Source organism: Agrilus planipennis, unplaced genomic scaffold, assembly GCF_000699045.2.
Source record: "Agrilus planipennis isolate EAB-ADULT unplaced genomic scaffold, Apla_2.0 scaffold13, whole genome shotgun sequence".
NCBI lineage: Eukaryota > Metazoa > Arthropoda > Insecta > Coleoptera > Buprestidae > Agrilus > Agrilus planipennis.
Genome location: NW_020439040.1, coordinates 683,410 through 818,542, shown reverse-complemented (window position 1 = coordinate 818,542; position 135,133 = coordinate 683,410). Strand labels below are relative to the sequence as shown.

General features: G+C 35.0%; 5 protein-coding genes across 9 annotated transcripts in view; all 5 read right to left on the bottom strand.

Moving 5' to 3' along the window:
• Nucleotides 1-28,580: 28,580 nt before the first annotated feature.
• LOC108744230 lies at nucleotides 28,581-72,369 on the bottom strand. Of its 2 annotated transcripts, XM_025976738.1 has the most exons (9): nucleotides 71,885-72,369; nucleotides 54,552-54,723; nucleotides 47,105-47,234; nucleotides 42,582-42,820; nucleotides 38,846-38,983; nucleotides 35,242-35,349; nucleotides 30,431-30,670; nucleotides 30,093-30,354; nucleotides 28,581-29,928 (listed from the first exon to the last, which is right to left on the bottom strand). In XM_025976738.1, the coding sequence occupies exons 1-9, from the start codon at nucleotides 71,953-71,955 to the stop codon at nucleotides 29,036-29,038; spliced, it is 2,253 nt and encodes a 750-aa protein (XP_025832523.1). In that variant the 5' UTR covers nucleotides 71,956-72,369; the 3' UTR covers nucleotides 28,581-29,035. The 2 variants fall into 2 exon arrangements, with proteins under 2 accessions (XP_025832523.1, XP_018335390.1); XM_018479888.1 differs by lacking the exon at nucleotides 71,885-72,369 and having other exon boundaries at nucleotides 54,544-54,631.
• Nucleotides 72,370-73,790: 1,421 nt separating this feature from the next.
• On the bottom strand, nucleotides 73,791-76,235 carry LOC108744234 (L-lactate dehydrogenase-like). Its single transcript, XM_018479896.2, has 6 exons — nucleotides 76,127-76,235; nucleotides 75,913-76,060; nucleotides 75,662-75,779; nucleotides 75,256-75,603; nucleotides 74,435-74,676; nucleotides 73,791-74,369 (listed from the first exon to the last, which is right to left on the bottom strand). Exons 2-6 carry the CDS (start codon nucleotides 76,042-76,044, stop codon nucleotides 74,205-74,207), a joined length of 1,005 nt encoding a protein of 334 aa, XP_018335398.1. The 5' UTR covers nucleotides 76,045-76,060; nucleotides 76,127-76,235; the 3' UTR covers nucleotides 73,791-74,204.
• A 1,073-nt stretch (nucleotides 76,236-77,308) lies between these two features.
• LOC108744233 (L-lactate dehydrogenase-like) lies at nucleotides 77,309-83,898 on the bottom strand. Of its 2 annotated transcripts, none has more exons than XM_018479893.2 (6): nucleotides 83,373-83,898; nucleotides 81,683-81,832; nucleotides 80,726-80,843; nucleotides 80,291-80,662; nucleotides 78,581-78,822; nucleotides 77,309-77,776 (listed from the first exon to the last, which is right to left on the bottom strand). In XM_018479893.2, the coding sequence occupies exons 2-6, from the start codon at nucleotides 81,812-81,814 to the stop codon at nucleotides 77,612-77,614; spliced, it is 1,029 nt and encodes a 342-aa protein (XP_018335395.1). In that variant the 5' UTR covers nucleotides 81,815-81,832; nucleotides 83,373-83,898; the 3' UTR covers nucleotides 77,309-77,611. The 2 variants fall into 2 exon arrangements, with proteins under 2 accessions (XP_018335395.1, XP_018335397.1); XM_018479895.2 differs by having other exon boundaries at nucleotides 77,385-77,776; nucleotides 80,315-80,662; nucleotides 83,373-83,862.
• A 2,455-nt stretch (nucleotides 83,899-86,353) lies between these two features.
• On the bottom strand, nucleotides 86,354-89,912 carry LOC108744231 (L-lactate dehydrogenase-like). Of its 3 annotated transcripts, none has more exons than XM_018479889.1 (6): nucleotides 89,500-89,912; nucleotides 88,226-88,379; nucleotides 87,982-88,099; nucleotides 87,571-87,918; nucleotides 86,665-86,906; nucleotides 86,354-86,540 (listed from the first exon to the last, which is right to left on the bottom strand). In XM_018479889.1, the coding sequence occupies exons 1-6, from the start codon at nucleotides 89,724-89,726 to the stop codon at nucleotides 86,376-86,378; spliced, it is 1,254 nt and encodes a 417-aa protein (XP_018335391.1). In that variant the 5' UTR covers nucleotides 89,727-89,912; the 3' UTR covers nucleotides 86,354-86,375. The 3 variants fall into 3 exon arrangements, with proteins under 3 accessions (XP_018335391.1, XP_018335392.1, XP_018335393.1); XM_018479890.1 differs by having other exon boundaries at nucleotides 89,491-89,578; XM_018479891.1 differs by lacking the exon at nucleotides 86,354-86,540 and having other exon boundaries at nucleotides 86,755-86,890.
• Nucleotides 89,913-92,427: 2,515 nt separating this feature from the next.
• The window catches only part of LOC108744232 (L-lactate dehydrogenase-like), a 152,311-nt gene continuing 109,605 nt past the window's right edge, over nucleotides 92,428-135,133 (bottom strand). The window contains exons 2-8 of the mRNA XM_018479892.2: nucleotides 103,509-103,666; nucleotides 102,400-102,517; nucleotides 98,794-98,967; nucleotides 98,557-98,730; nucleotides 98,067-98,184; nucleotides 95,568-95,691; nucleotides 92,428-92,659 (exon numbers count right to left, since the gene is read on the bottom strand). Of these exons, the coding sequence (XP_018335394.1) occupies nucleotides 92,450-92,659; nucleotides 95,568-95,691; nucleotides 98,067-98,184; nucleotides 98,557-98,730; nucleotides 98,794-98,967; nucleotides 102,400-102,517; nucleotides 103,509-103,646 (1,056 nt within the window). The 5' untranslated portion in view covers nucleotides 103,647-103,666 and the 3' untranslated portion in view covers nucleotides 92,428-92,449. The remainder of the gene's footprint in view (nucleotides 92,660-95,567; nucleotides 95,692-98,066; nucleotides 98,185-98,556; nucleotides 98,731-98,793; nucleotides 98,968-102,399; nucleotides 102,518-103,508; nucleotides 103,667-135,133) is intronic.

The window sequence follows — 135,133 nt, the reverse complement described above, 5'->3', positions numbered from 1 at the left end:
TATATTATATTATAATCCTTAAAGCTTTGCGTTTGTATAACTTTTTGCCTATATTGACACTACAATTTCTTTTCAAACAAACATTGATATTTATTGTTTACGAAGTTGGCATTTCCAGAAAACCAAAGATATACTGCCGGCCTAAACGACGTCAGAATCGTCATCATTTCGGAACGCGTCGCTTTTCATTCCTGTCGTGGAAATGTTGGTGCGTGTTCTAGCAGGATCTTATTGATCTTAAATCGATTAGAAATTCGCCGGGGTACGCGCAAGTTTGTGTCATTGTTTCGATCATACGGGACTTGATGATGTGGACATTTTTGCGTTAATGAGACTGACGTAATTACCTATCAACGATTGCGTAATAATCGTCTACATAATCCTGTCTTTACTGGAATATGGCTGACTTGCCGGTAAGTGGCGACTCCAATGTTCATTTATTAAAACAAATAGATGACTTTATACGTAAACAAAGGTTTGGGAATCAGAGAAACAAATGGAATTTAATGTAAAAGCTCCATATTGTCTCGTTTGTTTTTGCAGTTATGCAGTTTGGCTGATGATTACTATTATCGATTGATTTTCGTAATTTATATAGTGGCAATTTGAATAATTGTATAGTTACTATTAAATACACTGTACCGATTGTTATTTTAGGTTATTTAAACTGCTGAAATTTGCTTCTCATTCGCTTACTTACATTTTGTTATTATTATTAAGAGAGGTTATTACTATTACATATTTTCAAAATGTATTCAAAAAGATACATTTAATGCGAAAACTTTTACTAGGTATACAATCTACAAGCGTGCTTTTCGAAAATGTCTTTTATAATGTGTTGCTGCTAATATTTATTTTTTTTCGCGTGTATGTAGGTATGTATATACCGGTAAGAAACTATGCGAGGTAATTGTCATTAGAGACTTGTACTACAATCTGTGAAATCGCACAAATGGCCCTAATAAATCACCATTATTGTTAACTTTTATTTAGTAGCTATCTAAAGTGGTACTTGAGAAACCGTACAAGATCGAGGTGTTTCTTACTACGTGTACGAACCGTACACCTAATAACATTTTGTAGTTTTAGTAGTCAAAACACTCTAAATTCTTCGATAAAATTGTAATAATTAACTGCTAATAATAACGCATATTTTTTAATTAGCATTCCTGTTGATGTTAAGTAATATCAATTCACTATATTAATAATTACTATGTCGAATGATCAAGGGTGGTTTTAAAATTTTGATGGGGGCTGTTGTAATCTCGATTTCCAATTAATTGCAAAATGTTGATAAAACAGTACTTTGTTCAGATATATTCTTGGTAATAGATTTAAAACAATTATTTCATATTTGTCTACGTTTATAGCGAAGCTTTTATATTTTTCTTATTTTTACTTTACCATTTTATAATGATTGGCCCGCCCAAAGTTGATGTCACATTATTTATTATTCGCTAGTGTAGATCGTCATTATTGGTTAATTAGTTGTTGATTTTGTTAGCAAATTACTAACACACTCGATTTAGTTTTATTACAAAGGGAGTCAAAATGCCAGAGATCAAAATTATATTGTTTTGTTCGATCATGTTTCAATTGTTTAACTCTTAATTTACCTAACGCAGGGGCATAAAAATAATATGCTATTTGTTGAGGTCCTAATATTTCGGAATTCGAAAAAAAGCGCGAATATTATCATTAGTTTTTCCGACCAAATCCTGATTCCAAAGAAAAATCCTCGCCATACTGCGCTGTGGCAAAGATTGAGCGGTATTTTTGCAGACTTGAGGTGCACTTGCGGCAACAACGTTTCGAACGCAAAAATTCTAAGAAAATACGATTGGCCTTGCTCCATTGTCATATTTATTGTGCCGTGGATAACAAAACAACCGGCCGGTTCTTTTGTACGTACGCACCGTCCCGCCCGCGTCGTTACACTTGCACCGGACATTATTATATTGCACCACGATCTTCACACCTTATTTCGTGGGTTCTTTTAAACCAACACCAATTATGAAAACCAAAACGTTTGAAACAATGTTATTTCAGGTTTAAATTATTGTAAGTCAACAACCATTTGGATAACCTTTCTTTGACAGAAAGTTATAAATCTTGAATTCATTTAGGTATTTATTGAAAATTATTTTTGAACTTGCCAATGAATTGGTTATCATGTCTTATAGCAGTGCTAATGAATTGTCCTAAAAGTTCGCTTGCAATGCTTTTCAGATTTTGCTCTTACATTTAGTATTTTAAAAAAAGTGGATTACATCGTCAAAATTTTGATGTGATTTCCAGAAATCAAAGTGAACTTTTAGTAAAACTAAAACGAAAATTTCAATCATAATGGCGATTAAATTTGATATGAATAATTTTTGCATAAGAGCCTTGGCCGACCTCGAAGGGCAAATTTACAGTGGAGTGACTTCTCTTCTTTGAGATTGACTGTGGTTGAATTTGAGAGTCCCTTGCACTGTAACCAATCGTATGACCACTGTACTGTTGGAAGGTCTTGATACTTTGTGTAGTGTGTACTATCTGTGCTCGAGGCCCTCTGTGCGTTTCTTATCGCTCTGTAAACTCCTCTGGCCGGACGCGGCTTTTTTTGCGTCTCCAGACCTACTGATAAGGTGACGTGATGGCGCGGCCAGCCAGGTGCCAAGGATGCTTCATGTACCTATACGTGCAATCCCGAGACACAAAACAACTCAGATTGTAGGGGTATTGGGTTGCAACATCTACAGGGCCGGCTCTGATGAGTATTCATTAGTTCTATAGAGCAAATGCGATATTTAAAAGAAAGTTGAGTAATTGTCCAGAGTCGCTCCAAGAATTTTTTCATTGATTTTTGGCTATTCTACATAATAGAATTAGATATAAGAAGGTGGGGGAGACAGGTTTTTATGAATGTTTTATATAGCTGTTTCTTGTTTTATTATTATAAAATAAAAGGATTTTATGCAGTGACAATCTGAAATATTATTCTGAAAATTCATTTTTGAATTTTTTACCCACTACACGCTACCTCAAATTAATGAGGGAAAATTGTTGCTGTTGTCACACCCCCGCCGGGAATCGAACCCGGGACCTTTGGCTTTACGCACCAATGTTCTGACCACTAAACTACGAGAGGTGACAACAGCAACCACGTTATTTTTGGTACGTAAAGCCCAAGGTCCCGGGTTCGATTCCCGGCGGAGGTGTGGCAACAGCAACAATTTTTCTCTCATTAATTTGAGGTAGCGTGTAGTGGGAATAAAATTCAGAAATGAATTTTCAGAATAATATTTCATATGAAACTAACTCACTTCGAAAAGATGTCTAAATTGTATATAAGGGCAGTGACAATCGTCAGATAAGGAGATTAAAAGCTTTCAACATCCTCCCCCTTTCCGCCTCTGATCTCCTCAATCATCTCTTCCCGTATCTACAGTTTAGAACTGTGTTTTAAATTTTGAAAAATTATCATTCAAAAAAATTCTTTTTATTTATGAAGTCATAAAAAACTGTCTCCCCACCTTCTAATTTCTAATACTATTATGTAGAATGACCGAAAATCAACAAAAAAATTATTGGAGCGATTTTGGTCTGGAGCCCCAATTCTGGATAATTACAGAAAGTTGTACAATATTAGCGTTAGTTGATAGATGTTGTTTAAATTTTAATGTATTTTTACTAATACCGGTAGTCATTAGGTTTTTAAAAACTATTGAAAAAGTTTAACGATTTATTACTATGAGTAGATATATCCAAGAAAGTAACATATTCTAACACTTATCCGTCTAATTGTAAGTTAGTACTTTTGTCGAAACTTTCACTAGAGACATAAGAAACGTGTTTCCTAACACTTACACTTACACCCAATTCATTATCCTTATAAGCGGATAAAATATTTCACTTTGAATACAGAAGTTACGGTTATTATTTCAATATCAACAGGTCTTTGCAGCTGATGAACAATAATTATCAACAACATTAAAGGTTAAGAGTCTTAGAAACGGCCGTCTAACTTTCTTCTCCTACTTCCTTCACGGCTAATTCACACTTGTCCTAATGATCTTTAATTATTTGCCGCCATTTCTCTTCTCTATTTATTTCCAGAAGAACTTGAACCGTAAATTCGCCACTATTGGGCTCACATCATTAACGATAAGTTACGGCTTTAACCTGGATTTGCCCCTTCTTTGAGACCCTCCCATGGTTTCCTTATTAACACCACACATGTCATTAAAGTTCCTTACATAATAAGGTAACCAGGTCGACTCATACAGCAAGTTTTCTATTTAAAACAAAAAAAAAAAAAATACGGTCTTTAGTGTATCACGTTCTTAAAACCGCTTCCGTAGTTAAGCTTTCATATCACGAACGTGTGCTAGGGTTAGGCGAGGTGACAATCTTGGTCGTTACTTCTACATTTTTGTTTTTGAAAATTGTTTTGTGTAATAAATAGTCCTTTAGAAACGGTTCTTGATCATTGAAAATTGTACGCCATCAAATCTTAAGGGAAAGAGCGAGATAAAATGTTAATAACGTTCAATTTAATATGAATGCAGTAATTGGCTATTGGGATTCGTCAAATGGGAGGAGCCTAAAAACATGGCGCCGATTAGGGAAAATTTATCGTAGTTCCTATAGTGTACCGTGCAATTTCCAAGTTTTTAAATTACGATAAAATGATAAGTTTTGACACAATATATCTAGTGATTGTGTGACACAATGTGATTGAGCTGACACAAAGCCTGGGAAAGGAAATTTTGTTGAAGGTGAGCGTGTTTTTAATGCCAATCACATTATAAAATTCGGAAATAACAAATCCGGAAGCTAGCCGTCAAATTCCGTCAAGTTTACTGCCTACTTTTTACAAACTTGGGATTTAAAAAGTGATTCACGTTATATAATTGGTGAGGTGATTCTGGGTGATTTAAGCAATATCATATTAATGACTTGCACGTGCAAAGCCGATTTAAGAGAACCTTGCAAACACATTATTGCAACTTTGTTGTATTGCAGCAGGTAGATTCTTAACCTCAAAATACTTATATCGTATCATTAGAATTGTGTTAAATCAATTACACAGGAATAAATAATTTCTCACTTTATAATTTTAGTATGATTCTAGTTTTAAATATTAAGGTTATGGCTGATGGTAAATACTTGCTGAAATATAATCATGTGCATTAAAATGACGTGAACAAATTTTTATTCCGGAATTCACTTCTTTGATACCTACTGCTTTCATCCAAGCTTCTATTAATTTACTTTTTTCTCTAATTTTCCGAATATATTTTTTACATATATAAAACGGTTAGTTCTTATTGGAAAGTAGTTCATGTAGGTGAAGAGTGAAGATCTATGTCTGAAGTGCTATTGGAGCTTTTCACTGAACATATTAACTTTTTATTTGATTTAACTTTAGAAGAAAACTTCGTCGACTCCATCATCAAAAAAATTTTTACTTTTTTAACGTGTTTTATTATTTTAATAGACAATTTTACAATTTGCGTGCACAATTCCTATGTAAACTTTTCCTTTATTCGAGTTATAAATTTTGGCACCAGATGGTGTATGCTCATTTGACGGATCCCAATAGGGCTTTCGCAACGATTTCTTTGATTTAAATTAAAGTCATTTTCATTATAAAACGTCGCATCGGTATGAGACGGTGGTTGTTTTAAATTGTTTCTTAGAAAGTGCGACACAATTGCGATCATGTCGCGGGCAATTAGCGTCATTTTCAAGTGCCTAATTAGTACAAATTATTACGGTTTGTTTGTCGGAAAATCCACCTCAGTATAGAAGTGTCGGCAGACACACACGCGTACATAATATTATGAATGAAGAGGGACAAGAGGTGGTCGGTTGCATTTTTCCTCCTCTTTACCGGATTGCAGTAAAAATGTTGACAATGAACAACGACTGGTAAAAGGTCATTTATCGAACGGTGACCATGGAGAACGGGTCGTAACCGTGATCAACGTTCGTGAGCGTCCATTGTTTTTTTTCTTGCTTATTATCTACCTCCGCCTATTGCGACTGCAGAGAACAAACCTACTTATAGATAATAAGTGATATTAAGGATTAATGATAAACGTTTAACAGTAATTATTGTATTAAACTGAGACGATTAACTAGATATCACATCGCAGTGTAATACTCGCATCTAATACGTAGCTTGAAAGCAATCTTGTCTGAAGAAGGTACAGTGTAATTTATGGTGTTACCAAAACAGCTGTAATATTGTATTAATAAAAATAAAGAAAATGAAGACATTCTAAGGATAATAACCCTGACTCTTTTCGTTTTTATCTATATTTATTGACAAAAAACAGAATTACGAAGGCTGTATCCAAAGTTCTGAGAATTGTGCTATAATTAAATTATGTAGAACTTATAGGTAATAATATTGATGTCAGATAAGTCTTGACATGTTTATGCAACCATCTAGTACAATATTGTTCAGTCTTATTTAGGTGATCGACTGATATAAACGCGTTTTCATAGCACTGTTTTTGTAACCACTTAAACTTAAAGTGTTCTATTATATGCACGAATTGTAGCGGTAACTCGCAAGTTCCATCACCAGATAGTGATGATGAAGAAGAAACAGAGTCTATAATTGAGCAAGTATATGATCAAAACGAGAACGAAGAGGATGGCGATAAAATGAGTTTTTTTTGGCCAAAACGCGTGTTGGAGTACACTTTGCGGCGCTCATACGCCTAAACCATTGACTTTATGACAAAAAAGGCAGATTCATAAATTGTAGGTAATTGTCTCTAGTTTCATTTTGTACATAACTGTTTTTATCGTAAAATGAGCCGGAAAGGAGATATTGTCAAAAAACTAATTTTTGGCGCCATTTTTCCAATATGGCGGCGCGAGCGGCAAAAATAATAGGTGGCAAAGTCGAAATTCGGAAAGAGCACATCAAAATCTATAAAATTGCCAACTTTCAAAACTCCCGGAAAACTTGCCAGGTAACCACTATTTTTCGAACCAAATGACTGTACTATACGAGGCGTTCGATTTGAAAATTTAACTGACGTAAAAAGTGTAAAAGCTACTTTGTAATATTGACGAAAATTAGCAAAATAATAAAAATTATAGCTTAATTCCTAGAACTTACGTTACAGTCAAAAGCTCAAACGTAAAGTAACTCCCGGTGGGTAAACCTCACAAATCGTTTCCAGAATTTTTCGCGAAAAAAGTAAAATCTGGATGGTTATTTTTTTGTCATGACAGTAATTCCCATTTCTTCTTATATTTATATGTGCATATGAGGATTTTGTTTTGGAATATTTACTCGCCTATATAGGTGTATCAAAAACTAATTTCAATCTGTGCCTAGCGGTCACGTGAAATTGATTTGCTCTCTGTTCCATTAAGCCCATGAAAGGAGCCATCGTCTAGTTCAGTTATCTAATGGTACGTACAAGTTGTAATTAAAACGGTCGGGATGATATAATAAATTAACATGCAATCCGCTACGAGGAGGTGTACGTATTAGGTTCGTGTACATACGTTTGTTTCTTAAATGCACATGTCCGTCGACTAAGGAGGGGCCTTCTTCTTCGTTCTGAAGAATGAGGAAGGAAGAGCTATAATTTTCAGCTCACCGTTTGCGGCATTATGTTAATAGTTTACGACCGTAACGCCATTAGCGATAACGATATCATAACACGAATTACAATATGATATGCTGTCTCATCTATAATAATAGTTGCGTCGATAAATATTCTGTTCTAAAGCACCAAATAATAAAATGGTTAGAAATCTTAATGATCTTTGTCTCTCATAAGAAACTTGAATTTGTTTTACATTAAGTTCATAGATAAGAGAGGTGTTTATCAAATGGTGAAATGTAACTTGAAATAGTAGACGTTATTCTCATTATTGCAATCTGAAGCCGACCCTGGGCGTGATTGTGTAACGTTAAAATTAAATAAGTTTAATTACATCGATGAAAAATGTAAACAGTGACGGTTGTGGAACGACTAATAAAGTAAATATCAACATAAAATAATTCGAAGTGGTCTGTATTCTGTCAAAACGGCAAGACGCGGACCGCGATTTCGATCTTTTTGGATATCATCAGCGCATCGTAGGCAGCTCCGACAGAACACAGACCAACTTTTACCTGCTGTCTTAACAGTGCGTTTTAGAAAATACCACAAATGGAGCAGTAAACGTCATCTGTAGCGCGATGCTACATTTTAGGATTACGTATGCTCCAACAAGGTCCACTTGTGTAGATATCTACTTGCTGAAAACGAATCCTGGCATAGCCAACCTCAACGTGATAAGCACGTTAGCTTAATCGAATAAAATAATTCGAAGTGGTCTGTATTCTGTCGAAACTGCCAGACGCGGATCGCGATTTCGATCTTTTTGGATCTCATCAGCGCGTCGCAGGCAGCTTTTTAAATATCAACAGTTTACTGGTAGTAGGTATATTATACACATAATGATTTTTAGACGCCCACTGCTATAATAGTTAATTAAATAACTACTTTGTTCGTTGCTGATAGTATGCAATACTATTTAAAGTACACCTCTATATAATATTAAGAACACAAAATACGAAAGAAATACTGGTACAACACGATTGCTACAACTGATGAATGTGACGTTGCAGTGTCATATTTTCCTGCGTCACCCTGCCAATGCCGTACTGGCCCTTACTGTACTTTCAAATATGTTTTTCTCGAAAACGGTAGACTTCCGGGTCACTAAACATTTACTCAATTTTGTTGTTTTATAGTGCCTTATGATCTCCTTGCCAGTTATTTCAGAAACACCCTGTATATTAGTTTTGCGTGCGGTGGAAATTTGAACAATTTGCTTTCAAATTAAAGAATAACATTCTTATACGAATGAATTAACTTCAACTTTTGACACTTTAAAACAATCACAAACATAAAATTGTAACAATAGGAACAATTCTTACGTCTTCGAATACGTAATTTGCATCTGCCCTAATTGGCGGACCTGATGGTTAGATTCCCGATCGATTCATTATCTTTTTAAAGTTTAAAGGTTATGATGAGAACTGAATTCGGATGGACCATAAAGATAAAACGTCATTCGAAGGTTTATTGTTCTCATTTGCCGGATTGGATTAACGTTGTTGAATCATTTTTATTTTCCGGCACTTCTTCAATTGTGCGATTGGTCAAAGTTAATAGTCACACATTTATTTTGATTGGATTACAATACAAGTTTTCCGGAAGGAATAATAACCGTTCATATCGGTTAAAATTTACGCAATCGTATGATCGTTCTGTCCCGTTGCGAAATCTGATATTTTAACAATTCGAAAGACTTATTAAATCGATTGGCTATGCAAATTCATAATAATGTAGACACGGGCTCCTTTTACCGATACGTTTTAGTCCAATCTACAAACTGCGATGCGATGGGTCTAAATATGGTGCTCGCTGACAGTGACCGTGGGAATGGCGCGAAGGAGGTCGTCGTTATTGCATAAGAATCGGAATTATTTCCAGGAAAGTGCGAAAGACGCATCCTGCACTTCTGCGTAACGATACACAATCGTCTTAAACGAAGTAGTTTAGAATCGCGGCGTAATGGGATAACTATGTTCAATGACCTATATTCCTTTTCTATACTCACTTTGAATTGTAAATACCTATATGAATCTTACTCGATTATATTTATGACTAGTGACCCGCCCCAGCTTCGCACGGGTGCAATGCTGATACTAAATATATTTTTGTTTTGTTTAGATTATTATCGAAAAAGGGAAATCTTCAAAAGATACCCCCTGAACATACTAAATATACCACATTCACAGTTTTTTTGTCATTAGACAATACAAACCGGCCGGTACCGCCGCAACCGCTATGTCCCTGCATTTTAAATCTGTAATATCTTCGAAAATATTCATTTAAATTGCATGCTGTAAAGGGCCATATTGATCTATATTAAATGCACAATGTATTTAAAAGTACTTAATTGGATAAGGATTAATGCTGTATTGCCTACAATCGCTTCGTAAATAAGTCATTATTTCTCATAAAAAGAAAAGGATAAAATGGTTATTGTGGGTTATCCCTAAGAGATAGACATATACCATCGCGGACTTTTTTGTAGACCCTTTTAAGATGTACAATATTGTAGTACATTATTTTGATCTATCTCGTAGGGTTCAGTCAGCGTTTGCAATGTAAGCGCAAAAAATGCGTTTATTTACGACATCACATTAGAAACCTATAAAATTGTCAGTGTTTCCCTACTATATTATGCATGTATTATACATATAAACCTTCCTTTTGAATCACTCTATCTTAAAAAAAGAAACGCATCAAAATCCGTTGCGTAGTTTTAAAGATTTAAGCATGCATAGGGACAGACAGCGGGAAAACGACTTTGTTTTATGACATGTAGTGATTAAGGAATACTACTAAACCACTATTACATACTCATTGGAAAGCAGGAATGAAGTACCTGATACATACGTGTGTATAAAAATTACTTTATTTAACTGGTCCCTCCAGCTAACTCGATATTCATCATCGTCATCATCATAAAGTCGTCAGTCTGGTTGGACACGCACTTCCACTTTTTCCTATCCTGAGCTAATCTTCGGATTTCCCTAAAACTAGAACATCCTACATCCTTAAGTATTTGTTGAAACTAATCTAATCTAGGTCTAACTTTACTCTTTTTGACTCTTGTTTCCGTTCCAATATGTATAACAATGAACAGTACGCAAGAAGGTGCAATAACTACGTTAAAAAAAATAATGGAGTTAAGGCGATAGCCTTCACGCTGCAAAATATGTATTTATTATCGAATTTACTTTAGTCGCGATCAATGGGTGCAATAACAATCACAAGACTCCCATAGAGCCAGGCCGTTTCAAATGCAAACACATTCATATCCGGACAGTTGCATTTGCTTCACACAGGGACATAATTCATTATCTGTCACTAGTAATGATCAGTTTCATTGGTGCGAGAGCTCTAAATTGCGGGCATGACTAGGAGTAATGAAATAATTATATTTTTTTATTTTCGAGTTATACTTTACTGCATCGGTGGCAAAAAGTAGCAGCTGCTTGACCGTGCGTTCGTACGGTGACCACACATGCGCGAGTTACTGAGATACTCTACAGTCCTTCGTCACGAAATCGTCATTATCGATGGAGAAAAAAATTCGCAGTGGTTTCATTTTAAAGACACGTTATTGTCGCATTAATATAAAACATACATACCTAATAATCCTTAATACGAGTAAGGGATCTTCTTCAATATTGTATTTAAGTTAGGATCTTGTAATATTGAATAAATGGAAGCTAAAAGCGAGTAATTTTCGCACAATCAGATAGTAATCGCCGATTTCGCATGCCCAAGTGGAGACTGCGTTAACATCACTCTGCAAATAACTTTACATCATCAGAATACATCAGAATATGTGAACTGGCCAAGATACTTTCAATATCCCTAGACAAAAATTTTCAGTCTCTCCCCAATCTCTCAGAGTCTTTCAGCGCCTCTCAGTCTTTCACAGTCTCTCAGTTATTGCCTAGGTGTTTTGTGGATCTCTCACAGTCTCTGTATGAGAGACTCGAACGATAAAATTGTTAATTCAGAGATTCGAGTCTCTCACAGAGAGACTGAATGAATAAAACTGAAAAATTGAGAGACTCGAGTCTCTCNAAAAATTACGACCAAAATCACATACTGCTACACCTGTTGATAGTTGTCGTAAATCAGTAACTTAACTGAAAAAAATAAACAACTATTCTGACTAACGGTCTCGACGACTGCCACACTTTTTTTATTTGATTATTTTTTCTGGTTCTGTTCTGTTAAGAAATTTCAGGATCTCGATAAATTTTATTTCGACTTCTGTAGGGCACTAACGGTTCACTTAAGACGTGTGGCTTTCAGAGATACGAAATTATTGTTTTTCAACAGGTGATAAGCACCAACAGATCACACAGTGATTATCCATTTTAAGTATTTTTATGGTGACATTAAACAGTTTTGAATTTTTAAGTATATGGGCAATAAAAGATTATGTTTACAAAAGAATAGAACATATGGATAATTTAATGTCGAAGTCGTTAAGGTCGTAAAAATATCGTTTAGAATTTTTATAGACACGGAAAACAATTTGGAGGACGAGGATCATCACATTCAGATAACTAAGAGTTTCAGACAGAAAAGAAAATGATGCAGGGAATTTTTCGAATATTAAATTTAATTAATAATAACTACCCAGGTAGGTACTGAATGTGATGATCCTCGTCCTCCAAATTGCTTTCAGAGACTTTGAGAGACTGAACATTTTTATCTCGGAATCATTAAAAAAAATAAGAAATAGTAGAGCCCAGTATCGAACCTTGAAATTGCAGAGAAAAAGCTCTGGATAAATGAGATTTATGTTTCAACCGATTTATTTGACAAATGTAGTGTAAAATGCCATTACGTAAGAAAATGGAATTTTGTACTGTTACCACAGTGCATTTTTCTGTACTTTTGATAATATCCAGATAAATAAAGATGCGTGTAGATTTAACGCTGACGTTGGCACCATTTCGTCGGCGTAGCGTGAGAAATGATCAAGGCAACGTTATTTTATCGCCCTTTCCGGATTCCGTCATATCTCTCTCACTTTAGACCAGCGGTTTCCAAATGGTGTTCCGCGGAACTCTGGTGTTCTTTAGAATGGTCACAGGGTTTCCACGAGATACGGCGTTTTTTGTTTTAAGGGTTTCTTAAAAAAAAAAAATCGGGAACGACTGCTTAAATTATACACATGCGTGCTTTCTCGTTCCTAATAGTAATTGAATAATTGTTGTATACCTCTGACACCAAACAGTTTTTTATACGTGTGTGTTGACACGAATTTATTATCAAGATGGAATTAAAAGCGGAACACCAACTATAACAACTTTTATTCTCTAATTCTAGTTTACAAAATATCCTAACATAGATTTAACATCAAATGAGGGTAATTCTAATACTGTTATTAATTTGGAAAGACAAACCTTTTATAGTTACAGATAATTGACGTCACAGATAAAATTGTCATGTTCTGGAATAGCATTTTCTATCTTTATTAAATATTGTGACTCTGGGAAAGACAAACGTTAGTATTTATCAATTAATAATTTGGACAAATAACAGTCTTGAAATGTTTACGTGTAAACATTGCAAGAAAGGAAATGACTTATTTATTTTATTATCTGGTTTACTGAATAATCTATATTTAATGTCCATTAAAATATTTCCTTTTTGAAATAACATACAGAGTGATTATTATTCATATTAAAAAGTAAAAGAAATGATTGGTATCTAACATAATATTATCTGTATGAGTTGCGTAATCCGTTATAATACGCTAATAAATAATTAACACGAAGAACTGCAACAACTTTTTCGTCTTTCACTGCAGATCAAAGAGGAAGCGGTCTTATTATGATGAGCGAAACTGAAATCTATTAGCAACAGCAATTAATTAATTTAATTAATGTGTTATGTGATGGTAACCTTTGAACTCATAAAAGCGGCGAAGTGGCAGGAGTTAATTCACGTTATACGAATCACAAATTTGTTTTATAATTGAGTTGATATTGAAAAATGGTTTTTATTACAAATTTATTATTACACAAACTATTATCTACAAAACTTTAAGGAGTAATTATTCATAAAATAAAAATTGTATCTTAAATATTCTACATTCTTCTTGACAAAATTTTCGGTTTAGATCTTCATAACTCGTGTGAAAGTGAAAAACGTTGGAGCAGCATTATTTTCCGATGTAATTCACACTTAGTTGTATAAAATGGTAATAACACTAATTGTAGCTCAGTTTTATTATCACTTATAACTCTTGTATTATTTTTAATTGCATGTTTTCTTTCTTGTTATATTTTTGTTGTCATCCAACCACATTTTGTGTAATAAGTAAATTCAACTCGCTCGGGACTGGTTTTTGACATCAATGAACTTCAAACACACTTTTTGAACTTCTATTCGTGTTTTGTCCGTAAAAAAGTAAAACAAAAAACTTTTACCCATGTGCAAAATGTAACAACTTTTTGTCTCAAAACCTACGATACCTTGCCTTGAAATGAAACGAAAAGTTATAAAAAAGGTCATGATCTAAAAAAAAGACAAAAAAGATTAAGAAAATTGTTTCACCAAAAACAAAGTACAGCTTACATGTTTTTGTAGGTTTTGAAGCTATATGCGGTAAAGAAACTTGAAAGTTACAGTTTAATTATCATTTTGAAATGAATACAAAGAAGTAGAGACGTTATTAACCATGAAGAACCACTGAAGAAATATTTTTGACTGTCTGTATCCGTATACAGTATTATTAGAATTAATTTTTCTATTCAGTTGTTCCAAATTTTATATGATCCTCCCTTTGACTTTTTTGTAGTGAAAGACATAACAGGACCTAATAGCAGATAGAAGTTTCATAAACAAGGACAAATTGAAGGCGTTAAAGTGTTTTATACTGTTCCTAGGTTCTAAATGTTTCTAAAAACAAGTAAACCACTAGGAAATACGTAAAAATTACGACCAAAATCACATACTGCTACACCTGTTGATAGTTGTCGTAAATCAGTAACTTAACTGAAAAAAATAAACAACTATTCTGACTAACGGTCTCGACGACTGCCACACTTTTTTTATTTGATTATTTTTTCTGGTTCTGTTCTGTTAAGAAATTTCAGGATCTCGATAAATTTTATTTCGACTTCTGTAGGGCACTAACGGTTCACTTAAGACGTGTGGCTTTCAGAGATACGAAATTATTGTTTTTCAACAGGTGATAAGCACCAACAGATCACACAGTGATTATCCATTTTAAGTATTTTTATGGTGACATTAAACAGTTTTGAATTTTTAAGTATATGGGCAATAAAAGATTATGTTTACAAAAGAATAGAACATATGGATAATTTAATGTCGAAGTCGTTAAGGTCGTAAAAATATCGTTTAGAATTTTTATAGACACGGAAAACAATTTGGAGGACGAGGATCATCACATTCAGTACCTACCTGGGTAGTTATTATTAATTAAATTTAATATTCGAAAAATTCCCTGCATCATTTTCTTTTCTGTCTGAAACTCTTAGTTATAATGAGTTTTATAAAAAACAATCAGGTTGTAGTTCCTATTTTGTTTTTCACAATTCTGAGCCATGAGTGATGCAAGATCTTACAAGAAACTCAAAAAATACATTTTAAATTTCTCTCCTTTACTTTCGTGCAAAATCATAATCAAGATAGGGGTGGTTTACCTATTTCTTAAACCAGTGCCAACCCGAGATAAAAATGTTCAGTCTTTCAGAGTTTCTGAAGGCGAGACCTGAGTCTCTGTCTCTCATCGAGTCTCTCTGGTGTCGCCGAGAGAGACTGTCAAGAAAACTGTTTAGCGTCTCTGAACGAGAGACTAGAGTCGGTCATAGAGAGAATCTCATTCCGTATCCAGTCTTTAAACGAGAGGCTCAAATCTCTAAACGAGAGACTCGAATCTCTCAATAAGTGGTGTTTCGATAGACATGGTTAAAATTTTCCAAGTTCAACATATTTTAGAGATCCCAGTCTTTCTACGAGATCTCAATGTTTCAGTTTTATTCATTCAGTCTCTCTGTGAGAGACTCGAATCTCTGAATTAACAATTTTATCGTTCGAGGCAATAACTGAGAGACTGTGAAATACTGTGAGAGACAGTCTCAGAGACGCTGAAAAGACTCTGAGAGACTGAAAATTTTATTTAGGGTAACGTTTCGTCTTTTGATAGTAAACTATTGACTCAATTTATTGATACTATAGTTTTTAATTATTTTCAAAATAGTCTTTTAGAGCATGTATTCCACTAACTTCTCCAGCGTAAGTATGAAATGCAACTCGCGTTGTATGCCTGCATAACTAAATAATTAACAAGCTCCAACGTTTCAGTTGAACTGTTTGATATCGTATTACAGAAAGTGATTTTGTACAGGCTGACATTAAATTTGCAACGAGTAAAAATAAACGCCAATCTAAACGAGTCCCTCTCTCATGTCGTTGGAAAATCATAAACGGTGTTGTTACTAAGAAGGTCGGATACAGAAATGCAACTTAAACTATGTAAACAATTTCGCATAAAGTGGTGTCAGGGTATGCATATTTATTCTGTGATACAGCATTCCCCAAAATAAACAGCAAATAGTTTCTTAAAAAATACGATCATCGGTATCATATTAGGGCTGTCAATCCCAAAGCTGGCTGAAAACGCACCTCCACAGATTCCTATCCTGAGATAATCTTTCCATTTCCCTAAAACTACAATATCCTACATAATTAACTATTTCTGGACAGTATTCCAATCTACAATCAACATCATTAAAGACATTAAAGACAGTACAACTGACAAAAGATTAGTATGCTTAGATTTGCAGATAATATAGCAGTATTAGCATCAAGCAAGGAGGAGTTAGAGATAGCTTTAAATAAAATAGAAGCGGTATTGACATAACAGTACTGTATGAAAATAAATAAAAGTAAAACAAAAATACTGGTACGCAAAGGAAAGAAAAGTATGTTAGGGAAAGAGCGAAAATAAAAATAGGAGACGAAAAACTAGAAGGAGTGGCTGATTTTAGGTATCTAGGAAGTCAGATAAGTCAGGACAGAAGGAGTAGTAAGGATATAAAGCAGAGGATAGCACAGGGTTAAATCGCTTACAATAAAAAGAAGTCATTTCTATGCCATTATTTTAGAAAAACTTGACGGTGCACGGTAAGCGGATAAGAAAAGGTTAGAAGCGTTTTAAATGTAGTGCAGAAGCGTTTTAAATGTAGTGTTATCGGCGAATGATGAGGATACTGTAGATAGATAAGGTTAGAAATGAAGAGGTATTGGAAAGAATAGAACAGAGGACTCTATGGAAGTCAATAAGAAATAGAGGAGATAGGTTGGTAGGAGACCTTCTCAGGCATGAAGGTCTAGTCAGAGATATATTAGAAGCGGAAATAGGAGTTAAGAGCAGTTGAGGTAGACCTAGATTAGATTACTGTTCGCGAATAGTTAAGGGTGTAATGTGACCTTACGATCATCATGATGATGATGATGATTCTAATCTAGGTCTACCTCTGCTCCTTTTAACTTATGTTTCTGATTCTAGTACGCCTGTAATCCTGCCAACCTATATCGTATTGACTTCCGAAGCGCCCTCTTTACGGTGAAATCGGTAAATAATACCGCAGTCAGCGCCCTCTATGGACACACACTTCTATCTAACCCTTGATATTCGTCAAACCTGTCGTGGTATACTATAGATATAATAAGTGTGCTGTGTTTTTATGCCATACCAGTAGAAAAGCAATAAAGATGTAAGTTTAACGTAGTTCGAGTCTCGAGTCCAGTTCATAAAGTTCGTGGTTCGCCTGGTGCGAAGAAATGTTTCTAATTACTAGGCTTTGCGGTTTAAATTTAATTCATCTTTGTGGGACTTTTAATGCCAGTTCGCACATGTAAAGCATACACGTCCTGGATATGTATACCTACGCCAGTCATGGGCATACGCTGTGATCCTTTTGTGGGCGTCATTCGTTAATTCTCAACTCGGGTTTGTGGAACGAACGCAGAGTGCTCGAGCTGGTGGAGGCGGCTTTTTTATTACTCAAAGGACATCATAATATCGTCAGCGGTGTCATGTTTCAGACTGGTGATGGTCAACGTTTAAAGGTCGATCTTTTATTATGCACGCTCGAGTCAGTTAAGTAAACAATAAAGGGAAAGCAATCATGTTGCAAAAATGTATTTCAGGGTTCCAGAGCTTCACGCGAAAATTCTTATCACTCACATTCCGGCCTTCGCAGACGTTTCCCTTGGAAACTGTTGCTCTATGAGTGTTTTATAAGAAGTTTGTCCCCCCGAGATAAAAATGTTCAGTCTCTCAGAGTCTCTGAAAGCCAGACTCGAGTCTCCGTCTCTCATCGAGTCTTTCTGGTGTCACTGAGAGAGACTGTCGAGAGACTGTCAAAAAAACTGTTTAGCGTCTCTGAACGAGAGACTCGAGTCGCTCATAGAGAGATTCTCATTTCGTATCCAGTCTCTGAACGAGAGACTCGAATCTCTGAACAAGAGACTCGAATCTCTCCATAAGTGGTGTTTCGATAGACATGGTTAAAATTTTCCAAGTTCAACATATTTCAGAGATCCCAGTCTTTCTACGAGAGACTCGAGTCTCTCAATTTTTCAGTTTTATTCATTCAGTCTCTCTGTGAGAGACTCGAATCTCTGAATTAACAATTTTATCGTTCGAGTCTTTCATACAGAGACTGTGAGAGATCCATAAAAACGCCTAGGCAATAACTGAGAGACTGTGAGAGACTGGAGAGAGACTGAAAATTTTTGTCTAGGGACATTCAGTAGAACACATGAGATTTTACTTACTCGAGTTTTCGAAAAAAGTGCGTAGCGATTGGTCAGACGGTTCATGCATGAATGACCAAAACTAAAATATAGAAATAAGTTTGTCTTTGTGAAATTTTGACGCGAAAAAGTTGGAGAAGCCACCGAATCCTTGAAGTTTGAGTTAAACTTGCGCTATTGTTATGCGTTAGCTTGAGGTGTTATGAATTGTTAACGTTTATAGGAAAGCGTCAGAGAAAATTCATGTAAATACATGCAAAAAACAAGGACACGTTTCTCGGAGGTAAAGGGAAATATATGATAATGCCGGTCAGGACTAAAGCAGGCTATGCATCTTCCTTTTCGTCCTATAAATATCAGGCACGTTACTTACAAGTATGTACGAAAGGTGTATTCCCATTACATGAAAAAACACTTACGCCTGATATATTTACAGTCCGAGAGGGTACAAGAGAACGGACATTAATTAAATCTTTGCCGTTACCGTTATTAAACGATCCCAGAATTCGCTGCCTACCTACGTTTCGGAAGAAATCGACCAACTTAACGGTCCCCCAATCAATTTTATCGATTCTATGTCAAATGCACCCAAAACGAAAAGAAAATTCTACAGAATAACGTTCTGCTATAAGAGATTTTTACACTTTTGTCGATTTGTATTAATATTAACTGCATATTTAACATCACACTTATAACGTTAACACTTCATTTAAGGCTTAATACAGGGTTAAAATTGCGTGTTGACCGTTTTCTATAGCATTTTGTAAGAAATTTTTTATACTTATCCATTAGCTGTTACCAGATAACTGTAGAGAATTTCTGCGTACGTTAATTTATTGACGAAAAATCCGCTACACTCGAAGAGGAGAAGCCGATGACGCTAAACCGGTAAGATTGTTGAAAATGAAATCGCTCGTTTAATCGCACATCGTCGCAGTAACAACGGCGTAGCCGGCGATGTTTTTCATTCATTAAATGAAATTAACTGAAATCGTACAATATCTATCAATCTACCAATGTGGCTGCGTTGGCCATTATCAAAAAGCACCATCGTAAGCCTCTCTGCGCTGGTACTGATGGTATTCTGTGTTATCTTGAGAAATCTTCGCGAAAATAACACCACTGGTCTTTTTTTATTGCGAACCATCTGTTTCAATGCACATAAGTGCCATACACGCACAGCATACACATTCTTTGGCGTTATTACGTACAATGTCTGTATGCAGTACGATGTGTTTTCTATTATGCCCGTTATTACATGAAAATATCTTAGATAACGGTCGCGAATATGTCTGTTATGTATATGTATATATATATGCAGAGGACGGGACGTCTCGGATCTTCTTTAATGCGGTCCTGCCGAGGAGCTAACCTTCCTGACCCGTGCCAGGATGATTTTCAATCAACGGCAGCGGGGTGGCCATTGTGAGTTTACTGATCCCAACTCGATACTCCCACGTCGCATATGCATTTGTTTGGATCTCGCTTATTTCCGGGAATTGCTGTCGTCATTATCGCCGTACGTTAACAACAAGCGCACTGTACCAAACATAGCAATCGATATTATTGATCGAATATTCAAGTTCATGCGTGAGGCGAAACAATGATACGTTAATGTCAACACTTACCTAGAAAATCATTCAATATACGTATTTACCGTTTATTCCTATAAAAAGACTTCGAATTTCATCAAATATAATTTATAGTCAAGTCCATAAACCGAAAAATGCTTCCTAAATTTGAAGCGTGTCGCTCGCTTGTGTGCCGCTTTGTGTACGCTTAGTCGACAACGCTCTTTACGGGCGCGTACCAATGTCTCGTACGTTCCAGTAAAGTGCGAGTTTTATGCATTGCGAATCGAGTTGGGTCGTTACGTCTATTCGATTTTAAAAGTCGAATGGCAATGAAATCTAAAGGCATAGGTATAAAGCGCATTTTTCCTGACATGTTTATGTTCTTATGAACCGATGGCGCCGCGTAACGCGACCATCGACATTCTTGCTTCGTCTCCAATCGCAGGAGGCGATTAGGCGATTACCATCATTTATTTCCTTGGCACAGGACTATAGAGATTAGATCGTGAAACAAAGGAACTCGTACTACGTCGGAAATGTTAAAGGATGTGCAATTTGTTTCGTGCTATTGAACGACATATCTGAAGGTGTTGTTAAAATGAATTAGGAGCATAAAAATTTTTGATTAGTTATGACATAAACGTCAATTATTTTTGACATTACATAATTATTAAATAAATGAACACTTAACAACAAGATGGATCAGGCATAAGTAGATATTGTATGCAAAAAAAGAGGAACAGGTCAATTATTCTAATGTGATAGAATCTAGAGCGTGAAGTCCGGTGATGTGCTTCTTCATTTGTTATTGTACAGATCCGGACTTAATTTGATCGGCGCGGCTTGTTCATTTTGTGATTTTTGTTCGATTAATTCGCATGCGCATGGTGACGGGGTTTTTATTAAGCGTAATTGTATACATAAATCCACCATCCCGCTCCGAATAGATTTATTAAACAACTTTTGATTTATTGTTGGCCGAAAGCGACCAAAACGAAGTACGATGAGTAAAGAAGAGAAGCCAAGAGATGAGAAACTAAGTAAAAATAACGACTGTGCATTTATAAAGGTCGTCGATTTTAAATAAAAACTTTGTAAAGCGTAAAATGCTCTCAGTGCGGACGTAAATCATAATCGCGGAATCTCAGGCGACATACTATTATAGGTATGCACGTACATACAAACACAGTTCCGAACATTCAGATACAATGTTGCATCGAATCGTTGTTTTGTTATTACTACAGCGTACAGCGTATAATTGCGATAATTTAATAAGAATCGTCGTCATTTGTTTTTTCGTTTAATTAACCCCGAGTTACCTCAGCATCGGAAATAAGTATAATGTTTACCGCCCACCCTGCAATATAACCGAGGTTAAAGCTTGGCTCTTCGCCTAATAAGGGTTTTATATTTTCTTGTGCGTTCATATCCGATCGTGTTACCTACACGTATGCATACAGGGTATTGTAGAAAATGGTTCGTAAACATGACACACGACAACTACAAGCGGACAGTGTTAAGGCGCGTACACATTTGTGCACGAACACGTTCGAGGTAAGGTGAAGCGGAACGAGCACGTCCTACTGTAGACGGTCTCTCTCGGGGCTGTCACCAACCAAACAAACAAAATGCGTGGTAGGTACGGACGAATGACTGCCGCTTTCGTTCGTTCAGAGTTCTCGAGGATGCAAACGAAGCATCTGCTCCGCCTCGCCTTGCCTCGAATGTGTTCGTGCTGAGATGTAAACGCACCTTTAGCCAGAGCAGCGAGCAATGTACAGGTCTGACGAAGAAAGCTGGCGAGAGGTCGCGCAGGTACTTGCCCATTTATGACCTATTTGGGTAAGTCACTTGAAACCGATACACAAATAAGCTTTCAGTATGCGTTAATTATAGTATTAATACAGATAGGACAGTAGCGTACCTACTAGAAAATAATGTAAAAACATGATTTAATAAAAAGAAAAAATTAACCTATTGTTTTTGTTTTATAGTTAGCTTTCACATTCACTGTCATCATGGGAATCTCTATCACTGTCACCAACATCAACAATTAGTTCTTCTGTTTGTATGTCCATTACTTGCTCACTGATCCCTATTTTTAAATATTTAATCTGCGCCCCTGATAGGAATACTGAAGAATGAGGGCTGCAATCTTTATACCTAAAACTGCCTACTTTTGCCACCGCGCATGCACGCCCTTTTAAAATTTCCGCCAGCTTCCAGCGTCAGGCCTGTACCTATGAATTTATTGATTACCATGCGTCTGCTTCGAATGTATCACTTTTAAAGGTTGTTGGAAATGATCAAGGACAATCTAGCTGTCTAAAAGCATCAGGTAGAGTTGGTTTGTATGACATACGGTGTGCTGACGAGATCCAATGATATCGCCAAGAGTTTTTTGTATTTCAGCTGTTGCGGATCTGATATTTCAATCGCCCTGTAGATGTGTAGGCCACGGAGAGACGGCCTAGCGAGCTGGTTCTAAGGTCTTCTTATCTTCATGCGGTCAGGCAGAGAGGAGAGCGAGGAACGGTCGTATTGTTTATGTCTTTTATCGTGAGTTTTCTATCGTTCAGTCCGCGAACAATGTTGGCAAAGAGTCGCCTCTTAAGTTATTGCTATGAATTATGAACTTATTGCTACAAAGAAGTACCATTATCGACGATGGAAAAGACCATTAATGTTAATTACGATCGTGGCTCTATTGTTCGGGATTTAATCCATTGCTGCAAAGAATGATCATTCGGAGCGCAAAACGAAAAAGACAACGGTCGGCTAGTCGAAGTGCCTTTTCGTTTTGCTTTTCGTCATTACTTTACCCTTAAATATTATTTTTTTAAAACTCGAAAGAGTAAAGAACATACTCCATGTGTATAATAAACTACAACCATCTGTAATGGATGTAAAAATGTACTCATATTGGTGGTATATCTTTAAAATTCTACACAACGATTACCTCCTAAAGCTTGATACTCCCTTCAATCTAAACTAGCGGTTAGCAATTTTTGTTTTGATATGGAACCCTTTTTGACCCACCCTTTTTTGGCGGAACCTCATCTCGGCGAAGAGTGAACTGATAAAATAGTTTTACGTTTAAGACCACTGTAAATTGATACTAACTTAAACAGGAACCAATATAACAGCTAATAGCTTCTCAACAACTGCTGGGTATTCATCTTTAAGTTCGATCCAAAGGTTATTCAAATTTGAATCAGCTGATACGGATTTTTCTTTTAGAGAGGTTTTTTAATATCAATCAACACCGATACTGTTAACATTGATGGTTTAGTCTGATTTACGAATGGGCTCTGTACTCAGTAGCTGTCCTGTAATTTCTCTGGAAAACATTCTTTCAAGGATTTTTTGAGGTTCCATGGATCAATCATTTATGGGTAGTTGTGATTCCTCACTGTAAGGATCTACTAATTTCGTTGAGTTTATCTATACTTATCGACCAAATAAGTCAATTTCAATATCCAGTTCTCATCATGCAGTAGTTCGACTTGAATAACGGATGTAAAAAATAGGTTTTCTAACTCTTTCTCTTGAATGTCATCTCACTTCCGTGTGTAAAACGAGTGGTAGATGCTGACTTTCTTTAAAATCTCGCGGATCCCCTACTACCCTTCCACGCAACAGCAAGGTTCCGTGGAACACCATTTGGGAACCGCTGATCTAGACGACGACAGGCAGCCGTCTGGCAGATGTCCGTCAAAATATTATGGAGTTTAATGAGAGTTGGGTTGTTTGTGCTGATGAGAATACAACCAGTAGAGGAGTACAGACTATGTTGATGACACACACGGAATCTCGAAAGAATAGAAACAGAAAATATAAATGAAATAATTCGAAGTGGTCTGTATTCTGTCGAAACTGCCAGACCCGGATCGCGATTTCGATCTTTTTGGATCTCATCAGCGCGTCGCAGGCAGCTCGGACAGAGCACAGATCAACTTTTACCTGCTGTCTTAACAGTGCGTTTTAGAAAATACTACAAATGGCGCAGTGAACGTCATCTGTAGCACGTGCTACATTTTAGGATTACGTATTATCCAACAAGGTCCACTTGTGTGAAAACGTTTTCAGCAAGTAGATATATATCCAAACAAGTGGACCTTGTTGGAGAATACGTAATCCTAAAAATGTAGCATCGTGCTACAGATGGCGTTCACTGCGCCATTTGTAGTATTTTCTAGAAAATATAAATGTTCAAGTGAGAAAACATTTATGTGTCCTCTCAAAAATGGTGTGATAAATTTTGCAACTTTGTTGTCCTGTAAGTCGGTTAACCAAATGCGTTCGTTACTTTATTTATTCGTACAGTGACAAGCTCCTTTTAATAATATCGAGATGTCCCATGCGAAGGATTTACGTTGCTTCTTGTGGCAATATTTTTTTTCCGACATCCACACACAGACACACACGTACTTCAGCTTTTGAGAGTAATAAATTTTCACACTTGTTTAATGGACAATTTTGCAATTGCGCTCTTAATTTTCCGGCCCACACTGCCCTTATTTGCAAGTAAAATGAGCGCCGGAATTCATCAACTGCACCCTTTCCTTTCAAGACCGGTCTTTCATGCGAAATGTCCACGGTTACATGCAACGAACCAATAAAAGTTTGAAACGCGTCGAAACTTCTGAACCACTGTTGAATATAAATTTTTATGACAGTTTTTTTTGCAGAACTCTTGCTTTGACGAGGTTATTTCATAAATTCGTTTGGATGTAGATAAAAAGGAATAAAAATCGCTAATGAAAATTTATCCTTTGAAATGGACGATCTAAGGTTACTTATTGCAGGGGGGAGGGTCAAAATTGACGAAACCTTTTCTGTAATTTTAAACTCCAATATAAAACTCGGTTCTGACTAATTTCAGTATGTATTTAATTTCAATATTTCCATCAAAAAATGGTGTTTTTGTTTGACTTTTAATCGCAACATTCTTATTTCAAGTGCTACTAAAAAAATTCTTTCAAGTTCTTCATAAGTATGTTCGATACTATAAAAGAATCAACTTTTCAATCGTCAAAATCGGTCATGAATTAGCCAATTAGCCAAACCAATATTGGCCAACTTTGACACCCCATAATGGAAAAACTAGTCTTGGTGGAATCCAAAAACACCACATTACTCAAGGACTTTTTCTACTTTATTTTAAACTATTCTGATTCATTTTCCCATCAAGTTTTTCTGAGGATTTAATCCTGCTATCAATTTTCTCTATTCAGTTGCATTTTGGGGAAACAACTGAATGTTTTCTTCTTCTGAATACGCGTGAGTGCAATTTTTCTTATCCTTATCGCAGTTGGTCCTTTCTTTTTGGATTAGCCTGAATGGATCTCGAACCGTTACTCGAAGGAGAAGTGTCCACGCCAAAAATTAATAAGCGTCGATTTTAAAACGGAATAAGAAATATTTGCACGTCGTTTGCGTATTGGCTACTGACGGGGATGCCAGCGATAAATTGGCCGTTTTGACAAATGCTCGTACGAGATACCGTTAATACGAACAATGGACAGATGAAAAGAAGGAAAATAAAAACGGACATCGCAGTGGAACCACGTACTGCACAGCGAGGAAAACGACGATCCTAAGGCATGTGACACAACAGTCAGAAATAAAGAATCAAGAGGAATATCTCGATCATATCCAAAACGAGATGGTTACAAGAGATTAGGACCAAGATGAACATCTTGAGGATATTCTATAGATAAACATATGTGACGATTTAGTTTTGATGTGTATTATATATGTGTACGTTCTCGATACCAACATAAACATACTTGTAGTGTAGACATATGTATGTCTTCTGTTTCAAATTAGCCTTTGTATTGCAATATTTGCTGCAGTCTGGACAAAGCCGATTCCTGTTTTGTTGTTATTATCTTATGTAGGTAGTACGTATACATATGAATTTTTATCAGAAAATCTGTTCGGATATTACACACTATTGAAGACAGCAGACGAACAATTGAAACGAGAGCACCTGCAGGCAATTATCTCTCAAGTCCTTGTTAGTAATTTGTCTCGGCTGGCAGCGAGTTTTCTTTTCGTTTGATTTTGTTCCTCCTCGTCCTCTAAATAAATTAGTATTAAATACCACTCGTACTACTGCAACATACTGTTCAATTGCAATTTTGAATTTATTAAACGAGAGGCGCTTGTCATAGCGTTTTAGTGAAGTTTAGATGAACTTTTATTACAGATAAGAACCTTAGCGTTTTCATGACTTTTAGCTTCAGTGACTACAGAAAAACCATTGCTAACGCGTATTTTTGGCAATATCTCAAGAAATCTTAGGTACTACTGTAACTACTTCCAAGGCAATTGATGACGAAAATGGCTCATGCACTAACCGATGCAGTTGTTCACTGCTACCTGTCTTTCCAATGCTCTTTTTTAACATGGTCTCTTATCCATCGTAGTGATTCAGACGTTTCTGATTTCCCGCACTATGTTTACCTCACTGAAAACTTCCCGAATATTCCATTTGTACTCTATCTATCACCAGCTGTTACCCGTGACTTTGTCTGCGAAGAATTCAATTATTTCACTAACCCCAAGTCAGTTTATCCTTCTCCATACATAGATGTACCCCATTAGTTAGAGCAAAAAGACCTTGGAGGATATCGAAACACATTGTAGTTTTTTTTAAAGGTTTTTATTTGGAATTTTGGGTTTTAGTGTTTTATTTAACCACATTCTGTATAATTATAGATATTTTTGAGTGCATATCACTGAAAAAAGTTTAGGCTTCGGAGTCTTAAAATTTTGATACTGAGACGTCCAGCTTTTTATTGTTTTTCAGTAGGATTTTCTTTTTGTTGCTTTAATGTTAAAAAATTGGCGCGCTTCTGATAAATAATAATCAAAATAAAGACCTTCTTGTTGCAAATGAGTGTACAGTTAAGAAACCGGACCATGTAAGTGGGCAGCAGCAGGGGTTCGTACGCACCCAGAATAAGAAGTTCGTTTACCTTTCGGATTCGTTTATTTTTTCGTCCAGCGCATGGGCTAATTTAACGAAATTAAATTTGTTGTGATATCAAAGGCTCCGTTCATTCTTCGACATCACGCAAAACTCGATATACATTACATTATAAGTGTATTTACGTGCGTACGTACACTTCGATTCACCTGTTTACGAACAATTGAAAATCATCTAGGGTACATGGAAAAGTATTTTCCGAAAACTGATATGTGTTGGATTTTGGATCACCAGATGATTTACAAAAGCTGTTTTCAGATTTCTGGTAGAATTACTAAATAAAGTAGAAACATAGATTAAAAGGATAATTTCATTGAGGTACAGGAGTAGGGACTTGATAGGGATTTTGGATTTTCTTAAATTTTATCATGTGCAGAATAAGATGTAAACTCGTAAAAGTTACAAAACTTTTATTGTTATACCACAATAATATTTTTTTATTACACAGCGGTTCCCTCAGGTGTTTCCTTTAAACATAAATGGATTTAAAAGCTTCTTGTACAGTCCTATTGTCTACTGATACTAGATGACCACAAGTTTTTTACCCATTGGCTTTTAAAATGACTTAAGATTAGTTACTTAAATAACCATTAAGTTAATATCATCGCCATCTATCATATAGAAGACGAAATACATTCTAGAATCAAATACAGATCACAGAAAACTATTAAAACTAATTTAAATTTCGTTCTTAAATAATTTTTTTTACTAACCTAATCAATTATTCAATCGTTTAAGTAAATTCTGATTAGGGCGCTACTTGTTGTAATTCAGAAATCGTTAAGATTTTACCGTAAAAATTTAAATATTTATATTTATTGAGAAACTCTTCATCTAAAAATGCTTTTATGAAATACTTACCTAATAAAAATTGTTAATGTTAATTCGTGAAAATAATTCTAATTCTAATTATTTGTTGTGTATCTTTATATCTTTTAGAAATACGTACACACGTCCACACATATTTGCCAAATGAGATAGAAGTGTACAACTGTAACTAAGAAAAAGAACAATAAAATTAAAGTTCTTATTATCCTTTGCTTGTATCTGCATTTTTATAGGGAAAAATTTAAAATACATGTTTGGTCTTATTGTCCATTCGTCCAATTTAAACCAACCCAAGGTTGAAATCCTTATTACGCGATGAAAATCCAGCTATCATATCGACTCTTGTAAATTTAAATTAAATTCTTGAATTTTGATATCGGCGTAAATAGTCTTTTTCTATCATTTTTAAATTCAAAATTTGATTGATTATTGATAATTTAGAAAATACTACAAATGGCGCGGTAAACGCCATTATTTTATTCGATTAACCTAACGTGCCTATCACGTGGAGGTTGGCTACGCCGGAATTCGTTTTCAGCAAGTAGATATCCACACAAGTGGACCTTGTTGGAGCATACGTAATCCTAAAATGTAGCATCGTGCTACAGATGGCGTTTACCGCGCCATTTGTAGTATTTTCTAAATGGCACTGTTAAGACAGCAGTAAAAAGATCGAAATCGCGATCCGCGTCTGGCAGTTTCGACAGAATACAGACCACTTCGAATTATTTTATTGATAATTTATTTAAAATAATTAATCAGACAATATTTATAACATTGGTTCTTTATTTGTTGGATAATAATTTACAAAAATTACAGACAAAAGTCATCAATGCCCAATTGTTTTGTTTGTAACAATGAGCCTACCAAATTTTTACATACTTAATATGATGTACATATTTTAAATAACCACATAAGTATCGATCACTCCGGTACGAAACGTCGTATAAATAAATGACCGTTTCCGTCAATATCTAATCAAGAACATGTCTAGTCAATTGACCTATAATCTACTATACATAGTAATTCGTATTGCATCTGTCGAAGAATAGATTGCTACATTTCCGAACAGTTGACTTTCTTATTTTCTCATTCGCTTTTTGACAGCATCTTTCTATAATTACCATCTATGCAATAGTCCTATATCACACTTTTATTTATCTATTTGTTATCGTAAGTCCGTCGAAAAAATTCGCTATATTCACATTTATTAATCGCCACGTCCATTCTCATACGTAAACTTCACCTCTCTTTGGTGAATTCGCCGTCGCGCTCACTGAAACCGTTGACGTTTTTCGGCTTCGGGGCTCTTCAACTGATGATATCGAGTTATGGGACGCAACATTAGGCAACAATGCCGTTGTATCATTCGTACTGGGCACATTGGGTAAGTTGCTGGAGTTCACAGACTTCAAGACGCTGCTCGGATCCGCCGTTCTCTCGTCTATTTCTGGAATGCTTCTCTTGGACGCTACCGAGGCTGTCGTGTTGGACTGCATGGATCCTTTGCTATCCTTGGAATCGTTCGATCCTTCCGATCCCATGGACGTTTCGCTGCTTCTGCTGCTGATGTTTCTTTCTGGATCGTCGGCTGCTGACACCTCCGTCAAGGAAATCCTTTGGGAATTTGGTGTTTCTGGAGGAATGGTTGAATGGAAAGCGTTCACAAAGGTTGGATTACTCTCCATGTGGTTTCCAAAGGATCTTGTCAGCATGGGACTATTCGTGACGGAGGACAAGCCCAGAGAAGTGAGTTGTGATACGGTCATGGGCACGCTAACCGGTGCCAGAACTGGTCCTATTCCAGGCGAGAGGATCGCTTTGGCAAGAGCAGCAGTGCTTGGTTGATTAGGATGTAGAGTGTTGTTGCCCGAATTGCTACCATCTAATTCCTGAATTGGAGATAGGACCACTTGTACCACTGGCATATCGGTTCCTGCCGCATAACTGGGATAACCAGTACTTATTTGCTGAGGTACTAATGTCACCCCTGCGGAGATTTGGTTCTGCATGTTGATGGACGTCGCCAAACGATCTCTGTCCAGTACTTCTTTGGTTACGTCAGGTGTTGGGATCCTTGGACGACCTTTAATTGGAACAGGACCCGGAGCTTTAACCATACCTGAAATTGGAATACTTTCTTCACATTTTTTTATCATTTTTCCACTCTCAGCGTAATGATATCAACCTTGAAACCTTTCTAAAGCCTTTTTAAACATTTTGCAATCTCAACGTTATACTATATTCATCTGCGCTAGGGTGTTTGTATTGTAAATGTTTATATACCTGGTTTCTGAATGATTTTCTGATTTCTGCTCGATCGTCTACCAACGATCCGGTCATAAATAGATAACTTTACATGGGCTTGAGCACCAACTTGTCCAGCTTCTGGGCTGGCGTACACAGAATTTCCTCGAGGTCTTCCAAAGAGTCCTCCAGAGGAATAAGCTGTAGATGATGATCGTATAGATCCTCTAGTTTTTGAAATTTGTCTGCTAAACCAATTTGATGATTTTCTTCGTTCGACAATGGGAGTGTCTACGCTCTCCTAAAACAAAAAAAGGCAATGATGTAAAATTCACGTGAACGCGGAAGAATATTTTTTGATAAAGGGTGCTTCTTACGTAATCGGCATACATGTCATCTACCATGTTGTTTTTGCGATGAGGCGTTACCAGGTTTGCGTAAAGTGCATCTGAGGCTTTTATTTTATAGTTTTCCGCCGAACCTTTCGGTTCTTCTCGGCGATAATGCTCAGAAGCAACTGTGTAAGGAAGTTCCTTGGGGACCACTTCGTCCCAAAATTGATCTTTCAGTAATTCGGGATGTTCCTCGTGCATCTCATCGACAATCATATATCCTGCCTGCAAAAACCACTGTTTGTTTAGAAAATGTTGTTGTAGTAAGAAGTATCTTTGGCATCTGATTGCTTTCAAATGTGCGAATAGGGTGCAAATCTACCTACGAATCGTATCACTATACATTTAACTACTTTTAAAAGTTTCTTAAAGTATTTCATTCGATATCCTTTGTTTATGTGAGTGCAAAAAAATATATTCTTATCCTTATAGCTTATTTATTGTCCCACATAGTAGTATAATTAACAATTAGGTAATAGGCAGTAGCATTTCAGTTTTTTATTGGCACTTTCCAAAACCGTAAAGATTGTTTATAGTAGCAGTTTTCATATAAGAATTATTACAATTTTATTGCCGATAATTAAATAGGAGATGCATAAAACAATTTTTAATTGACCCTTAATCATCGATTAACAAATAACCATACTTAAAAATCAATCGGAAATGGCTGACATTGTTTTTATTTATTTACCTAAATCAAATGCAATGGTTGTTTGTGACCGAATTTTAGTTGACCTTATTAAAATTCTTCCTGAAACACGCTTTACTGACAACCATGACCTTTCTTTACAAGGTATGCGGTGAACCTTATCATCATTTCAATATTAAGTATTAGGGATGCCCTGAACAATGTCTCAAAAATTAGCAACGATCTACTGATAATTGAAATAGATTTTTGAGGGTGTGCCTGTCGTAGGAAGTTGAAAACTTATTTTTTCTAAGAAGATGTCTTTTGAAATTGTATTTAAGCACCTTGGCACCATTTTTAAAATATCACGAATGTGCAAATTGTTTCGATTAGTATTTTGAAGTGAAACTGGTCGTTTTATAGGTACAATATGGATACATGCTTATGTTTGGCACACCATAACAATTGCAATAGCAAATAAAAATTTACACCTGGAAGTAAAACTGAACTTTCACATACCCCCAACAACAGTATCTTAATTCAGCTTACATATCCTAACAGTACGCCTAAGCCCCGTCTCTTTATAGTTTTATGTGTCTCCTAAAAATTGCAAATTTGTGATGTTTCCTTGTATAGGTAAATCAATAAAATTAACATATAATTACGCAAACAATTAACATATATACCTTGCAAAAATACCGTAGTTAAGGTCATAGTTTATCAAGATGTTATACATATCAAATTTTTTCCTTGGCATGAATTGTGCAAATCTATTGTTAACAGTAACATGTCATTGTAATAAAACCTAAAATAATTATTAAATGTACATTTAAACGGCGTACAACCAGATGTATACGATTCGAATAGTTAAGGCCAATTCAGAAGATAATATTTTATATTTCTAAAAACTACAGCAACGTTTCGACTGCCAATGCGAGCCTTCTTCAAGATTGTCTTTCGTAGTTAAGCAGTGTTGTGTTGGTTTTAAATGTTTATTTATTTATTTTTTTATCGAGTTGTATAGCAATTGTTTTTTCAATTGCACAAATTGCATCGTATAAATCAAATACTGTTCAGCTAGGACAAACAGTCGTGAAAAAGTCTCGTGTTGGAAGCGAAACGTTGGTGTAGTTGAAATATAAAATTTTATATTCTGAATTAGTTTTGATTCATTTCACATATTAGTTGTCACTGCTGATATTTAATATCATCTAAATGAAACAGAATAAACCCTATCGTCTAGTTGTTCCTTCATTAGCACACATGTTTTCTGAACTCAACGTCAATTCAATTCATTCGACAAATGAACATTCTTTTGTTTGTATTCAACAACTCAATACACTATGCTGATGTTCTTTTACAATTAGAGAAAAACAGTGTTAATAGTTATTGTTACAACGAAACGTAATCTTTATTTGGTTTACGTTGTAACGTTCTAACGCTACGATGATTTGTACTGTTATCGCGATAGTATTTTTGTTAAAAAATGGATTGAATTAAAAAAAAGTATAGTGAAAGGTTTACGAAGCGCGTAGTAGAACTGGCGTAAAATAATAAAAACCTTTAAGTGACTTTAAAATAAACAAGAGTGACACAAAAACATGCTAAAAAAATATAGAATCATTATTCAATACAAATCCACAAATACGAAAAGCTTTTTTTAATTATAATTTTGGAATTTTTATGTACTTAACTTGTTTTGGATTACTTAAACAGTCTTAGAACTGTAATTTTAGTTCATTGCTCTACCAGTGTTGATTAAATTAAAGTCAACTTTGTATGGTATAAAAAAATTATTTGCGAATTGAAAACTAACTGGATTATTACACAATGAAAAAATATGCAAGAATCAGTCAATTATCCCTTCTTAATACTCAGGTGTAATATACATTGCAATATATATTATCCTGCGGTCCATGTGTGTATCTCGTATTTCTTAATATGAAGATGCGACAACTTGGCGCTCCTTTACACTTACGTTAACCCATTTTACCATAATATTCTTTAAACAATTTAACGTTGGGTAATACCACAACCTACCTCGCAATCCACAATCATGTGATGCAAAGGTTACGTTACGGTATATTAAAAAAATACTCTGTATTTACATGTTGTACGTTTGCGGAGGAGTTGTTTGTAATTAGTTATTGTTCGCAGTATCACAGCTGCAGTGGCGTAACTATCGGGGTAGAAACTACTACAGTTATAATTAAAAATGATCACTAGCATTTATGAGTTACATATCTCGATTAATTGCAGCTTCTCTTTTGTAAATCATTAATTGTGTTCGACCCTTAAAAGTTCGCCTACGATTCGTTGTGAAAACATCCGTCGCATTCAAAATTTTTAATTCAATAGCTCAAAGAAGTGTTTGATAATTAATTTTATAATTCATGACAGCGTTGTCTTTGATTGAAGCATGTACTTCATTGGAAATGATGTAGATAGATATGTATAATAATGACTTTATTGGTTTACAGTTACAAATTTGCTTTCAATTAGATAAAGGACAATGCCTTGTTCGCGAGTGACAATAATAAGTATCTAATAAGATCGCTTGTTACAGGTTGCGTGTCACCTCAAAGGTTTATGACACTATTCATGTTCACTATTGAATTATGCATGTAAATTCTTCAGGTCTTGATTCATCCAATCGATATCATCGATGTTCTGTGAAACTGTTTATGTATATGATCGCAGGAATTTATTATAAGTATATTTTGTTGTGCTGTTATTACCAGGTACTTATAATAATAGACCCATACGTATTCTGTGTTGTTCATATTTTATTTCTGATGGTGAGAATAACTATTATTTATTGAGGACCAATAAAAGTAATGAAAAATTGAAATAAATTGCCGGTACGACCATGGCTGCTACCTATCAAGGTGGTAGATAACAGTCAGCGATTTTATATCTTTTCTTTTCTTCCTGTCACGCCACTGTCGAGCTTTAAAGATGTGCTACAATCAACGGCGAAATCATAATGGAAAAATCGTAAGGTTTTGATTTTGATATTCAGATGTAGACAGGACATGCTTAAGAATACTTGCAGATTGAATGCATGTTGTATTTTTAATAAAATATGAATACCTATAAAAAGGGTACCTTAAACGTGGTACATTTTGATTTATTAATGCCGAAAACGTAAAACGTACCGATGATGAGTGAACAAGTCCGATTTCTCTTTCATAAAATATTGTTTGAAATGTATCGATATCGGAGCGTCGTGGGACCGAATCCGGCGCATTTTACCGGACCGAGAGCGTATCGGGTGCAGTACAGTGGGAACCAAGCCTAATGCTTATCAAGAATATATTTTAACATTCTCCGCGTGAAGGATAGTAAAATCCGTTCGTAAGGAACAAATGCGATTCCTTACGCGGAAAGGAATTTTGCGCATTCGCCCCTGAAATCAGGGAAAAATATCGTATTTTCGGTAGAAGTTTGATGAAAAATATATTTAATTATATGAACCAAAGTAATAGGGTCTTAATTAATGGTTCTGTAAATTTATTCGTGCACTTTCAATGCGCGAATTTCTTATTACTTAACTGCTATAGATAGTGGCCAAATTGGCCTCAATACATGCCGAATGAAACAGTTAAATTGCCTTTATACATACTTATATGTTCCTTGACCTAGTGAAACTTCTAGTAGTTCCTAATCAATTAGCAAAAATTAGCAGTCACAAATCGTTCCTTGTAAATTTTCTTTATTTCTTTCGCTTTCAGCTATTCTATTTAGGTAAGATCAAAATGCGTATTAAAAGAAAAAGGATTTTAAAACTAATTAACAGTAATACTTTCTATTTGTCGACTTAAAGGGAATTAAAAAGACGGAAATTATGATTGATTCATATAGAGAATAAATTTATTATCTACATTCTTTTTGCTATCAAGAAATAGGCCAGTAAATTTCTCAAAACTTTAAACTCATTGTGTGATTATTCGAGAAACTACTTGAGGAATTTCCTGGTGCGATTATGACCCGGTTTTTCCATTTTTTTACAGTGCAGTTGCAACAATTATGACTAATAAAAATACGCAAATTGTATTTCACGAATTCAAGTGTTTCTTCGGTAGGCGTTTTTTATGTGGGAATGCAACAACAAGTTCGTGAAAACAATAGACAAAGTGCTCTGTTTTTGTTATAAGTATGTACTAACCTTGATATGCCTGTCAATCAGCCAATTCAGTTCGATATCGTCGTCGTCTTCGCCAAAAGGATTTATCAGAACCTCTGCCACTTTTAGCCAACCAAGGTAAAAGCAGAACTAAAAAGCCAACCAGGAAAAAAGTCAGTCACATTGTTCCTTTATGATGCAACGGTTAATTATAATAACAAAAAATTAAAAATATTTTTATTTAGGTAGGTAATGTTAATTTCTCAAGGTCTTGGATTAATTAATATTTATATAAATGTAAACGTAGGTACAGTTTTCTTGAAAAAAATTGCTCAATATAATAAATATGTCTCATGTATCAACGTATCAGTCAAGGCATAAGAAAACAATTCCATGAATTCATTTTCGATTTATGCAATAGCATGTGTTTCAGCATACTGACGCTTTTTTTTGGTCCGTTACCTTAAAAGGACAAAGTGGGTACCAATCGCAAAAAGTGTAAGGAAACCTTAGAAAGTCTGACAAATTGGTAAAAAGATTTCGCGGTCAGTTAGTGAACTGATGCTGTCCTGATTCGGGTCTCAATATTGTCGTCGATTGGAGTTACGAGGGCGGTTCAATAAGTACCCGTGTTAGACATGAAGACACCTTTTTCGTAAAATTTGTTTTTTTGTTTTCCAACATAGTCCCCTTTTAGAAAGACACACTTCTCCCAACCCCTCCAAAAAATAAGATTTGTAGAACTCTCCAAAATCCCCCCTGTCTCGGCGATGACTTCCTCGTTTGAGCTAAATTTCTTTCTCGCTAGTCATTTCTTCATGGTAGGGAACAAGATGAAGTCGCAGGGAGTCAAATCGAGTGAGTACGGGGTGTGCGGCAGCAAATTCATAACGTAATTCATGCATTTTGGCGGCAACAACTCCTGATGAATGTGCCGGTGCGTTATCGTGTTGAAAACGCACCTTCTTTTTCGTCAAATGCGTCCGTGTCTCCTTCAATTTTTTGTCGAAGCGGTCCAATAACTCACTCTAGTATTGTCCAGTGATCGTTCTTCCTTTTCCTAAAAAATCCGTAAAATGATTTCCTTGGTAACAACGTTTGCCAGGCTTCCTGGTCGCTCCTATCAAAAACGTATCTTTGCCCACGTTTAAATTCGTTGAAGCAATATCTAACTGTGGTCGTAGATGGCGAAATGTCTCCATAAACAGTATCCAACTTTGTTTTCATCTCCTTGCATTTTTTCCCATCCAAAAACAAAAAGCGAGTTACCGAACGATACTGCTCTTTTTCCATTTTAGCGAAAATAACGAAGCACGTCTGAGTGGAATAGCTGCCAAATCCAAACTAACCTATCAATCAGTTTGAAATTCGTTTTGACGTGGTTTGATAGATGGCAGCACACGATGACAACACCAATTTCCCTCAGGAACGTCCTCTATCTTCAAACACGGGTACTTATTGAACCGCCCTCGTACTTCCTAACGAGTGGAGAACTTCTTCAGAGGTCCTTTTAAATCTAGCATCGGGAAAAGAAGGAACTCTGAATAAGATTATCACTCGAGTTAGCGAAACGTTAGGAAGAAACTTCAATCGACGATGGCCTTTACACCAGAATCAGAATGCATCAGTTTTTAGGAAGTATCTAGCATTTGTCATAAAACAGTGAAATATATTATTATAGTTTGTGTAACAAAATTATTCATTAATTATTATTCTTGACATTTGTTAATAATTTGGTGATTTGTTCTATACAACTTGTTGGTAAATTAAAATCCAAATTTCATCGAAAATCGGACATAGGTACGCGACAAGTTTCTAACAACGATCGTTGCCAAGGCGACCCAGTTGTTCACTGGCCCGTCGCTGATGGTTACGTGGACGTTTATTTTTATTGCCTTTACTTGACTTTTTGATAAGTATTCGAAAATCGTAACACTTGCTAATTGGTAGGTAGATGAAATAATCAAAAAGAAAGTAACCGTTCGCTGATTTGTAAAAGTGCTCGAGTGGATTAATTTCAAATACAAATCAAGTGTATTTTGTAATTCAGGAAATCAAATGGAATTATTTATTTAAACAACCTCATTCCCTTTCATGTTTATAGAATGGAAGTAATTTGTTTGTAATTAACAAAAAGTTAGAATCGTTTATGATGTGGTGTGATTATGGGCGAAATAGGGTAGATAGAAAATATTACAAATCAGGAAGAATTACAAAGACATTACGGTATGAAGTAAATCAGGAAAAGCAGACACAGAATATTTTAAGACCTTCTGAAATGTAAAGCGTTATAGCAGTTTATAGAAATAAAGCACACAAACCTTCGAATTTTTGTAATAGCTAATTCAATTGATTTTTAATGAATTTAAAATATAACTCTTGGAGACGAGTGTATGACGGTGGCTCTGAGCCCCAGGTACCTTGAAGGTCGTCGTTGACTGCATATGCTGATTTGCGGCCCTCAAAACCCCCGAAAAATGAACTTATTTATATGTTTATTGTCCGAGTTTTTGTATAATGCATTTACAAAACTGAATTTTTATCATGCACCGATGCATTTTTTGAAGATGAATTGATCTCTCGTGTTCACAAATTTTATAGACAATCTCACAAATCGAATGCAAAAAACTGCGTCTCGATATGATTATTTTCTCAACTATCTATTAATCCGAGGCATATTAGCAGCAAGATAGGGGTAAATACAGGCCTGTATATATAAATAAGTAAATAGAAGTATAACTTCTGCGGCTCGTACATGTACCGGTTTTTTTTAATTAAAATGGCTAATAGTTTTAAGCAATATGCCTCAAACATTACAGAGAAACTATCACAGATATATTAAAATTCTTTAGAAATTCGAGATTTTTATTACCAATAAATTTAATTTTGCGGTCAGTGAATTCTATTATTACCATCCAATTCCAGTTTAAATTGAATTTATGTTTACCAATTTTGTATGTAATTAATAATTTGGACGCCTATTCGGTACATATGTAGATTTTCATTAACGTAATAGTTATGATCCAGAGCTTTACATGCAAATGTAACTCGAACTTGCCCGGTTTTCCTTTCAATTTCATTTTCCAACATTACGGTATTGTTGTCAGTGTGTGCAATCTACTTTTAATACCAGATAAGAAAAATGTCGTAAATGATATGTGATGACATATAGAAGGGCTTGTACTATAAAAGAATTTTACGAGAACTTTTCCGGAGGTATCAGGAATATTCCCTAACTGTACGAATAGGCAACAGGTGTCCGATACAAATGTGATGATTTAAATTGTGCGAAAACGAAAAACCAAAAGTATGATATAAATTCATACTATACAAGGGAGATAAATAATAAACAAAATATGTATATGAAAATAAGTAAAATCTTAACATTTACCCACATTCGAGTTTTCAGCAATTTAATAAAATACGGCTACTTATACTACGAAATTCATTAGAGAATTATGAACATTCATCGGTTAAAAATTCCTGCCGTTCCACGAACCATTCAGCGTCATGTGTAGGAATTATTGAGTAACGTTATCGATTTTATGCAACTGTACCATTCACTTGTTGAACGAGTATACCTGAGTACTCAATTCTTCTTAAATTTAATTTGTGCATATGAGTCAACAGAAAAGCAAACACTTACCTGTAGTGCGGTAAAGAAAGGAAAATACATGTCAGGTACTTCGAATTTCCCAACGACGCTGTCTAGGGGTGCGTCAGGCACAAACTGTCTCCCCAATAAGGCCACCATAAAATACATATAAAGTGTTAACGTTACCACCTGAAATAAAATGCAAAATAATAATAAAAATGTATCCGCAACTATAAAGTTTCACAAAAATAATAATTGTTTGGGCTGTTAGTCTATAATCAATGAGTGTAATATATGAATGTATTCATATATGTATTTCTTAAAGTATTCAAAATTTTTTTTTTGGTCTAAAAGTCTGATTAAAAATAGTAATTATGTAATTAAAACAAAAGAATTTCATGTCTCATTCCGTTGATATTTGATTTGGTGCAGGTAATTATATAATTGGATAACTAAGTGATGTTTCTTTTAAAATATTTGAACATTGTTTAAAAATTTTTAACTGGTTTCCTACGTGATCAAATTCTTTTTTAACTTTGTCAACAAATGCGGTTATTTGCTAATTGGTTTATTTATAAAAAAATTAACTTTTCGTGACGTATTATTAGAAATATTATGGTAATGTGTATGCTGATATACCACGTATGCATTTCTTACTTACTCAAACTATAAGAAAAGTAGTATTTGTTTAAAGGTCATCATATTTGCATTTAAGTATTTACATTTACGTATTTCGAAAATTTCTAGAAATCCAAAAAATCACCGGACTCGCAAGTAACAAAAATCGATTACTTTATAGTACAAATTCCGAAAAAGGAACAATGCAATTATTTATTTCGTTTACCTTTAATGTTAAACGAACCATTATATAGCAGTTTTTTTACGATTATTTCTCAATTCATTTTTGTATTGGTTTTACTGGTCACAATAGCTGCTATAACCATGCAAGAATGTGTAAATATTCATAAAACTGCAATATTTTAAAACGCAATTACTTCATACACCAATACGTTTATTTTTATATAATGTGTACAGAGTGGTACTTGCAAGCACAGGCAGAAACGAAAATAACGAGATCTTCGTGTATGAAAACGTAACTTTTGATCTAAAAGGAAGGTAAATGAGGAATTTCCAGTAGTAAATGAGTATTACACAATCAACCAGCTAAACGGAATTTCGGGTCCAGGATGGCGGCTGCCTCTTGCATGTCTGAGTGCACCCATCATGCTAAAGCATTTAACGTGTGAAATAATCCGTCCTAAGTAATATCTGGACGACCGAGCTCTGTTTAGGATAATTGTAAAAAAAAAAAAAAACTAAAAAAGTCTGACCACATTGCAAGATTCGAACTCGCACATTCTAGTGTGGTAGATCTACGCTCTAGCCATTAGACTATTTTCAGAAGATGCGAAATTACTAATTATGTTGCGCGCGCAAGTCAAGTTTGTTGTTTTGTGCGTAAAAGCACGGGGAAAATTAATTTTCCGACCAAAAATGAGACCTAACTAGACCGACCATTTCCCCTCATAAACCCCTTTACTGTAAATTTCATGGAAGTCGTTGAGTCCTTTTCAAGAACACGATTACAAACAAATAAATAAATATGGACCTACATAAATATTTCTCGTATAATATTCTTAGTAGGTATAGGATTATAAATTCCTTAGAGAGGCGGAGACCCTACATTTTTTCTTCCAGTGCAGCTAATGGCTATGCTCCCGAGAGAACAATACGAGTTCGCCTTGAGAACGACAGCTGTACCAAGTTATAATGCGATCTGCGATCTCTTCTAATAACAGAATACACACGATAAACTGTCACTTAACGTGAGAGAACCGCAACACCTCTTGAATAAATTCGAAACTTTCCTCAAGATCACGATGGCCTTAAGAAATGCAATTCTACACTGCTCTCTTATAGTTCCAGTCACTTTATTATGTGTATAGTTAACGACAAAACTGTAACGAAAACATCTTTTCATGTAGGTAGAAGATTAATGCCTAAAACAAGTCTTATTGCAAATTACTTCCATGACCTTTTACAGCCGCGACCTTGCGAATGTCTTAGCTTATTTGGTCCTTTTCTTATTCCTTTTTTGCATTTCTGAGCAAGTATGTTTTATTTATATTTTCCTTTGTTTGTTGTTACTTGCCAAGATCGTTGATGGTCTTTTTTATTATTTCGTCGTTATGAAAGACCACAAAGTACAGTGTATTTCAATTTGTTAGAATTGTGACCTTGAATAAATCTGCGCGAAGATAGAAAGAAGGCACACTAGGCGTGAGCAAAACAGAAATAGTTGAAACAAGCTTGAACGAGCAGAGCTCTCGATGGGCGGTCTTAGGAGATCGGTTAGAACTGTACAGTACTAGACGAAAATGTTTAGCAATTTCTTAAAACAAAATTGTATAGATATAAATTAACAATAGAAAACAAAGCAAAAGTTTTATTGGTGTGTAGAACGTTAAGTTAATTCACTTGTTATTATTTTTGGCTAAATATGCTTTTAAATAAAGCATATTCTTAAATTTTAATGAGACAGTTTAAATAATTTTGCAAATGGTACTGTACACTTTTGACTAGCTCTCGCTCGATGATCGGTGGAAAAAGGAGCTAATGAATTTGGAATTATGCTACGGCGCATCCTAATAAAGGGTAGGGACATATCTCTAACTTCATGAAACGAACAGTACGGTAGCAGAAATAAACTACACAAATTTTAAGTCATAATACATTTATTATGTAATAATGACGCGTTTCTATGATCGGTATATCAGGTTTGAGTCGTCTTCGAATTAGTTGCTCAGGCTTTTTTTTATCTAATTCACGAAATATATTCCTAGTAACAATTTTTCCACGACGAAGTTATCAGCAAACTTTAAATACAAATGAGGTCATCAAAGATGTAACTACCTGATAATTTACGAATCGTGATTAGTTAATGATTGATGACCTAAATGCAGATCCCGATGGAGTTTATAAAGCGACTCAACAGCCAGCAATTATCCTACTATTCATTATTTTTTATTAATAAAAGAAAAACAAATAATGTCGGCGCCGGGTTACATAAAAAAGTGTAATTATATTATACAATAATTATAATTGTGTTTCTTAAAACTCCTGATAAACTGGTAACATTAATTGGTACACAAACAACATACTTACAAGTATTATTTTAATCAGATGTTTTCAACAATGCATTGGAAATTTTTCAAAGGAAATGTAAAATAATAACTCCTGCAAATTCTCTTAAAGATTAGCTACGGTCGGTATAAGAAATAATCTTTTGCATAAACGCTTTGAAGCGGAAACATTCTAAGCATGGAACTGTGTCACGAGTATTGTGAATGAGAAGTTAAACGAATCAAAAGTTGCTAGAAAATAAATTCTGATACAAAAAATAACAAGGACGCTTAATGGGATCCGTCAAATGAGAGGAGCCTAAAAACATGGCGCCGATTAGGGAAAAGTTTATCGTAGTTCTTATAGTGTACCGTGCAATTTCCAAGTTTTCAAATTACGATAAAATGATAAGTGTTGACACAATATGTGATTGGGCTGACACAAAGCCTCGGAAAAGAAATTTCGTTGAAGGTGAGCGTGTTTTTAATGCCAATTACATCATAAAATTCGGAAATAACAAATCCGGAAGCTAGCCTTCAAATTCCGTCAAATTTGACGGATCCCAATATCTTTATGATTTCTACCACCAGAACAATTCATACAAGAGATTAATAAAAGGAAAGCTGCGAGGAAGAAAAGTTGATGGAAAATAATAAAATAGTACCTGTGTATATACTAATGGCACACAAACGGTGTCGTATCCTATCAAGGAGCCCAGTCGTCTTCTAATATCTGACAACTCCATGAGTAACGTTTGTACCAAATGGTCACTAGTGATAAGCGACTCCTTCCTCGCTCGGTTAATGATGTTCGTGCCCCACACCAAAGGCATCCAGTACTTCGACATTGGCGTCTTCGCATCCATTAAATCGAAGATTTTCTTCTCGCTTTCCAACATTAAACCTGTAACCAAAAAGAAAATTGAAATGGTCCGAAAAAATAAAAAAAAACGTAGGGTTTTGTAATTGGAAAATGCAAAGATTGGCGGGCAACTTTCGCTAATTTCTATTCAAAAAATAGCTACGTGCCCCCAGGCACGCAAATAAATTTCGTTTTCTTCGGCATGACTTTCGTTTTTGGTTGGGTGTGGAATTTCAATGTCCAAAAGGTCGTTATTACACTCGACAAAATTGATTACAGTAGACTGACACGTGGATAACGTTTTTATTGATAATTTTCCAGCATTTGGAAAACTAACTATCAATTGAGCAATTTATAATAACAATTTTCTGTGAAAATTAAAACGCTTAGTGTCAGTGTTCATTATAAACGATCATTTTAAAATGTTGGTCGTAATAAGCGAGCTTTGCATTTAAAAACCAAACATCTTTTATATGCAAGATTGTTAAAGGTGTATGCGTAGAGCACGACGCTGTATGGGTGCGAAACACGGACGATGGACGCGCCGGAAAAGAAAATGATTCGAAATGTGGTGTTACAGGCGAATGATGAGGATATCGTAGATAGAGACGGTTATAAATGAAGCAGTATTAGAAAGAATAGGAGAACAGAGGACTCTATGGAAATCAATAAGACATAGGTCGATAGGATACCTTCTCAAGCATGAAGGGCTAGTCAGAGACATATTAGAGGCAGAAACGGAAGTTAGGAGGCGTAGAGGTAGACCTAGATTAGATTACTGTTCACAAATAGTTAAGGAAGTGAGATGTTCTAGTTTAAGAGAATTGCGAAGATTAGCTAAGGGTAGGAAATAATTGAGGTGCCTGTCCAACCAGTTTTAGGGCTGACGACCTTATGGTGATGATGATGTAATGTAATCAACTCAGTCAGATGGGTTATTGTAACTTAATCAATTTAATAAATAACCAAAAACAGGCACTACAGTGTATCTCTTTGTGGATATTTATTTTGTAGTTCTTCTATCAATTTATTGGATTATCTCAAAATGAAGAAAAGAAAAATCAGCTTGTTGCAAAAGTAGTTACGACCCCATTCGTTTATTATATTATTAGCCACAAAATATAGACTCTACTCGTTTGTGTTACTTTTAAAATGGTAAATAGTACTGCCCAAGGCTATAAATATGTATTTTGCGTTCATTCTCTTAATCATTGTGCGTAAGTGTGTCCTTTTCGAAGCGAAAATGTTCGTCCTGCTTTTTATGTACTTCTCACGCAGATTTATTAGTTGCGCCGATTTCGACGACCGCTAACGCATCGAAACGATAACGTTATAGAACTTTATTAGTTATTCCGATAAGGTACCGCCTCTTCACGCATCAACATTGCGAACAGGACACCACCGACAGTCGTCGGTCTATCGGACAAATGCAATACAATCCGTTCCGATCCAGTGATTCTAGAAAGTTAAACAGAACGAGAGAGAAAAAAAAAGGTACATATACGGAGTGTATGCGTGATTGACGTGCTTGCAGCCTGGCTGACCGGCTGCCTTTTATAGGTTATTACATTAAACACGGTAATGTTGGACGTAGTTAATCGTAAGTATAGCCATAGCCAGTGGAAGCAACTGATTGTGACTGTACTACTGCTATTCTAGTTAGTAAACGCGAGTAAATGTAGAACAGGAAGAAATTAGCTGGCGCCAGAAGTCCAGTTAGGCGCCATCATCACATTCCTTTACTTAATATCCATCGTTCTCAGAAATTTTCATTAAATAATTATCTCTCGCGCGGATGTAGCGCGTATTTCATTCGGAGAAGTTAATGCTTTTTGAGCCCAATCGAGCCTGTACATTATCTATAAATGATGATAAATAATTTATATTGAAAACACTGAAAATATCAACATCATTAAGAGGCGATGAATCTTTTGATACTAAGAACTGTGTTACCACGGTGTATCTTAAAGCTACTTGAGTGTATTTATTATTATCTAATCTACGGTTGTATTGTTATAAATATGATATCAACATATTTACAGTTAGAAAGTTCAAGGAAAGAATTATCTGTTGTATTTCTACGACCTTTTCTTTTTCGTTTAATTGCGAAAATGTGTGTGTGAAAGTTAAGATTTATGCACTATTACGATTTTGTCAGGTAATTACAATTATCGTTATGAAAGAATGAAGGAAAGAAAGGTACTCTCTTGTGCGCAATTATTACTCCAAAATACAGATGTATGTAAATGTAAAAACATATGTGTGTTGTATAATATGTACTTTATACTGTCTGTGTTGTTACATTGTCTAAAACAGTTTCATGTTAATATAATCATCCTAAGTGACACAACACATGGTTTAATTAATGGTATACCTAGGAGTAGAGTAAAAAAAGTTCGTTTCCATGATTTAAGTGGATCCTAATAATAAGCCGATCATGTAAAAGTAAATAGTTCATAATAGTTTTAGAATTGAAATAACACCTCGAAGAAGACATGTACTGATTTTAATTATCAGGGCAGTCGGTTATTGAACGTCTGAACTCTAGAGAGTGACCGCATTTTTGATTCGGTTACGATCAACAACTAAATATTGTAATGGACAAATAGATATTTCAGGTAACATCTGCTGACTGGCATGTTAAAATTTGTTGGGTTTACGTTTACTTAATCCGACTGTGTCAAAATCCCTTGAATTATTATTCCATGCCCAAGTGATACATTTTCCAGCTTTTACAATTGCATCTTTGTCTTTTGTGGTTTTACTTGAAGTAGTAGCTGTCTTTTAGAAATGCACCCGGATAATAATTTTTTGACAAATGGTGAAAGCCTCTTGTCATTACGTATTTCCGTTCTCGTAATATGAGTGTTTTTAATGTTAACATGCTATTTTTACATAGTCTGGGAAATTTTACACCCACTGAATTTTCCGACAACGGAAAATGTGCTTACCAGGATAATCTCTACAGTATAGCTTTTATCCCCGCGGGGGTAATTGCTTAAGTTTAAGAACTCAGCGACAAGAATTCATGGGATGATTTTTGTACATTTGTTTGATTAGAAAAAGTAACATACTAATTGTGAACCTTTAAATTTTCATAACTTGGTGTAATGTCTTAGCAAATTACTCTGTATTAATTTTATATGTAGTATTCCCTTTTATTAAATTCCCTTTACCTCTACCTTTAGGTAGTTTAGCTGATAATAAAATTAAATTATAATAATTAAGAAACTTGAAATAATTTTTAAAAAAACATGTCAAAATTGAGATGATTACAAGTTACCTAATAAATTCTACTATTATTTCTACGGTCATTTAAAACCGAAAATTCCAATTTTTGCGTTGCCATAAAAATTTAGTTTTCTCCGTGTCAAAAAGTGGTTTTACCACAATTTCTACATTTTCTAATCGTGTTTTAAATAGTAAATGTTGTAAAACTAGCTTATTCGAGTGTAATTCCTTTCAGGACAGCACGCAATTACCAATAGACGCGCCTGTTGAATTACCTATAAGCCTCATGCATGCCACATGCTCCAATCAAACAATGGTCAAAACAATGCTGACATGCATGTGTTTCCTGTACAATATGACACATGTGAATGGTAAATAAATACGTCGAAATGATTCATTGAAAATTGTGTTTTACAACTGGCGAACATGTGTACCAGAAGCTACCACTTTGAATATTAAAACCATGTCACGAAAAGGGACTCGTAGGAATTTGCTAATGTGTTGTTATTAGAAAAAATTAATAGTGTGAATATGCATAAAGTCGTTAAAAAAGATAAAATACTAGGGTTAAAGGTTACATTTTCGTTAATCATTTCATTAATCGTGTCCCTTCCGTAAACTCGCTGGGCCTCTCCAAAGTCGTCTACCTCTCTCTATTATATCTACTTTTCGTTCAAATTTTCAATACCTTTCTCTTCCATATTTCCTTCCTGATGTCCTCTTATTTCAACCTCTCCTGATATTTTACTATCCTTTTTATTGTTTTTTCCCACATCTTCCCACATTAGATAATCTGACGTACCCTTTTCTAATGACAAAACCCACTTGATGTATTTTTTTACATAAAACCTCTACCTCCTTTTTTTCGCCTCACCCCTATACTTCCACCCTATAAACCACTATAAGCACTCCTTTCATAACATTGAATAACATCAGTTTCCTACCCCAGTCATCCTTACATAATTTCTAAATCTAATTCCTGTACCCTTCCATTTTCTGACCTAATTCCTGTACCACATTACAAGGTTATGCACTTTCGCTCGTGGGACACATGAAGGAAAAATGCCGATAAAGAAATAGTAATTAATACGTTACCTGAATCTACCATATGTTGCCATGTTGGAAATCTCTTCTTCACCCTTAAAGATACTCTTTGCAATGTTATAACATACGCAAGGACAGCATATCGTACAATGTTTCGCCTCATTAGTCTTTGTCGCTCATCCTGCAAAGAAACATTTCACTTTTAAGGCAAATAATTCTCTAATTATTTAATATTAGAATGTAATGTAAACAAATAATTATACGTAATAAAAATACAAAAAAAATACTACTACTAACACGTAATACGTAGTCAGATAATTGTTATCTAGTCAATCTTCCCTAACTCTGCGTTAAAGATAATTTATGTTAAGGGAAATTTCTGATTTTTTTTAATACAGCTTTTAATTTTTGTTTGAAATCACCGTTTTACGAATGTTAATATGTTATGGTCAGACGATATAAGTACTGCGTTCGTGTTACCTATTCCTATCATACGAATCTTATTATCTCAATCTAACCGTTTTTTTTTTTTTGCTGTTTTCCATTATACATAAACTATATCTGATCCGGAATACTAAAGGGTAATATCTGGAGGCACTGTAGAATGCATCTCGTGTTAGCACCACTATGCAGGGGATGTAAAAAATATGCACAAAAAGTACCCCAGTTAACGAGCCGTCAATGATTTAAAACAGTTGCCGCACTATTTTACCGCCTTTCGTTACCGGATGCGTCAACTGACGAAATACACATACCTATTCGTGACCCTCGCAACAGCTGATACGTAGACAAGTCAATTGTACGTTATAATTAGTAATAATCTGCACTCGTTAACGTTCGATTGGCAAATATTGCTATAAAATACAAAAATAAGTTGAGTATGAAAATATCCAACAAACACCAATGTACTTATTTACATGTAAAATATGCGGACATGGTGGTCACATATGGATGATGCAATAGGAATACCAGAGTAGTTGGGGCTTTCGGTTAAGTCATGACCCTCATGCTTATTTATCGCTCAGTTGATTTTTCCGAAGAAAATTAATAGAAATTCTAACTAAAGAGACAACTCGATCTCAAATCTCAAATTAAACATTAAAGAATGTAATACGTTATTTAAACATTAAATTTATTGATTTGATGCATTTGATTTATTTCTCAGTCAGTTTTTGCAAATTACAAATTATACAGTTTATTTGGCAACAGTAAATACTAAACTGGCAATGACATTTCCATTTCAGGACCGTACTTGTTCATTTAATTGTCTGATTATGATTTATGCATTTACTTCATTTCTAAAAGTTCACATTCCATACTAATACGTATGAAATAATTGGTAGAATTTTAAAAATAATAGATGGCGTAAGTGTACAATGACACGACCTAGACCTGTACCTTCGCGAACACTATGAGGATCAAGATTGCAAAGTCACATTAACATTTGCAGAATAGAATAGAATACGAAATTAATTGTTTGTAATAACGAGTTGTAGAACCAATAAAATTTATTAGGCGTGCTCACGATATTCGCCGTATATTTATTTTATAACGGTCGCTGATATTCGGTCGTCAGCAAGTCAGATAATCCAGGCTTAAAGAAGAGTAGAAAAATATAAAACAAAGGATAGTGCAGGATTGAGTCGCCTTTAACACAAGAGAAGTAATTTTTCTGTTTGCAAATGATTAATCTAGAAATTTTAAAAAGATTGTTAAGGGTGCACGGCGGTGTACGTGTGCGAAGTGTAGACGGTGGGCGCAGAGAAAAAAAGAAAAAGCTAGAAACGTTTCAAATATGTTAAAGGTTAGAGATGAGGGAACTGTGGATAGAGAACGTTAGAAATGAAGAGGTACTAGAAAGAGAAAGAGATATATTATAAGCAGAAATAGGAGTTACGAGGAGTAGATTTAGACCTGGATTAGATAGTTAGTTAAGGATGCGAGATGATTTAGTTTTAGGGATACGAAAGAGTGAAAGTGTGTGTCCAATCAGTCTTAGGACTGACGACTTTATAATTATGATGATACTGGAAGATTATGGTAATGCTTCATTGGTTACATACAATGTAAAAAACTTCCCGAAGTGAGTTAGTTTTAATATGAAATATTCTCAATTTTTACCCACTACACACTACCTCAAATTAATGAAGAACAAACAGAAAAACTCAAAACCCCAACGCCAAAACACGACACTGTAGTTGTCCGAAGCACTTTTCGGTAACAAAGTTACCTTCTTCAGGGACTGAAGTAAACTGAAAAGTGCTTCGGACAACTACAGTGTCGTGTTTTGGCGTTGGGGTTTTGAGCTTTTCTGTTTGCTCTACAACAACCGCCAAAGTTTTTCCAATTTCATATTTCAAATTAATGAGGAAAAATTGTTGCTGTTGTCACACCCCCGCCGGGAATCGAACCCGGGCTCTTTCTGACCACTAAGCTACGAGATATGACCAAAGATGGCCAAAGAGCCCGGGTTCGATTCCCGGCGGGTGTGTGACAACAGCAACAATTTTTCCTCATTAATTTGAGGTAGTGTGTAGTGGGTAAAAATTGAGAATACGTGATTGTTTACTTGCAGAAGGTAGAGGTATTTATAAGAACGTTTTCCTTTGAGAGTTAGTCGTTAGCGTAATGCTTACTTCGTTAAGTTAAAACCACATAGTAAAAGTTTTCACTAATAATTAATTTTATTGGAGACCTACGCGCCCGATGTTTATAGATACCTATGCACACGATAAATAAGGACTAATTGGATACAATGCCATATTGGTAAGTACTTTGATGAACAGTTCCGAAAACAGTCCATCTACGTAAGTAGTTATCTTGGGGTTTCTTAGATACAAATAATAAAATAGATACTGCTCATGTAATTTACCCACATCTATCACGTAGAGTTGTTGTTTTTTTTTTATTTGAAACGATAAAAAAATGTAAAACGCCATGGACGTTGTCCTTGTTAAATTGGTGACAAGTGCAGTTTGTAAACCGCACGAAATTTAATGAAGTGATGCAAAAAATGATCAGCGATGCATTAAACGTTGCATTTAGCTTGGTTTTTATAACAGTGGGAGCCTTTACCCATTTCAATATTTTTTGGTAGGCAGGTAATATTCTGTAACCTTCGTGTCTATCCTTCACTCAATTTTTATTCGACTATTAAACAAAATACAGCGAAACATAAAAATAGATTTTGTGGCATGCTTCAGTTTGAATTATATAGTCAGGGGCTGCCTCAAAATTATATAAAATAAAATTAATCAATATTTAACCCCTCCCCCCGTGTAACAGTTCCTTAACGTTCGGCTGGATCCTCTCAAGTTGCGTTATGTAATTTATGGATATTTTCCCTTAGACACGAACTTACATCTCAGTCTCACTGAATTTCATGGAACCTTTCAAACGGGAAGGAAAAGTAGGGTAACAGTGAATATGAAGGTAGAAATGGCTTATTTTAGGTATCTAGGAATTCCTATAACTCAGGATGGAAACAGCAAAAGAGATATAAAACAGAGAATAGAGCAGGATCGAGTCGCTTTCAATAAAAAAGAATTACTTACTTCTATGCTCGCAAATGGTTGTTTTAGAAATTCGTAAAAGTTTGTTTAAGGGTTGGAACGCGGCGCTGTACGGTTTCGAAACATGGACGTTTGATGCGGAGGAAAAGAAAAGGTTAGGTTAGGTTATGATGGATATGCCGTGGATAGAGAAGGTTAGAAATGAAGAGGTATTAGAAAGAATAGGAGAACAGATGACTCTACTGAAGTCAATATTAAATAGGCGAGATAGGTTGGTAGGACACCTTCTTAGGGATGTTCTAGTTTTAGGGAAATGGGAAGATTAGCTCAAGATAATAAGGTATGAAGGTGGGTATTCAACCAGTTAGGACTGACGACCTTATGATGATGACGATTCAAACGTTTGAGTCTTAAGTGTATTGTACAATTGCCATCATTCTTTTAAATATAATAAATCCTGTCACTTGTTATCTTGAACTTGAATGTTTTTTAACTTTTGGTGATAGTTGTTAATTTTCGTACTTCTAATACCGATGACTATTACGTAAATCTTTTTTAAGATTGCACTCAGTTTTGGATGAAATAAAGCAGTTTGCTACGTGCATACCGAAAGGGTATTTTAACACAATACAAGTGGTTAATTGGGAAATTTCTAGAAAATTTTAAGGTATATTTTCTGTCACTACAGAGGTGAAGAGTTCACGAGCTGATGCACCCCCTGCTCTATATCCCAATTAACAATTATGAATAAGCAGTTATGTTTTTATCATTTATATCGTCAAATGAGGATTTCAACTAACAAATATTTTAATAATTACACGGGTAATTTTGTGAGGTGGACATATGGATTTATAATAGATTTCTACATGTATGTACATGGGTTATATAATAGGAATGCGAACTTTTATCGGGACATTTGGAAATGAACGAAAACAATTGTTTTGTAATCAGTTCTGTGCTTTGCTTTTAAATAATAATATCACTTGAACAATGGCACAGAAAAGGAGCACGTGATCGACCAATGCAATTTGCGCAATTGGTAAGTAATGTGGAATATACATATGTACATATTCAAAACAACAAAAAAATGTCCAAACAAAATTTGACCCGCCACGTTTATACATTGTATAACTGCTCGGAATGCGTTAATACGTATATACGCACGCAATTTTCAAACTATGTAATAGGTACTTATTCCATCGCATTTCTTTTTAAATTAAATAAATTGCTTGTGCTTAGAGAATGTTAAAATTCAAATTCGAAACTCATCATGATTTGTACACAGAAGAACGAGAAAGCACGACATTCCCTCCCAAGTGTAAAAGTAATTGCTACGCGAGCCGAAGTCTAAGGCGGGAAACGAGAAAACTCCCGTGTGTCATACTTTCTTCTTGAGGACGGTATACGACAATTTACGTTACTCCTTTCCTGACATTATCATAGGGTCGTCAGGCCCAAGACTGGTTGGGCACGAGCCTCCTATTCTGAGCTAACCTTAGCATTTCCCTAAAACTAGAACAACCCATATCCTTTACTATTTGTGAACAGTAACCTAATCTAGGTCTACCTCTACCCCTCCTAACTTCCGTTTCTGCCTCTAATATGTCTCTGACTAGATCTTCATGCCTTAGAAGGTGTCCTACCAACTATTGACTATATAGAGTCCTCTGTTCTCCTATTCATTCTAATACCCCTTCATTTTTAACCTTCTTTCTCCACGGTATCCTCATCATTCGCCTGTAACATCACATTTCGAACGCTTCTAACCTTTTCCTTTCACACCCTTACAGCGCCATACTCCAAACATACACCTTTGGCAACCTTTTTCGAATTTCTAAATTAACCGTTCGCTACCACAGAAGTGATTTAATTTTATTGAAGGCTACTCGACATGTGCTACCCTCTGCTTTATATCCCTATTACTCCTTCCGTCCTGACTTACCCATTTGACTTCCTAGATAACTAAAATCGGCCACTTCTTCTAACTTATAACCTATATTTATATTCGCTCTTTCCCTACTTTCGCGGATAAAAAGTTGTGTACAGTCCTCAGGAAGAATTTCCAACTGTTTAAGTAATAATAATTTAATATATCCCTTTCTATTCGTACCTATTTCTACTTCAAACATCTCTATCTAACCCTTCATGTCTCAGACAAGGTGTCGCCCCATCCTGTCTCTTCTTTTCCTTGTTGGTCTCTATACAGTGTCCTATTTGTTCCAATACCTATCCTCTTTTTACGCGTGCTATTTAAACAATTTATTATCAAATGAATGATAAATTTATCTACACAGATATTTCGAAATAATTATTCCTAAAACAAACATTCTTTCTCCTACTTACGATACGTTGCTTTTTGAATTAATTTAATTACAAATCGCTGTAAAATTTGAGCCGCATGTAGGCATATTTGCATTATAATTAGCGATTTTGAGGCACTCGTTCTAGTTTAAAATAATTAACGTTAACTAAATAATTTATAAACGTCCGTAATAATTGCCATTTTCTTGTCCTGACAACAATAAATAAATAATGCTCCTACTTACAATTATATGTTACCTTTAATTCCAAAATAATTGTCGCCGCCATTTAACTGCGTTTAACAATTCAAACTTGATGACGCTTTTTTATGCAAGAATACAACGAAGGTGAACTAATTTGAAATGAGCGAAACACACGGTGAAATTTTTATTTGTCTGAATAATTTTATTTGTCATTGTTTTGGAATCAGATAGTAAATTTAACAACTCGACCCTGGCGGAAGCCGTACATTCACAATAAAATAAATCAATCAGGGTCACACAAAGTGCGTAATTAGTATCAGTGGGTCAAGAATATAACAATCGTTTATTTATCGCTCACATTTTGCAACCCAACTATTGTCAAATTGTGAGCGAAGCATTACGATTTCGCTTGAGAAAGTAATCCGTTATATATGGTAACATCTGATGGTACTGATGATTTGGATGCTGCTCTAGTGTTTCCTGTATTGTCAAAAAATACCTCTGATTTCTAATGATGAGACACGATATAAAATTATTACGTATGAAGACGAAATAAATTATTCTGGCGATAGTTTAATGGAGCAATTAATATTTTAACGTTCTCTAATAAAGGATAGCGCGCAGCATTCCGATAAGCGCTTTTACATTAGAACGTTGTTAAGATTACAGCACGGTATTTTCTTGTATCCTGTATGCATTTAACCAAGGTGATTTGCCTTATCTGATGGTTACTTCCGTCTGTGATTGTACGCTCACGGTAATACATAATACTGTCCGTATAAACAGAGAAAGTTTACGTTTAATAATTGTCGGAATACTAGAAATTAATAGTCCATGTGATAGTGCAGTCGCGGATCTACTAAAAAAACCCATTACATATAATCAGCTTTTTAAAACATTTTTATTTCGGTAGAATGTAATTTTAGGAATTATTTGAAAACTGCAGTCCACTCAAGCGATGGCATACATTTATTGTTTATATTTAATTATATTCTATCTCTTGTGCCTCATATAGGAACGTATAATGTCACATAATCTGTAATCACATAATCCTTTTAATACGTATAAATCCTTTAGAATATTATTTAATAGATTTTCAGTCAATTAAAAATTGTATTGTGCAATTTCTAAAAATATTAAAATGTTAGTCATCACCACATTTCAGTTCCTCATAGACATAAATGTTACTTCATTATTGTCTTTTCAAGCTTGCTTAGTAACAAAGCGCGAACTTTGAACAAATATTGCATATATACATATGTACCGTATGTGCATATTATGAAGTGCAAATGTTATATTTATTATTTCTACTTAAATTAGACTTAAACTTTTGAAGGGGTGAATAGCATTTTCGTTTTAGCTTCCAGGGTGTTAACCCCATGGTTGAAATTTGTTGTTTTGGTATTATTTATATGCATAAGTAGTAGTACCTAAATACGTACAATTGTTGAAAAGTACTAAAAATGAGATGTACCTACTCACCCCGCCTGGAATGGCTGCGTTGAGAAAAAGGGCGAGGGTGTCTGGCCAAGGCAGCAGTCTGTACTGCTCCCACCACCGTCTTACCACCAAAGATACGTAAAAACCCAGCACAAACGACATGGGTATCGTTTCATTTTGATGACTGAAGTATGTTCGTATTTTTTCAAATATTCTGCAACAATAAAAAGAAAAAAGAATGTAATTATAGCCGAAACTTATTAAATTAAAAGTAATCTCAGTCAGAGTTACCCGAAATAAAAATATCCAGTCTCTCAGAATCTCTGAAAGCGAGACTCGAGTCTCCGTCTCTCATCGAGTCTCTCTGATGTCGCTGAGAGAGACTGTCAAGAGACTGTCAAAAAAACTGTTTAGCGTCTCTGAACGAGAGACTCAGTCGCTCATAGGGAGATCCTCATTTCGTATCCAGTCTCTGAACGAGAGACTCGAATCTCTCAATTATCAATTTTATCGTTCGAGTCTCTCATGCAGAGACTGCGAGAGATCCATAAAAACACTTAGGCAATAACTGAGAGACGCTCTCAGAGACGCTGAAAGACTGAGAGACTGGAGAGAAACTGAACATTTTTGTCTAGGGTATGATTTATTCAATAATTTGAAAAGAGTCCCAAGATTTATTTATCTTGAATATTACCTGCATGTATTAAAAATGTTTTGTACAACTAGGAACATACATATGCTACATATAACGAATAGCAATTTAAGTTACTGCAAATACCTACACTTTCGCCATTTCCGTTAATTTTTAATTATTTATTATAATATCGAAAGAGGCATATTAAAAATACAACAACCAATTACTTTCTTATAAAGTAAAAGTACAATTATATAAAATTTCTTTCCGATAAAGAAAGTGCCATATGCCTTTCGAGCATGTTGCAGTTTAGCGTATTGTAAACATTTCTTAGAATTTCCTTTTACATCTAATTATTATTAACATTAATAAGTACATGAATAAATGTGTTTATGTAGTATGCAGCGTGCGTAATGCTAAATAAACAAAATTTTCACAGACCAACGTAATCTGAAACAAAGGAGTTTTCGTTTTATGCTGATGTTTATTAAACATACAATTTTATTATTTAAATTTTTGTTGCAGGTTATGGTTTGAATCGACATCATACTATCGGTATTGGTGGTGAGTTATTTATAACAAATTTCTTATTATTTACATTAAGGGATCATCATCAAGGTACAAATTAAAGTCCAGTTGGATCCAATATAAAGGACATTACTATTGTAATTATCCTAATATTGTTTGAAGGTTGGCAAGGGTCTTGAACTAATCCACATTTTATTTCCAATTGGAAATTAACAATAGGAAGCGAGTGAGCGGGTCTAAATGTTTCTATTCGGCTGTATGGTTGGTTACATATACTTGCTACGTGTACTACCACCAGTCACATGTAGATACAATCGCCATCGTCCAAATTTAAATTATGATTAATTGTTACAGTTTGCCCATAAAAGTTTTGACTTCGTATTAAAATTGGATGATTTTTTTTCAAACTCCAAAAGCAAAACGTTTTGAAACTAATCGAAGTTGAAGCAGACATGTCAGGTCCATTCCATCAAGGGAAAGTACCTTTCAAACTACAGTTTACTGACCGATTGCTAATATTAGTAATATCGTCTAAAAAGTGTAGCCGAAATAAAAATTGTAGAAAGCACCGAAATCTGTGGAACGATTTTTGCGTAATGTTGTTTTCTAAGGACGTTTACAAACAAAAATAAATACATGCCCACTCAAAATGAGAAATCATTACTCAATATTGCTGAGCAACCAATAAAAATATCGATTATCTAGGTTAGGAATCGTTTGCTTAATTGTTTCTTCGATTTTTGCAAGCGCGCAATTACAATTATAGAAATGCGTTCGTACCTATATCTAATACTGTTTTGTCATTGGTAATAAGTGTTTAATTTTCAAATGATCTACCACCTAAACAAATTTTTTTTGGTCGCGCATTCTCTGCTTCATGTTTTTGTTGTTTATGATCGAGCAGTTATTCAAATTTGTAAAGTGAATATGATTAAAGTTAATGAATATATTATACTCCTATTCAGACTACCAATTTTTATAAGACACCCTGTGTAAATTATGTACAAAACAAAAGTAAATAATTGTTATATTTCACAGTAACTGATCATTTATTTTACGATTCTTTGTCAACTTCTACAATAAAAAAAAAACAATATTCACACAAAACCAAACTATAAAACAAGTAGGTATTAAAAATGTTATTTATCACGATTTTTTAATTTCCATAAAATTGCTCATTTTTTTTTCTATNTAGGTAGTCGTAAAAATGAAAAACATTACTTAATCGTCGTAATCATTATTATAACTAAAAACAAGCAGTACTCATAAAAATTGGGTTTGCCCTTGTACTCCTAATTGCATATGTCAAAAATAATAGAAAACTATAATAAAAAAAGATGGTCGAACAAATTAAGTGTTTCCATAAAAATTCAATCTATTGTGGACACAATATTGCGATAGGTGCTCATTACGTATGTCGTATATGCATTGAGCAAAGATAAATTGCGTTACTGCAACATGCAATTTACAATTGAATAATATAGAAATAAATAGGCTAACAGTTCTCTCCACACTAATTTGTATACACTCCCTCTCCATCTGCAAAAAAAAGAAAACAAAATTAGATAAATACCAGCTGAAAGGGTAGTTTGAAAATGCCACCATAAAGATTTCACAATAAAATGAAAACGCCATTTAAAAGTATCACAAAAACGACATAACAAATAAAAACGATAATGATAAATTGCATCTATAAATTAATATGAGATAATCATTATTGTTAAAAATTTTTTGTTATAAAGTTTAACAATAGTGCATATTTCGTCTTACGTAACAGCAATTTGTTAATAGCAAGTATGTGCTAAATTTTCTAAAACAATTAAATTGTACAACAGTTCCAAGAAGATCTTCTCATTAATTAATTATTTAACTATGTGAAGTATATATATGCAAAGGCAATTTTTTATTAACTTTTCAGCACCTTGTGAATATTGGTTCCTAATTCTACAATACTGATCCCACCTTAATTAAACAATTCCATGATGGTTTTATTAGGTGTTACTTTAATTTATCGTTCGATAGATATTTAATACGCCATAATATTTCATCATAAAATTAGTAAGTATTTGATTGTTTAACATCAGGTATTTCGTCAATTTTTAAACACGGTAGCAATTTTTTGTTGTATGTATATTTCTTTGTCATCGTCAAATGCATCTAATAATATGCATTCGATAAATAATCGCAGTTTCTAAACAGTTTTGAAAGTTCAATCTTCACATTCAAGAAGTGAACTATTGCAACACCAACTTATAATTATATGTTCCCGCAAATGTCGAAGGAAATAGCTTATAGATACCTTGTTTTTGCATTGAAGCAATAGATGTTAAAGAGTTTGAAACAAGCATCAATTTGAAGACACATAAACAAAAGTGCAACTTGTTAAACGAATGATTAACAAAAGCTCTACGAATATGTTCTCATTTTTTTTTCAACCAAAAACACGTTTATTTTTAGGATTATAGAACATAGTTCATCCCCGCACTGTTTAGATTAGAATGTATAATTTTTAGTACAAAAGTGGTTAAATGAGATATCAGATGAAAAGGCTTTCATCCTTACACAACATTTGTGCTATTGTATTCGTCTCATTAATTATTTATTGACCGCCATGTGTTTATGCAGATTAGTAAGTATACAAATGGTCAACACTTATTGATAAGTATTTAATTTTGAATTGTAAAAATATTGCAATTATGCGTTGTACCACGACCTAGGTCCTTGATAAAGGACATAAAAAAGACTTTCGGGTCAATTTTTCCAACTGTCAGTAGTTTTCCAATGCTGAGAGAAAAACATGTCGATTGTGCATGTTCAATTAACCGAATCGTGTAATTTGAATGTTCCAGTTGCACCAATACATTCAGCCATGTTGTTTCCTATCGTGTAGTTCACGATTGTTTAGACTTTTAGCACGCAAAAGCAAAAATAATTCTAATGTGCAAAACTGCATCCTGTTCGACGGTTTTTTTCCATCATCGAACAAAACTAATAATTTGAATCACACACTAAGGCTTTTATTCTGTGATTACATATTATCAGTCAAATCTGAACAATTTATATTACTCAAAACTAGCATTGAACGTGTGAAATATCGACTCAAGCATTCTTTAGGGAGTCATTAATGAATAAACCTCCAACGTGATAAATACTTGCAATAATTGTTATTTCGTGAAGGTCAGAAAGGACGATCCAACAGGTGTATTAACAATTAGCTGTATTTTGTTTTTAGCTAGATGAAGTTCCATTGTTTCAAAGCTATTGTCTTATTTAGTAGTAGGTAATACGTAATACGGCAATTTCTATTCAATAAAGCTAAGCACATTTTGCAACATTTCAATAAAAGGTCATTTGAAATTTATGTTAATTTTTCGGGTTTTTAAGTATCAATTTGGAATTTTGTCAAAATTAGAAGAATTTGCCGATTTTAGGTATCTATGAAGTCACATAGTTCAGGATGGCACAGAATCGAGTCTTCTTTAACAATAAAAAAAAGTCGCTCGCGAACGTTAATTTAGAAATTGGAAAAATATTTTTAAATGTGTATATCTGGAGCACGGCTGCGTACGGTTGCGAAACATAGACGGTAAGTGAAAAAGAAAATGAAAGAAGCGTTCGAAATGTGATGTTACAGGCGAATGATGAGGATACCGTGGATAGAGAAGGTTAGAAATGAAGAGATATTAGAAAGAATAGGAGAACAGAGGACTTTATGGAAGTCAATAAGAAATAGGCGAGATAGGTTAGTAGGCCACCTTCTCAGGCATGAAGGTCTAGTCAGAGACATATTAGAGACAGAAACGGGAGTTAGTAGGGGTAGAGGTAGACCTAGATTATATTACTGTTCGCAAATAGTTAAGGAAGTGGGATGTTCTAGTTTTAGGGAAATGCGAATATTAGCTTAAAATAGCAACAAGTGGAGGTGCGTGTTCAACCAGTCTTAGGACTGACGACCTTATGATGATGTTTATTTTTGAAGCAGTTCATATAAATAAACATTTTGTTGCACTAAATTCGTCATTTTGAATTTTAATTTCTCAAAATCAAAGAAAATTCGTACAACATTTGTAAAACCCTCTGTGTAACAGCCATCATAATAACAGGAAGTCTGGTTGATCCATTTCAAACAGACTTAATATTCTTGTGAAAAACATTATGCAGAAGTCATCTTGAACGCCGATTAAATTAATTACGCTTCCCTGGCAATTAGTTACTAAAACGTCCTTTTCTTGGCATACTTAAACGTAAATAATTATCTACGTACGTTTCTGTTATGTAATTGTAAAATAATGAGTTCGTGATAGTACAGGATTAATTGTAAAGCGACCGGAACGATCATTTCCAGTCAGTAGTTATTACAGACATATGTACATATGTTTATTTACGTTTCTGCAGCTCTATTATTCGTATTAATTTAAACAATGATGTTACCACCTACATCCTAAATGCATTGCTATGGTAAAATTTTATCGTTAATCGGTATCGGAATCTGTAACCAATTAATTTGATGCCTAAATGATTCGCAACTTAAACGGATCAAATCATTAAAACTATCATAAATCCTTCTGCGTTAATACAGAGCACATAATACACTTACGATCAGCATTACTAAGAACAAGAAGACTAATTTAAAAAGCGTCACGAGCAATTAAGAAATGAAACAGAAAACGCAAGGACTATTAATTGACTTTACGTCCTTGTCAATTAGTTGACGCAAAACTTCTTCAGTAAATTATAAATATGAATCATTATCACTGCCTAAGGCCCAAGGAAACTGACCAATAACCCAGTATCATTAAGAGCATATTTGATTTTTTTCCCAATTTTCAGACCTTTCTAAATTAGTCAGCCTTCGGTAATTAACCGCGTGCGTTTACCCTGAGTGTTGTGGACACAATATTGCGATAGGTGCTCATTACGTATGTCGTATATGCATTGAGCAAAGATAAATTGCGTTACTGCAACATGCAATTTACACCTAAACAGACGGACAGACTCTTGCAGTCACTTGTCTTTCAGTTACTTTCAATGGGTATCGCATTTACGTATAAGTACGTCAAGGTGTTCGTTGGCGATGATGAAAATTGAAACCGTGGACTTAAGGCAATTAAAATACTCCTATTAGTGTACAGTTGAACTTTAGACCGTGTCCTTCTGTTTCAGCTCTCATTCAAACGAGTCCCTCGTCAAATAAAAAGCAAGAAAATTTTTGTATAATAACTTTTTTAATAGACACGTGTGTTAAAATTATCTTTATTAATAATTAATACATTATTATCGTTATTATAAGAAGCGCTTGCCGGAATCATATTTATTTATAATTTGTTTTCTTTAGGACACGTTTAATAAATAGTTATGTACATATGTAGTATGTTATTAGTTGAAGGTATTCAATGATGGTGTGTGTGGTGTTCAACTCCTTTTAGAGACTTGTATTTCAATAGGAAGAAAGTACACTGACATATGTCTTTACGTCAATTGGTTAGTTTTTTCTATGAGATTTGAAACTTGATAAGAACGTTTAAATTCTTGCTCAAAAATTATCGAAACTACCAGTCAGGGATCGCAATTTCGATATTTTTAGATCTCATCAGCTCATCTCATCTCTCTTCCATGTTTACAATATTCCTTACAATGTCTGTCGTAGCCGTTTTGTCAGCTCTAGTCTAGCTAGTAAATTGAAAGAAGAAAGTAAATACAACAGTTTTATTGAAGACTATGCCAATTTTGAACGCTGCGACTGTATCAGTACCTATATCATCATCTGGTTAAACGCATGAAATACTTTAGTAGCAGTGAATGTCCATCAGATGCCTCTGCATTGTGTATTTGTACTACTTTGTAAATAATGTTGCCTAACTCGCAAAATTTTCGCTAATTAGGACCCAAAACCCTTCATATATCCTTGTCATGAAAAATCCTTATCATGTAGACATTAAATTGCACTACAATTCATTAATAACGTTCATCCTCTGTAACAAATACGCCACATTTGATCACAGTTTTGTACAGATAATTTGTAGTGAGTACGATGTAATGTAAATTTAATTAATTTAAAATGTCCCACAATCTGTTCAAAGGCAGAAGGTATGTAAATAAGTAGCCTTCTATTAAGTGAGTACTTGGTAAATGATTTCTCAATAATTTAGTGGAAAATTTTATAGTAGAAAAAGCGTAAACTTATATAAACGTATAAATTTAAATGTATACTTTATTACCAAAATTACAATATAGACCGTTTTGACCAAGGTAAAGAAGTTGATTTTCGTGTTGGCTTTTGCTTTCACTTGCCAGAAGTGGCTGGAATGTATTTTGACCGCGGAACCGCAGCACAACAGCAAGCACAACACAAAAAGCTTTACTTCTTGTTTATTTCAAAACCAGCTTGGTATCTCATCAGAGTTCCTTGCAGAACAACCTTGGAAGGTCAACTTATTTATTAATAATGAGTTTAAACTACGTTAAGGTACCATCGATACACGACAAGCGAGAGGCTGTAACTCGATGATTTTCCACTGCTACATTACAAGAATTGTTATGACGGAGATACGTAAAAACAGTGAAAAATATTTCAAGGAAATTGGTATTTAGGCCAATGGTCAATGATTCTGACAGACAGGACGTCATTTTGACAAATACTAGGTATAATTAAACAGATATAATGACAGAGCGGAAATCCATATCAGATTCCGCTATATAGCCAAGCGAATTCCATGATTTTGTCGCAATTTTATTGCTAAATCGTCTAAATTATTGTGTATCCTGCACGAAAATTTTAATGTATACTGCACCAGAAATGAAATAGGTATATGATAACTAATTGAATTTTCGACTAATTAATACGAATATCTTAAATAAAATAGAATGATTTTACAACTGATTATAAATATTTTAAATTGTTAATTAAACAAGAAACTGCCTTGGTAGATACATAAAAAATTGTTGTTCACATATCAAGTTTGCGACTCATCAGGTACTTATTGTTAGTTAATTAGAAGAAGGAATGAACAATAACTGTCTTTACTTGTGTCAATACGTATAACGACTCGTTCATGTTTTATGTGCACCACTCCTGCTTGCTACATTGTCGCATTAAATTGATGAAAACGTGTTTCATTATTAGAATCTGTAAACCACAAACGTCCGTACACATTTGTACAAACTGCATGGGTGTTTGTTGTTGCAGAATGAATAGTTTTATACTTATTGTATAAGTACATGTGCAACTAATAATTGAAATAACTCGGTTGTTCGGTCACGTGCAGTTGCACAGGTGGATAAGTCGAGTTAGGAGCGATTGAAAATGGCCTTTTTGTGTAAATAACTGTAATTCGTTTCTCCTTTCTTTGTGACAAGCCTCTGGTTACTTAACAAAATCATTAACGGTTTACTAGTCTCTTGGCTCCCATTCAAGGGTCACTGATGGCATATCCTTTGAATAATATTATTACTCGTGAGTACCTGTGTATAGTTCGAACGTTTAAAATTGGCATAGTCCGCAATAAAACTGTCTTATTTACCATCTTCTTTCAGAAAATACTACAAACGGCACAGTGAACGCCATCTGTAGATTATTTCGAATTATTTTATTTTCTTCTTTCAATTAACTAACTAGACTAGAGGGGTTGGTGATAGAACGAATATCGTAAACATAGAAAAGAGATGCCAAATAGGAATTGCAGCGGGCACTAATAAAGAAAAAGGAATAACATTAGAAAGAGATGCAAACAAGCAGAATTTGAGCATGTTGCCAGCATCGGACTTTAAAGAGAGTTCAACATTCTCAGGAACTTAGGAAAGCAGAAACGTTTGTTTAAATTTATAATTCCAACCAGACAGTTATAGAGCCGACCCTCATCTTTTGCGTACCTAAGCAATCTCTAACCGCTGCAGCGATTACTATTATTCGGTTATCTCTTTTCTTTTTTGTCTGTACTACTCATGAAGCATTTCCTAACTTAAACAAGAGCGTGTTCAAAACGTAGCAAATGACTACGGTCCCAAGTGGAAACAAAAGAAGATACGTCCATTCTCATAGATAATTTAATGCGGACTTTGCCAATTTTAATCGTTCCAACTATACTTATCACATTTCAAGTTCACGATGTGTTGTAAAAATATCCAGTCACGTGGAAAACGTGTCTTCACAATATAAGCCAAGAGATCACAGGAAATTTTATTAAATGTCTACAGTAAGCATAAAAATATTAAAATTAAATAAATATGTCGTAAAGCAGTGGATGCCAACTAAATTGTAAATTAATTTGGAAATACTTCTAATTAATTTTATGAGTTATTAATGATCTTTAAATGTTATATAAAATTAAAATTTTACTATTTCTGTTTTGACCATGTAGTACCTATCGCCTTGGTTGTATAGGCTGCAGTTTATCGATAAATAAAATAATTACATTCAAAAATGCAGGCAATGTTTTTTTTCTTTAGGACAAGTGACTGCATACCTTTATGCATAGCAACTATCAAAAGAAGTAAAAAAATAAATTTGCATATTTCCACATATTTTTGCAAAACACACTCCTTATTTTAATATATGTATAATGAAGCAATTTCTAACCGTTCGTTGTGGTTGTAATTATTGTATCTACGTAAAAATAGCTATTCAAAGAATGAAAAGGTTTCGCATTCATACGTCATTGACACGTATTTTCGTATTCGAAAAAAAAAACACTGATGGTAAGTTCTAGTACTGCTTGATGCACCAGGGAGTTCTCTACCAAGAATTAAAATTTCGTCCATACAATCCAAAACCATTGCCATAATTTTCAATTTTCCTATAAGCTTATTAAGAGGGTCTATAATATACATGTCTTTTTTGTAAGTAAATTTCTCTAATTTTATACCTAAATAAAAGGAAAGTGAACATTTTTAGTGCACAATTCCAGTAGTTTCTCTGGAGATAGCCAACTTACAAATAAGCAAAATCGTGTTTTGAGATTATCCTTCTGTTTGGCATATTACAAAAATTTTTTAAAAAAATATCGGATTTTATAATTTTTTTGAGACTATTGTGGTTGTTATTCGTTTTAAAGTTTGCACGGTTATTATTAGATTAACCAGAAATTACAAACGGGATATATATAAATAGAGGCAGCATATCGCCACCTAGTGGACATTCGCCGCTACTAAAGTATTTCAATTTGTGACCAAGAACTTAAACGTTTTTATTAAAATTGTCCATTGTCCTCAAGGGACGTGTCGATAAATTTAATTACTGGTTGCGGTCGCCTCAATTAATAATAATAATTAGTGGCAACCTTTGGATATTAGTTTATTTGGCCAACATCGAGTCGACTACTAAACAACACAAGCGTTTGTTTTCGATTTTTCGAAGCAAAAACAAGGGAAAAAAGCGACCCAACACTGTAATACATTACAACCATGACCGCAGAACTAATTTTACGGAGGTCGTGAACGGTTCGGGTTAATAACATTTTTCCGTATTCTTATGTCTGCATAAAAATCTATGTTATAAATTACCTTTCTTTTGACGAAGATCGCTAATTATTTATTGTTTATATTACACTTATTGGCAATTTTAAAAAGGCAAAGACGGAACAAAAAGTATACGTTCAAGGGCCTTTACTGTCTCCAATCACTAATTTTATATTTTATAGGTGACACCTAAGGTACATTCATTATCTCTCATTTAGCTAGAAAAGTATGACGATAGCGTCTTTAGGGTTCTAAATGGATAGAAAAAGCTACTGCTATTGACGGCAGTGAATTGATACTAGAAGTACAGTAGAATCCGCTTATAATGACACCGAAGGGAAATGACAAACACGTCATACTAAGCAAGCGTCATGCAAAGCATAGTCTTAGAAAATAAACAACTTTCTATTTTGGTTACCTATTTAGTTTAATAGAGAGAAAAACTACAAATTGTATATATTTATTAATAGAAAAAGAAAGAGAACGATGAATTGTAATATCAATATACGTAAGAAGGGTCAGAAAAATGAGCGAAAATGTTATTATTAATCATTTGGGTCACTATAGCCTGATATGCTTTCTTGAGAATCAGTCATAATAAACGATATGTCACTTTAAACGAAGTCATTATATCCAAACTTTCCTATAGAGAATTTATTATGAAAACCAAACTTAACACTGCAATTACTTCATATTAAGCGGTAATAAACGAATTCCACTGTAATTGTAAGCTAGTGACAGTACTGTCTACTAATAATGAATATAATAACAATTTCTGGAACATTTCGCCTATTTATCTAGAACCCTTTTTAAGACGAGGAGAAGTTTCAGATAATGCCGCAGGAGCGCATGGTAGGTGCTCATTTGTTGCTCGCCCACTCCCCGTTCTAAAAACATGCTACCGTGAGCACATACTGAGTACATGATGAGTTTAATTGATTAATTAAATTAATTAATTAGATATGCATTTCGTTCTTTTAAATCTTCTTGAACATTAAAAATTATGTAGCTACAGACAAAACTGCTCCTTTATAACGAATACAATAATAATTAGACTCATGCTGTAAGTATTATACGAGACCTTGAATACAAGCTTGTTTCCTTTTAATTATTATTTAATAGGTAGTACTTATACCTACTACTGTCGTTTCTTACAGACAATTTGAGAGTGTTGTCGTCCATAACGAAATTAAACCGTAACTATACACATAACTATTACATATGCAAAGTGTATAATAATGAGCTAGTGTGAGTGAAATTAATAACTCTTATTCGAACTAGACACCTTTCCTTCGACAATGGTATTTTACGGTTCTTTGACGCTAAAGATTCCTTTACAGAAATAAAAATTTTCCTTTTTTTTTTAATTAAAATTTAATGGATATGTACTGTCCATCTGTATATTTTGTCAAGAAATTATTGGCCTCTACATTAGAATCTATTCTTAGTCTAATTATTTATTGGTCTGTCATTTATAGGACTATCACGTAGGTAATAACTTCCATAAACAGTTCTGATATTAATATCATACCAGAATTGCTTCCAAGTCACATTCTGCAGAAGTAATTTTGATTAGGTAGTCGTAAAAATGAAAAACATTACTTAATCGTCGTAATCATTATTATAACTAAAAACAAGCAGTACTCATAAAAATTGGGTTTGCCCTTGTACTCCTAATTGCATATGTCAAAAATAATAGAAAACTATAATAAAAAAAAATGGTCGAACAAATTAAGTGTTTCCATAAAAATTCAATATATGTTTTGTTTGTCTTTAAAAACATATAAAATAGTAATTATCTTCTGTACCTACATTAATTATAACCGCTAAGTATCTGTTAATAATAATGTAGCTAAATTATTTTAAATAACTTTATTTAACTAATAAACCACAAGTAACATTTACGACAAATGACGTGTGGTCACTTGAGCCATATTCATTACTGTACGTTTATAAACAACGATCATATTACACCATACTACATATGGACACATGACTGTCATTAATTTAATAAACATTACAACGCTTATTGTTAATAGCAAAAAATATCAATTAAATATATTTATAGTAGAATTGATGGGCACCGAACTATCTATATAGAATGTAATTTTTACATGGTAGGTATCTAAGAAAGCAGATAGATATGAAGGGTTGAAATTGGCCAATTTTTCAGTACTTTTTAATAAATAGATACCTTTATTTTATAGCCTTTAAATTCTAGACTGAATGAGCAAAACCTAACCAAGAAAGAGACTTGTATACTAGCAAGAAAAAATTGAAAGATGCAGATTTTTTGTCTTAGAAATATATAAGGTGCCCCAAGAATTATAATTTTTGTGAAATGTGCAATGTGGTTGACTAAAACGAAACAGAAAACAATTTCGTTTATTATTGCGACGGTAATCGAAGAAGTCAAAATGGCAAGGACAAATTTGAAATTACAAAGTTACGATTATAATTTTAAGTCTTGTAAAAACAACCGATATCGTAACAGCAAGACGAAGACCAAAAAGTAGGTCTTGCGTTTACTCATCATCAATGTGAATAGCCAAAGTCGACGCTCTTTACAACTTGACAACTTTTAAGAACTACAATAAACACAAAGTTTAAGTTAAAGAGTTGAGTTTTAAAACTTTTTTTAATAAGTACCGCAATGGTGATCATTTCGTCGCGCAATGTCTTCTTCAGGAAGAAATGATTATTGTGGTATTTAATAAACTGTTTTGTAAGTCTGAAAAATATTAATTTTAACAAAAGATTTTATCCTGTGTCTTGATAAGTGCCTAATTTGCTCAGCTATATTAATGAAAAATAAATTTGCCTTTGCTATCAATTAAAACTGTTGTAAACGTCATTCTGTTGGGGATCGAGACGTTTTCTCGCTATCTATTTATACGGTCAATGTCACTAATAAATCTTGTACCGTTTTATGTAAACGTCTTCGCATTGAGAGACACTGTAAAGGTAAAAAAAATGTACAGCGTACAGGTTGTCATCAAAAAATAACCGAGAGAGCATACACCTCGCAAAACAGGTAGGCGGTTAAAAATTCCGTTCGTTTAGTTTTTATATGGGACGCTTAAACAATCCTGATGATGAGCACATTAGGTGTACAAAATGTTTATTACTAGTTCAATGTACTTTAAAATACTGTTTTTATGACAAATGTGCAAAAATGTGCTCGACCGTGGCGCCAAAATACGTAATTTCTTACGTAGATGACAGATGGCATGTTTGCAGAACGAGCCCGTGGCGAGTTCCAAATGAACCTGTCCCTTGTGGGATAAAGTCAACTGATATCCAACAACAATAATTCAATTCCTGAAACCAGGCGCAATTATTATGCATATATGCACACATGAAAATGACTGCCAAGTCCGAAAAAGAGAAAAGCGTGACAGCATGCAATTTCGGAGTTACCTTCTCAAAACTCATAAGTCGTTACACCTATACACTTGCTATTTTGAATGTGTAATAAGTCCCCATAGAGCATCCAGAATCCCAAATTTCATGAGTACGCCTGCTGTAGTTCTCCAGTTATTATAATAAACCTGTGGTAGTTATTAAAGCCTAAAAAGTGCTCAATATCTCTCAGTCAGACAATTAAAAATCTAGACCGCTTTTATGTAACTTAGAAATTTGAAAGTTGATTTCAAAGTGCATCTTTAGGTGTGTCATCATCATCATTAAAGTCGTCACTCCTAAGACCGGTTACACACGGATTTCCACTTTTTTTTGCTATCCTGAGCTAATCTTCTAATTTTCCTAAAACTAGATCATTTGTGAACATTAATCTAATCTAGGTCTACCTCTGTTCCTCTTAACTCCTGTTTCTATTTCTGTTATGTCTCTAACTAGCCCTTCGTACCTGAGGAGGTGTCGTACCAACCTATCTCGCCACTAGATGTGTAAGTACATTAACAAAAACATGAATGAGAAAAGGAGGAGGCCATGTTGGGTACAATTTACGTTAAATTTCAAACTTTATTAGTTAGTTATTAGAACTTAGCACCCAACGAAGCCGGCAACCCCGATCGTCGTTTGTACTGAATTTGACCCCTTTTTGACATTTAGGTTTTTGTTAAAAGAAATTATAGTTAATTATCCTAAAACTCCTTCGTATTTCTCATAGTCAGTTTTTCTAATTATTTTAAATAAAATCAAAGTATTTTAATTTTGAATTAGTCTTTGTACCTACGTCAATTGTTTTTAGGGTATTCCTATTGTAGATCCAATAAAAGATTTGTGCGTAAATGTAAACCTTAATGTGCAATTCGTTCTCTTAATTTTCCACATTATCGTCATCATAGGAGTAATCGGTTTCATAGGAATTTACTTACAAATGAGTTCAGAATAAGCGCAATTCACGGAGAAACCCGAATTTTTAGGACAACGCAAAAATTACAATTTTGACGTGTTTCTTTCAAACTTATTTCAAGTTTCTTAATTATTACAATTTAATTTGTAATATCAACTAAAATACCCAGTAAATTTGTTTCTGCTGGGATTTATTTTTACAAATTCGGGTCCAATTTGTAATTTTTATAATTTTCGCTTACGAAGCAACGGACTAGTGGGATAAATTGTAAATATCGCTTTAACATTAGGTAAGTTTTCTTTTTTCATTTTCTCCGTGTTGCTTTAAAAAAAGTAGACCTACAATTTGTATAGGTATGGACGAAAAGAAATATCTAATCAAGAAAAATTAAAAATTACCGTTTTTAAAGTTTTAGAATTACTTCATGGAAATGGATGTTACCCAAATTTTACATGACACATTTACAAATTTAATATTTGTCGCCCTAGGCTAGAAATACCTTAGTAGGTATAAAACGTTTTATGTAGAATTTCTCATTTATGACATTTTTAATTATTAATAGTGGTTAATATTGAAATCTGAAGATTAATTTTAATTTAATTGGTTAATGAAAGAACCTTAAATAGTTTGTAGTGGATTGAAAATTAATTTTCACATTAATATTTTTCATTTAGTTCAATTTCACTTTGACTGCCTTCTATTTTGAAAATTATCGTAAACGTTTCGTCGTCAGAAGAAAAAGGGTTAGGTAAGATGTATCAGAAATCATAACATCTGTCTTTCTTGGTATTAAATAGCCGGGTACACTTTCTAATGCTGATACACCTAATGATAATCACTAAAATGCTAATGTATTGTTAGTGCTTTTACAATAAATTAATCACAATGCTCTACGGCCGCAAGACATAACGTATCTACGTATAATACATGAAGTATCGTTATCTACAACACACACATTACTGTGTCTTACCTATTACTATTAGGCGATTTGCAAAAGTAGGAACAAAGTACGAGTGGTATATGATAAATGTATGTAAATGCATCTAGAAAACAAAAGCGGTCTCAGTTTTCACCACGACGAAGTCATTTATCACAATCGACTAACTTTTGTTTTTTAATAAACGGCTAGCTGGCTGGATTTGTCGCAACAAAAGGTTCTGCTACTTTTTACGTTACGGAAATGTCGTCTAAGCATTTTCAATTGTTTTGGTGCCAATTAGGTTTGCCGTTTTCGAAATAAGGTCAAAAACATGTAATTCGTTGTTTGTTTTGCGTTTAATGATACGGCCGGTTAAGTGTACAGTTATACTGCGTAGGCAGTTTACACCCTACTTATTGTTATTCATCGTGATCAAGTTGACTGTGACTCTCTTATCAAGAATAACGAACAATCGAAATGGATCTACAGTATGTCACCGGTCACTCCAGGTCAATTAGATACAGTTTTTATGAACTCCCTTATGAATAGTCCTTCATTTTCCTAATGATTTTCGACTTTATCTGCGTGATTATTTAATTGTTTATTTATTAAAGTAAAATTTTCACTTTTTCTAGCAGTATGGTTATTGCCTTTCTTTTGTTTCCTTAAACAGCTGACGATTAAATAAATAGCAATAAAAAAAAAGTGAAAGCCAAGTTTACTTTCTGGTTGTGCTTATGGTTTTGTAGAGCGCTTTGTGTTTCTTTGTGCAAAATCTAACTTTCCATTGTAATAACGATTATCCAATTCTGAAAGGACAAGGTCATCCAAGTGCCTGTTACGTATTTGAGTACACGGTTGTTGTTGTTGTTCTTAGCGGTGGAGTTTTGACGACCAATAATTTGTATTAAAAATCAATTTTAGAAATAAGATGATAACAAAGACGAAATAATTTCCTCATTCATTAAACTGCGAATAAAGTGAAATATTTTTCTATAGTGCATTGTATTTATGATAGAAATGTAATACTCAATGTAATCGCGCGTTTGTTTCATGATAAGGTCAATAATTGTATCTATATATTGTTATAATAATGTACAATAATGTAAAATGCTTTTTACCAATAGAGTTAAGGTGATCCGTTTCTACAATAGTTAATTAATTGATTAGTTATTTGGATTGTCCATTAATTTCATTATTTATTAGGTAATATTATTTCAATTTTCCAAACAATGGCATTGCAACTGCATTGTTCAACGTTTGCAAAAGTTTTCATTCCAAGCCAAAATGCGATAGTCTGCTATAAGATACGACTGACTAATTAGTCTTTTGTTACTTTATACAATAATAATAATCGCCGATCGGACCTTCCGAATGCAAGCCCTTCTTTAAACACTAGTTTCGAAAACATATGTTGGAGCCGAAGAAAATGTTCAAATATCTTTGCATCCAAAACGGCCTAGTTTTGTTGGGATCCAAAACAAGCAAAAGAAACCAAGAAAACAGAAAAGATAAAGACTTACTTTCGCAATATCCTCCAGAAACAACCGAAGGTGCTCCCGTTGGGTACCTCCCCCGTATAGGTAACAGTCATGACTCCCTATTTGTATATATAGACTACAATATCACAAGAAAAGCTCGGACTCGCGGTCACAAGGTCCTTCTTTTCACAGCACACTGCGACCAGAGATAGCTGAACGCGCACCTTACAGATAAATCTTTGTATACTATTTGTATATGTAGCAGATCTAGGCTCTTTGGTATCGGTGAACCGAATCAACCACCACCTGGGGCACCAGCACTACGTTGCTGTACAAAGACGCACATATGTATGTAATGTAATGTTACCTGTACCAGCGCACACTTATCACCAATACCGACGACTAGCGGACGACAAAACTGGCTGGCTCGGTGCTGGTGCTTCTGATGGTAAGGTGACTGGAAGGTGCTGGTTGTTATGGAGGAGCGGACGTAGCGGGAAGGTGCAGCCGATTCATGGGTGCAGGTGAATGCTGGTGTTAGTGGGGCAAAGGCCCTGGAGTTCGTAACATATAACAATTCGTAACATCATATATCTAGTGCCACCTATGGTTTCCTACAAAAGTTTTCTTATCTTTTCGAAAAGAAAATCGAATTTTAACTTTCGCTTTTTTAGTTTCACTAAAAGACACAAATTGTAACTTTCCATAGATTTTTTGAACCCTTGTCTCTATACAATTCATAAAAATTGCTTGAGTTTTATGATGGGGAAAACTTCTCTTTTCTTTTTAAAAGAAAACCAAATTTTAACTTTCGATTTCCAACATATGAATCACTTTTTCTTCCCACAGAATTTCTTAACCGTGATCTCGACTTAATCCACGAAGTCCCTAATATTCGTAAAAAAACTTCAATAAAATTAATACGAATCTTGTGAACAAAAAATCGAGGAAAGCAAATTTTATCAACTAGAGGATATTCAAAAGGTAGTTTTATATCGACTTTTGCAACTATCATGGTCCATATCCAAATCCATCATTCAACAAATTGATAAAGGCTTCCGTCATCAGTAGGTGAACTAGTTCGGGTATAAAGACTGTCGTCCGTTGGAGTTGCTTCTTAATGTTTCGCTAGTACGAATGGCGAGCTTCTTCTGAAGTCCCTCCATCTGGACATATCTAGTAATGAAGATGGAAAAGGATCTCTGAAGAAGCTCCCATCCGTGCTAGCAAAACGTTAGGAAGCAACCCCAACAGTAAATTATTATGGTAGCCATTGATACTGGTCCTACCTTTACGTATGCAGTAGGTAGATACATACCCACCAACGGTATGTGCTTCACTATATGTCTCAATTATTATGACCCATGGCTCCTTGAAGAGCAACTACATCCGTCCAGAAAAGTGGATGTGATGGTAGTAATTTAACGAACCTTACAGCATGGGATAATGATATTATTGGCAGAGCGATCCCCTTTTTCTAATTCTCCTACTCATATACATCGATAATAAATTAAGTAAAAGAAGCAAATTCAAGAATATGTGCAAAAATCATTCTAAAATATGGCATACTGGAACACTGCTTCAGTGAAGTCGACCCGGGTGCTCGAAATACAAAATTTGTGATTTCATCAAATTGGTAAAGGCTTTCGCGGCTAGTACATGAACTAATGTTGTTCTGATTCGGGTCCTTCCATGTTCAATGCTGGATATGGGCTTTAAAGAAGCTCGCTAGTTACCATTGGACTTCGTTTTATCAGTTTTAAGTTCTTCAGTTTCACTACGTCAAAGTTGTTGATAAAGTCAACGACTCTAGTAGGGAAAAAGGATTGGTACAGGCAGGTTTATACATGGCCGTATTTGTTTGTTGTTAAATTTTATTCCATAGTTGATAAATTTTTAAAACAATTGGTAGGTATAAGAATGACAGGAATAACGGAAAACCAAACTATTCTTCATGAATGTATTTCTGTTCCCATCATAAGCTTTATTGAAACTGAATTAATTACATACTTATTATTACTTTAAAACAACACATTAATAACAACTAGAAAAGTTAGAACTGATAAAGCATTAGAAAAAGTAGGATATTAGAGGAATGACGAAAGGATGTAGGACCCGTCTGAGACATTAAGGACGAAGAGTTAGTTAAAGACAAAATATTAAAAGCAAAGAGGGATGAAAGAAGGCTTAGGTTAGGTCAGGTTTAGTAGGAGGAGATGTGAATTGTTCTAATATCTGAAAAATTGGAAGACTGACAAAAATGTGGTAATTTTGACTAACATTGAGTACAATATATAGGTGCTTTAGACGGAAATATTGCATGAAAACGTAAAAAAGAACACTAGCCCATTAAAAATAGCTATTACATTTTCACACCTTTCAGTACTTCCGATATAATCTGCGCAGATTTGTGCAATTTTGCTTTCTCGAAATCCTCAAGTGGCTGAACAATCACATCGGTGAGTCCATTCTCACCCAACACTGCCGGAAGTGATAAGAACACTTCCTCTTTAATATCATGGAAACCCTGAAAGAAAAGAAATAATTTTTTGGTTTTTTTACCTAACAAAGATACATCGCAAATAATTTTACCTGAACTAGGACTGAGACCGCGTGTATGGTTCTTGCATTTTTGAGGATCGCTTTACAGAGAGCCGAAACGCTGAGTCCTATTGCCCAGGATGTGTACCCCTTTAGTTTAATGACCTCGTACGCACCGTCAACAACTTTTTTGTGAAGTTCAGCCCATTCCTCGCTGCGGTGTTTTGAACCAAGCGATAGGATTAATTCTTGTAAACGCACACCGGCGACATTGACGCCAGACCAAACAGCAACTGAAATTATTTGTAGTATTCAAAACAAAAAGGTAAAACACTGTAAAATATTAAATTGTAATAGTGTTGCTTACTTTTCTTATGGCTTGTAGAAATTTTAGATAGTTTATGAACTAACTAGACAAGGCGAAACGGTTCCGTATTTTTTTAATTAGCTATCATATCTTCCCTCGGTATTTCTTAGTTTCCAAATTAAAAGCAATTATAGGGTAAAATGTTTTTCATTAACATAAATAAACACTACGACATTCCGTCTTTTGTTTTGAAAAACTTATTCAAGGTACTTAGATTATTTTCTGGTCACTCAAACGTTAATATCCAGTGATGCGGAAATTGTGCACAGGAAATTTGTTGAAGTGTATCGAAAACTTAACACCGTTGTGTAAATAAATTTTACAGCGAATAATATTAATTTGGAAAGTTAATATTATTCTACAAGTTGTTAACGGTGGTTAAAGGTATTCTTCTTCGTTTGCATTAAAATTACGAGGTGAATAACCAATTCCAAACTTGCCTAGTAGCATATTCTAATACAAATGTATAAGGCAAACTGATAATTATATCCCTTCGCCGTCTTACCACTTGAATCTCCATGCTCTCCAATAATCCAACCATGACAGCAGGCTGGGGCAATCCCTAGTCTTTCAGACATCAAAAATCTATAACGGGATGAATCCAAATTGGTCCCTGAACCGATAACCCGGGTTTTGGGCAGTCCGCTTATTTTCCATGCAATATGAGTAAGAATGTCCACCGGATTACTGACAATCAACAGAATCGTATTCGGTGAATATTTGACCAATTGTGGAATAATCTGCTTCATTATGTCAACATTTCTCTGGACCAAATTTAAACGAGATTCTCCCTCTTTTTGGCGCACACCAGCTGTTACAATGCAGATCCTAGACCCAGCGGTAACTGCGTAATCTGCATGGAAGGACTATTTATTTATGATAAAGTCGAAAAATGATTGTGCAAGTCTTACCAGTGCTTGCTACAATTTTAGCGCTTTCGATAAAGAATGAACCATGTTGTAGATCCAACATTTCACCCTGTAGTTTATCTGGGACACAATCGACCAAAGCTATGTCATTTGAAATACCCTGCAAGTAACCATATTGAGTATGTCGTCAACTGTTCAGCAGGAATTACAAAACTGATCGAAATAATGATCAGATCACTTTAGAAGCCTCGATACTGAACTTGCCTTCTTGTAAAATGAACGAATTAACTTACCATGTTCAGGATACTGAAAGCACATGCCATTCCTACAGAACCCACCCCAACCACTGTAATTTTGTTACCGGAATTCTCTAAAGGGGATTGGACGCTGGTAAGCAAAGTGTCTTTTGTGGAGAATTCGCTCATGGTTGCCGTTTGTTATCTGAACACAAAAAATAATTAATTTTCTTATGCTATTTACTTACTCAAAACTAAGAAAATCTATCACCTTCACTTGATTTTACAAAATCAGGAGCAGAAATGTTTGTTTTGTTATAAAGCAAGTCTGAAGAACGTTTGCAAAAATATTTGCTACGCGTGGTTCATAAACGTTATCTTTAACATTTAACGGAAAGGTCAAAGTTATCTGTTTAAAGGGTCAATATTTTTCAGTACAAACAATAAACACATATTATTCGGCAACAAGTATTTGGTATTTTTTTAGCACAATTGTTAAACTAGCGAGGCAGATAGTAACGTCGCCTGTTTTTGTTACATGACCCTAATCATGACTCTAATGAGGGACTCTTTTACCGCATATCCTAATATAAAACTAATTTGGCCCTTATGCGAATACCCTACTTGAACCCTGCTAGGAAATACTGTGTAAAAAATGACTTAACTCTGAAGTTGATGCCCTAGCTTAACTCTTTTACGACTTCCCCTATTAAGATTGAAATGACCCTGCTGTGGACACCGTATTTCAATAACCCTTTAACGGTATGTCCTTTTTAGTTTGTTGTGGCCCTAATGTGAATACCCCGCCTAAGCCCTTCTACGGAAGGTTCTGTATAGAATATTTTAGTCTTGAAGTCGATGCCCTACCTGAACTGGACACCCTATTGTAATAACCCGTCCTTTTTGCTTTGTTCTGTCGTAATTAGAATGCCTTATCTGAACTACTCAAGGTAACTCCATTTATGATCCAAACCTTACTTGAAGTCAGCTATGCAAAATAGGGTCCACACTGTTCCTTCAAATTCAATCAAGCAAGTACATCGATGAAAAATGTAAACAGTGACGGTTGTAAAACGACTGATACTACTTACACGCTCATTGTGTAATAATTAATTAAATAATTACTTTGTTCATCGCTAGTATGAAGTACAATTTAAAGTACACTTCGGCATGATATTAATAACACAAAAGACGATGAAATAAAGTGTTGCAAAATCGTATTTCCCTACGAAATCCTACCAGGGCCGCACTGGTCCTTCACTATTGGGTCTTTTTCGAAATTTACTAATTTTATTGTATTTTGGTTGATTAGCAAGTAATTAAATTTTTTCCGATAAAATATGAATTGAATAACATCCCAAAAAAATGATTTCTAAAACCAAAATAAATTTAATGTATATTCAGTTAAAACGGTGGTTACTTTCGCTTAGTTTTCATAAAATGAAGCACAAACGATGGTAAAACATGTATATTCACTTTGATAATCTCAAGTACAACACGAAAGCGCTTTTGACAAAAATATATGTATGTATGTATAGTGCAATTTATAAATGTTATCGTATGATTATAAATACATTCGACACGTGCAGTACATGTTACATTATAAAAAAAATAGTTGTATACTTAAATCAACAGAGCACCTAGAAAATGTAAATCAAAAAATTATAAAAACAGGGTACAGAAATATGTAAAAATAAAATACTGGCTCATAAAAACAACAGGACAATACTGAATACGTGAAAATAACTTTAGCACATTACAATTTAACACCTTTCAGTACTTCCGACATGATTTGCGCAGATTTTTGCAATTTCGCCTTCTCGGAATCCTCAAGCGGCTGAATAATCACATCGGTGAGTCCATTCTCACCTAATACGGCCGGAAGTGATAAGAAAACTTCCTCTTTAACATCATGGAAACCCTAAAAAAATATGATAGGCATATAATGACAATGTTAAATAGGACAAGTTGTGAAATATACTTAAAACTGTACGGAGAGAGAAATGTATACATTTCCTAGGAATTTTATACAATTCCTAGATTTCATACATATCTGGTAACATATAAGTTGAAGATGCGATAAACATCAGTAAAGACAGTACAACTGTAGGGATAGATATAAACAGGTAGAAGATTAGTATGCCTAGATTTGGAGTCTTAGAGTTAGAGATAGGAGATCGGCTAGAACTGTACAGTACTAGACGAAAATGTTTAGCAATTTCTTAAAACAAAAATGTATAGATATAAATTAACAATAGAAAACAAAGCAAAAGTTTTATATGTGTGTAGAACGTTAAGTTAATTCACTTGTTATTATTTTTGGCTAAATATGCTTTTAAATAAAGCATATTCTTAAATTTTAACGAGGCAGTTTAAATAATTTTGCAAATGGTACTGTACACTTTTGTCTAGTTCTCGTTCGATGATCGGTGGAGAAATGAGCTCCGCAGACAAATATGATTGAATTTGGAATTATGCTACGGCGCATCCTAATAAAGGGAAGGGGCATTTCTCTAACTTCCTGAAACGAACAGTAGTTAAGGATGTAGGATGTTCTAGTTTTAGGGAAATGCGAAGATTAGCTCAAGATATAGGAAAAGTGGAGGTGCGTGTCCAATTAGTCTTAGTACTGACAACCTTATGAAGGGAATATGTTTATACATAAACGCCGTCTTTCTCCCCCTTTAAGAACAATAACAATCATAAAATTTGCAATTTTTTTTACCTCAACTAAAACTGAAACCGCGTGAACGGTTCTTGTATTTTTGAGGATCGCTTTACAAAGAGCCGAAACGCTGAGTCCTATGGCCCAGGATGTGTATCCCTTTAGTTTAATGACTTCATAAGCACCATCAACGACTTTTTTGTGAAGTTCACCCCATCCCTCACTGTCGTTTTTTGAACCAAGCGACGGGTTTAATGCTTGCAAACGCACACCGGCAACATTGGCGCCGGACCAAACAGCGACTGAAATAGTTTTCGTTTTAAAAAATGCAAAAAATTACGAGCAGATGTTAGAAACGTTAAAAAACAACAACACAGTTATCACATTTACAAATTCCATACTCTTCTAGTAATTGTCAAGTTGAAATTTGTGATTGTTTATTTTTTGTTGTAATTTTGTGATCGGTTTATAGTAAGCCATAAATTTCTAAACTATTTTTATTAGTGCCAAAATTAAATGACGTATTTAAAGACGTCCCAAGCCAACATTTAAAACTTCTTGCAGTAAAGATTCAAAGTCACTTATAATAAGTCACATGATTCAAAGTTTGTGCAAATGCATACCCATTGTTAAAAGCATAAATACCTTACCTTTAGATTAGTAATTAAAAATATTGAACATCCAGCTGCAAAACTAGTAGCTATATAATGTTAGTATGGTACAACTAAATTCCTTACTTTTCTAAGCTACAAATTGACCGATCATTTATTAACCAAATCTATTAAAAAGCCACTAATGTTTAATAGATATTCAAGGAAAATACAGTGTAAACTTTATATAACGACACTTAAGGGACTGAACATTTTTCGGCGTTATAAAGAGTGGTCGTTAAATGGAAAGAAATAAAATATATTATTTTACTATTCTATAATAATATGCATTTACCAATATAGTGCACACGAACATTATTATTCATACATTGCGTATAGCCTGTTATCTTCGTCTGATGTTTTTTGCTGTTCCATTATTTTAATTGTATTTTGTTACGTATCTTACTCATATCTTGAGATACTGCTGGATCAATTTCATTATATAGAAAGTATTTTTTTAATAGTTTTGCTGCATCAAGTGCTTGTTTGATGCCTGGTGGAGGGACAGGATCGTCTTCTTCAACAACATACACAGCTGCAGTTCTTATCTATTTCGGCAACTTAGAAAGTACTGCTCAATGATTTATAATGCCGCATTGTTGTCGTTAAATAGAGTGAGCGTGACGCTATAAAGAGTGTAATATTGTATAGAAAACAATGTAAACCAACCAAAGTCAAGCAATTTCGACGTTTTAAGGAGTTTGTCGTTAAATCGAGTGACGTTATAAAGAGTTTACACTGTATACAACAAAATCAACACTTACCAAGCAACCAATTGATTGGTTTGTATCACTAAAGATTGTCATGTTCAAACTTTTTCACAATAGGTGCTAACAGTGTTGGTAATTTTGCGTACTTTTCTTATGGCTAGTTACTACTTTTACATGCAGTATGATTAGTACAAATCTTAAATAACTAATTAGATAAGATGAAGCGATTCTTTGGTCTATAGTTAGATAATATCTTCTTGTAATATGTTCGTCATCTTTTGAAAAGTATTAAAATTACCTGGTTAAGAACCAATTCCCCATTTGCCCCGTGCAATTAGATAATGACCGCTACTATTAAATATTTCTGATATAACTGTATAGGCTATAGGGCAAACTGAGAATTTACATACTTTTGTTGCCGTTGTGCGTCTTACCACTTGAATCTCCATGCTCTCCAATAATCCAACCGTGGCAGCTAGTTGGAGCGATTCCCAATTTTTGAGACATCAAAAACCTAAAGCGGGACGAATCTAAATTGGTCCCTGAACCGATAACTCGGGTTTTGGGAAGTCCGCTTATTTTCCAAGCAATGTGAGTAAGAATGTCCACCGGGTTACTGACAATCAACAGAATTGCATTCGGCGAATATTTGACCAATTGTGGAATAATCTGCTTCATTATGTCAGCATTTCTCTGGACTAAATCTAAACGAGATTCTCCCTCTCTCTGACGCACTCCGGCTGTTACAATGCAGATTCTGGACCCAGCAGTTACTGCGTAATCTTCGTAAAAAAATTGTTTATGATAAAGTAAAAAAAAATTGTATTAAATGCATTAAATATTACCAGTGCTGGCTACAATCCTGGCATTTTCTATAAAGCCAGAACCGTGTTGCAGATCCAACATTTCGCCCTGTAATTTGTCCGCGACGCAATCAACCAAAGCTATGTCATTCGAAACGCCCTGTAAAATAAACAAACAGCCGTAGTATGTGATGGTATTAAAATATATCATTTAACAAATCGCATTCATACCATGCTAATTGCACCACTTGTTATCATAACAACATAACTGTGTTATCAAAAACCAACTTTTCATTGAAACAAATAATCGATTATCGCTAATCGTAAAGTAACTTAATGGTTATTATTGTTTTGTTTTGTTGAAGCATTATTTAGGTAATATGGCGTTTCTTTTATTATGGCAATTATCAATATCTTAAAATTTTAACCAAAACTGGCATAATCTAGTTTCAATTGTTTTCAATTAGCATTAATAAATATAATTACGTAGTTTTTTTCCAGAGTGACGGTCAAATAATAACACAACTATATGTTTTTTTAACGTTTCGGTTTATTAAACTATCTTCAGACTTTCGGAGTGTTACTGCTTGTACATAGATATTAACTTATTTTTAAACATTCTTTCAATTTTGAACTACTGCATACAAGTTAATATGTGTGTACAAGCAGTAACTTTTCAAAACTCTGAAGATGGTTGAATAAATCGAAATGTTACAAAAAACATATATGTAGTTGTGTTATTATTTGACCGCCACCCTGGGGAAAACTACATAATTTAATAGTCACAGTCAGGAATCTAACATAAAATAAATATAATATTTAGGTAAATATTTGTGATGCGCATTGTTCTGGCGGTGTTTTAAGAATTGAAATTTTATCTTTTGTATCTCAATTCAGATGTAAGACTAACAGGTATTACAAAACTGGTTGAAATAATGGTCAGGCCACTTCGGAAACCTCGAAACTGGACCTGCCTTTTTGTAATGTAAATGAACCTACCTTGGTCAGGATGCTGAAAGCGCATGCCATCCCTACAGCACCAACCCCAACCACTGTAACTTTGTTGCCGGAATTCTCTATAGGGGACTGGACGCTTGTAAGCAAAGTGTCTTTGGTAGAGAATTTGTTCATGTTTACTGTTTAAGTTTCCTGAAAACAAAAAAATTAATAATGAATTATTTTATGTATTGAAAAACATTCAGTCGCCTTCACCTGGTTTTACAAAACCACAAGCAGAACTTTTTATTTTGATAAAACACAAATCAATAGATTTAGAAAAATAAAAACAAGTCCAATAAAAATATTTGCTACACGTGTTCGTAAATGTTATTTTTATCTTTAATTTAATGCTCGTCATTCGCTTTAGCCACGCGTTGACACAGAAGTTAAATTTATTTTGGCTATAGGTCAAAAAGTGTGTGTAAGTACATATCGGCTACGGTGGGAAAGGTCAAAGTCATTACGGAAAGGGTCAATACTCTCAAAAACAAATGTCTATGTTATTATTTTTTATACATATCATCAATGAATTTGTTTATTAAAATGTTATTACATCCTACTCATTCACAAAAGGGATATTTCCAAAAGGAATATATATTTTTTTTTTATTAAATGCATTTCTTACTTTAAAAATGCAATAAATTTTACATCTTCCTATAAAAATAATTATTTTATTTTCACCACGATAAGATATGTATTCAAATTGAAATTACAAATTAATTAATCCAAAGCCATATGAGTAAGACAGCAATATGCATTTATTTGTACTTGGTACAGTGTAATTCCAAAAATTGGCAATGATAAAATGAGCAATTTATTAGACTAGTGATAACGGCGCGGCGATAAAACCTTGCAAAATATTTGAACAACATTTATACGTACTAAAAAGTGTAACACAATCTGATTTCATAGTTTAAGAGTAAAATATGTATCTGGTAATATATTACAAAATAATTGTTATATTACTAATAACAATAACATTTTGATGTATTCCAAGTAATATTTGATAAGAATATCGTTATCAGGAATTCACTGGGATGGTTCTTTGACCTCTTATCGTCTTTCATTCATTAGAGGTTTTGTAATAATAATAAGTAATTGTTTATAATAACATTATTATTCTTATTATCATTTACTAATGCGGTCAATAACTTATAATTTCAAAAAATTTTATTTCCTAATTTACCCGGTAAACCAAAATTAAGTTAATATACTCGACAAGTATTTGTTTAATAAAATGCGTAACCACTAATTGTGAGATAAGATTCGAAGTGATAAGCGAATTACATTATTCGGTAGTGTTGCAGTTACACGCTAACAATTCAACGATTTTTTTTTTGTATATACATATATGATGAACAGAATTATTTAAAATTAAAATGAAATGTCTCATTGTACCAATACGGAGTAGGTACCTAACTTATTAAAAATTGGTTTATTATTCTATTATACATGTAATAATAAGTATGTACATGAAAATATAAAAATGCGGAAAAAAAAAAATATTTTTATTGCATTAAAAAACGGTTTATTGAAATTAACAGAAAATAAAAACCTCATAAAGTATTATAATGTGTGAAACAGTATCGAAAAAAAAAACTTATGTTCATGGCACATTTTTGAATATCAAACATTCAAAAGTTTTTAAAAAGTTCTTTAAAATAGGAATAAACATGAATTATGTACTCACAATTTAACTGCAACGATGTAGTACAAGCTCGGACTAATACAGACAAAGCTCTGTTGGAAATTGAAAAGCTTTGACTTTAAAGAAAGTTACTACGTTTGTCTTCTTCTGATCACACAGAGTATCTTCTAATGAACCAACATTATCAAGGTGACCCTTGTATACCGACGGTACCCACCTCTAGAACCTCTTTGGCGCATGCCCGTTTGAGAACATTTCGACCCGGAGTTTCACGTTCTTAATACACTAACCGGGAACGGGAAAATGACGGCTAGCCTGCATTCAATTTCAGGATTCATTCGACGTCTATAACTATCAGTTTTCACTTTATCCATATTGTTTCCCTTCGATACGTATCCACGACGTCTAAGATCCGCTTTTCCGATGGGCCGCATCGACTCTGGGCGTAAAAATAACGCGATATTGCGAGCTGTTGCGACATTTTCGACAACTGTTTTACGCCGAACAAACGCTAAAATCCGCTTAAATGAAATCACTTTCGCTTCGCGAGATGACGTCATCCTTGTACGTGAAGATACGCATGTCTATAAACGTGGGTATAAGCGGACAATACGCCAATACATACAGACAATATGCAGACTGATGATAGATAATTATGAAACCTGTTGAAATACTCTGTCTGCTATAATAATTGTCGTTGTCAATATCGGGAAAAATTTGATAAAGTGAAGGGTACGCTTTTTAAAGGTACTTTATCAGTACTGCTAAAAGTAAACTTGATAACAATAAAAAAGTAAACTGTTTTAATTTTGATAGTAATAATCTAATCTCCGTGTGCATCTAGGGATTTAGGTAATATTACAAAAAAATATATTGAGCACCTCTTCAAAAAATATGTATCTATAAATACATAAATAAAGCTTTCGTTTAATTGCCTAGGATTACAAGGTTACGATAGGAAAAGGCCACACGAACGAAGTGGCGCCCGGTAGCGTTATGTAACTTATGGGCAACCTTTTGCTTAAGAGAATTACTTGAGGTACCGTGAAGTTCACGTTCTCTTTAACTGACGATGGTACTTTGGGTGCTAAGACGAGTCTTAGGTAACTGTTCTGGGTGTGTTCTAGCCCCTTTTATATTAAATAAGTATACATATTTAGCTTCTCTATTGTGAACGAAAGTATATCTAGATTCTAGATAAAATTTTTTTATGGTTGTCAATTTTGATTCCGATTTGTGTTGATGAGTTCATTTTCTAACGAAAATTACCTATCCCCTTCTTATGATATCATATCTGTTCGCATAATTTTGTTGCTTGTAAATAATCACTATAATTTTCTGTATTATTATCTGTAATCCTGATCGGAACTTTTATCAGTATAGCTTTAACTGAAAATAATTACCATCAATTCTCCCAAAAGTGATTGAAGGAATTTTAAATTAGCAAGTCTGACGAAGCGATATTGTGAAATTAAGTTACAAGTTACATGCAAGCAAAACGAATCTAGTTATGACGCACCTAATGTATTTTTTTAATATAATTTTTAAATTTCTTGTTTTCTAATTAATAAATATTAGATGTATATTTTCTATATTTATTTTAATTCCAAAATCATGAAATTTAAATATTATTGAAACAACTTTAGGTGGTTTTTTATCTGAATTTACTAAAGTTCTATGTTCTTATTTATTAGTATGGGAACGCTGCCAAATCTTTTTATGCGATTCTTGTTAAAATTTAATGGGTATTCACATGATACTACATAACGTTTTAAAATTCGAAAATCACGCGCATACAGACCATATGCTTTACATGACCTGATATTTTTCACGTACGTCCATTTGTGCTTTATGGAGTGAGTACAAAAAAGAGAGATGATACATTATAACATACATAATATATGTAAGTTTGCAATCGCATTTTACTAATGTAACATTTCGAAACTTTTCTCTGAATACCAAAGTCAAATTAGCAATTTATTTGTTTATTATATTTCGCCATTCTTATTAATGAAATAAATTTGAATTTAATTCGTTTGTAGATTTGCTGGTGATTATCGTAAATGTTTAAGTCATTTATTGGCACTCGAACCAGACCTCATCCATAAACAAATAACACTCTACAATTTATTATTAATTCATTAATAAGCAAATATAATAATAAAATTAAAAGATGATATCGTTGTTATTTTAAAATTAATTTATCAATATTTCTAAGTATTCCAAAAAGTAGAAAAACAAATTTGAATCAGTATGTACTGCAATAATAAGAGTATTCGAGTACCTAAAGAATTTATTAGTCGATTCGATACCTTTCCTGCCATCTGCAGGATTACTGATTCTTGTTGCGAGGCTTGTAGATTTCTTCAAAAGATGTAGGCTATCTCACCAACAAGTACTTATTTATCTAGTAACGAATTAAAAAACTAATTTTTGAAAAATGTGCGTAACTTCCATTTTCTTCTTTTGGGGAGGGGGGAGTCAGTCTCAGGAATTAAGAGGGATAGAGATAAATCTCGATTAGATTACTATTCACAAATAGTTAAGAATGTTCTAGTTTAGTTTTAGGGAAATGCGAAGATTAGCTCAGGATAGGAGGGTCTGGGTAATCCACCAAAGCCACGGAAAGCCTGGACCATAGAAGACGCACCCGGAATTGAACCGGTGTCCTCTCGATTGCTAAACACTGGTCTAAACCTCTAGACCATGTCGCTTCTAAGCATTAACTTTAAAAAATTGATTTAAACATTTTTATTCAGCAAAATAGTTATCTGTTTTCGTATGCTGAAAGGTGCGTGTTGTTTACCTTCCCATAAAACTAGATTTCAGATTTCTAAAAACAGAATAAGTTTTATATAGGGTAATTTATTAGATAATTTTCATGAAATCAAACACAAACATGGTAATAAAACATTTATATTCACTTTTATAACATGGAGTACATGACAAAAATCAATGTATACAAATATAAATACCTTAAAATATTTATAATTATACATAGATAAACAGAGTACCTCATAAATTGTAAAATATAAGTACCTTACACTACCATTTAACACTTTTCATGACTTTGGACAAAACTTGTGCAGATTTTTGCAATTTCGCTTTCTCTGAATTCTCAAGTGGCTGGATAATCACATCGGTGACTCCATTCTCACCTAACACTGCCGGAAGTGATAAGAACACTTCCTCTTTAATATCATGGAGACCCTGAATGAAAAAAATTACCTAACATAAGCATACGTAAACAAAAACACTCCCCCACACACCCAAAAAAAAAAAACGGTCGGATTTTTCAGCATAACAAACAAGCATTGCAAATATTTTTAGGTACCTGAACTAAAACTGAGACCGCATACACGTTTCTTGAATTTTTGAGAATCCCCTCGCAAATACCCGAAACATTGAGTCCTGTGGCCCAGCCTGTGTTTCCTTTTCGTTTATTGACTTCGTACGCACCGGTTATTACTTTCTGATGAAGTTCAGACCATTTTTCGTCATCGCCGTCCGTACCGAACGATGGGTTCAATGTTTGCAAACGAACCCCTGCGACATTGACACTAGACCAAACGGCAACTGAATACATTTTTATTTTGAAAAGAATAAAATTAGAAATAGGTAAAAATAATTCGAAGTGGTCTGTATTCTGTCGAAACTGCCAGACGCGGATCGCGATTTCGATCTTTTTGGATCTCATCAGCGCGTCGCAGGCAGCTCCGACAGAACACAGACCAACTTTTACCTGCTGTCTTAACAGTGCGTTTTAGAAAATACTACAAATGGCGCAGTAAACGCCATCTGTTGCTCCAACAAGGTCCACTTGTGTGGATATCGACTTGCTGAAAACGAATCCCGGCGTAGCCAATCTCAACGTGGTAGGCACGTTAGCTTAATCGAATAAAATAATTCGAAGTGGTCTGTATTCTGTCGAAACTGCCAGACTCGGATCGCGATTTCGATCTTTTTGGATCTCATCAGCGCGTCGCAGGCAGCTCCGAGAGAATGTGGCAAGTGTAGCATCGTGCCACAGATGGCGTTTACTGCGCCATTTGTAGTATTTTCTAAAACTGTGTAAACAGATGATAAATGATTAAATAAACTAGAGGTGTTTTCTTATAGCTTGCACTATTAGTCCAAATTTAGTTGGTTTGTTAACAAATTGGATGAAGTGAACTAATATTCTACAGTTGCTTAATGTTCCTCTACAATTAATTGATGAAAATTATTATTGCGGTCCTACCACTTGAATCTCCATGTTCTCCAATGATCCAACCATGGCAGCTGCTTAGGCCTATCCCCAGCCGTTGAGATATCAAAAACCTAAAGCGGGACGAATCTAAATTAGTCCCTGAACCGATAACCCGGGTTTTGGGCAGTCCGCTTATTTTCCACGCAATATGAGTAAGAATGTCCACCGGGTTACTGACAATCAGCAGAATTGTATCCGGAGAATATTTAAGTAATTGGGGAATGATGTTCTTCGCTATTTCAACATTCCTTTGGAGTAAGTCGAAACGAGTTTCTCCCTTCTTTAGACGTGCACCAGCTGTTAGAACGCAAATTCTAGATCCAGCAGTTACTGCGTAATCTAAATCACAAAGAAATATTTACAATGAAATCAAAAAATAATTATGTACAATTTGTGTTTTACCGGTGCTGGCTACAATTCTGGCGTTATGCAAAAAACTAGAACCGTGTTGCAGATCCAATGCTTCGCCCTCTAATTTATCCTGGGCACTATCAACTAAAGCTATATCATTTGAAACACTCTGCAAAAAAGAAAATAGAGGGAGTCATTTTGGGATGTAAATACGCCATTTGTTTAATAAGGGGTGACAAAGTAAGAAGCATATATATGTTAACTTAATTTTTGATTCTACTGTAAATGAACTTACTCTGGTCAGAATACTGAAGGCACTTCCTATTCCTGCCGCGCCAACTCCAACCACTGTGATTTTGTGACCGGAATGATCTAACTGGGGCTGAACGTTGGTAACAAAAGAGTCTTTTGTGGAGAATTCCCTCATGTTTGCGGTTTTTCTAATTGTTCTCAAAAATAAAATAATAAATTATTTTATATAACTAACACCACCAACCACCAGGAAGTCAGATATCTAGGAAGTCAGATAAGTCAGGACGGAAGGAGTAGTAGGGATATAAAGCAGAAGATAGCGCACGGTCGTGTCGCCTTCAATAAAAAGAAGTCAGTTCTATGCTCGCTAAGAGAAAATTAGCTCAGGATAGGAAAGAGTGAAGGTACGTGTCCAACCAGTCTTAGGACTGACGACCTTATGATGATGATGATGATGAACTAACACCTACCTCGAAATCCCAAAAAGTTTCAGTCAGTTTTAGCTGATTTTACAATACAAAAATATTTGCTAAATATAGGTTACAAGCGTAACGTAAAAAACTCTATTGAAACCTCTATATTAACAGAAACCTTTTAAATATGCTACCTAAAATAGGAAATCAACGAAGAATGCATAAGTACAATCATATGTATATATTTCAAACAATGTATCAATAGAATGATACCGTAGACCAAGAAATGATACACAATATCAGTCAGAAGGATAACTAACAAACGATCGCTTACTTAATCATTGAATGTCAGGATTGAGAAGAATCAGAGGAAGATGATCGCCTAATATCACTACATATATCTCTGCTGAAAACCAATTTTACCTTTAATCTAGAAATATAGCGTTTCAGAGGGATAGAAAAAAATTGTTTTATGTGTTCGTCGATGATCCTTAACACATATTTAGGACATTAACGCGAGCGAAGTCGCTGATGAAACCTAGTAGAAGAAAATACATTGACCCTATAGGTCGGGAGGTCACAGATTCGATTGCGAATCCATGTATCTTATAACAAGTTACTCTGCGATTTCCTTGGACCATTTAGGCGAATGCTATGACATTAAAATTCTACAGATAATTTTTCTGTCGCTAGCCACCAAAACCAAAGGTATTTGTGAAAGATAATATTCTACTTGTTTGGATAATTACACTATTCAGGAACTTGGATTTCGAAGTAATTTTAATTTTTTTTCCCATATAATGGACAGAAATATTTCAATTTTGACCAACTGGAAAATGAAATGTTAGTGCACAAATAAAGATTTAAAAAGTCCTGTAAACATGAAGAAACTTACATTACTTACAATTTAACTGCGACGAAATTGTAGAATCTTGGATTACAGATAGAACTTAAATGAAAATTGGAAAACTTATTTGGTCTTAATGAAAGTTTATTCGTATGTCTTGCTTGGACCACTCGTGTATCTTCCAACGGGCGAACATTATCAAGGTGACCTTTGCACATCGATGCCACCAACTTCCAGAACCTTTTTTGTATATGTCGATTTGACAGCACTTCAGCCCAGGTCATAAGCAGACACCCAGACTATCACGTTGTTATTACACCCTCCTTGATTAGACCAAACGGGAGTATCATCCAACTCGAATTAAAAATTGTGGGTAGTTTCGAGATTCTTTTGACGTTTACGGGTTAATTTTGATTTTATATATATTTTTTTCTTTCTATACGGACATATGGCACCTAAGATCCTTTTTTTTTGAATGAGTCGAAAATTATAATGTAGTGTAATCGCCCATGTTCTTTCTGTTAAATAATTTCATCTTTCTTTTTTCCATCTTTCTCTTGTGATTTTCTTTTCTTCGATTTGAATATTCGATACATTATACTTATCTTTATACATTCTTTTAATAACATATTATCTTCTAAATTTAACACTCTTTCTTCGTACTTTAAAGCTCTCTTTGAATATTTTATGGCCAATTTTTTTGTTTTTGTTCCTTCTTGTAATATGTATTTCTTTCCTTTCTTAACCCCCTCCCACCCCTTATCCGTATAAATAAAATACTATTTTTAAAACTTCCACAAACTTTTATTACCTTGACGATCGTTTCGCCACATTATGCCTTCTTCAGAGGATACACTAATTTTTGTGCTATAAAATACACTAATTCTAATACAAGATACAAGAAACCTTATTCTCTCTTTGAAGAAGCCACAAAGTAGCGAAACGATCGTCAAAGTGATAAAAGTTAGTGGAAGTTTTATTTGTAAGGTATAATGAACTACCATCTAGTAAAAGTAGAATCAATCAGTTTAACTATTAATGATTTCTTAATATAAAAATAGTTTTAGGTATTCCACAAAAAGCAGGAAAACATAAAATTCAGTCAGTGTGTGTAAGGATTTATTAGTCGATTCAATACTCTTCCTGCCATCTGCAGGTCTACTAAACACCGATTCCTGCTGCAGGAATGTCGTAGACGGTGTCGGGGCTTTCGTCAACAAGCTCACCGATCTACACATCTGCTACAAGTTGTAGGTTATTCTCGCCGACAGATACCACTACACACAAGTTTCCTAAATGAAATTTTTTGAAAACTTGTTCTACCTTTTCGTAATGTGGAAAATACTAACGTTGAATATTTTTTATTCAGTAAAACACGTAACTGATTTCATTTTGTGACAAATACATTATTTACCATCTTATGTATCATGAATTGAAATAATGAATAGTAACAAAAATATTTTTTTCTGTTTGCAAAAATATCATACGTATAAATATACGAAGAAAGATAAAAAGTAAATACTACTAACAATATTATGACATGACAACTCATCGTTCAATCGTAAGCCAACAAATTGATAATAAAAATGTAATAATTATTATCTACTTAGATTATCTACAGTCGATATGTTTAATCACAGCAGAACAAATTTCCTAAAGTTCTTTATCTTGCATAAAAGTTATCAACCTATCAAATAATAATTACAAATTGTGATTTATACCTACTGTTTTCTCTTTAGCATTTAATTTACTTTTGATAATGTTCACATATCGGTGACATTTTTATTTACGTTATTTTTCTTCACTCACAAATAAATAAAATAGGAGACTCACCCCATATTACCACTTACACAATTTCATTGAGCGAACACGTGTTTCGCCCACTTCAGACTTTTTTTGTTTAGATTATTCTCGAGGTGAGGAAATTTTCAAAAGACACCTCCTTAGGGGAGGTAGTATCTGATTTTTACTGACTAAAACCCCTCCTCGAGTGGGGAGATAAACCCTGCGGGTTGTTCATCCCCGGGAAGAAAATGGATGGTTGGGATTGGGAAGAGGGTTGAGATGGGAAAAGTGCCCACTTCAGACTGAGTCTCGCATTGATAATGCCCACGTTTGAAGTGGGCGAAACACGTGTTCGCTCAGTAAAATTGTGTTGGTGGTAATTGGGGTGAGTCTTCTATTTTATTTATTTATTAGTTTACCACAGTCTCCCTGTTTCTATTTCACTTACAAAGTTTTGGGGCATGGTGTACATTGTAGCTGGTACCTTTTAAGTTCTGTAGCGATTAGCACGACAGTTGCTGGTTTAACATTGGCTTTAAAGGTAACAGTTATGATTCGAGCAGTCCATAATCTGTAATTAAGCCGATAGCGCGCCGTGCAGTGCGGCGGTCAGTTGCCAAGATATAATTATTCTTTTTAAGTGAATCGAGATCGCGACCCGTTGATTAATAGTCAATTAAGGGGTCCTTTTGATCGAAACATCGAAAGGCTTTCAATTAAGTCGTGTTAAATCAACATATTCCATTTCTTCGACGAATACTCACTCCATTCGCACCACCTATACGCATGTACAAGTATGATGTCCGACAATTTAATTAATTTACATACCTGTCCCATGACTTCAAGCTATGCGTCAATGATAATCGAACTCTTTTTTTTTTTTTCAACAACTTACTTTCAGTGTGAGGAATTGTTATTGCTAACTGCTACCAAAGTGATAAAAGAAAGAAATAAAAATAGAGCCGTTTCTATAATACTTTCATTTAACAAGGATGGTCCTTGGAAATTGTTTAATTAAGATCTTGGTTGATTGGGAAACCCTTAAAATGTACCAAATACACTTCGTTTTGGTCAAAAACTAGATTATCCTGGGACCGCTTCAGTCTTTGCTCTCTCTAGAGCAGGAAGACTTTTGTATTGCCGCTAGATTAGTATTATTGATTTAGATTGCCTTTTACCAAAATATAGAAACGCCGGTAATATAATTTTTCGTTTATTTTTTTTATTTATTTGCGTACATTTCAGATAATGTTAGATCAAGGCCTGACTGTATTTCATTCATTTTATCGGCTGATTTCTGAAGCAAATTTTTCTCCTTTTCGGTTAGCTGCTGACGAACGATGTAGGACACTCCGCAGCTGCTTAAAATGCAAGGCAAGGACAAATAAACATCCTTCCTATCACCAGCGTCGCTATCCTTGTGTCTACAACCCTACAAAATGTTTAAATTATCGCAACCATTCGCGAAGAACATAATAAACAATCGATTCTTCCTGATATTATGCGAAAATGTATATTAACAATCTCTGAAAAACGTATTCCTGTAACACGCCTATTTCCTAAATGCATTAACACCATTTGTTTCTGCGAACATCCTGACATATCCTGGACAATTTTTATTTAATTTTAATTAAAAAAAAATAGTAAAATCGGGTTGTACATATCTTTTATTTAGTATACGTGTATGGAGATCAGTTGACCTGCTGCCTCTTGAATTCGGTTTCATGTATGTATATGGCTTTCGAAAAGTAATTGGTTTTAGCGATGTGTTATAATTAAAATATTATCTGTGGACACATCACCCAAACCCAATAATAATAATAACAACATCAGCGCCAACACAAAACCTTTCCGAGCAAGTTTTTTGATATTATTTACGCCCAGTGTTCGCATTGAAAACTAATTAAATTGTTGTGACTCAAACAAGTAGCTTCTTGATTGTTTTACAGATCCATTTTTAGCGGCATTGGAATCGTGTAAGAATTTACTTACAACATTTGTTTAATTAAATATATTATCTTTAATACACTATCTTTGGATACTATTATTAGATTGTTTGCTTCAATTATGATTGCAACAAAAAGGGTGCGATATCAAAGTCAAATGCATAAAAACAAAATTATTTAGCTGCGGTTCTTTCTTGTTAATCCTTAATCAACTATTACTTACGTATAATTTCTTTTAAGTAAAATCTATAAATTTATAATTTGCAAGTTTCATACCGTCCTGATCGTAATTTTCTTTAACGTCTTTGGATCAGATTAATCATTACACATTATAGAAAGCCAAGACTAATTTCTTTCATCGTCGTGCTACCAGAGTGCCGGTGTATAATGAGGCTTTCAATGCTTTTAATAATGGAAGAAATATCATCCACGGATCTGGATCATTTATTTACATTGATTCGCTCGATCCCGTTTCAATCGACGCCCAAGGTAAAAAAATTAGCTTCACCATTTAGCATACAATGGGGTCTCGTAACTCTATTAGCTGCAGAAACAGGACTGCCGAGGAATATTAATTTCCAAAGATGACAAGCGCTGAATGATAGGTAAATGCAACGTGAATATTCTCTTCATTGTGTATATATGTAGGTATGTGTATATATTGAATGGATTCTTTTCTCGTTCGGAATTTTGATCGGATTAGTAACGCTTTTCCAGACAGCCGGGTGTCAGTGTTATTATCTAGGATCTCTAGTTCGTGAACTAGCCTCGGGAATAAATCACGTTTATTTCCGCAAACAGTCAGGAACGTGTTGAATAATAAAACACCAAACGACGATTGATGAGACACTGCTCTTCTACGTATACAAAAAGCAATAAAAAAAATCGGTTGTCTGTAAAGTCGGTTTACTGACGATAGTTGAACGTGACAACGTCATAAGAAAATACTGATGGAACGGTTTTATTTTTCAAAAGAAAATTTTAATTTTATTTGTTTGATAGATATTTTGTATGGATATAGAGAAGGAGGTAAATGGATATGTATTATTGTATAGCAGCTGTCAACGCGGACGCATCGCTCACTCAAGTAGGAGAGAGACAGATGTCGAACGCTGCCGAACGCGGATGCCGATTGTGTCTCTTTGTCGCTCGTTCCGCGCTCTGGCTTGCACTTCAAGCCTTAAATGAAACGCCTCAGAGCGAGGTAACGCCGCATGAGTCATGTTTTTACGTGTGTGCACCCGGCTCCATCGAATTATAAGACGTTGTCAAGTCAAAAATTGACACTGAACTGAAAAAATTGGGCGATTTTTAAATAGTTTTATGGAAAGAAATATAAAACAGAGCAGGGAGAAGTCACTTCTATGTTCGCGAAAGGTTAATTTAGAAATTCGAAAAGGATTGTTAACAGTAAAGATCTTTCGCCGAGTCAAAACGGAAAATCCATAAATCATTTTTATTATCAACTGAATCGAATCTAATGTATTGGCCGAGAAACAGCCCTTTTCTATCTTTGTACCTACCCCGTTGTAAAAATGATTTGCGGCTTTTCCGTATCGACTCGGCCAACGATCTATATATACAGGTCCGTCGAGAGAACGGCGCTGTACGGGTGCGAAACGTAGACGGCGGACGCACGACGGAAAAGAAAATGTTACAAAAAATTAAGGGCTAGTTGGAAACATATTAGAAGCAGAAGCAGGAGTTAAGAGGAGCAGAGATAGACCTCGATTAGATTATTGTTCACGAATAGTTAAGGATGTGGGATACTCTAGTTTTAGAGAAACGGGATAGGAAAGAGTGGAGGTGCGTGTCCAACCAGTCTTAGGACTAACGAGAGCTTATGATTACTGAATACTGTAGGGATGAGTGGTAAAGTTTTGTGAGGGAACGATTCGGACAAGACCACGCACATGTACGGTGCACTTGCCAGGTGAAATATCTGATTAGAGTCGATGAAAAGACATTTACCTACACGGAAAACTAATCTACGATCTGCCAAAGGATCGCACTCACGTGGGTATATATGTATATGCATATGTACTTGTAACAACGGACACAACATCGAACATTCCGTCCATCCGGCTTCCGTGACTTTCAAATTGCAACATGCGTTCCTCCTTTGCATTTGTCAGTGCGTAAAATTTATAACTCTTTATTTGCATACTCCGCTAATTAAATCGAATTGGTACGTAGAACAGCGGCTACAGCACGGATCACTGAGTCGTATAATATTAGCGCGAGGGGATCTCCCGATTTCACAATTTTCCACGATGATATTGCGTAAAATAATTGCACTTTTATTTTTGTTTTGAAGTTGCTCATCAATGGTGAAATGAAGTGTTCAATTTATCTTTGAAATGATCTTTAATTTTTATAAATAAAACTCCTTACCCTTATATGTGTTGATACTGGCATACACTCTCTTGTATCTTCTAGTATAGCCGATGTAATTTTCGCCATAGCTTGCGCCATACTCAGAGCTTCGTGACCTTTTATACTTTTTATACAATTGGAACTGAAAATAACATATAGTAAAGATGAATACATACGTGAAGTGTGAATTGTACAGATTAGTGGATTTAGTTGTGATGAATTTAAAATAATTGAATTGTAAAATCGGTAGCAAAAACAAGTAGTATTTTACACAGCAGCTTGGACACGCACCTCTACTCTTTCCTATCCTGAGCTAATCTTTGCATTTCCCATTAATCTAATGTAAGTCTACGTCTACCCTTACTAACTTCCGTTTCTTCCTCTAATATGTCTCTGACTAGACTTCCATAGAGTCCTCTGTTCTCATATTTTTTCTAAAACCTCTTTATTTATAACCTTTTCTATCCACGGTATTCTCATCATTCGTCTAGAGCACCACATTTCGAACGCTTTAAACCTTTCCTTTTCCACCACGCTGACCGTCCAAGTGACTTCTTTTTATTGAAGGCGACCCGACCCTGCGCTATCCTCTGCTTTATATCCCTACTACTCCTTCCGTCCTGACTTACCTAGCTGATTTCCTAGATATCTAAAATCGACCACTTCTTCTAATTTTTCGTCTCCTATCCTGATATTCGCCATTTCCCTACTTTTTCTTCCCTTGCATATCAGTATTTCTGTTTTACTTTTATTGATTTTCACACAATACTGTTTTGTCAATATCGCTTCCATTTTATTTAAAGTTATCTCTAACTCCTCCTTGCTAGATGCCAATACTTAAAATAAAAATTGTTTATTATCGCTCTCGATTCTTTTGGCGTATGTTTTCAAATCTATTCGTACGCACACCAACCGAATAATCTATAAATCACCAAGATGTCCCGCAGCGTTCGCGCCTTCGGGCAACGATTTAATTGACGCGCCACGTACCGCTTATTACTCGCCTGCGACTTCTTCCTCTTTCCTTTCCTTACCCTCATCGTACGGTCCTCGTATTAATTTATGAAAGTGGGCAGTGGAAGAGCCGGACAATCTGGACAATGTACGTGATTTACAACGTGCCGATTTTTGCGGCGATTCCGCATGATTCACTCGCATATTTACCAAGAAATTACGCGTTAGCAGTACCCAATGCGACAGGTTGGTAAACGACGAGATTTATTGGCGCCCAACGTGGGGCAGACTCACTAATATAAGTATAATATAAATATCCGATCTCGCTCATTAACACCGGCAAAAAATATTATCCAAACGCAATGTAAATCCTGGTCATGATAAGTGATGTTATTTAAGAATACAGAAAGTATGACAATTCATTAAATTAGATTTTTGTCCTTTGTTCTCCCTCTTAAAACATGAAATGATGTAGAGAAATGTTTCCTATTCAAAATAGACACATTGACAAAACAGAAAGCACTTTATCATTCCTGCTTCTCCGACAATCTATAGTGGTGTAATTAAGGATTAAGATTTTAATTAACAATCTGTAGGTAATTTTAAATTCCAGTATTAAAAACCAAACATATACCTTTAACAATCTTTTTCGAATTTCTAAATTAATCGGGTGTACGGGTACGGCAGACGCGGCGGAAAAGAAAATGTTAGAAGCGTTCGGAATGTGATGTTACCAGCGAATGATGAGGATACCGTGGATGGATAGAGGTTAGGTTAGGTCTAGTCAGAGACATATTGGAGGTAGAAACAGGAATTAAGAGTAGTAGAAGTAGATTTAGATTAGATTACTGTTCGCAAATAGTCAAGGATGTGGGATGTTCTAGTTTTAGGGAAATGCAGAAATTCAGGAAAGAAAGGAGTGGAGATTCGTGTCCAACCAGTCTTAAGACTGACGACCTTATCATGATGATTATAAACCACTAATAGATGTTAATTTAAATACCCTATTTGTTTAAAATTTTAGAAAAAAAGGTCAGAATTGCCCCGTTTTGCCTACTAACTTTTTTGCATGTTTAAAAAATCGGTTGTCTGTAAAGTCGGTTTACTGACGATAGTTGAACGTGACAACGTCATAAGAAAATACTGATGGAATGGTTTCATTTTTCAAAAGAAAATTTTAATTTTATTTGTTTGATAGATATTTTGTATGGTTATGGAGAAGGAGGTAAATGGAAATGTATTATTGTATAGCAGCTGTCCACGCGGACGCATCGCTCACTCAAGTAGGAGAGAGACAGATGTCGAACGCTGCCGAACGCGGAGGCCGATTGTGCCTCTTTGTCGCTCGTTCCGCGCTCTCGCTTGCACTTCAAGCCTTAAATGGAACGCCTCAGAGCGAGGTAACGCCGCATGAGTCATGTTTTTTCGTGCGTGCAGCCGGCTCCATCAAATTATAAGACTTTGTCACGTCAAAAACTATTGTCAAAGAAAGTCAGAAGCAATTAATTGTATTATTAAATAAAAAGAAAAATATTTATTAAAAACCTCTTGAAAATTACTTACTTCTTAACAATTTCTTTATGAATATAGTTCCAATCTTCAGGATCTTCATCGGTACCAATATCAGCGTTAATATCTTTCAGTCGTACCCCACATATGGTTACCCCTGACCATACAGGGACTAAATAATGAAAAGACAGTGATGTATGTAATATTCACTCAAGTCTAAGGTATACATAGTTTACGACTAACTGGCTCTTAATCTACGGATTTTACAACCATTTTATTAAGTGCCAATTGGTCTTTATTTGAAAATACGACCGTCGTATATAATCGGATGTTATACGCGTTGTGATAAAGCGACCCTTTATAATCTAACACGTTACGATTTTATTTTGTCGAGTGCATTAGAACGGGATTTATAATAGGTAATCTATAAAAAATGAGACTATTAACTGATAATAAAAATTCCTTCACAATCAGCAGACAATAAGATTGTGAGAAACTTGGACCTCGCACTTTTGTTTAAATATGTCGTAGCATTGGATCTTACTACTTTTTTGCCCTGGTTCTCCAATGATGCAAGCCTGCACTGCGCTTGGGCTCACGCCAAGCCTTTCAGCTATGAGGCTTTTAAAATTCGCCGACTGTAGGCAGGTGCCGGAGCCTATAACCCGATGGGCCGGAAACTTGCTGAGTTTCCACACAATGTAGGAGCAAATATCAACTAAAAATCAACTTTTTATAATGGAATTCACTTATTGTGATGTTGTGTAATTATTGTACGCACCTGGTTGAGTCATAACAACGACTACAGCTTCAGGACTCTCCTTAACTATAGCCGGTACGATTTCTTTTAGAATTTCTGCATTTCTTTTAGCGGCGTCCATTTCGTTTTCGTCTTCTTGCATCACGGCCCCGACGGTGATGATCACGACGCAAGAGTCGACAGTTTTATGATAATCTAATAAAAAGGACAGTAAAAACATTCTTTGGGTTATTTTTAATACGGCGGCCACACGGTCGTCATGGAGAACGAAAAAAGAACAAAACCGCTTAATAAAAATTTCGTAGCTGCATAAGTAAAACAAAGTACTAGTTTATCCTCTTTAAAATCGTCTGTATGCGAGAAATGCATAAATATGTTGCGTTTAAGACGAGTTGCAGTTCGAAAAGGATTGCAGTCTCGACCGTAGAAGTTAAAATCCACGTTAATTCCGTCTTTAGTACCTGCTACGAAGCTTATGCTCCTTCAAAACAGCCGTAACTCATCGCGAGGCGGAGAATTAGCTCCCGATGCAAGAAATCTTCCAGCACACTGTCTTAGCGCTCCGGGTCGTTGATGCAACTTAACAGATATCAGATTAAAAACATTAGCTCGTAAACGTCGCAAGAGGAGAATTAACAGCAGGATTCTGGAAGAATGAAGAATCCGCAGCTTGCGTTCATCTGGCATGCTTTTCGGCGGCTTAAACGTTTAATGCAATACGTAACGTAATCGTTTTCGAAAAGAATCTTATTATTTCCTTTAGTCAGATATTGTACGCATTCTTTAAAAATCAATTAAGTTTGTAACAGCTAAAGATAAAGTGAGATTAATGACAAAAATCTTAAAGCTCAAGGATGAAATTCCCTAAAGAAATGAAGTATACACAGTAATTTGTTCTTTGAAAGTACCAGTAAAAGGTGATAGATGAACAATAACGAATATGACTAAATTTGGCTTTTGAAGAACCTTTGGGGTTTACTCACATCAAACCAAAAACGAATTCTCCCGCCAATTTGTAAGTGTATGAAATATTGCGTTATTTTGTGACAATTGATAAAGTGTGGGTTCATTACTGAATCCCTGGAACGAAACAACAACCATGACAATTGATTGGACATGACAAACTGGTTTAAAAAAGGTCAAATTTGTTCTATCGGCTAGAAAGGTGAGAGCGTCAGCTTTTTGGGACGCTGAGGTAATTCCTCTAGCTGACTGTCCAGTAAATTATATGCGTCACTACTGGACTGCTTAAAGATGGCAACAGCCAGAGAGACACCCGGAAAATACCAAGAGCAAGGTGTTATTTCACCATTACTATGCACCCATGCGTTCAAAGCGTATCGTCGAGTAAAAATTGGCAAAGCTGTGATTTGGGCTTCTTTCGCATTTTGCCTAAGTATTGGGGCCAAATTCCCAAAACTAAACTAAATAGTTTTCCTACAGAGCGAACATTGAATGTCACAGATAGACCATAAAAAACAAACTAAGAAGAAACTGCAAATTTGAAGAAACGTCGGTGAAAGTGTCTTGAAGTTCCAAGGGCCTATGTTCAGAAATAAACTTTATAAGTGAATTTTGGTAAAATAGGTATATGATATTCATTTGACTGGATTCTTTGTTAAATTTTCGTCATACCAACAGTGAGTAAATAGTTTTGATGCGACGCCCTTTAATCTACAACTTTTAATGAACTCTAAAAAGAAATTGTCTTCTTTTACCAGTTAGTGTTACATAAAGTAATACGTGCAAGTCAATGAAACAACAAATAGGCTCCTTTGAGTTAGTACGAAATAAACGTTTTAAAACAAATTTTCATTCATCGACGCTGAAAGCAGAAAACGAGCAGCGAAGCCGCCGTGGTGTTATTGAAAGTGCAACATCCCGATAATATACGATTACACACGGCTGGGTGTGCGTGCTGTCTTTCAAATTCAATTCAGTGCGGAAATTTAATTTTATTAGAAACGTTCGCATAACAGATACCTATACATGGTTACGTGTATATATATATATATAGAAATGTAGAATCATTCAACTCTATCGCGATGTATCCCAGAGCGTCTTCACGCCACATAAATCACGCGGATGACAGCGTCAGAGAATTCCTGGGCTGAGCCTGAACAAGGAGAAAGAGTCCGCCGACTCTATTAGGCGTTGGACTCATGGCATCCGGAACTGCTTCACCATGGATATGATTCACAGCTACCCAAACACGCGATAATGTGATACTATTATGTAATGGAGTAATTTGGATTTTAAAATGGCATTACATACCGCGTACCTCATTATTTTCTAAATAAGAAAATATGGGATAAGTAACATCAACTATATGTTACGGTCAGGGGTGTCTTTTATTTTGGGGATGAAATCGATTTTCGTGTAGGTAAATGCTGTTTACAATAATTGCATTTATTGTAATTATTTCTGGTCTCTACGTATCTAATGTTATTTATGTAGCTTACACTGATCCGACGAGACTCGTACCTTGACGAAGCCCGCTTTGATGATTCAGGGAATGGGACCGTAGATTCAACCATAATATGTAGGGGGGCTTTTTAATGATGAACCAAACTAAAATAAGTTCCCAAAGGAGGGCAGTTTTCAGGGTAGCATCGATCACGGGGATTGTAAAATACCTGGAGTGCAACATAGCAGAAAAGTTGAATGTTATAGTTTTAGGGAAATGCGCAGGATAAGAAAGGGTGGAAGTGCGTGTCTAACCAGTCTTAGGATTGACAACTGTATGATGATGATGATTTAGCCTATAAAATAAATAAAATGAAACTAGGTCCTTGACGCATTATTTATCCATTACCATGGATCATAGAGTGAAATTTGAGTTTATGTAATCAAAAGCCCAAATCGAGTTGCATGTTCAGCAGAAGGTTTTTCCCGAATTTATTAGAATTATATAAATGTTTCTCAACATATATACAGTTTGAAAGACGATCGCATTCCACAAACACCTCGATTGCATGTCGCCAGCAAGCAGGGCGGTACGGATAAAAAATAAAAACGCCTGTCAGCATTCATTAACGAAACGACTGTATCGACCGAATTGATCTGCCTATTTATTTGAAAGAGATGATGGTATCGTTCCCGACTCGAATATGACGGGTACTCGACAAATTAATAAGATGAACTCAAAACAAAAAGGAGATTTTTTATTAAGATATATAACCAGAAATATGTCCATCCTATATCCGTCAAAGCCTGAATTTAGTTGAACCAGAGATTCAATTTGATTGAAATAGAAAAATAATATGATAAAGTGGGTCAGATTATGAGATTCAATAGCACATAAATAAAGCTGGAGCGTTATTATCAATGATTTCAATTTGTTACTGTTGTTTAACGGTTTTTTTTACATGAATATATTACTTGTTAATTCAATGGAAAACACATATAAATCAATGTTTGTAAAAAAAGTGCAAAAGCGTCGATAGGTGTAATTATAAAATTAATTTTTTTTTGTTTCAGGTCTAATTAATACAGCCGAAGATACCTCTAGAATTGGTAAGTGAATTTACCTATTTTTAGAGCAGTTTTTGTAGTACCTATTAGTATTGAACGATCTAGTGTCTGTAGATTGTTGGGTTGAGTTAGGTTAGGTTATTTTGCACCCACCTGTGGTTGAAGTGATCCTCGGACTCTCCATGAACATGGCACCTTGAATCATGTCCATGTGCTCTCCCTGGAGCTGCTCTTCGCTCTTATCTATTAGTACCAATTCGGAAGTCTTTTTCTGTAAAGTAAGATTTAAACAGGTGCAACCTTGCAAAGACTTATGCAAAATTGTTGTAAGAAAGTGGAATGTTAATTCATTGGTTAATTAATCAGTAACATTAACTTTGCAATGTCAATCAAATTTTAAGTTGGTTAAAAATTATTATCTTGCGCTGCTTTATTTATCAGAAAATTCATTTAAACAATAGTATAGAGAAAACAGAAAATTTTAGAATTAAAATACCCCTGCACCTCTTTTGGTTCCAACTGTTTACCTTACGTTAATTGAAGAAGGCGTACTACCATCACGGGTATCCATATGGAACTGATGTAAAGAGTGGTGTATTAGTTCGGTTGCCCTCCTTTTCGTGATATCAAGTAACCGCGAGACACACGAATATTTCACACGGTCACCGATACAAACGGTCGGTATTTTCTCTTGCCAGGTCAGCATTACGGGGCACATATTCTTTCCAGTGGAGGAGGTCCTTACTGTTCTCGTCGGATCGAAGAAGACAGGGAAGACGAATTGGAAACTCACGGCCACCCGCCCATAAATCCATTATTTAACGCCGGCATCCGCGGTGATGCTTCTGGAGATGGTCGTCGAGATAAAGAGACAGAAAGAATAAAAAAACCGAGACTACTGTTAAGACCGACGCGGCTGGATCTATGCCATTAATTTGATACTGTTTTCAATGCGCGACATAAATTCCTGCATGGGTCTGGGGATCGGTAAGGTTATGCATTATCCACATATGTATATGTGGTCAAGAAGATCTCTTAGCGGAACCGGAAGTTAAGAAAGTAGAGGTCATCGAAACTGATTGTGAGTAAAAATAGCAGTTTGAGTGAGACCTACTCTACTCTCTACTCAATTTCAAGATCCAGTGGTAACTCGTAATCTTTTATCCCTGAATATGCTCTATCTCTAATAATGCTAATCGCATCTTCAGTATAGTTCTTATACTGTGCAAGAGAAAGCTGATTTTTATGTAATCTATGGATACCTGAGTTAGCAGCGTATATGCCAAAGCAACCCCAACCGAACCAGCTCCAATAATGGTGACTTTGTCTCTCCGGTTTTTTCTCCTTGCAGCGGAAGGACAGACGTAGGTCATCAAGGCTTTTACCGTTGTCGTTAGCATCTCTTCAATTTAGCTAACCACTAAAAATAAATCAGAAATATCAATATTAAACTGATCAGGCAATTAACAAGCAGAAGTAATCGTCGAATATTCCTTATTAGCATCGATAAGCAACGAAAATAAAATAAACAAGTCGTTTTAAGCTTGGAAAATGTGAAAAGCTCTTGTACCTATCAAGAATTTTCATCGAGCCGAAACAAGTTTTTTTAAAGCCCAACATTAACTGTAAATGCAATTTTCAAACCAGGTAGGCGCTGTACTCTTAGCAAATTAAATGAATGCAGTAAATGGCTAGATTACGGTTATTTGGGTGCCGTTCGTTCGTTCGTTTGCCGTCCAATTTGCATAGCAGAAGGCGCGATGACGAATAACCCATCGCGTTTGGGTCCGCATGGTGGCACCGAGACACACGGAGAGAGCGCGGAGCACTGTTGCCAATCTATTACAGGAAAAAATCCCACGCACAGGTCCAAAAAATCCCATATTTTCTCTAAAAATCCCTCCAACTTACTATTATTATTTTTTAATTTGTTAATTTAATCGTTTATTCGAAGAAAAAATATACAATATTTTTGTAAACATGGACAACTTTTCGTGTCGATAGTATAATACCGATAATTTTATTGTATGTAATTATCTCGTTTCCCAAAAATGCAGACAAAACCAGGCCTTGGGGCTTTAGATGTTTAGATGTTCGGATTTTGGAATAATACACCAATTCAAACATTTATTTTTATTAGTTTTAACATCTGTTTCTGATCTGTTGACTGGTCACATTCAAGATGTTTGCTGAAGACCATACAATGATACGAAAACAATATACAATTCAAAAAAGTTCAAGACAATTTATCGTAGGGACTTGAGCAGGTATCTGAAGGCTGCACCAGTAGGCTTGAACACACATCGCCGTCGTATTTCAACCGTTTCATCGTACAGCATTATACGATTATAGCTGACAAAATTTTACGTTTACAGTTAGAAAAATGAGCGCCTTCATAATATAATATCAGGTCANATTCCAGTCGATTCAGATAATAACCCAACTTGAAAGTTCGGTTCAAATAGTTCAAGCTCGTAAATGAGCAGCCGAACTCGATCTTTTCAGCTTATACATACCCGCAGTATATAAATAAACAAACAAAGGTAATCTAAAATATTATAATAATTGGTATTCGGTGATGGGAGCACCCAGTCAAACTGTAACGTTGTTGCGCCCCTGTCTGTAACAGTAACTAATTTTTTTTTTGTGACTTAATAAGTACGTTTCGGCGTTGTTGCTACTGTCACCAATCGTAGCTTAGCGGTTAGAACATTGGTGCGTCAAGTCAACGCTGCCGGGTTCGATACTCGGCGAGGATATGACAGCAACAACAATTTTCCTTGTTAATTTGAGGTAATTTGTAGTATCTTAAAGTACTTTTTTTCCTCATTCTAACAAAAACAAGATGAAAAAGCGAAGAATAAAGAGGGGTTAGATTCAGATTTTAATTGACTACATATACTCAACAAATAGACCACAAATGGTAACATTTAATAAAAAAAACTTTATCCTATTTCATATATAATACATAGGTACCTGCTACAGGTTTAGAATGAAATGGCCAGTACCACTGCTCCTTCATTTTAATTCTTCACTTTCTTTCTTCATATTTGTTGCTAATTCTCGTTTCCTCAGTCATAATAATAATAACATCTCTCAATTGTACATTTGTTGCTATTATTCTGAATACTGGTGGAAATTTAATTTCTCTTCTTCGCATTGTGGGCCGAGATTACCATTAACCGTGGAACCCACACAGACGCTGGCATAAATTACCGACATTGTTTCTTCTTTGGACGAACGTGGACAACCAGGGTTTGCGTACGTGTGTATGTATATATATTATATATATGTGTGTGTATCTGTATGCGTATCTATACCTGTACGTATACATGTAGCAGCGATGGGCATCGTACGCCCGAGAACCGGGTATTAACTTCTCCAGTGGAGGCCCGAAAAATTACCATAGAAAGAGAACGATTACGCCCAACGTGACCAGTGATGCTTCAGTTCGTGTACCTTCCCTTCGCAACATATGCTCGAACAATTGTAAAAAGGTATAATGGTGTAAGACTTGTCGCTAAACCACCGCGGATAATTTATAGCGGTGCTCAAACGTTAATAATGCCTTTGATTCTAGATATCAAGTTTTTTGAAAACAAGCGAAAGTATAGAGGCCGATTAGCGATAATAGTGTAAACTAGACAAATGTCTGTATTTAGAGAGCTACTGTATGAAAATAAACAAAATTAAAACAAAAATACTGATAATAAAAAGTAGGGAAAAGGCGAATATAAAAATAGGAGACGAAAAATTAGAAGAAGTGGCTGATTTTAGGTATCTAGGAAGTCAGATAAGTCAGGATGGAAGGAGTAGTAGGGATATAAAGCAGAGGATAGGGAAAGGTCGTATCGCCTTCAATAAAAAGAAGTCACTTCTATGCTCGCGAACGGTTTATTTAGAAATTTGAAAAGGGTTGTTAGAGGTGTATGTTTGGAGCGCGGCGCTGTAAGGGTGTGAAACATGGACGGTGGGCGCTGCGGAAAAGAAAAGCTAGAAGCTAGAAGCATTCGAAATGTGATATTACAGGCGAATGATGAAGATAGAGAAGGTTAGAAATGAAGAGGTATTAGAAAAAAGTAGCAGAACAGAGGACTCTATGGAATTCAATAGGAAATAGGCGAGATAGGTTGGTAGGACACCTTCTAAGGCACGAAGGTCTACTCAGAGACATATTAAAGGCAGAAACTGGAGTTAGGAGAAATGCGAAGATTAGCTCAGGAAAGGAAAGAGTGGAGGTGCGTATTCAACCAGTCTTAGGACTAACGACCTTATGGTGACGAGTTGGTAGATTAGTAATATAAATCGCATAATATATTTGAAATTTCCCACGATTTAGATTTGTCCAGAAATTGCCAGATTGTAAATAAGCATGAAAAAAAGCAAAGATGGTATGCTGTCCGCGGCGTCCACAGTTCGCCATTCGTAATGATGCGGAGCGCCCACCGTCGATTTGTTAATGTCTTGGTGAAGAGTGGACAACAATCTCGCAACGTTTTGTAAATGAAATACGCGACCATTTGCATGTGGAAACGGACCCAACAACGACGTTTAAATGGCCCCTCTCACTCGATTCACGCCGCGATAAATCTTACTTTAAGAAGCCAAAAATTGTCAGCAGGTTGGGACCGTTTCAATATCAACATATTCACGCATTCTCAATCTAAATTACACAAGTTGCATCGATTTCGATTTCAACCGCACGATAAAATTCAAGTATAATTACACGATAAATGCCAGTTTGATAAAAATAATTGAATCATCAGAAAAAAATATACAATTTGACTATTTTTTTGTCACAATTATGTCGGTGTTAGTTTGATTCTGTTGCGCAAGACCTTAAAACAATCGAGCTCCTAGTCTAGTGTCTATTCTGTCTGCATTTTTCAAAAATAAATTAATAGCGTTAAAGTTCACCTGTATGAACTCCAAAAAGTAATACCTACCTAAGCCTTACATACTCCCAAGTCCTCAATTTAGTCATTAATAATGTTTTTACCAATTATTCATCACTCTCGAGAACGTCTCTCTTGATCGCAAGAACATTGTATTGTATTCTTCGGTACAAGAGCTAAAATTTGTTTTTCAATACAACACCTCCATTCTTCTCGTGTTTATGCTAATATATTGCCTTGAATTATTGCCAAAAAGAGTTGTTGGTGATTGTGGTGGTGCCTGTTCTACAATCGCAAAACTGTTGCAAAAAATCGTCCGAATCCTTAACTTTTGACAGATAACGGTTCCAAAGAAAACACGTGCAATGTCCGCGTTATTTATTTGGTTATCTGGAAGACGCCAAAACAAACGTGCACTTACATATACATATGTGCAAGTACAAGTAACGAAATGACGACACAGTTTGTAGGTATGTATGTGTGCATGTATCCATAGAGGTACGAGGAACACTCCTTACTTGGCAGACCATAATAAATTGTTGTATTTTAACAGGGAAAATAATCGAAATCAGCAGGCAGGAATCCTGTCTTGCGAATGAAATGGTTAAAATAAAAAGCCTCGTCGACTACCCACACACTATTTACATTGTGGTAGCACTGCTGTACCAGGGACACACTTTATAAGACGATCATAATGATATTCTCTGTCTTCATGCGAATTTCTGCCAACCGCACCTCCTCACCGTTACCGTAAAGGACTACAATATTATTCCTATCTCTCAATCTCATCTCTACATTTAAACTATTATAAATTAATCATTAATCACGTGGTTGTCTGGCTCCCTGAAATGTCCTCCCGATTTAGTAGATTTTGACTGATTTTCGGTATCTATTAGGAAATCAGATAAGTCAGGAAGAAAGAACAGTAGAGATAAAAAACAAAAGATAGTGGAGAGTCAATTTGCCTTTAACAAAAAGAAGATGGACGGTGCGACGGAATGGAAAAGGTTAGAAGTGCTACAGGCATGAACGATGAAGATACCATGGATTAGAGAAGAGCCGGTCAAACTCGGCTCATTTGACCCCCGAGTGCTCCTCAGGTATAGCCAAGGAGCTCCTCATTGCTCCTGCGAGTGCGAGTGAGATGGTTCTTTCCTTATCTTATCCCTTCCACTTCGTAGGTCAGTCCCCTCTTCCATAGTCGAACCTAATAGTATTGCGAACGTAGTCCGGCATGCTACCCCTGAGCTGCGGGACGATCATTAGAAAATTATCGTGGATATTATTTAAGTTGCGAGAGAGGTTTTACTACGGGATGAAGGTCATTACTGCTTACTCTCTCGTTGAAGGGTATGGAATGATCCAAACTAACTTCAGGTAGCGGCTCCTACGAAGTTAAAGTTTGTCCGGCTCTGGATTAGAGTAGGAAAACAGAGGGCGCTACGGAAGTCAAAAAGAAAGTTGGGAGGACGCCTTCATATATTCTAGAAGAAGCAACAGGAATTAAGAAGAGTAGAGCTAAACCCACATTAGATTACCGTTCAGAAATAGTTAAGGATGTGGAATGTTCCAGATTAACTCAGAACATGGAAACATGGAGATGCGAGACTAACCACTCTTAGGACTCTGACCTTGTGATGATGATGATACAGGTCGATTTCAATCTTGAAAATCTGCTTGGTTAAACGAATCCAAAAATTGAGAAAATTAAGAAATATTCAGTACAAAATTTGTTTCTATGCACATACATATGTACAAATGATCTTTGAGGCCTCAGCAAATCCAAGAAAGAATTATTTAACATTCTCAGCAGATGTGCAAAATTCTGTCATTTTGACAGGCTTCGTATGGTATAAGACGATATAGAATCGAGAAGAGAATAATCAGCAATTTCTGTATTATTGGCTCATTCCACAGAAATATTAATCTGTAGTCATTTACCATTTTGAAATTCATTATCTCAGAGGGATATAGCAGTAAATGAAATCGTTTATATCATTTCAAAGAGCTATCCAACGAAACTCCATAAGATGGGTTATGTAGGGGCTTTACGTCTTTATTTTATTATAAGGGTTAGCAGGTTTCCTTCTTGATCGAGCATTGAAGTCTCCAGCGAATTTTTGCTTCTACAGGTTTCCTGTTGCGGATTCTTTGCATTTTTTATTTTACTTTGCTTTTAGGGCTCCATACCCAACTAGTAACCCCTATTATATGCCCGTTCGTCTGTCTGTCTGTATGTCGCAGCCCTCAGTAAAAACAGAAACAATGAAATTTTTCGAAAAATAATTAAGCATATGTGCAAAATTCTATCATTTTGACAGGCTTCATTATCCAAATAACGTTTGAGAGGCTTCTAAACCTATTACATTATGATGTGAATCATGAGTTTTGATTCAACGATTTTAATGATTGTACATACTGTTTTTTAAATTGCGAATACAAGTAATAACAAATCTCGTTATTTATAATTGATTTTAGGCGACTTATTGCTGTTTCGCCGCTAGAACACGCACATAATAATCCACTGCATTTAGTAACAGTTATGCGTAACGTCTCGGTTTAGCAAAAAATAACGGCTCCAATAGACACAAGTAGTAATTCTGCTCTAAGCCTAGTGCGTAAATTGTTCCTTCATGTACCTAGTTCATTTGATACAAAAACTTCAACTCGAAAGCCGGTGCAACTATTCAACATACAATATTTGATATCTATTTGTTGTTAGCAAGTGTACCCGTTTATTTTTGGTCATGTCACGCCGTGACCCTCGTGTCGAGAATTTTATTAAATGCCGGCCCACCCGGGGTCCAAATAAATTCCACAACATAAATATTCTATTTATTATTAATAACGCGTCAATATTTGCCCACAAAAAGGACTAATTAATTGATTGCCAATAGAACTAGTACATGTTCTATGGAAGGGACTAAGTGTTGTAATTTGTCAGCAAACGGTGTTCTTATAGCACGGAGCAAAATTATTGCTAGACAGGAACAAGTTGTTGTTTTTTTCTTATAACAAAAAGTTCGGTACACAATGGAAAAAAATACTTGAATATTTGAAAAACAATTTATGTCTTCAATGTTTTATTTGCTTGTTTTAAAAATAAACGTATTAGAAATCCCTATAATTTAACAATTTCTATTTTATTACAATATTAATCAAAAGATGAAGAGAGAAGACCATGTAGGTATGTAGTTAAGCATACAAAAATTTTTAATGAAAGTAATGTCAGTTTTAGAAAATACTACAAATGGCGCAGTAAACGCCATCTGTGGCACGATGCTACATTTTAGGATTACGTATGCTCCCCAACAAGGTCCACTTGTGTGGATATCGACTTGCTGAAAACGAATCCCGGCGTAGCCAACCTCAACGTGATAAGAACGTTAACTTAATCGAATAAAATAATTCGAAGTGGTCTGTATTCGGTCGAAACTGCCAGACGCGGATCGCGATTTCGCCACAGATGGCGTTTACTGCGCCATTTGTAGTATTTTCTAAAACGCACTGTTAAGACAGCAGGTAAAAGTTGGTCTGTGTTCTGTCGGAGCTGCCTTCGACGCGCTGATGAGATCCAAAAAGATCGAAATCACGATCCGCGTCTAGCAGTTTCGACAGAATACAGACCACTTCCAATTATTTTAATGTCAGTTTTTTTGTTTATCTTGAGCTGAACAAATTCCATTATAGAAGGGTACACAAGTGCTGCCAATATAGCATAAAATGCCCCAACAACAAAACTAATAAGTACAAGCACCCGTAGTCTACATGAAAAGTTAATCAACCTGTCTTAGCTATTTGATCTGTTTATTGTTCAGAAATAATAAACTGGAAAATCGGTTTAATTAACCAAGGGCATGGACTAACTGAACAATAGGTTCAATTTCCTTAAAAAGTTATTCATGGAACAGTGCGTAACCGCTACATACTGAAGTAATTTACTATTTCTTGTGGTCCTTGACGCATTATAAACGAATGTAATGAAACGTAGGAAATATTATAATAATTTTGCAAGGATTTTTAAATATAAATGCCGTGTTATTCTCAAAGTATTATTGAAATCTCTCTTAAAGCAGAATCTACGATACACTGCTGAAGTAGAATATCGCCTGAAATATGCGGAAATGTAACGTAAAAAACGATGCCAACCTTAAACTTCCTGTCGGCCCATTCATCCTATAACACTAATTATGTTACAAAAATTAACGAAATATTGAAGGTACTTGGGATTTGTGTAGACAAAGATTCGTAAATATCCCAGTCACCGAATGTTGGTTAAAGTGGACAATGTGTCCCTGAATAACGTTTTATTTTTATTACATATAATAAGCCTGATGTAGTGCTTTGTATTGCATGAGACAAGAAGCTTCTTGTAAAAGCGGATAACGTATCATGTTAAGCATCTACATGTCGCATCCATCGTCGTTCTTATCGACCCAAAGCATCCGATCGATCTCGTTATCGATCAGCGAATGGATCGTAAAATTCTACGCACACCTAATACCGGCAACGATACGTAACAAAATTCGCAGAGTTGTTGACATTCAGTAGATGTAGGTAAGTAGACTTATGCTATTAAAATAACTACATCATCATATTACGCTTTTGACAAGATACTATTAATAATAATATGAAATAAGTGAACATACAGTGTAAACTCTTTATAACGTCACTCGATTTGACGACAAACTCCTTAAAACGTCGATATTGCTTGACTTTGGTTGGTTTACATTGTTTTATATATAATATTACACTCTATATAGCGTCACGCTCACTCTATTTAACGACAACAATGCGGCATTATAAATCATTGAGCAGTACTTTCTAAGTTGCCGAAATAGATAAGAACTGCAGCTGTGTACGTTGTTGAATAAGACGATCCTGTCCCTCCATCAAGCATCAAACAAGCACTTGATGCAGCGAAACTATTAAAAAAATACTTTTTATGTAATGAAATTGATCCAGCAGTATCTCAAGATATGAGTAATATACGTAACCAAAAACAATTAAGACATTGGAGCAGCAAAAAACATCAGGCGAAGTTATAACAGGCTATACGCAATGTATGAATAATAATGTTCGTGTGCAAAATGTGTCCTATATTGGTAAATGGATATTATTATAGAATAGTAAAATAATATCTTTTATTTCTCTCCATTTAACGACCGCTCTTTATAACGCCGAAAAATGTTCAGTCCCTTAAGTGTCGTTATATAGAGTTTACACTGTATTTTGAAGAAGTTTTAAAGCTGTGGTAGCGGTTTCAGTTGCTCGCGGGGTTGGAGTTTGGATGGACCCTCGAAACCCCGGTTTACCAATTAGAAAGTACTTCCTCAAATAACTATATTAGTAATAAAAATATCGTAGTTTGTACTTATTGGCTAACAACTTTGTTAATTTGTTCAGTGACCATTAAAAATTATCACAGATCCCATTTGAAGATAGTACAAAGCAGGCGTAGAGTGACTTTTGCGAACTCGAGTCTCAGCCACTTTAGAATGTGACATGAAGAATCAGTTTTTGACGCGCGTGGATGAAACGTCGCCATCATCGTCGCCTTAAAAGGAATCATTATCGTCAAGCGCAGTACATACTTAGATAGATATAGGCACACGTACAAGACGCCGTTGTTAAATTTAATTTATTTTTTGGCCGGATGACTCGGAGCCATCGCATTTCGCTGACAGAATAATCTCCACTGATAGAGACATCCTGCCGCGTCAGGAAATCGCACGAATAATCGAAACAATCAGTAGCGCAGCGTGAAGAAGTAAAAGAGGAGTTCAGAAAATAACGCACGCATGCCTACGGTCCACACAAGCAAATTGTCATTTGTTTTACGTAAAACTATCCATGAATTCACAATAAATTAGTGGTAGATGGAATTTACTGTCCAAGGACTTATGGACTTAAATAAAACAATTTCTTATACCGTTCTTACGAAACGCCCCTGTCCATAGCTTCTTCAGTGTAAAAGAATCACAACGATGCCATCTTCACGTTCGAACAGTTCATTAAATGATTTCATTTGATCTTGAGGAATTTATGATTGAAATTTAAATATTCAAATGTTTCTGGTTTTGTCCGTCAACTTATCAGCTAATGAAATTTATTCATAAACATAAGAGAAACTGAATTCATTTAGTCAGGTAATATTATCTATGCGAAATTAAAAAAAAAAAAACAGTACCTACCACAAAACTTCTACTGAATAACTCTATCATAATCCATCCTAAACCATCAAACGTTTCTTTCATATTCAAATTTTTGGCGTATAATATGCTACTAACGCAGGTAATCCACGCAACTTAAAATAAAAAAGTTTGATCGCCTTCAAATTGTCATGGCACACAAATTAGGTGTAGCGATTGGAATTTTCACGCGTCTATATCGCAATTATTGGTCAAGAATCAATTTATGGGGCAATTTTATGGCTATTTGTCCAATCCATTGTACTACGTGGTTTTCGTATGGTATAAGACGATATAGAATCGAGAAGTGAATAATCAGCAATTTCTGTATTATTGGCTCATTCCATAGAAATATTAATCTGTAGTTATTTACCATTTTGAAATTCATTATTTCAGAGGGATATAGCAGTAAATAAAATCGTTTATATCATTTCGATGAGCCATCCAACGATACTTCGTNTTTACAGTTATTTATTTACATAATAACGCTAATTAAACACTTCTCATTTATATCATACACGGTATCTGTAAAGTTTGTGTACTCATCACTGTATTTATATCACTTGGTATTCGCTCATAATTATATCATTGATTAGCTGTCCATTTACTACTACTAAGTAAATAAAATCGTTTATATCATTTCGATGAGCCATCCAACGATACTTCGTAAGATGGGTTATGTAGCGGCTTCACGTCTTTATTTTATTATAAGGGTTAGCAGGTTTCCTTCTTGATCGAGCATTGAAGTCTCCAGCGAATTTTTGCTTCTACAGGTTTCCTGTTGCGGATTCTTTGCATTTTTTATTTTTCCTTGCTTTTAGGGCTCTATACCCAACTAGTAACCCCTACTTTATGCCCGTTCGTCTGTCAGTCTGTATGTCGCAGCCCTCAGTAAAAATAGAAACAATGAAATTTTTCTAAAAATAATTTTGTGAGCCATTAAAAACGTAAATCTTGAAGGTAGATATATTTTACTGAGTATCTATTATCAACCATCAATATGAAAACTATGCACTCAGTATGAAAGAAAAGTTAATCAAAAGTCTGTCGGATATAAATATGGTAGAACTTCCTGGTTAAAAATGTAAGTTGTTTATTACTTTTTGAAGAACTGTTTAAGGATACTCTATAAGTTGGGTTCTGTAAGGACTTTCCATCCTTATTTTATTATAAGGGTTAGCAGGTTTTCTTCGTGATCGAGCATTGAGTCTCCAGAGAATTTTTGCTTCTATATGTTTCCTGTTGCAATTTCTTTGAATTTTTTATTTTATTTTGTTTTTAGGGCTTCATACCCAACTAGTAACCTCTATTATATGCCCGTTCGTCTATCTTTCTATATATCGCAGCCCTCCGTAAAAACAGAAACAATGAAATTTTTCGAAAAATAATTTTGTGAGCTTTTAAAAAGGTAAATCTTAAAGGTAAATAGGTTTTACTGAGGATCTATTATCAACTATCAAGATAAAAACTATGCACTCAGTATGAAAGGAAAGTTAATCAAAAGTCTGTCGGATATAAACACGGTAGAATTTCCTTGGTTTACCTGGTTGCAATACTTTCTAAGCACTTTCAAGCGAAACTATAAATACATACCTATAAGAGGTTTGATAATTATTGCTGGTACCTTTTGTTGAATACGTTTAACCAGTCAGTTAACAGCCCTAAGTAAAAGTAAATGATTTTCACTCGAACAAGTCGGTAGAGCACTATCAAAATTCCTCGCGTTTCTCAATCACTCGGAGACGTTTCGAATACGGTTGCACGCGATCGGAGAACACGTAGAAACGTGTCAGTGTACAGATAAGCGCGATAATCGCACATTAAGATTACTTAATTACTTGCCGATGCCATTGTGTTGTTGTTTTTTTGCCGCATCAGCAACAGCGGCATTAACTGTGCTGGCAAGTTCGCAACGCTAACCGTTGTCATGTTCCCCGGACGTTATCAGCACGGGAACGACTAGATCTCTTTCCGATATCACCGGAATCATGTCTTTATCCTTTAGCCAGTGGCAGCTGACGCAGAAGGTTACATAAACACGCGATGTCAATTCCACTTTTTTTAGAAAAAGGAAAAATTGTTTTCTTTTAATTTTGTAACAAGATAACGTAATAAGGGTGAAAATCCTATACGTAAATAAAAGTGTCATTTACCGTTAGATCCCATTCCTTAAACTCGTGTAATACTTATTCTCAAGATGCGTCACTAAAGAAAATATAACGAATATAAAATAATATTAATGTGAAAATTCATTTAATTTTCATTCACTACGAATTACCTCAAATTAATGAAAAAAAAAATTGCTCCTTCTGTCACATCCTCGTCGGGAATCGAACCCCAAACCTTTAATTTTACGTGCCAACGTTCTAATCACTAATCTACGAAAGGTGACAGTAGCAATAATGATGAAACATACTTTTTAGGTGACAGATTCGTGACAGCAGCAACAATTTTTCCACATGGATTTGAGATAATTTGTAACGGATAAAAATAAAATAAAGGTCCATATTGATATTAAATATTAACCACTATTAAAAGTTTCTTAAGGTATTTCATATGAATATAAAATATCACAAGTACCACTAACAGAAAAAGTGGCCAAAATTAAGGCCACTTTAAAGAAAATTTCTTATGAGATTGAATTATAATTCTGGCCGTGATTTTAAAATTTAAGTCCCCGAGACTTGCCGGTGAGTCAGCATAAATGTAGACAATAAAATTTGTTTTCGGATCTACTCTCGGGTTGGTCATGGTGTATGAAGAAAACGTTCGATATTGGTCCATCGACAACTGTCATATTCTTTTATTGAAAAATGACCATCAGAAGTTGTTCTGCTCCGGCGATTCAACTGAGCTAGCAGTCAATAAAGTAATTTAGTTAAAAGAAAGTTGTCAAGATGATAAGGCCGAGGCAACTGATAGGCCGCTCGTGAACTCAACTGACTAACAAATCCTAAGCTCAAATCAAATGAAATTGATAACAAGTAATGGATTTTAACAGTTTTATAAGATAAGGTCATGGTAACAATGCTTTGATTGGAAAAATGCTATTTTATTCACGGCCCCTAAATATTTACACACTCAGTGGATAGAAATGTTAATCTGCAGTAATTTACCAATGTGAAATTCATTAAATAAAATCGTTTATAACATATCAAAGAGCTATCCAAAAATACTCCGTAAGACGGGTAATGTAGGGGCTTTTCATCCTTATTATATTACAAGAGTTAGCAGGTTTTCTTCTTGATCGAGCATTGAAGTCTCCAGAGAATTTACTGCTTCTACGGGTTTCCTGTTGAAGTTTTTTTGCATTTTTTATTTTATTTTGTTTTTAGACCTCCATACCCAACTAGTGACCCCTATTATATACCCGTTCGTCTGTCCGTCTGTACGTCGCAGTCCTCAGTAAAAATAGAAACAGTATAATTTTTGTTCACAGGTCATAGAAACAAGTCGGTAAAAATGCTTTGATCGGAAAAATGCTGTTTTAATATTGCTTTGGTTTAATTATGTGTATGTTCCCTACTAAGAGTTGACAATGGTCTTTATCTGATGTAATTCTTATGTCATTTTTCTATCTCAGTCTAACGGGGCCTGTCGGAGTCACGCTAAGACGAATGCAACGCGGAGAACAAAATAATTAAAATGTTCAGATCTAGATAACACTTTTGCTAACTCGAAATTATAACGCATCGCTGCTCCACAATCTCAACGCATTTAATAGGGAGTAGAGATAAAGAAACGGTCAGGCCAGTCTTCCAGAGTAGCTGGGCCAATTAATTTTTTAAAATAAATGCCATCGAGAATCGCGATTGTATTAAAAAAATAAGGATGTCGTTAGAAATATTTGAACATTTTTATCTGTTCCACGAACTTATGCTTTTGCAATCTCATTAACAATTACTACTGGGTCTAGTATTGTTTTCCATACCTTTTTTGCTGCTTATACCTACTGTTTGATACAAATATGTAAATGTAATTCATAAAAAATATTTAGATCATTATTTTTAGTCTGGTCTGATCTTTAAAAGAATGGCTTTCGATCAAACGATGCCGGAAACTGGTGCTTTTCTATTTTTAACGGTTTGTTAGCGGACGCGCTCATGCACGGCAAATTATATTTTCGAAAACTGCCGAGCACGACTTATTATGTGAACGCGAACGGTTATTAACGTGTCACGCAGGCCTGGGCAACAACTCAATTTCGGAAAAACCGCCGTACATACTACACCAATCATCGGCTTTTACCACTAACAAAGCGTACTTTGTTAACAGACCGCAACCAAAAATTAAAAAATTGAAGACAGATTTATGTTGCGAAACGTTAGCCCGAAAGTTCCCTTATTGTGGTTAGTCGGGAATTCTAGTTAGTCACTAACAAGCTACTTGTCTTTTGTGCGCTTAATTTGACAATTATTTACAAGGAAGTTTAATTTTTTGAGTTCTGCATGAAATACCTATGCGCAATCATTACAAAATAAATAAAATACTTGAACTATTGATTTAAAATTTGGCTTTTTTGTATGATGATAACTGTCACCTGTGCTGCAAACACAAATCATCAACACAAAGTTACCAGTCCTAAGACTGGTTGAACACGCAGCTCCACTCTTTCCTATCCTGAGCTAATCTTCAAATTTCCCTAAAACTAGGACATCCCATATCCTTATCTTATTGACTTCCATAGAGTCCTCTGTTCTATCTTTCTAATACCTCTTCATTTCTAACCTTCTCTATCCACGGTATCCTCATCATTCGCCTTTCTAACACTTCAAACTTTTTCTTTTCCGTCGCGCCCACTTTCCATGTTTCGCACCCGTACAGCGTCGCGCTCCAAACATACGTCTTTAATCGTATTTTCCGAATTTCTAAATTAACCGTATGCGAACATAGAAGTGACTTCTTTTATTGAAGGCGACTCGACCCTGCGCTATCCTCTGCTTTATATCCTTACTACTCCTTATCTAACTTCATGCCCCTCATGTGATATGCAGTTATATATCTACCATAATTCAAACAAAACAAAAAATATTTTATGAAGAAAAAGGAAAACAATAATTGTACCCTTTCAGTTTGAATTGATTTATAGCGTATTGTTTCAGGGAATAAACGGTTCGGCTGTACTCACTAATAAATTTCTATAGGTACGTGATGAAAAATTGAGAACATACCTAAACACAGGGTAAAAACGTTCTATAACCGAACATAATTTTTTATTACAGGCACTATATAGAGGGTGAAAAATTAAATTGAAATAATGAAATTGTTTCATATATATTCAGATTGACCATATCTATTGCTAGCTTGATGGAATCTTAGTTATCGCTATAACAATAAAACTCAAATGTATATATTGAAAACACTACAATTGTTTTGCTTTATTAAGACTTCCTCAGGAGTACAACAACACACTCATATTAATTAAACACGAAATTTAGGAATTTACTAAGGGGTTAACGAAGAATTTAAGTGTGTGATAAGAATTATTTAAGAGTTCCAACCAAATAATTTCTTATGTTCTCCACTACATTATTTAAAGGTGCGTTTCAGTTGACCTACATAAATTTTATTGCAAAAGTTACGATTGAATTAACATCTGACATGTGTATTTTCCTTGTCTATTTCGCTTTTATTGTATTATTAATAGTAGTGTAAAACCTTTTAATTAATAGGAAATATATTGGGGTAGTTGAATAGGGAAATATTCCTTTTAGAACACGTTAAAGGGAACCTAGATCTTATAATATAAAATATTCTGTCTAAATAAAAAAATCTATGAACTTTTCAGTAAATGCGTACTATTAGTACTAACTAGCTCGTTTCCTGTCCCATAGAAAATTAAGCGGTCAGTACAAGAATAAACATTAAACGTTACAATTAAAACGAACGGAACTAATTCGTCTTCTCTGGTGTTAGTTTTATTCTTATTGCATCTTTAATTAATTTTTAGTCATTTACACATTAATTATACAAATTCTGATAAAGTAGGTGCGATAGTGTTAACGCCACGGACCAACGACGGAAACGTTATAAACCTTCCAACAATCCATCTTGTTCCGAAACTACCCATGTAGATAAGACTTTATCTTTGTCGGCGATCGGAAGTGACGGCGTGCTTGCATTTATTCATTTTGACTTGAATAATTTGAATAATCTGAATGGTTGCCTCATCGTTCAACCGTATGTCCTTCTTTTTTCTACTGTATATGTTCATTTCTTCTTTTTTTTATTGTTTTGTGTGTTGTTAACAATAATTGCTCCTCCGCTTCTCTAGAATGTTGACGAAATTGTAAAGTAGTACTGCGTTTGTTACACGCATTTAAACTGTTTCCGGTTTAACGCCATATCTTACATTATTGGTTCTACTTTACATCCTCCTTAGCTTGGCACTTATTTCTGTTACACCCCGTACAATATTTGCCTTTAATTGAATGTTAACTTCATTAAAAACTTTTCAGAATATCTTCAGAAAATGGAAGTCTTTTATTTACTTAACACTTAAACAAAGTTCTGGTCGTGGTTGCTGTTGTCACCTCTCGTAGTTTAGTGGTAGAACATTGGTGCGTAAAGTCAAAGGTCCCGGGTTCGATTCCCGGCGGGGGTGTGACAACAGCCATAATTTTTCCCTCATTAATTTGAGGTAGTTTGTAGTGGGTAAATTTTAAATCGAAAAAATGATTTCAAATTAATATTGCATAATTAATCCACTATTAAGTAACTAACAATGTCATAGGATTTCATATATTTAACAAGTAAAAGATGTTCAAATACTTTGACATTCAACTTTAGCCAATACTGCATTAATAGTATTCAAAGTCAGTTTGCTTTAAAACATGAATGGTCTAATTAAATTTCAATTAAAAATGGAAATTTTCACATTTACTGTCGCCAAAAGAGACAGAAGCTCCAAAAGACATGATTAGATAAAACCGTTTTTAAATAAACCAACAAAGGATTTAACGACAATTGCAAAAATATTCTTCGATAAGAAATTTCCAGCTAATCGGATTTTGGCCGACTCTTAATACACTTGACAATGAGATGAAATGGAAACAATCATTACGAAAATATGTAGAAAGTAATAATACAACGGTTACCTGTGAGATATTATCATCTTATATATCTTTCGATTGCTTCTCTCATCATTATTTTCTATCACATGTTGTGTTATGCATCGCTTTCGTCATCATTGATACCGTGGTCGAGGTTCGTTAAGAAACGGAAGGCACATGCCCGTGTACAAATGTACATGTGTATGTATACCTAGTAAGTGATTATCCTGCAAGTGTACCTTAGTCCACGACAAACGTTTAAACGTCCGCATCGTTGGCGTCTTAAGCCTGACAGATAAACAGTTAATAAAGTCACACGGGGGACTAAGAACGGCCTGGAAGGGGACATATTTCTCGAACGCGGCGGTCCCAACTCTTCCACCCTAACGAGCTCTAACATGACCATAATGAAAATGTTATGGAGACACAATGCCGCGGAACTGGATGGAATATGTAAATCGGCCTGAGGAGAGAGAGCCCATTACCAAGGCGAACAATGAGACAAGTTTAATGCGCTCATCTGGAGCGGTCTTTATGTGAACAGAACCCGACAACGAACTTATATCCTTAGAAAAGGTTTACACGGTCTGCGTCCATCACGCGGACGCGTCGACTTTATTTTCCCGTAACGAAAAATATGTGAAGCGGGTCGGACATCGACAGGGACGGGGACGGGGCATCGATGTCTATACGTGCAGATACAGACCTCCTTGCTAGAGAATCTCCGACGAGGAAGTTCACAAAGAAATTACGTCGTTATACGTTCTTTCAAACATATTACCAGTTGACAGGAAAATGCAAAAGGATTCTTATACATTCGTCTATTTTATGGACTTTATGCACACTTTTTTCAAGTGTGTGTGTGTGTGTGTGTGACTTTAACTAATTAAGGGAAATGAATTGATCACTAAAAAAGTCTTTCAAATGTAAACATTTTAACACTGTAATATCTATTTTTATTTATTTTACAGTTATTTATTTACATAATAACGCTAATTAAACACTTCTCATTTATATCATACACGGTATCTGTAAAGTTTGTGTACTCATCACTGTATTTATATCACTTGGTATTCGCTCATAATTATATCATTGATTAGCTGTCCATTTACTACTACTACTATTTATTTAAAGTCCGGTTATCACCCAAAGATGCATTTATATCATCATCATGGAATCTCCTTCCGGTCTTTATTATTCTCGAAATTTCCGGAACTCCAATTGTTAGGTAGGCAGATATGTGTCACTGAGGGTATAATTTATAACCCTTCGCGTAGGTAGTAAAAAGATTGTCGTCCATCGACCGGTCCCTGCCTGCGGGTGTACTCGAGAGTTGTCATGGTTGTACGTAATGGTAAGTGACTAATATCGCAATTAAATATCATTGAAAAGTACCTATCTAACTGCAAATATTGATAGTGATAAATTAATTCGAGTTAATAAAGTACATAGTCGGCGTATTTGAATCCGAGATCATTTTCTTAACCCACCACAGAGGTATAATCTAGATCACAGAAATAAAAAAAAAAACTGAAATGTCTTTGCAACAATGCCACTCGTTCCGCAGTGCCTAATTAGATTTTGATGAAACAGATGAACAAATCCCTGTTTCATTCTAAATACCGCATTCCGCAGTGACGTATCTACAATCACGCCATTAACACCACCGCACCGCTGCCGATGCTGCCGTTACTGCTGCTACTCAAATGTTTATTAATTGAAATTGATCATGTACCTACCTCGGCCGATAAGTAATTTACTTAAAGTTTCGCTCGACCAATTTGCAACAATCGAAATCGGCGTATGCGCACCTGTTTCAGTTCATCACTTGCTGGTTCTGCCGCATATCGTCCGCGCGTAAATTAAAAGCCATTAGCCGCATACACGTTCGATTCACTTGTTATACGTTCGATAGTTACCCTCTCTTTATACCTACATTCATTTGTATCTGACCGCAGGCGAAAGGTGATCGACTTTGTAAGAATACCGCAACATCGCATCCATCCTACCGATACGATACAAAATGGTAAATACTCGTAATGATCTGTGTGTACGCACAAAATCAGTGACGGCGGTCAGTCTATAGGGTCAAGAAGGAATAAAAAGACGTTTATTGTAACTACGTCCTTATCAACACAGAGAATATACGAGGGCGGTTCAATAAGTACCCGTGTTAGAAATGAAGACACCTTTTTTTTTAAATTAGTTTTTTTATTTTTCAACATAGTCCCCTTTTAGAAAGATACACTTCTCCCAACGACCCTGCCATTTTTTTTACCCCTCCAAAAAATAAGATTTGTCGAACTCTCCAAAATCCCTCCCTGTCTCGGCGATGACTTCCTCGTTTGAGCTAAATTTCTTTCTCGCTAGTCATTTCTTCATGGTAGGGAACAAGATGAAGTCGCAGGGAGTCAAATCGAGTGAGTACGGGGTGTGCGGCAGCAAATTCATAACGTAATTCATGCATTTTGGCGGCAACAACTCCTGATGAATGTGCCGGTGCGTTATCGTGTTGAAAACGCACCTTCTTTTTCGTCAAATGCGTCCGTGTCTCCTTCAATTTTTTGTCGAAGCGGTCCAATAACTCACTGTAGTATTGTCCAGTGATCGTTCTTCCTTTTCCTAAAAAATCCGTAAAATGATTTCCTTGGTAACAACGTTTGCCAGGCTTCCTGGTCGCTCCTATCAAAAACGTATCTTTGCCCACGTTTAAATTCGTTGAAGCAATATCTAACTGTGGTCGTAGATGGCGAAATGTCTCCATAAACAGTATCCAACTTTGTTTTCATCTCCTCGCATTTTTTCCCATCCAAAAACAAAAAGCAACTTACCGAACGATACTGTTCTTTTTCCATCTTAGCGAAAATAACGAAACACGTCTCAGTCGAATGGCTGCCAAATCCAAACTAACCTATCAATCAGTCTGAAATTCGTTTTGACGTGGTTTGATAGATGACAGCACACGATGACAACACCAATTTCCCTCAGGAACGTCCTCTGTCTTCAAACACGGGTACTTATTGAACCGCCCTCGTACAAGTCAGGAATTAAGGGTATATAAATTTCTAAATCCTTATCAAACTCAGTCTAGTGGATATGCCAGGTACAAAATCTTCCAGGACATGCAACAAATTTCGAATTTCTCCGTATCCTCATGTGTTTCAACACACGAGTCGTCACTGCAATGTGTACATGTGCACGTTTGTGGTAAGGTTCGTCCTCTTCATAGTTGAATACGATCGCATTTAATGATTGCCGTATCACTCGTATATCCTGTGCGATTATTAGGATAAACACCTGTTGGAATTTGATGTTTGTGGTAGGTATCAAAAGAGTGGTGACTTGAAACAGTATTTTGACCAGTTACACACAAGGACAAGTCGGGCAAAACTGAGGACAGCTAAAAAAAATTACAGTGTTCCACTGCTAAAGACGTAAGATCGAATGTCCTATTCTATTTTACGTTCATAAAAATACCGACCTTTGGCCCTATCATAAAATGAACACAGGAAAGTGATCTTGAAATTATTTGAAGCTTAATGATGTGGTAATTATGTAGAAAGGTACGTAGAATCTCATAATGTGTCAATGGTTTTCGAGTGCAGCATCAAACTGGTGCTTTCCGACATTATTTTTACTAAAATACTTATGTAAAATACGTAATATAAAAATAAGAAAAAGGCGCTTGTGATATCATTGGGAGAAGAAGGTAAGGTATTAACTAAGTTTTGAGAAATGATTATTATGTAAAAAAATACGGTGAATCTCATAGTGCTAACGGTTTTTGAGTGCGGTAACAAATAGGTACTTATTTATTTCTGTTCTTTTATTATCGAATCAGGAATCACATTTTCAAAAGGAAAATGTCCCTAATGTGTTTTATTTGGTTCATTATGCCCACGCGAATGGTATCGGGCTCATTAGAAATTCAGAGAAACAGTTCTACGTCGTACCAATGGTCAGTAAGTGTGAATGGATAATGAGAAAAGTTGCCCCACCGTTGGTAAATAACTTTCCAGAATAGCTTAATCAGTAACGAACGAACGGGCAGCGTACGATTGAGACTACGGGCTGCGGCTATGTAGAAGAGTTTCTATGAAGCCATCAAATTATGCCGATCTACGTCCATCGGGTCCGCGTTAGGAAGTCACCGGCCGAGAAGGTAATAAATAACGTGTGTTAATGGTTCCGTGGTTACATCGGCCTTCCATCATCACGGATTCTTTTCTTCTCTTCTTATTTTTTTTTTTTTTGTAAGGAGAAAAGGATAATCGGACAAGCGACATTTTCACCGGACAAGCGGGTAACAATTTTAATTGCCGCTAAGGCCTTAAACGGTCGTGAGTCCGCGACTTATACAGTGTGTCGTACGGTCGGCGAGGCCTATTATCGCAGGCATTTTAACGGACGATAGACGGCATAAAAATCCACCGAGACAACGGAAACTTCTGAGCCGCACCGAAATGTTTCACATAGTTTCCGTTTTTCGGAATTTACGAACAAAACGATAAATATTGCGCTTTTCGAGAATCTGACGCCTACTGGCCGCGTAGGTATATATCGGCGAATGAATGTCGCAGAACAAAAAGTATCTCGAAATGTCGAGAATTCACACCGCACGCCGTAAATCTATCTTGTCCAGATGCGGCTCCATTATTTCTCGGAAATTTGCACAATATTAGATTTAAGTAAATTCTTTTCGACGCAACAACAATAAACATTCGTATCCTCAGCTAATCTTCGCATATTCCTAAAAGTAGAAAAAAAACTTTTGGGTGTTCTATTCCTACCAGCCACTAATGCTGGTGGGCGGGCAGTCCCTCCGGACTACGCCGAAAGGTAAGGCGGAAGGCCCTCTTCAGCCTCCCTTCAGGAATCGTGGGAGTGGGTGGGTAGTGGACGATGAGAAGAGAATGAAAGATTATCTGTGGAATATTACTGCCTAAGTGATCCAAGAAAACCACAGAAAAATTTGAACGAAAGCAGACGGACCCAGAATCGAACCAAAGTCCTTCCGAAAGCTAGACTAAACCTCTAGGTCATGCCGCTCAGTCTAAAACTAGAACATGCCACATCTTTAACCATTTATGAACAGTAATCTAATATAGGTCTACCTCTACCAGTAGGAAAAATTTCCATTGAAGTTCAAATTTGTAAATTCCATTCAAAACCATTTGGCATAAATGGAAAAATTATTGTTTCCATTTACAATAATTCCCCGTAGAAAAAATTTCCGTTGAACTTCAATGGGAATCAATGGAAAATTTCTAAATTCCATTCAAAACCATTTGGCATAAATGGATAAATAATTTTTTCCATTTACAATATAACTCCATTAGTATTTACATAGGAAAAATTTCCATTGATTTTCAACGGGAACCAATGCAAAATTTATAAAATCTATAGAAAACCATTAATAAATAAATAGAAAGATAAATAGAAAATCAATTGTTTCCATTTGAGTTCAGCAATGGAAATCCCATTGAGTTTGGGAATGGGAATCCCATTGGCAATTCTCCACTTATTACCATTAATTATTATCAGTGGTAATTAAATGACATTTTTTAATGGAAATTAAATGGAAATTTTTCCTACGGGTACTCATGTTAGCTCCTATTTCTTCTTCCAGTATGTCTCTATCTAGTCCTTAATGCTTGAAAAAGTGCCCTGCCAACCTATCTCACCCATTTCTTATTGACTTCGATAGCGCCCTCTGTTCTGCTGTTTCCAATACCTCCTGATTTTTAACCTTCTCTATCCACAGTCTAAGTGTCTACTGAAGTTGTTTTATATTTATTTATTATTCCGTACTTTTAAAGCTAAAATGTAACGAAGCGCGTGATAGGCTAGGTAAAATGACAGACGAAATACTAATGGCGACTGGAGAAACGAATGACGGGGACATAGAGATAGAATGGAACTGCATTAAAACGTGTCTAAAGGCAGCAGCTACAGAGGTACTAGGTCTTAAACAAAACGAAAGTAGGAAACCCTGGATAACAAATGTGATTGTAGGATTAATAGACGAAAGGCGGAAATACAAAAACAGGACAGACGAAGAAGGGCAAAAAAGATATAAAGCTATAAAGTGGGAAATAATTAGGAAGTGTAGGGCAGCTAAGGAACAGTGGATTGATAGGATGTGTAAAGAAGTAGAAGAAAAGTTTGAAGTAGGTAAAAGCCATGGGGCTTGTAATATAATTAAAAGGAATTTTGGAGATGTAGGATACAGTACTAATAATAGGGGTCATTTTGATAGAAAATGAGGAAAAGGCAGATAGGTGGAAAGAATATTTTGAGAACCATTACGCAGGACCTCAGTTAGGAGATATATTAGAGAAGGAAGATAGTGTGGAAATAGATGAGCTTGGATATCTCATATTGAGAGAAGAGTTCGATGTAGTATTAAAAAATTTAAAGAATAATAAGGCGCCAGGTGTAGATGGGATACAGGGGGAAATTCTAAAACATGCAGGACAAGAGGTTAGAGATCGTATGTTTAAGTTAGTTAGTCACATTTACGAAACGGGGAAAGTCCCAGAGGATTATAAACGGAACGTAGTAGTAACATTACCTAAGAAGAGGGGCGCGGATAGGTGCGAGAAATTTCTAACAATTAGCTTAACTTCCCATTCGTCAAAAATCTTAACTAGAATTGTACAGAGGAGGATGGAAAAAAAAGGGCGAAAGAATTAATAGGGGAAGATCAATTTGGATTTAGGAGCAATAGTTTTAGGGAAATGCGAAGATTAGCTCAAGATAGGAAAGAGTGTAGGTACGTGTCCAACCAGTCTTAGGACTGATGACCTTATGATGATGATGATGACTTTTAAAGAAGCAGCAAGACATAATTACCATATTCGTACGTATTTTTTATTAAAGTAGATTTAGCAACTAACGCCCTGTAAACAGACTTGAATTCCAAGGTAAAGATAGCGAAAATTGATACATGTATATGTATATTTTATAAGTGGATGTTAAGAACATTATTATGCATGCGCAAGCATGTGCGAAAACTGACATTCGCTTAGCACAGGTCAACGTTGCTCATTTTTTTTACGTAAATGTAACTTTAATTGCCACTAGTTTCCTATTCTTCGGATTCGTACGGGTTTTACGCCTAATCGTGTAAAGCTGGCGGGCAAGAGTACGAGAAAGGACATTATGGTCAGTAATTAACGATCGGGTGTAGATGGTTTGTTGGAAGAACGTCTTCCACACACAAACGGAATAATAATATTCTGAAGGAATTAGCCATGATAACAGGTAAATTTATGTCGCGATTATGGGCTAAATTTATGGTCCATCTTTTGCCGTTGTCGCGCAAGATAACGCGACTGAAAGGTGATTCTTTTAATGTGTTAGTCGTTAAAAGCACCGCTCACTTAAATTAATTACCGCTACAGGAATTTGTTACGTTGCAAATAATTTCAGTATTTATTTATAAATAGTAAACTTACTTCGTTTAGGTGTCTGGAAGAGAGGATTTCCCACGTTTTACACAGAAAAATTAGAAGAAAATGTCTTCATCACTAAATTTTAGGTTATATTTGTTCAGGAATACTTATCAAACAAGATAATATTAAACAATTTGTATATTTTATTAATCACTAGTACGAAATAATCCAAAATAAGTTGTTGTTAAGACAGCAGGTAAAATTGGTCTGTGTTCTGTCGAAACTGTCTGCGACGCGCTGATGAGATCTAACAAGATCGAAATCGCGATCCGCGTCTGGCAGTTTTGACAGAACACAGACCACAGACAAATTATTTTATTCAAAATAAGTTGCTGTAAGGGAGATTGAAAGGATTTGGATTTAGAAAGGGAAGGAGAACTCATCATCATAAGGTTGACAGTCTGTTTGGACACGCACCTCCACTCTTTTCTATCCTGAACAAATCTTCTAAAATTTCCCTAAAACTAGAACATCCCACATCCTTAACTATTTGCGAACAGTAATCTAATCTAGGTTTACCTCAACCCCTCCTAACTCCCGTTTCTGTCTCTAGTATGTCTGAGTAGACCTTCATGCGTGAGAAGTTGTCCTACCATCTCGCCTATTTTTTATTGACTTTATATAGAGTCCTCTGTTCTCCAATTCTTTCTAACACCTCTTCATTTTTAACTTTCTTTATCCACGATATCCTCATCATTCGCCTGTAACATTAGATTTCCAACACTTGTAACCTTTTCTTTTCCGCCACGTACACCATCCATATTTCACTTACGCACAGCGCCGTGCTTCAAACACAGTTAACAATTTTTTCGAATTTCTAAACCCTTCGCGAGCATAGAAATTACTTGTTTTTATTGAAGGCGACTAGACCCTGCGCTCTCCTCTCCTTTATATCGCTACTACTCCTTCCGTCCTGACTTATCTGACTTCCTAGATACCTAAAATCGGCCACTTCTTCTAATTTTTCGTCTCCTATCTTTATAGAAGCCACTACATACTGATAAATAAAAAAACGTTTAAATAGTTTCAATAACTACATTCAAGTAGTCAGTCCTACGATTGGTTGGACACCCACCTCCACTTTTTTTTCTGAACTAATCTTTGTATTTCCTGAAATCTAAAACATCCCATATCCTTAACTATTTGTGAACAATAATCTAATATAGGGTCTACCTCTACTCAGTCTCTTAACTCCTAGTTTTGCTTGTAAATTAGTACATTATATAGACACAATTGTTTCACCAAAACATAAGCTTCGTCAGGTGAAAAGCTTTGAAAACAATAATAAATAATAAATTCTTAAAGACTCCGATTGAAAAGAGGAACAACACTTTTTGCCTATTACATTTTAAATTGGTCTTTCTTGCCTCCTGTGTGAATTTGGTAATAGCGTTAAAGGCACACTGAATTAAGCTTATGTTTGTTTTTCTTGTCGGAAGTCCAAAAAGGANCTCTCCTTTATATCGCTACTACTCCTTCCGTCCTGACTTATCTGACTTCCTAGATATCTAAAATCAACCACTTCTAATCTTTTTGTCTCCTATCTTAACATTTGCCCTTTCCCTATTTTTTCTTCCCTTACATACCTGTACTTTTGTTTTACTTTTATATATTTTCATACAATACTGTTTTGTCAATGCCGCTTCCATTTTACTTAAAACTATCTCTAACTCCTCCTAGCTAGATGCTAATACTGCTATATCATCTGCAAATCTCAGAATACTAATCTTTTACCCCTCTGTATCTATCCTTACTAAAGTTGTACTGTCTTTAATGATGTTGATCGCGTTTTTGATGTATAGATTAAAAAGCAGCGGCGACAGTACCAAAAAATTTAATGCAGGGACATATATAGAATTAAATATTATGCAATATTTTGGATTAGCCCTATCCAACGGAGCTATAAAATATCTTTTCACCAACCACGCCAAAAGACAGAACATGATCATACTGATCGTAATTTATTATCTGCATATTATTGGACCCCTAAAATATTTGTATTAATCCCTTATTTAGTAAAGCTATTGGTCCTAAATAACTAACGACGACCAACATACCATTAAAAAGGGTGGTTTATTAATGTGATATTGCTGAAAATGAGGTTAAACAGGTATACATGTTCTTAACGTTCATTTGTTTGTGCATATGCTCGCCTACAATCTTCAATGTTATGACTGGACTGGCATGAATCGTGAAAGCCATTATCGAGGGCATGCGGGCAACATTAAGTGATTTCGTAATAGCGAACCTGGCCACGTAATGTACACTTTTATGGCCCTATTTTGGCAACGGTCTGTAAACGAACAAGTACCATTAGAAGATCAATTTGCGACTCCTGATGAATATCGCATTCCATGTAATCACAACAACGGCGTACTTTCCTTTTTATTTTATACAGTTGCACGGATATTTCGGCTGTGGATTGTTTATAAGAGCTGTAAAACTGCAGAATACATAAAACTTTTGCTAATGAAACAAAAGAAGGGTACTTATGTTGTTAAGGTTGAAGTAATCGTTAAAAACCACGGCGTTGCAACATTAAAAAGTGACGTTTCAGTATCTACATAATTAAAGACTGCATCAGTAAAACAGTTTTTCGATGTTTCTAGAAATTCTTACACGTTCCGTATCTTGATCAGTCCAATGAGAATCATGAGTTTTATACTCAGACCGTTTGCAATTACGTGAATGGCAACTACATACAAAAGCAAAAAGTAGCTGGACCTGTCCACACCCACTTCCAAAACGTGCTAATGGCTTATTAGCTAAAGTACATTCTTTCATTTTTCTCGCCAATTGCGGTTGCTAATTGTCCTCCTCGGTAGTTACCGATCATGCCAAGCAGCCGACCGTGTCCACAAAGAAGGCGGACTGTAGCTCTGTGGTCACCGTAAGAACTAAAGTATGTATATTAAGACGATGGGATGGAGGAAGATAAAGAAGAGGACGAGGGGACGGTGCTTTTTAAAAATTGCGATTGGCTTCTCTATCAACGAACGTAAGACGTGCTGCTCTTTCGCCGATTGAGACATCAGATCGCGGTCTGCATCATTATCATCATTCTCAAACGAGCAAACGACTTGGTGTGGTGTGGAAATACCAGACCGTTGCGTTGGGACTAAAATGGGCGGCACAGGTGGTGAGAAATCTTATATTTCTATGACCACCCACAGAAAATGAAATACCAAAGTGATACTTAATAATATAATCATTAGTATGCTTACAGCCACATCCGATTTGGTTGAAATTTTGATGAAGTTCATTATGCTGAACAAAAATAAGTACATGGGTACATATATTCAGATAAAAGCATTCATTCGGTTATTTAATTGCTTCTAGGATGATAAGGTTCGGGTAGAAAAAGACATCTCTAAAGAACTAGAATGACACATCTCGCACCACTCAGTAATATTATACTTAAACATAAGGATAGTGACCTTACCAAAAGCCCCAACTGCTCTGGAAAAGTTGATGATCATATAAACGGTGCGTTCGCATTGCACCGTCCATATGTAACCACCTTATTCTCCATGTGAATACATTGGTTTTTGCTGCTTCATACGTCCACATTCAACATTCAACTTATTTTTGAATTTGTGGTAACATTTTATCAATTGAACGCGAACAAGTGCAGATTATTACTAACCATTACGTACAATTGACTTGTCTACGTATCAGCTGTTTACGAAGGTCATGGATAGGTATGTGTGTTTCGTTGACTTCGTTCTAACAGGCTAAACCAATGAAACTTTAATTCTTGGTTGTCGGATTTTTAACGAAAGGCTTGAGTTGAAATCATTGAAACGAACCTATAATATTTATAAACTCTAAAAGTCTGCCGGATGCCTGGTGTCATTAACCGGTACCCGCGAGATCCTAAAAACAGTGCCGGATCCGACGGGTACCAGATCTGAACCGGGTACCCGGCCCATCTCTAATAAAAACTAATTATACTTCAAAACAAATTGCAATGTCCATCCGGTTTTTTCGCTCCCTTTGATTCTGACGTGAGACCACCTTGGTTCCACTTCAAACCAATACCTACCACATGATGATAAAAAGGACCGTGGACATGGAACAATAGGTGTCTAATCTCATACAAGCGGTTCAATATGTGGGACCCCGTGTGACGCCAGTAACATCAGCTCATTAACTAATAATCTTGAACAGGATATACAAAGTTAGCGCGCTGATTTGTGACTTAATCGAGCGCAGAGAAAGCTACAAGACACCCAGAAAGTGGTAGTTAATTACGTTAAAAAGTTGCTTGGCAGTTTTATGGTGTTTCGTTCTACATGACGTGCCGAAAAACGAACAAAAAGACCAGAAAAATTAGGAGCAACAAAGGGTTCAGAATCGGCCTCCTGATTCTTACTTCTTTTAAAATATTTTTTATTTCTTAACATTGATTTTTAACTGTAGTGTATATTTCTAATTACTTTTTATGAGTGTAGACATATGAGTAATAAAGTTAATTAGAAGTAGTAGGAACTTCTAGAATAATTAATAGATCGTTAATTTAAACTCATTAGGATGCTTGAGAAAACATACGTGATGGATTGCGTTAATAACAACTCAAAATCCATCAGAAGTAGTAGTAATATGCAGACCTCTACTGGCTGAGTGTTGAGCAAAAGTACGATTAAGATAAAAATCGTACATTTAATGAGCACATATTTGTTATTAAATTTGACTTTATTCTTCTTGAAATGCAAATCTCATTTGAAGAATCCTCACCGAATACCTATCTCTAATGAATTTTTAAACATATTTAAAATTTCCCACACGGTCGTGTAATCCGGAAATAGCTGCCACCTTTATTGCAATATAAATTGGCTAGGAATAGTAACAAATGCGTTGCTTCCGTTTTCGATGCGAACAAAGCCGTTGAAATATGGGGAGGAAAATCCGAGAGAACGTGCGTGTAATAGTGGGCATTAGTAGAGTATGAAAATGTGTGTTTACGTACATTTTAGTAATGTGTGCTTTGTATAGGTACTTACAAGGCATACAAAGATCCTAACTAGTCCGACAGCCTAAGTGACTACGTTCGTTACTTAAAGTATAGAATGCGTTTATGATCAATTATTTCCAATAACGCGGATTATAGAGCGTCTTGTATTTATTGAAATGAATTTTAAACTTTCGATGTCCAAATGTGATTAAATATTACTCTTGAACGAAGCGGCCATGATACTTATACCATATTACAATAATAATTAAATATAAATGCACCAGATCGTTGAACAAATTTACATTATTAGATTGGCACCAACAATGTTCATATATTGTTTTACAAATTGAACCAACAGGGTGTGATTGATTACAACAATCTGAATCAATATCAAATGAACTGAAAGAAGGAACTAGGGGCCAGAAACGAAAATTTAAATGTGATTCTTTAAGACATTCATAAGACTTGGTATTAAATTTTACCTATTATTATTATAATACTACATAAAGATATATAATATCTAAATGCATAGAGTATATCGCCATCTAGGGGGTATTTGCTCTAGTGAAGTATTTCATGTATTAAACAAGGCCTTACTGAGGTATCAACTTATGTTATTGATTCAACATTGTGTAGCTAACATGCGTGATCGACACGCAAGCTACATTAATAAGAACGTTTATATGTTCTTGTTCAAATATTGCTTAATAAGGCCTTGTGTAACACTTGAATTGAATACCCACTAGATGGCGATATACTGCTTGCACTTAAATATTATATAAACGCGCTGTTGAGATCTATTAAGATCGAAATCGGAACTGATTCTATTTATTGTTCCATTTCTTTAAGATATTATTACGTATACCCAAGGAATAAAGTACGTGACTCAATTTGTCAACCTCAATAAAGCCACAGAGTCGAAATGAATACTTCCGTTTTTTTATTAAATATTTTGAAACGTTTGCAAGTTGTTATTTAACTAAACAAGTTGTATTGTAATTGCTAAAGTACAATGGGACGAAAACAGCTTTATTTAGTACATGTAAGCAATAGAACAACCATCACTAACTTCTACAAAACAAATATGCATCAGTGAAATCATAAACAAATTAATTCTTAATAAAAAAGGTACCGTTGTTATAATACGATAATAACAACTGCTCCAGTTTATTTATTACTATATTGCAATTTTCATGTATAGCTCACATCATAAAGGAGCATGAAGATGGGCGATCACATGATAATATACGTTGTCGACTCAATTTATATCATGAGGAAATAAATTGTGCCCGCTGGGAACGGTACTTGAAAATAATATATATGTGTTATCGTCATCATCGAACGACTTTGTGTTTTGAAAGCCCCATTGATATTTTAAACTGCAAATCAAATGTAAGCGGACAGTCTAAATCGCTATATAGCATTGGAAACATAGTGCTTCGGATTTATGACGTTCGCTAACTTTAAAAATCCAGAGAATAACCTACTAAATTCCAGAAAACAATAGACTGTTACTAACGCAAAATGCGTAAAAGAAAAACAGAAATAAACGTTCGAAATGGTTCAAAAACACGAGCAACAAATAAGTGCTTTTCTGTTACTATAGCTTTCGAAATCACTAAATCAGTTTTGATGAAGTAACAGATTCATCTTCATGATTCTATAGAGTCTCTTTTCTTCACGGAGAAAATGAAAAACGAAAATTCAGTCATTTAGAATAGAAAATCGTAATTTTTGAGTTGTCATAAAAAAATTTAGCTTTCTCCGTGTTGTAACTAAAGAACTACTAAAAAAATTTATTTGACTGTTGTAAAGAGCAATTTTGGGAGTTTCAAGGGATTAAGGCTGCAATCAAATATCATTTTTTCAAGTTTTATTGCATTGTTTATTGTATAATTGTACATTAACATAACACTACATTGCTAGACGTATTATAACTTACGAAATATTCAGCCAATCTAACGTTTAATTTGATTTCACGGCGCTTTGAATAATAAAATTCTTGTGCCACTACAAGCTATGATACATAATTGATCATCAGGAGCCAATCTAAGCAAACAAATTCTGAACTATCGCCTAATTGAAATCAAGTGGTTTTAGTCATTTCGGTATCTCGTATATTTAGCCATCACGAAATAATCTGTGATTATTTATTATCCCATCGAAATGAATTATTGCTGCAAACCCGGTCGATCAATATCCAGCTAGCTGCACGTCTAATACAATGAGAAATATGTTGTGTTATGGTAGAAACATTGGTTCATAATTTATTTCTACTAAGATGATGAGATTGAAGAATTATTATTCGAGATTTTCTCGGTGAGGTGTTTGGAACAAA

Excerpts from the sequence above, each read along its gene's own strand:
- LOC108744233 (XM_018479893.2), bottom strand. The coding sequence starts at position 81,814 with ATGAACAAATTCTCTACCAAAGACACTTTGCTTACAAGCGTCCAGTCC. Across the intron at positions 80,844-81,682 it reads CTTTCAGCATCCTGACCAAG|GGCGTTTCGAATGACATAGC; the intron begins GTAGGTTCATTT and ends TTTATTTTACAG. Across the intron at positions 77,777-78,580 it reads CGGTTTCAGTTTTAGTTGAG|GGTTTCCATGATGTTAAAGA; the intron begins GTAAAAAAAATT and ends ATATTTTTTTAG.
- LOC108744230 (XM_025976738.1), bottom strand. The coding sequence starts at position 71,955 with ATGACTGTTACCTATACGGGGGAGGTACCCAACGGGAGCACCTTCGGT. Across the intron at positions 35,350-38,845 it reads CTTTCTTTACCGCACTACAG|TTCTGCTTTTACCTTGGTTG; the intron begins GTAAGTGTTTGC and ends TTGGCTTTTTAG. Across the intron at positions 29,929-30,092 it reads GAAAATCATTCAGAAACCAG|GTATGGTTAAAGCTCCGGGT; the intron begins GTATATAAACAT and ends TTCCAATTTCAG.
- LOC108744234 (XM_018479896.2), bottom strand. The coding sequence starts at position 76,044 with ATGAGCGAATTCTCCACAAAAGACACTTTGCTTACCAGCGTCCAATCC. Across the intron at positions 74,677-75,255 it reads AGAGCATGGAGATTCAAGTG|TTGCTGTTTGGTCTGGCGTC; the intron begins GTAAGACGGCGA and ends AAATAATTTCAG. Across the intron at positions 74,370-74,434 it reads CGGTCTCAGTCCTAGTTCAG|GGTTTCCATGATATTAAAGA; the intron begins GTAAAATTATTT and ends CTTTTCTTTCAG.
- LOC108744231 (XM_018479889.1), bottom strand. The coding sequence starts at position 89,726 with ATGACCTGGGCTGAAGTGCTGTCAAATCGACATATACAAAAAAGGTTC. Across the intron at positions 88,380-89,499 it reads AATTTCGTCGCAGTTAAATT|AACAATTAGAAAAACCGCAA; the intron begins GTAAGTAATGTA and ends TTTATTTTTGAG. Across the intron at positions 86,541-86,664 it reads CGGTCTCAGTTTTAGTTCAG|GGTCTCCATGATATTAAAGA; the intron begins GTACCTAAAAAT and ends TTTTTCATTCAG.